Source organism: Cupressus sempervirens, chromosome 2, assembly GCF_028749045.1.
Source record: "Cupressus sempervirens isolate cs-2001-9-10 chromosome 2, ASM2874904v1, whole genome shotgun sequence".
NCBI lineage: Eukaryota > Viridiplantae > Streptophyta > Pinopsida > Cupressales > Cupressaceae > Cupressus > Cupressus sempervirens.
This window is the reverse complement of record NC_143119.1, coordinates 710,637,772-710,759,667: the sequence shown is the minus strand read 5'-3', so window position 1 is coordinate 710,759,667 and position 121,896 is coordinate 710,637,772. Positions and strand designations below refer to the sequence as shown.

Genomic DNA, 121,896 nt, shown 5'->3' with positions numbered 1-121,896 from the left:
TGATCAAAGGTTTCCTAGTTAACATATCTGGTGTTATTGTGTATGAGTATCTTGTTGTGGTTTCTGATTATATTACTCATAAGGTTAAGTTTGTTTAAAGTTGATAATTGTGATAATAGTTGGATAACTGATTCACATGTCCCTCTATAGTGGTTGAGCCACATGTCCCGTCTGTTGAGCATGGAAAAGGGGTGAGTAATGGAACACTAGTACTAGACCCTTTATTCTTTGTGTCCATAATCTTAGGATATAAACTGTTTTAATGTAGTTGTTTTTTAAAGTTTTATAAAAATAATTTGATATTCTCAGACATAAAACGCTTTAATATAGTAGTTGTTTTAAGTTTTATTAAAATAATTTGACATTCTCATTTTGTTTTTAAACTATCAACCACCAACATTCCGCATGAAGATGTTATTTTGTATGCAATTGGATTGTGATGTCTATTTGAGGAATCCAAGCAAACTTGGACCGTGAGCCTAGGTCAGCAATGTTAAACTCCTTGCCGACTTACATTTTGAACCTTACAAAGTTATGAATTTTTTTATTGTGGCTCCAAGTCCACTGAGATTCGAACCTAGACCTCTTTCAGGAGACAAGTCTAAGCGATGGTGGATTTTATTTTTAAACATTTCATCAAATTAAATTGACTGAACTGTTATTAAGGGTACTATTGCTTAAAAAGTAGCCAATATCCAAGATTCTATAGTGTCACGTTAGCTCTAAATTGGGGGAAAGAAATTAAAATATTAGTTGATCATATGGTACATGGATAGAGAAAGTTCATGGTTACTTCAAATGATAAGAAAACCGGAAAAGTTTCAGAACAGTTTGATTCAAGAAAATGAATCTTTACCCAAAACATTATTGCAATCTCACATGAAAACTAAATGTTATAGAAACATTTATTTAAGCTAGAAAATAAGTTTGAAACATATCTGTTTCATAAGGATGATAAAATAATAAAATGCTATCAAGAAACAACTAGTATAACTACAAGAAACTGCCGAAACTGTCATTGCATTCAGTAGTGCATACTAAACAAAACTTGGCATTGCTTTCAGTTATAAATACTAAACAAAATTTGGCATTTTAAACAGAAAAAAGGCCATTTGGTGCAAGATCCTCAACGACCTGTCGTAAACTTTCCAGTTCAATTTCTGTCCTGGAATTGAATGGAAACATAGCAATCGCCTACTACACAATTAAATGAGATTAATATATCAAATTTAACTTCTGTGATTATAAATAATTGTACAATTTAAGGCATTGGATGCACATAACACTGATTCAAGATTGCACAAAATCCAACAGGGTGCTATGGTTGAACAGAGGGTAACTTATTCAAGACCGAATGTTCTGGCTTATGATCACACTCAAAATCAAGATGAACAAAAGCACGCTCAACTTCTGGTAGACTTTCAATCTTGATCTGCAATGTCTCTCCTATTGTGTGAGCTACTTTCAGTGGCAAATCCTCTGCTAATTCTATGTCCACCTGCTCACCAAAATATAAAATAGTTGGATAATCATTTCAAAACATAGCATGCAGATAAAGCCTAGCAGAAAATAGATGGATAATCATTTCAATCCAGTACCTTGAAACCCCAGCCAAATTTTTATGTCTCAACAGGCTTGCATAATTTAAATGGGATGATTAAAATGGCATTTGAAGGAAGGGACCAAATAAAATATAAAATTAAAAAAAACGTACATTAACTTACCATAAACATGCACAAAAATATCTTGCTTGAATGAACAGGCAACTTCAGCAGGGCAGGTGACTATGTATATTATATCAAAAGAAAAAATTTATGCATACCTCTACAAAATATAAGACACCAAATGTGTAAGCCCGGACTGTATCCACGCGCTTTATTTGATTGTCATGCCTAAGAACCAAGTATGTCAATTTCTGTAGCATTTCAGGAGGTGCAGTTTGTCCAACCAGGGATGCTGCAAAAATAGAACAGTCTGAAGTGATTAGGATTTTAATTTCAATTCGACTTTCAATCTATCATCTCAAACAAGTACCATTATCTATGTGCACATTCCAAGCACGCATTGTGGACATGGTTGCAAAATTTCGTGAGAATAACTTGGACTCATATTACATGCAATATTCTTAACCATATTCAAAACTTCAAACTTATTTAATCGATAAGCAAAGAATATATCTTTTGGGATACAGACTTCATATTTAATATATTCCATATATGCTATTCTAAAACTGTGGACCGAAGGTTAGCGAATCAATTGTGAATTTGACAAATGAGTATTTGATGAACCCATCTGGTCACAAACTAAGACCGGACTGAAATAATGGCCTTGAAACATAAAGTTGTAAATAAATGATAAGTTAGATTTGAAGATTCCAAAGTTGTTAATCATTGGAAAATAAATTTCTGGATTATCCGAATTTTTACCATTGTTCTTGCAGAAATTCAATTTCCTATACTAAGTTAAACCTTCTTTCCATAAATTTATATGAGAATTACAATTGATTTTACCCCAGGAAAGATCCTCTTCCTAGTGGTGACTTACCTGCATTTTCAAAAACAGTTATAGACCAATTTAGTATAGTATAAACTGCAAGAACAATTGCACCAGTTGGGTCTATCCACCAGAAAAACATGTCACCCAGAACTGCTGCAGCTAAACCAACAACATTGGTCACAACATCAAAGTAGTGATCCTGCAAAGCAAGACCAACAGAAAAATTAGATTCTGCTCACCCAAAAAAATCCCAAGAGAGAACACTTTCTATGATAAATCCGAGACCTTTGCATAGGCTCTGACTATTTCACTTCCAGATTTTCGACAATAAAGCCAAAGAGCTAACTTCACCACAATTGCTGAAATCATTATAACATATAGCCACTGTAACTGTGAATGTGTCATCTTGTCAGATGGTGTATCTTTAATCAACTGTCGAACAGCTTCAACGAGAACTTGGAACCCTGCAAATTGAGTAGTCATCCATGTCAACGAGAAGTTTGAAGGAAAAGGAAAGTAAAGGGGAAATCTAATGACTGAATTCTATATAAAAAAGAATACATACTGTCAAAATTACCATACGTGAAGTGATGCAAGATATGCAAAATGCCAAATGGTATTATCTATTTTAAAGTCCCTAAAGATCAATGTTACTAGACTCATCAGGACTCAGGTGAGTCCTAGGCAAGCCCCCTCACTGAGTGTAGGAGACTCAGCAGCTGAATCTGGCCAGACTCGCCCAGTCTGGTGGATTTGCCAAACTCGTAGAGTCTAGGCAAGTCCCAAGACTCATCTGCACAGACAATGGAAAATGGAAACAAAAAAATAAAAAATCAGCCAATTAAGTTTTTACTTTTTGGACTTATAATTGCCTCCACCCTAAAAGTAACTTCATTTCATTTTAAAGCCAAAGGAGAAAGAGGCAGGAGAGTTTTCAACCAAAATTGGAGTGTATTGTAGGAAAACCAGCAAGAAGATTGAGCAACAATGGGTTGAATCACATTTAGGCAGGTTTATAGCTCCTCTTGGTGCATTTAGAGGTGTCTACAAGGGATTGGGAAGAACTCAATATTGGTTTCAAACATTCAAGCAAAATTTAAGTCAAGTTTGTATTTTGAATTTATTTTTTGTTAGCAAAAATTTCATTTTTTTCCTTCTTTCTTTTCTCTATTTTTGTTTTGTGGACTAAAGAAATAATTTAACATATACTAGGTGTTAACATTATCAGATTTCCACCATCCATTAATAATGAGAGCAATGTTTAATCTAATCCACACAATCTAATCCAGAAACATTGCTCTCTTCATATACTAGGTGTATTTAATTTTTATGTTGAAGAAATCCTAGGTGTTTTTCTAACACATTTTTAAGTTTTAATATTTATAGTTGCAAACCTTACATTTTTTATATTAGTTTAAATATTGTTTAGCAAATATAATTTACTCTAATTAAGTTCACTTAGGATAGCTTAATAGCACATGCTACAATAATTTAATAAGAGTTATCTTAGGTGTCATTTAATATTTTGCATCTTGCATTTAATATTTGTAGCAGAGTAGTTATACTTACTCTGTCCTCACTTTGTCCCACATTGGTTGTATTTGTAATCACTTTAAGTGCTTTATATAATCTCTCATGGCTCTTAAATGAACATCCCAATCAATAGCAATTCGTATCAATGCATTGCAAACTCTTGCATATGATCTGTTGTTATTCGTTGCTCTCTTGCAGTTCATAGTTTCCTGGTTTGATCCCTTGAAGTCACTCTGTGACAAGTTCCTAGTTTTTCCAACAATTATAAATCACAAATGTTATTTTTTTTCTTTGTATGCTATTGCAGCATGCTTGAGATTCATAATTTGTTTTTATCACAATATCTTGAATCCAGTTAGAAGGGACCCTTGCTGGAAACATGCTAATATTAATCCTAGGCAAAGAACAGAGCAGTAACTTGTTGTCATTGCAAAATGCAAACCAAATTTTCATGAGGGACATATTAATAGATTAAAATATGATCTTGCAAATATACCAATCCAAGATGCTAACCCAGCCACACTCGTGCCTCTTGAAGTTATGCCTGAAGTGCAAGTGCAATTAGAAACCTTTGGGCAACAAAAATAATTAAAAACGAGTCAACGGGATGAGACGGCAGTCATTGGTGCAAGTGGAGAGTTTTCTTCCATTCGTTCATTTCATCCATTCTTAGGTGTTGGTGTTAGTGCTACTGCTAGTACTAGCGGTAGTGATAGTTGTAGTGACAATGTTAGCATTGGGCATAAAGTTTGTGCATCTACGTTAGATTCAATATTTTGCCACACACAACTCTAGGTTTCCCAACCATCACTTTAGAATATTAGACTCTGTAGTAGTGGCAAAGTTATCATTGGACCTAGAGTTCATGCATCGAGGTTAGCTTAATATGTTTTGCCACACACTCTAGGTTTCCCAGCCATCACTTTAGAACATTAGACTATGTAGTAGTGACAAAGTTAGCATTGGGCCTAGAGTTCATGCATCTAGGTTAGATTCATATATTTTGCCACACACAACTCTAGGTTTCCCAATCATCACTTTAGAATATTAATCTAATCCTAAAGTAGAGTTTGAATTTGATTGCGTGAGTATTTTTTGCATCAACGCTCCATATCACACTCTGTGATTATTGTCAAAATGATAGAGAAGACGAGGAAAAAATACTTGCACAATCAAATCCAGAAACAATACTAAGATTAACTCATGGATTGTGGAAATCTACCAGCTCTCGGAAAGAAGATTCATGGTCCTTTTCCTAGAAGGCCAAGCTGAACCCCTTAAAGGTTTAGTAAGGGTATTTGATCCACATTCATTGCAATAAGTCATCAAGAAATCTCTCTATTTGGAGGGTTGGTGGGTAAGAAGTAAGAACAGATTATACTCCAATAAAGTAACCTCCTATTTTACCCGAAAGATTATTTCATAAAAGTACACCACTATCCAAGGTATCATCTCCTTAACCAAATCAAATAGAGGTGCCTAAGAATGAACTACAAAGGAAAAAAACCAAGTTTCACATACAGTGATCCTTGGCGACCGAGACACAAGTGTATGTTGAGAAGGCAAATACATTACATAGAGGTAGCTTTGATGAGGATAGAATGAATTATGAGCTTGAGCCCAAGAAAGATGTGGATGAGATTGAGCATGAGCATCAAGGAGGAACACTTGCAGCACTATCAAGTGCACTTAGATATAAAGCTTTTTGTGTTAGAGTTTTGCATGGACAAAAGGTAACAATTCTCGTTAATAGCAAGGCTACTCATAATTGCATTGATGAAGGCCTAGTGACTAAATTGGGATTGAAGACAAAGGATTTTAATGGTTGGACTTTCTAAAGGTGAAAACATGATGGTTTCAGCTAAGAGGATGGATCAATATTTTCATAGACACCAAGTAGCATGGGCAGCTGATTGTTTAATTACAAGCACAAGTCTCTCAAAGGTTGAGAGATTCAACAATGCATATATAGACCATTTTGGACAAGAATGAAAAGGCCTTTGAAGATATTCCTCTTGGTCAACCACCAAGAGGTGCTTTCAAGTTTCAACGTATGTGTGAGCTTGAGGAAGGTGTCAAACCAGTGATCATGACTCCATATCCCTATCCCAAGATATTCAAGGAAGAAATTGAGAAGACAATTAAGGATCTATAATATATACATATAATGGCTAGATCCAATACATTTGCTTCATATATAGTTTTGGTTAATGACAATGAACTACAAAGATGTGCATCGATTATAAAGCCCTCAACAAAAGGACAATCAAATATTGCTATCCCATACTAGGATCAATGAATTAATTAATGAGCTTCATGCAGCAATGTATTTTTCCAAGATTGCTTTCCAATTGAGGTACAGTCACATTAAGGTAAGAGATAAGGATGTGAACAAAACAACTTTATGTGTCATCATGAGCATTTTGAGGTCTTGGTCTGCTACACAAAATCAAGTGAGGATCATTTGAAGCATTTAGATGAAGTGCTTGGCATACTCGAGCATAAGTTTTTTTTCCCGAAGGCCTCCAAATGTGAGTTTTTCTTGACTGAGATTTTACATTTGGGTTCAAGATCAGTGTCCAAGGGATTTCCACGGATTAGCAGAAGATCAAGGCAATTGAGGATTGGCCTAAACCAAGGAATTTTACAGATTTGAGAGAATTTGTGGACTTTGTAGCTAGTATAGAAGATTTGTAAAAGGGTTCTAACAACTTGCAGTTCCTTTGACAAATTTGACAAAGAAAGGGGCAGTCTCTTGGAGTCTAGCAGCCTAGCAAGCTTCCAATAAACTTGAGAAGACATAATGAGGTCATTTCACTTCCTTTTTTTCTAGAATGCGATGCATTAAGATGAGGCATTGGGGATGTTTTGATGCAAGATAAATATTCCATCGCATATGAGAATAGGAAGTTCAAAAAGACAGAATGGAATTTCTCAATCTATGACAAAGAGATGTTGGCTATAATGCACGCCCTAGCCAAATTTAGGTAATATTTGGTTTGTGGAAAGTGTGCCCAATTATATTGACATTATGTGAAATACTGAAAAGGAATAATAATGTGGTCGTCAATACACTTTCTAGGAAGCCTTACTTATGTTCTATAATTGATATATTTGCTAATTCGAAGGCTTCTATAATGACATATATTTTGGGAGGGAATGTGCAAGATGAGAGGTCTAAGGAGGTTAATGAGCTCATCCTCTACAAGAATCGAGTGTATATTATTCTTGAATCCAAGATCAAGGACAAGATTTTGAGGTCATGTCACCACCCACCACTTGTTGGTCATCCAAGCTTCTACAAGCCATAAAAGTAGGCGAGAGAAAGATTTTTATAGAAAGGGATCAATAAAGACGTGTTGTAGAATGTATGGAATACCAACAGAACCAAACAAAACATTTCTTAGCTGGTCTATTGCAGCCCCTACCCGTTCCAAATTAGAAATGGGAGATCATATCCATGGATTTCATTATGGAGTTGCCAAAGCTCCACGATCAGGATTCTATATATGTCATTGTTGGTAGACTCACAAAATATGCTCACTTTCATGCAATTGGTTCAAAATATAAATCCTCAACAGTGGCAAATGTGTCTTTTAGGAGAGATTTCAGACTTCAGGGTTTGCCAAAGAACATTGTAAATATCAAGGAAAACATGTTTCTAAACTTGTTTCGGTAAGAACTCTTTTGATCCAAATGTACAAAAATCACACCAAGCACTAGTTATCAGACTCAAACTAATGGGCAAGATGAGATCGTAAACAAATGGGTAGAGGCTACCTAAAGAAATATTTTATAAGACAGAAAACAGCTTGGATCAAATAGTTTACATCTTGGGGAATACTGCTACTACACAACACATCACATGTCAATGGGCATGGCTCCCTTTAGGGCACATTATGGTTATGATGCTACTTCATTTTTTGGATTTAACGCTTATGCATACTAGAGGTCCAAGGGCAAAGTTGTGGTATAATAGAGTATGAAATTAGAATCCTCAAAGAGAAGTTGCAACAAACCCAAAATCAGCAAAAGGTGTATGCTAATAGGCTCCAAACAAAGATCCTTTTCTGAGGTTGGCGACTTCATCTTCTTGATGTTTTTTCCCTACAGTCAATCTTGCATCAAATGGGGTGAAGCTGAGAAGATGGAGCCACGATTTTATGGGCCTTAAAAGCTATTTTGGAAGATCAATGATGTAGCATACAAGCTGGAACATCCAACTAACAAAAAAAATGAAATTCATAAAGTTGTATTTGGTGTTGTAGATGACAACACAATGTACTTAGTAGTTGTAGGAGTTTAAGATGGAGTAATCTCTCTTCCTTTCCCTTTCTTTCTTGCTATCTAGGCTCTAGTTCTCCTTAAGATGAGCAATTCTCACATGAAAAACATCAAGTTCTAGAGCTTTCCAATTAATTCGATCCAGTGTAGTATCTTGAATTTTTGCATAATATCTAAGGTCCACTACATCAGACCCATTTTCCTCTATTGCCTGTGTTTCAAGTTGAAGCTCGTATTCTTGAATATATTTTAAGGTCAACATGGAGCAAGACCTTTTCCTTACTTCAAAATCATTTATGCAATTGGCCTAGAAGTCTTCGAGTGTAGGCACATGATGACTAGTACAACCCAACTGCACATTACCCCTCACATGACTACTTGGATTAAAATGAAACCTTAAGACATCATAGGTTTCCATATTATATTTTTTGGCAGCTTTGGTAACATTGATTGTGTTTAAAGAACATGAGTAGACCCCCAATAAAATAGGAAAAGTGATAGTGGCCTTATGCCTTTCCACACACCTCTTATTAACTTCACAAATTTATCTACATAGCTCTATTATAATGATTTTATTGTCTGCATACCAAGGTAACTTCCACAAGAAGTCATCAAAAGCATCGATCCTAATGTATGTGAAAGTTGGGTATTGGATGGTACCGTACCTTTGAATCAAAGTAGTGACCTCTATTCCTAAACCCTCTCTGGGCATCCCTGCTATTCCTAAACCAATTTCATAGTGAATATATCATCAACCCTTCGGAAATTTTTGTAGCTCTTATGCAATTGCAAGCTATAGTAAAAAACATAAATTTAAATATCATCCTCAAATTCCTCAACATGTTCCAAACCAGGCCAATGGTGTGTACATGCTAGGCCATAGAGTATGAAGATTGAAAAATTGATTAAGCAAAAAGTGAATAAGCAGTTGGTGAGTGCGGTCACTAATATCTTAGCCCATCTTAATGTATTTGGAACCCTCACAGATTCTTTGTACAAAGAAGAAAATCCATTCATCGAGGCAAATTGTATCTTCATCCCCTCTTAATCTATGTAAAAGTACAATGATATTGTAATTTCTCTCTTGATAGATCTATGTAGGATTGTCCTAGGTAACATTGATTACCCTTTTCATGGAGGAGTGAACCAAGTTTTGGCTATTTTCATCTTGTATACTCCTTTTTTGACTGAAAACTCTATTTGTGAGGAGGTGAAGTCCCAATGTGTGAATTCTTCCATCACAAGTAAACAAAAAAGAGTTTTGAATGGTCTCCATGTCCAAAGTAATAAAGATTTCCACAATCTACGTTTTGATCTACTTGTATTTGGATTAGAGCAGTTGATGCATTCCTTGATTAAATCTATACATTGTACGATGATGAGAAATCCAACTACTTCCAACAAGCCACTTTGCTAATTCTTGGGTGATGGAGTGTCTGTCAGGTTTGTTCACTCTACCCAAAACTTTCCCAAATTAACTTGCCCTAGCTTTGTGTCCCCAATTTCACATAAAGAACTTTCTAGTCCATTAAAATGATTGTATTCATAATGATATCATGGGCAAGTACTAAGCACATAGCTATTGCTCGATCTTCCATTGAAACACACCACATGAGGAGTTGTTTGCAAAGCAATATGGCTATGCCACAACTTAACAAGAATGGGAATACCTAAGAAATAGCCTATAATTCTATTATGTGATAGTCATGGTGTGTTTAAACTAGTCCAAATCTAGTACATCATGAGCGTACAAAACACGTTCAGGTTGAATGTCACTTCATCATTGAATAATTCAACTATAAAATATTCAACTCATTATTATCCTAGTCAAAAACACCATGCTAACATTTTGACCAGTTCACTTGTAGCTATACAATTCAAATCTTTCCTACACTAATCAATTTGTGCCCTTGAGAAAATGATGTTATAAGGGAAGATTGGTAGCATTTTCTTTATCAATTATATGGCTATGCCACAACTTAACAAGAATGGGAATACCTAAGAAATAGCCTATAGCTCTATTATGTGATAGTCATGGTGTGTTCAAACTAGTCCAAATCTAGTACATCACGAGCGTACAAAACACGTTCAGGTTGAACGTCACTTCATCATTGAATTATTAAAATATTGAAGTCATTATTATCCTAGTCAAAAACACCATGCTAACATTTTGACCAATTCACTTGTAGCTATGCAATTCAAATCTTTCCTACACTAATCACTTTGTGCCCTTGAGAAAATGATGTAATAATAGAAGATTGGTAGCATTTTTTTTTATCAATCATAGGGGCCCCATAGAATAGTTATTGAGGTATAATTTGCTAATTTAATATTCTCTCTTACAATTTTTCCACATAGGTAGGTTATATATAGGCATATGTATATGCATGCACACATGTGTGTGTAAATATTGACACAAGTGCTCTACTTTCCAATTAATAGGCAATTTTTGCAATGTCAAAAACAAAAGTTGTGTACCTAGCTATCATGCATGACATGAATCTTACATGGTTACAAAGGTTGCATTTTGATGTTGATCTGATAAAAATGAAATTTGTGTTGATATGTCATGGCAGTTAAAGTGCAATCTCATTCCCGAGAATCCTACTTATCATATTTGGATAAAACATGGTAACATTCACTATCATTATGTTAGAAATATGGTTGACGACAAAAAGGAATTATTGAAGATGGTTGATAAAAATGTTACTAACTCATTCACAGTCTATCAATGCTATAAAAATTAGTTGCTCTTAGCAATCGACTAATGTATGTTTGAAATAGTGAAACATGGGCACACCCCCTAAAACCCTGAATTTTCTGTTATCAGGACGTCCTGGGGACTTGGGGATGAGTACATAGTGTCCCCTCACCACCGCTCAACTGCCACTCAACCTCCGCTAGAACATAGGGACAACCAGGAGTCCTTGAGACATCTTGGGGGTGCCCAAGTGTCCCCAAAGTATCTTGGAGACTTCTGGAAGTCTCCTATACAAAGATACCTAAGTTTTGTTTTTCTAAACATTTGCAAGCAAATCATATGTACATATATTTTTGGCTGATTGAAGGATATTTTCAGATGAACATGGGGACAACTAGAGGTGCTCGAGATGTCTTGGGGACGCCCAAGAGTCCCCAAAGTGTATCAGGGACTCTTTAAAAAATATTTGCAAGCAAATCATATGTAAATATATTTTTGGCTGATTGAAGGACATTTTCGGATCGTTTACAAACACAATATGTGCAGTTTATGACAGTTTCTAGCTACTATCGCATACATTATTGCTAGTTATGCAAGTGACCCTAATCAACTATCAAAACTAGAGTTTCTATGTGTGTAATTCATGTGGTGCTACTGTCATATTTTTATATATATAAATCTTCATTTGCTAATTTAACAATTAAATTTAGTATTCTGATTGCTAATAATCAATGTATTCAGCGTTTGCAGTTTCATTATTTTACTTCTTATATTGGTATACATATTCTCATAACTAGCATTTCTAGTACTATATGTAAAGTATATTGTATATACAACACTAACACCCCATAAAGTACATTGTATATACAACACTAACACCCCATTGCTCCCTACCACTGCCAACCTAGCATCCCCAAATTGAAGCTCTTTTCCCCCTTCCTAGAAACTTGTACCATCATCCCCTTGTCCCCTAGGACCCGTGTTGCACTAGTTTGAAACCTTATGCAGGGTGTTCAACAAGTGGAAATATTGTTGGATGAGTCATGTACTTCTCACATTTAACAACATTTATTGATTCCACCACTCTACAATTTCCAGGCCCTTTATTAAGGTAACATTTTTGCCTGTTGTTTCAGAGATTATATTTAAGCTTAAGTGCAAAATATCTTATTGTATTGTGAATGATTGAGTTAATATAGTGTTTGTTATTTTTGTTGGGTTTTTCCTAAAAAGTTCCCTGGGGTGAAATTTTTTTTAATATTGTGAGTGTACCATTTTTTTTCTAGTTCATTTAAGACCCAATGAACATTGTTTTACTCATAGTTAGAAAAACTTGCCAAGCCCTGACTAAAGTTTTGGGAAAAACTCCAGTTTTCAGGAAAAACTCAAGAACTTTAAAAAGTGCTTAAATTTCATTAAGAATGCATTTTTTTGGCAAATTCAATGAGAAGATGCATCCAATGAGTCAATAAATGAGAACACCAAAGAAACAAGTTGAGTCTAGATATATTTAAATGCAAATTGGATACATAATCACATTCTCATAAAGAATGTTGATGGCTAGAAACACAATACTAAATAGTTTCTACAAACTAAAAGTAAATACATCATTGAATTTACAATTACATCTTCCTTTACCTACCTCTAGTAAAATGTAAAAACTATGGGGAAGGAACAGCTAGAGGGCAACGTCTATATAGCCACGAAAATGCACTTCCTTACGAAGGAGAGGACTTCAAATTTTTTTTTGATAAGTTAGAAAAAACAATGTAAAGCAAGTGCATTTTCGTGGCTGTATAGCCACGGGCCAGCTAGAGGGTCTAGTTCTAGAAGCTTGTGTTGGACATGACTGTATTATTACAAGGAAACTGATCAGACTCCGACGTTAATTTTTTCCCATTTTTATTAGCGGGGTTTCTGCCCAAATTTTTTCAACGGGGGTTGTGGGCAGCGTCCCCATGATGGAGTCAAGGGGCATCACTCCTTGTGGGATCCTAGGTAGATTTTTCCTCTCTCAGCAAAACACAAATGAAGAAATTAGAAATGAAGTTTGACTCGGGCTGTTTTTTTGTCTTTACATGCTGATTTTGGACTGTGACTGAGTTTTACTGTAAAACTTGCGGAGAATAATAGGCGAGCTTTTGCTAGACACAAAAACTCCTTGACGAGTTTTTGAACTCATCAAGTACTATGCGAGTGTGCAATCTATGGTTTCTCTTGCGTAATTTAAACAGTATTATTTATCTTCAAATTCTAGCTAGATCAACGAAGGGGAAGTCAAAGTACTTTTGGATAAGTTTCGAAGTATTTCTAATTTATGTTGCTTCGTATGAACTTGTTAAGTACTGCACTTGCAAATATTATTCCCGACATTGATTTTAATGATTATCTATCTAATTCAAAATATACTAGGACAATTGACCAACACATCTTGTGGTAGAATTTAAAGAATATTTTGACTAGGCAGTGCTCAATAGATTATGTGAGTGTGCCATATATGGTTTCTCTTGCGTAAACTTATCAGTATTATTTATCTTCAAATTCTAGCTAGATCAACAAAGGGGAAGGAAAAGTACTTTTGGATAAGTCTCGAAGTATTTCTAATTTATGTCGCTTTGTATTTACTTGTTAAGGACAATACAATGCTTGCAACACATCTTGTGGTAGAATTTAAAGATTTTTTGACTAGGAAGTGCTCAATAGATCATCACCATGCTTCATATATAGAGAACCAAGCTCCAAAAAAACCATTGGGAAAATATGCTAAAGCAATGGAATCAAAGAAAATTCAATAGAAGAAATGGATACTGCTATAGAATGCAACCACCATGCACCAAATTTGCCCTAGTGAAACCCAACTCATCAGCAAATGTGAGTGGAAACATTATTTTCGTGACATTGATCTCAACGATTATCTATCTAAGTCAAAATATCCTAGGACAATTGACGAACGCATCTTATGGTAGAATTTAAAGAATTTTTTGACTAGGCAGTGCTCAATAGACAACCACCGTGCTTCATATATAGATAACCAATCTCCAAAAAAACCATTGGGAAAATATGTAAAGAAATGGACTCAAAGAAAGTTCAATAGAGGAAATGGATACTGCTATAGAATGCAACCACCATGCACCAAATTTACCCTAGTGAAACCCATCTCATCGGCAAATGTGAGGGGAAACACATGAAACAAAGCTGTATGAAACCTTCTCCAATATCAGAAAATTTAAGCCATCTCAGACCCCATTCTGCATTATGAAATTCAGTTCACACATGTTTAAAAGTTAATAACTACTTACCAAGGGTTGCCATTATTGCAGCAAATATAATAATTCCAACAGGCTGTACACGAAGTTTTCCAATAGGATACTTGTAGATGTTTATGCTCTTCATTGACAAATGTGTAAACCAGAGGATTCCGCCTGCCATGAGATCTAGTAAGGAATCCAATGTTGATGCTGCAATAGCTATGGATCCACTCTTCACTGTTGCATATATCTGCGAATATGAACACATTATCAGTCCCAAATATTTCATTACAATCAAACATTTGTCTTTTTAGATTCTTTCCTATGTAATTTTTTCGTTTACATGATAGAGGCATGAAATAGGTTTTCAATTCATGAAGGTTATACTTACCAGAAAAGATATTCTCAGTTCTCCTTTAGGGAAGGTATATAATAAAACAAATTGAACCATGCACCAAGACACAATTTCGGCGAATGATCTGAACCAAAAAATAATGTCTAAGAGCATCTTGATGAACATAATACTACAAAATTTTCAAGATTTACTCCTTCAGAGCATTTGGAAGCTGGGGCTTGTTTCATTTGCATATGACTTCCACCTGTTTAACTTTAACCTTTTTAATGATATTCTGAAAATTCAAAAACAGATGGAAAGATAAGCAATATCTGCACATGTATGGTAGTGGCATTCTAAAGGTTACATTTTGCTACCCATGATCTTTATTATCCCTAATCCTTTTTATAAATTAATTAATTTAATTATTGCCTTTGTTATTTTTTGAAGGTTGAGAAATGGATATAAATTATCATATATTTTATTTTCTTATAGTTTGGTTTTGGATATTTGTCAAAGCAGTTCAACCATTCCACTCTAAGCCAACGACTACATGATGTACCCTCTTCTTATAAAATACAATGCTCTTCTAGAGATAAAGTTGAAAACTTCTTTCCATTTTTATTTTCACATTTCATGGAATGAATTAATGCAGCAATCAAAAGATTCAAGACTGCTAAATTGATTTCTTTTTATTTCACTTTTATTGCTCCCTTACTTGCAAATCAATAGAAGGAGTGTCTCTACAAAAAATATCTCAAGTATTTATAACACTCAATATAAATTTAAACAACTTCTAAGCTTGAAATTTCCTTGTTAAAACTATAAAAATTTAATAAAGTTCAAAGTTAAGTAAACAACAAAAGAAAGAGACCATAATAGATAAATTTAAACAACCTATATGTTACAACTTTCATAACTTAATGTCTTTTCATTTGAAGTTCAAGTTAAACAACATAAACCAAGTGCACCTTTAATTTATGGACCTATCTAAGGCCTGAATACAAATTTCTTTGTGCAAGTTGAAATTCCTAACAAAGGATAATAAGTAAATGTATCTGGCCAACCCGTAAGAAATATGAAATGACATCAATTATCATAATTAGGAAACTGGAAAAGCAATAATTTGAATTAACTGTTACCCAAAAAATGTAACTCCACAATGTTTCTTTTCCTTATTCAAAATGAAAGTGTTAACACATATTGCAAAACATCTTCTGCACTTTACATATACATAAGCTGATAGTGATAACAACAGTGTGATACTTCACCTTAAAGGCTAACAAAAAGACATTGGCAACATTTGATATATTCACAGCAAATTCATGCTGCGCTTCCTCTTTGAGTTCCTTATCCTCATCAATCTGAATGTCTCCACACAATGAGTCAACCTCCTCAAATGACTTCAAGGTTGCAAATTGTTTCTCATAGTATTCTTTCTCGCCTGTAAAATGTAACATAGAAAAATGCATAAGTCTTTCCATAGGTCTTCTGTACAATGTTGCAAATTGCAAATGAACAACATTGTAATTATATTATTATTATAATTAATAGACTTTGAAGTTTTAAACAATGAATATAACAATTAGCTTTTAGAGACTATTTTATACATAATGAGACATTCATGAATTAATGAGTTAAAATGAATTGAATTTCTAAGAACACAATATGACAAAAAAAGTATATCAGAATTAAGAAAATAACACAAAATGAGCAAAGTAACAGGAATCGGAATCGGATTGGAATTGGCAAGGCTAAATCGAACTGCGAATCAGCCATGAATTGGAATCGAATCGGATATGAATCAGAAAATTTAAAAAACCCTTGAAATTTAGAGATTTTAACAATTTAAAACTTATTTCATGTACCCTTTATTGAATATAACTTAAAAACACTATAACATCATTGAATAGAATCTAACATACATAAACAAGGAACATAACTGATAAATCCATCGCATATGTAAAATAAAGATTTTAGCTTAATTAAATAGAAATCATAGAATCATAAAGAGTCACGATATAGATATATAGAATTATAAATGTTATCAAATCATAAATGTATGTAAGATGAAGATCCATGAAAAATATGTTTTCCTGTAAACCAAATGGAAAGAAAAGTCTATTTGCTCTAGCTCAAGTCTATCTCTCACTTTCCTCTCTTTTTGTCATACTCGACAAATTGAAGGCCTTCTAAACTTATAAGAAAGAGAAATGTCAAAAAAAATCATTACAAAAGTTGTAATTTTTATGTTTTTAAGTTGTCCAATTAGACTGCCCGATTTTTCCGATTCATGCCAAGAAATCATCGATTCGATTCACTAATTCACAAAAAATCACTTAGCTTAAATCGAACCGCCGAATCACATGAATCGCATGAATCACCACGATTCTCATTACTATGGATCATATAAGTACTCAGGATTACAAAAAGACTACCTTAAATTTTGATTTGCACTATCTGAAAAATCCATTCCTTTAACCATTCGAGTAAACTCGAGACCAACTACCACTCTAATGACCTTTTATTTATTAACTGTGAGCCGCTAACACTTATTCGGTTATATGGTAATCTAGTATTAATATACCAAGGCAAATATAAACTCAGAATATATATAGATAGGGACCACATGCTAGCCACACCACTCTTCTATGAACAAGAAAAATAGACTATCCACAAGTACTACCAACTAGAACACAGCAAAGAATAAATCACATGTACACCGCCACGGAACATGCCCCAACTTAAGAACACAAATCCTTCCGCTAAGAGAAAAATCGCTCCCAATGCACAATAAGAGAACATCACTCCATTGAGAGTACGAATCCCTACACAGTGCACTAATGCAAAACGGGAACAAATCCCTTCTCAAGTGTACCATAGGAAAACATCACTCTATGTCCATGAACCACCAATCCAAAAAGTGGTACTGTATAAAGAATAGTGATCCAAAAATATATTTTGATCAAAGCTGAGTATCTAGGTTCCTATCCCACAGAGAAATATTATCCGCTACCCCAATTTGGATCCACATGTATGCTCTGCCCCAACAATTCTATTCAATTTTTTTTGACATAATTGCCAATTCCTTGTGAATGATACATTTCACTACATGCAGGTGCTCTTATTGTTATTCTGTTTTTGTCTTGGTTGATAAATGGTAAGTTGTAAAACCTCCAAATAAAATTTGTTTTAAAATTAATATAGGTGTTTGAAACTGTTTTCTAAATAATGTGATCCTAATTGGATCCATCAAAGACTTACTTTAGTTTATTTTTATGTATAATATGAGGAAATATTCCACAGCCTCGAAGGGAGGGAGAGAAGTCACATACAGAAAGAACATATCACTGTATACTTTTTTATTTTCTGACATATATACATACATATATGTGTGTACGTATGTGTGTACATTTATGTATATATATACATATACATATGTGTGTGTGTGTTTGAAAGCCTCTGATTTAGTTTTTCACCATTGTGGCATCAGAGCAGAGTTGAAGATCCTAGCTGTGAAGCATTAGCTTGGGAAATTCGCTGGAGCCATTAGAGGAGCTGCCGTATTGAAGGGCAAAGCCATTAAATAATGTTGAAAACAATGAGATAGCTGTAGCGTAAAGAATGTCGGTGATGCAGGTAGCTAAATTGAAGAACAATGCATACCAAGAAATAAAGCAAGACTGTAGTATGGGAGACAGCAAGGAAGACTGTTGTAAGGAGACAAGCACCATCCAAGGATAGCGCAGAAAAGTCAAAGGAATTTGCTGCTGAATCCTGTTGCCAAGGCATTGAAATTAAAGATCAGACGAAGTGTAGATTGAAAAGGAGAGAATATGACCACTAATCGTTATAGCAAGGGTTCAGATGTAAACCACAGCAAAATGGAAGAGAATGCCAAAGATAATGGCATATAGATGAGAATAATGAATCGAGGAGTTTGAGAGAGAAATTGCTGAGATGGAATGACTTAGAACATTGATGATACTATTGCAGGAAAGTGAGAGAAATCTAAGATATGGATGGAGAATGAAGAAGCGGGTTATGTGGTCTGTTAAGGAATTGTTTGCAAGCTAAGACACCAGTTGAGTGCTTGGTTGAAGGAAGAACTCAGAGCACCTAAGTTGAGGAAGAAGTTCACTATTGTGAACCAGAACAAGGATCTATAATCGGTGAAGATGAGGATGAAGGCGCTGATGAGATCCAAGAATCTTATGTTTTCAAAACCAAGAGTTTTCTGTCAATATACAGGTCATGCAGATGTAGATGATGGAGACTTGCCTCATGAAGGCAATACTGAGTAAATTCCAATTAATGGAATTGTGGATGAAATTTTTATGCCAGAGGAAAGAGAAAGGAAAGGAAAGGTGGTTTTATAGTCTACGACACTATGCCATAGTTTTTGGGTTTACATATGGTGACAGTGATACGGGACTACCTCGTACTCTTTTTCGAGAGGCGCTTGGCGCTACAAATGAGGCGTACATACCCTACCCCCCAGTGGGATTTGAACTTGTGACCTCTCTTTCAAGAGTACAAGTTCTCCACCACTAGGCCAACTCAAGCTGTACACATCCAGGAAGAAGAAAAACACAAAGGTCACCAGCAAATTATAAAAGAGGAATCAGACATTCAAATAGAGGCAAATGCATTTGGAAGGAAAATGGAATACAAATTTGTAGACTTTGGCGAAAATAAGGAAGCATAGATTCTTAAGATGTTGAGTTATGGAGATTTAATATTAAAAATTTGTTTCATGAACAAATGCAAGTAAAAGTAAGAGTTTGGAAGACGAAGGTCAACTTTTCATAAAACGGGCATGGAGGAGGCAACAAACTGCCTTAAACATTTTTTATAAAATACCTAGTAATGAAGAATGGCAGCTGAATAATGAAATGGCAATGGAGGCCATAAAAGTTTTAAATTTTGAAATAGAGATGCAGTTGAGCAGTATCATAAACATGGACCAGCAAAGGAGTATGCTAGTTACTGAGACTGAGAAGTTATGTATGCTAATGAAGAAATTGCCTAAGAGGAGGCATACAAAGTGAAGAAGACAATCAACAATAGGAATCAATTGATCTCAAGAGAATACATCAGTGGGCCAACTGGAATATTGCAAAGCAAAGAATGGAAACCTGGAAGGTTGAGGAGCAGCAGCATATCAACAACTACAAGAGGTAAAGAGGATAAAGCTAAGAACAAAAGTTGTGGAACATGTTCACGATAGTAAGGCAAGTGGACAATGACAAATAAAAGTTTGGGATCTAGGACGATAATAACTTGAAGTAAATGCACTTGCAATTGCAAAGCAAAGAATGGAAACCTGGAAGGTTGAGCAGCAGCAGCATATCAACAACTACAAGAGGTAAAGAGGATAAAGCTAAGAACAAAAGTTGTGTAACATGTTCACGATTCTAAGGCAAGTGGACAATGACAAATAAAAGTTTGGGATCTAGGAGGATAACAACTTGAAGTAAATGCACTTGCAATTGGAAGATGTGAGACGAGGTACAATAAAAAAAAGCAATTGGAAAACTAGTGGACAGGAGTCCATGGACAAGTTTTTGTTCCATGGGAGTTTGAAGTGGGTCCTCTTATTGTTATTCTGTTTTTGTCTTGGTTGATAAATGGGAAGAAGTAAAACTTCTGAATAATATTTGTTTTAACACTTACAGGTGGTTGAAATTTTGAAACTGTTTTCTAAATAATGGGATCCTAACTGAATACATAGGAGACTTAATTTAGTTTTTTCCATGTATAAAATGAGGCGATATTTCAGCCTCAAAGGGAAGGAGAGAAGTCAAGTACAGAAAGAACATATCAGTGTACTCTCTCTCTCTATATATATATGTTTGAGAGTTTGTGTGGTTGTGGCTTTCACCAACCACCCTACCAAGGGAGAGGACTCTAATTATGCCTAGATTTGTGGAGTTAAATCTTTCTAAAGTTGTATAGAATAATATCATTTTGAAAGCAAGCCAAGAAAAATGGGAGCCACATCTCAACTATGAGAATATCTAATTTAGATGTAGAACCTAATATGAACATGGTTATCTATTAAGATAATGTCTAGTAAGGCAAAACAATGTGCCAAAAAAATCAGATCTAGATGGAAAACCAGACAAAAAGGCTTCACCAAACCAAAAAGAAAAACACAATGAGAAATATGACTAATTAAAAAAGAATAAATGCAATAACCGATAGGCAAAGAAAAGCCCAAGTATCCCAACAAAAGAGTTTCAAAGGTAGGATGACCTTCCAAACATGATTTCATTCAAAATGATGTTGTGGAAAATATATCTACATGAAAGCATCCCAAGTGGAGGATATCTTGGTGGCACCAAGATATCTAAAATCCTGCAATGAAGGTCATCTCTTGGAAAATTAGGGAACTTAATACACCTTCCAAGAAGAATTATTGAAAGGCTCATGGAAAAATACAGGCCACTTTTTTTTCTTTTGCAACAAACCAAAATTGGTTGATCCTTTGATGGCCCTTCTAGATTATGCAAACTCCTTTAGGAAGACAAACAAAGCATCAAGAAAGCTCACTCTAGAATACCTCTAATGTTGCAAAATCCAAGTGATCAAATTAATGAACATAACAAACTTTTCCAAAACGTTACAATAGTCTTGATTTGGACCTTGGTTTTATTAGTGTCTACAAACCACAAAGTAATCAAGAAAAAAAATTCATTTGGCCTCAAGTACAGTCCAGTAGACACACACCTCTTATGAGTATCAAATTAAGTGTATCAGTCTCAAGTCCAATAGACAATCATAAGTATGGTGAACTCTTTTAAGATTTGAGAAAATAAGAATATTTTAATGGTGTAAGAAGTTGGCTCCAAAATTTAGAGGCAAAGTTGATGAATTCAAGGTGATCTAGATACATCTTCTAAATCTATAAGGAAAACTTTATGGAAAGTAGTTCTCTTTAAATCTTGACATGATGGGGTAGTGATAAGCCCAGTTCAACTCGTGCTTTGGAATTGGAAACTAGTTTGAATAAATCGAGGAAGTGTGCAATAGGAATCTATCCAATCTTGTCATTATAATCACAAAGTCGATCTTTATATCATTCGAGGTGAACCAACCTGTCTAGCAATTAACATACTAGAGATTAGAATTGCTAATGAGTTCACCAAATCTCAATCCTTTGAGAGAGTTAAGTTCACCAAATCTTAGAGATTAGAATTGCTAATGAGTCTACTCTTAAGCTATTGCCCTATTGGCTATTATGGTTGCATGCTTATAAAGCGAGTTCAGAGAAAGCACCTTGTTGCAAAAATTAATTGACTATATCAGACATAGCAGCATATTCAGAACTGAGATAGAAATGAATGCCTCGATGGGAGTTGCACTTTGGTTGAGTGACGGATGGAGTCTCTGAGAAGCGTTGGCTGCCGGCTGGGCTAGGGTTTTTCCCCTAGCCTGTTCTTGGTGTTTGATCTTTACAATTTTTCTGTTCTGTTTGGATTGTTAGCTACTGGACATAATTTGTTTCGGTGTTTTTGGAGATCTTCTGCAGTCAATTTTGGATTGGGGGTTTTATTGTTTGCATGGCAGGGCCTGGGATTTTTTCTCCGTTGGTGAGAACAGATGGTTCTTCTCCAACTATGCATGCAATGCGATCTGAATCGTTTTATTCAGGGGAGAGCTCCAAGCTGAAAAAAGTTAATGGTTGTCTTCCGCGTAGCCATGATCGCCCTGTTCTGGTTATTCCTCCAACGGCTGTAATGGAGGACATTGATTATTGGACCAAGCATGCTTTGATATGCAAATTTCTTGGAATCCGGATTTCCCTATCCGCTCTTGAGGCATGGATCCGCCGCTCTTGGCAGGTGGAAGGCGATATGGAGATTATGTTGGCAGGGAATAGTTATTTTTTTGTTGTATTCTCTTGCATGTCTGATCGTGATCGTGTTTTTGAAGGAGGCCCTTATTTCTACAACAATGTGGGGTTATTTGTCAAACCTTGGCATTCAGGTTTTAATTCTGCTGAGGATCTCCCTTCAACAGTGCCAGTTTGGGTTCGCTTGCCTCGTCTTCCCTTGGAATTTTGGCGTGAAGACATCCTTCGACAAATTGCTGCTTTGTTGGGGAAGCCAGCTGCGGTCGCACATCAAACCCTCGATAAAAAGGTTATTTCTTTTGCTAGAATTTGTGTTGAAATTAATTTGATTAACCCATTACCAGATTCTTTGGAAATTTGTCTGGGGGATTCTTCTTGGGTGCAGCAGCTAGATTATGAATCCCTCCCTTTCCGTTGCTGGATTTGTCATGAGTATGGTCATTTACTGCGGCAGTGCCCCCGTAACTCGAGTTTCAAAGGAGTGGATCGGTCTACAGCTGGAAATGCTGGTGGTTTGGCAAATACTACAGGGAAAGGACAATCTCAAATGGTTAATACTACCAAGGGGATGAATCCACAAGATGCTACAGGTAAGGGTAAGGCTCCAATGCAGGATAAGGATGGATTTACCCCTGTTCGTCCTCGAGCTAAGGGACGTGGTCAAAAGAGGCCTTTGAAAGAAAGATTATCTGATTCAGGTTTTAATCGTTTTGAGGTGCTGGATAGTATGGTTCTAGAGAAGGGTATTCCTCCTCCTATCTCTTCTGATCCAGCTTGCCCAGATGAGAGATCTGTTCCTAATGATGCTTGTGGGGCATCTCAAGTTGTAGTATATCAGAATTGTGAGGTTCCTGTAGCTCCTGTGACAGCGGCTCTGGTGACTCCTACAGTGTTGGAAGATGATGATGTTGTTTTGGCTGACTTGGTTAAGGGTGTGCTACCATCAGGTAAGGGCAAGGGATCTCCTCTCCCCTTGGGGTTGCTGCCTCGACCCTTTAAGCGGGCTTCTTCTTCTCCCCCTCTAAGGAGTGGGCGCAAAACAGACCAAGAGAAGATTAAACTCACAGGAGATATATTGATTGAGTCTGGTTCAGTGAAACCTTTGGATTCTCATTTTCCTAAATCTACCCAATGATGATTATTCTCTCATGGAATGTAAGGGGGTTGAATAGCATCCCTAGACAAAAGGCTATTCATAACTTGGTGGTTGATCATAGTCCTGATGTTTTTTGTATCCAAGAGACTAAGCTCTCTGTGGAGTCTATGGTCCAACATGCCTCTAGTATTTGGTCTCGTGGCCAATGCCAGTGTGTTGGGGCAACAGGCAGTGCTGGTGGTTTAGCTATATTTTGGGATCCTCAAAAAATTTCTCCTCTTGGCTGGATGTCTTCTCGCTCAGCTCTCTCTATGGTAGCTTCTGCTCTAGACTCAGGAGAGGTAATCATGGTTACTAATGTGTATGCACCTGTTGATCTTGTGGGAAAGGAGGAACTTTGGGAACATATTCAATATGTTAGAAATTATCATCCTTATCATCCTTGGGTGTTAGCAGGGGACTTCAATTCAGTTTTAAGTCTGGAAGAGAAGCATGGTGGTTTGGCTAGATTGGGGCCTTCTTCTGCTCTTCTTCGGCAACACATATCTCTTTTGCATCTCTCTGATGTTAAGCCTTCTAATGGCCTCTATACCTGGAATAATTGCAGGACTGGTGCTGCTGCTATCTCAAAACGCCTGGATAGATTTCTTGTTTCTTGCTTTTGGCTTAGTGGCACCCTTACTATCTCTTCAGAAATCCTTGATTGGAGGGGTTCAGATCATTGGCCAATCAAATTTTCCGCTATAGGGGCTTATGTTCTGAAGCATCCTCCTTTTAAGTTCCAGTTGATGTGGCTTCGTGACTCCTCTCTTCATGATTTTGTTTTTTGTTGGTGGAAAGATGGTGCCCCTGCATATGGTACTGCAATGTTCTCATTTTCTAAAAGGCTTCAATATGTTAAAAGGCAGCTCAAGATATGGAATAGGGAATGCTTCGAGAATCTTCACTTTATGAAGAGGCTTGCTCAAGAAAATCTTGATGTCATCACAAGGGAGATTAGAGATCGAGGTTTCTCGGAGGATCTTGGCCAGGCTGAATCCCTTGCTTCTAGAGCTCTAGAAGAATGGGAACTTCGAGAGGAAATTTTTTGGAAGCAAAAGGCTCGAGTTGATTGGCTCCAGGAAGGTGATCGGAACACTGCCTTTTTCCATAAAACAGTGCAATCTCGCCGGAATCAGAGCACTAACTCTTCTTTGGTTAATTCTCAAGTTATCCAACTGAATTCCTTGCCAGCTTTGTTCCAGGAGGCTATTTCGTACTTCTCTACCCTCTTCTCTGAGGACTCTCCTCCTGCTGATAATGAAGAAAATATTATTTTGTCCTGTATTCCTTCCCTTATCACTCAGGAAATGAATGATTATCTCATGCGTCCTATCTCTTTGGAAGAGCTGGAGGCGGTGGTCTTTGGCATGCCTAAGGGGAAGGCTCCTGGTCCTGATGGTTTTCCAGTTGAATTCTTTCAGGAATTTTGGGACATCATTAATCATGATTTGTTGGAGGTGGTTAAAGAATCCTATGCTAGCAAGCAGATGCTTCGAGCTTTGAACTCTACATTCTTGACTCTTATTCCTAAGAGAGAGGGTGCTAATCAATTGGAGTTTTTTAGACCAATTGCCTTATGTAATGTGGTCTACAAAGTTATTACTAAGCTGATTGCTGAGAGACTGAAAAGGTGGCTTCCCATTATTATCTCAGAAGAACAAGGTGGTTTTGTTGCTGGAAGACAAATTTTGGATGGGGTGGTTATTGCTACTGAGGCTATTCACTCTATGGCTACTTCAAGGGAGAGAGCCATGTTTGTTAAGCTGGATATGGCTAAGGCCTACGATAGAGTTAAATGGAGCTTCCTAAGGAGTATTCTTCTTTCTTTTGGATTTAGCTCTGACTGGGTGAGTTGGATTATGAGTTGCGTTACTTCTGCCTCTTTTTCTATTCTTATTAATGGTCAACCTTCACAACTATTTGGTGCTTCTAGAGGCCTCCGTCAGGGTGACCCTCTCTCCCCATATCTATTCATCATCATGGTTGAAGGCTTGGGCAGATTCATTAAGCATCAGGTGTCCCAGAATTCTATTCAAGGCTGGCGGTGGGGTAATGGCTTACCTTCTCTTTCCCATCTTCAATTTGTTGATGATTCTGCTCTTGCCGGTCTTGCTAGGATCAAGGAAGCTGAAGCCTTTCGACATGCTTTGGACGTTTATTTGGCAGCTTCAAGCCAGAAAGTTAATGAGCACAAATCTTTCATTTACTTTTTTAACACTCCTGATTCTATTCAGCACAGGATTGTTGGTATCCTACGGTTTCAGATAGGTTCACTTCCTCTGACTTATCTTGGCATTCCTATTGCTGTTTCCAGGCAGCAACGTCTCTTCTGGCAAAATTTGATTACCAAGCTTCAGGATAAGGTAAATCATTGGACTCATAGATGGCTTTCTACTGCTGCCCGGGTTACTCTTCTTCAAGCTGTTATCCAAGCTCTTCCTACTTATAGAAGCATGGTTCATGCTGCACCTATTTACTTTCTCAAGGAGTTCGATGCTCTTTCTCGACAATTCCTTTGGAGTGGTAATTTGCGTAGTACTAAATGGAGCTTGGTTAATTGGGCAACTGTTTGTAGGCCTAAAAAGGAGGGTGGTCTTGGTCTTCGTTCTGCTCTATTGAGTAGACAAGCTTTGGCTGCTAAACTTTATTGGCGATGGTGCTCTGGACAGCATCAACTTTGGGCTCGTATTATCACTCATAAATATTTTCATGGTGCTGATCCTTGCTCTGTTTCTGCACTTCCTCTTGAAGGTCGTGGCTCAATGGTTTGGCATACTTTGAAGACAGGTGCGATGTTGGTGAAGAGGGGTCTGTTCTGGATATGTAAAGGAGGTTCTCAGGCTTTGTTTTGGTCTGATGCTTGGGATGGATTCCCTTCCATTTTATCCATATACCCTCATCTTCAGCCCCTTTGTGACTCTTTTCTTGCCGCTGGATGGGATAAAGTCGCTCATTACAAGACTCCTTATCAATTGGGACCTGTTGTTGGTTATAGATGGAAGCATTCCTCTGATTGGCCTCCTGGAGGTACAGACATGGATCGTCAGGAGCTTTCTCAAATTCTGGCCTCTAGAGAGTGTTCCTCTTTGCTTGGTCCAGATGTATTGGCTTGGGGCGGTAACTTGTCTGGTAAATATCATGTCTCTGCTGGGTATCAGGAGATAACTAGACAATTATTTGGGGATGCTGAGGTCCCTTGGTGGAAGCAAGTCTGGAATAAAGTTTCTTGGTCCAAGTGCAATTTTTTCATGTGGCTAGTGGCTCACAACCGTTGTCTTACCTGGGATAATCTTTGTAAACGTGGATTTCAGGGCCCCTCTTATTGTGTTTTGTGTGGTAATGGAGAGGAGTCTGTCTCCCATCTGTTCTTCCATTGCTCCTATTCTACTCAGATATGGCACCTTTGGTGGAGCGCTTGGGGTTGCTCTTGTCGGCATGCTTCCTCTTTGCCTGAGTTCTGGGCTCGCTTGGGTAGTGCTCCCTCCAAGTCTTCTTCTCTCCATGTTGCTTGGATTGCTGGCCCATCTTTCATGCTTTGGCATATCTAGTTGGAGAGGAATCGTTGCATATTGCAAGATGTTCAGCTTGGTGTTTTGCATCTTTGGTGGAAAATATCACATTCTCTCCAGGAAACTATTCTTGTGAAGTGTGAGCTTGATGGGGGTATGGATCCGGTTGATCTTGCTATCTGTAATCGCCTCAATTTTCATCTGCAGGATGGGGTTGCGGCTCATAGGTTTCCTTCTATGTCCAGGCAGCTTCACCATCAGAGGAAGGGTTGGGTTAACCGAGATGGGCACTGGACTCCTCCTCCCTGTGGAGTTCTGAAAATTAACACTGATGGTTCTTCTCGTGGGAATCCTGGTCCGGCTGGTATTGGCGGAGTGGCTCGTTGTAGTTCTGGGAATGTTAAATTTTTCTTCTCAATTCATAAGGGTGATTATACTAACAATCTCATGGAAGCTCAGGCTATTTTATATGCTGTGGAACAGTGTTGCTTGTGGGGATGGAGTAAGATTATTTGAGTCTAATTCCCAGGTGGTGGTGAACATGCTTTCTTCGCAAGAGCTTGAGGATGTTAGTTGGCAGCTGGCCACTGTTGTTAAGCAGATTCTTTTCTTCTCTTCCTCTTTTCAGTTCATTAGGTTCAAGTATATTCCGCGAGAATGGAATAGACTTGCTGATTGTTTAGCCAAATGGGCTTCTAGTCATGATCCGGGTTGGAATGTTAGGGATAGGGGGCAACTGTCCTTTGAGATGGTGCAAGAATTTGATGATCTTGTTGCTCAGGATCGAGCTCCTTGTTGAGCTCTCCTTGTTGTATTCCTTTCTGTCTTAATAAATTTTTACCCCTCTTTTTGCAGCATATTCAGAACTGCACAAGCATATGGGCATATTAGACACAGCAAATTGCAAAAAGCAAAAAGTGGAATCGATTACATGAATTAAAGGATTACATAAAAGATAGCAATTCAATTGCTATAAGTAATTATAAAACCATATCATAGCATATATCTCATTGCCAAATCAGAAAAAGCTATTGAACGTCAAGATCGTCTTGCATACTCAAATCAGTCATATCAGATATAGCAGAGATCATCTTATTACATTAGGTGCAAATAAGATCAATTCATCTAGCACAATTCAATATACATACCCTCCCCAATAATCAATCCCTTACAATAATCTGTTTGGGGGCCCTTATGCAATCCTAAAATTTTACTATAATTTTATGGGCCCCCCTAGCCCCCCTAGCCTTAAATTTTATGGCCTATAATTTTATGGGGGCTAGCCCTAGCCCTAGAATTTTTAGGATCTGATTGCCCAATCAGAGGTAGCAGTGATATTGATATTAGTCATATATCATGACTGACTATCCTACAAGTGATGTGACATATATATTGATTTTGAAATTATATTATCAATATCTGTATCTTATCAATTATATAAGTTTATAAGTGGTAGCTTAATTTGCAATTCGTAGCAAGAAATTAGAATAGTGAATAGTGAATTCAACGTGTGTATCCCAAATCCACAAGTTATCCTAAAAGGGGACATTACATATACCTTGCTTTTTTTCCTCTATCCTCTTAAATGGAAGCATACTTCCTAAGAGATCTATCACAAGCCTTCACAGAGGCATCCGTTCAAAAGGTGAGCCAAGAGAAATTAAAGATCCACTTCCTAAATAGAAAAGGAGAAGCAATTTCCGCTCAATAGTATCTTGTCTCCTTTGATAGAGTCGTATTCTATGGTTCCCTTTGTTCTCTAAAAAGAATAAAACGGAGCTTTGGGCCCCTCTTATAGAGAAGTTCAAAAGTAAGTTGGTATGCAATGAGTCTAGTTTGCAGTGAGGATCATAACAATACTTTCAAAAGTATTTTTTGACACCTAGGTTTTACCCAAACTTCTTGGAGAGCACTTATATTTTTAGGAAGTCACCAAATTGGCACCAATCTTCATTCTACTGCTTCGTTTTCACCCAGACATAATCAAAATTGGAATCCAATGTCACTCTAGTGATTTTTTAATCTTGGGTGAGTTATTACGCTATTATTCAATTAATTCACTTAAGTTGTCTAATGTTAGGAATTCTTAAAACAACAACTTAGTATAATAGCTCGTTGGAAAGGATATTAAGTGTTTTAGATGTTTGACACATAGGTAAGGGATCCGCACAGGAAATCTTGGACTCTAAAAAGGTATTCAATGCCATAATGTGGTTTTGACCTATTTAATATTTAAACATTCCATATAACTTTGTGGCCAACTTGGCTCCTGCAAACATTGATCTCTGAAGAACGGATTGAATTATTTAATTTATGTATAAATGCAAAGAATCTAGGACAATTTTGATATCTTACTTTAAAAATCTGGAACAATTTCTACGATGTATCCCTAATTTCTTATCATTCTTTGAGTGTACCACTTTATGTGAGTACTGAGGTGCAGCAATTAGACATCCAATGATTTAGAATGCCAGCATAGAGCTAAAAAGGTAACTGCTTATAACCAGATATCGAAATTTTTATCATTGTTGATCTATGAGTACACAAAAATACAAGCACCAACATATGAGCATAAAAGAGACCCCCATATAAATTCTGTTGGCGCACTAGCAAATACTTTTAATGCGTTGTTCAACTAGGATTCCAGACAAAAGAAAAGAACACATATCGTGGGCATGAGAATAATAACATTAGGGTGCCTACCAGTTAGTATCACCAAACCCTGTGAGAAGGTAATACAGCTATAGTGTTTTGATTCTTTTTCTAAGATTCGAGAACTCTTGAATGGCCTATTCATAATGTCTTCAACATGAAGATTAATCCCAGAACCTTAACACACAAACAGTAGACAAAGAAATAAGAATTTGATTTTTGTCCAAGCTGGTAAGGCTCGGGGTACAAATGAACCATGCTGATAACAAATTTTAAAAGATCAACTCTAGAAAAATACCGTAACAGCCTACGCTTATCAGTCATTGGAAGCCAAACAATTCCAAGGATTGCACAGAGAAATTCCGAGCCCTGCGGCCAGCACAGCAATACAAGTGCGGAAATATTACCTCAATTACCCGACAAAGTTTGGGCAAAATCTTAAAGAACGATTTCTTTGTGCGCTTACAAATATAACATATCTACAATTTACCGCTCTAAGTACTTTTCTACGCACTTTCAAAGAACGCAGCCCCGGATACAAAACCAACCTATCATAGATGGGGTCAGAATCGGAGAATCCGTTAGCCTTTCAGAGAGTCCCATAACCTTGTCAACCACCATAACATCAGAGACTTCAAGACCCTTTTCAACCACCATGATATCAGAGATTCCAAGAACCTTTTCAACCACCAGTACAGGACTTAAATGATTCAATTATCATGAGAGAAAAATCGCATTAGCTTGGCCCTGTTTAATATATACGAGGGCTATCTTATATCCATAAATAGAATGAAAAACCGCGTGTTCACACATGTAACCTAGCATCCCATTCGATCAAGCATATTAGGCTGGAAACAATCTCATAAAGAAATTAAGTTGGCCTAAAAGTTGCAAGTCATTTCATCTCATCCATATTTTTCAAAAATAAACTTGTACATTTTTATCACTTCTAAATAAGAAAGCGTTGCAGAGTATGACTCCTTGTCCAGGATTTATTTCCACTAATCAAACGTTCTTGATATATTATATAAACAATCTTATTCAGATATCAATACAATTTCTTAAGCAACAATTTCTGCATACAACTTGTTTACGTTTCATCTCATCCATATATTCCAAGAATACGCTTGTAAATTTAAGTAACTCAAAAACCAGATAGCAACGTAGAGTATGACCCCTTGAGTGGCATTTCTCTACATCATTTAAATTCCACAACTCCGGGTTTCAATATTGTAAACATTGTACATATATATATACACAAATTCAACAAATAGAAAAGCATTCAGAGACTCGTACACTTACCTTTAGTTTTTTCTTTCAAGGAAGGAGTGTTTACTGCATCGTAATTCGATTTAGAGGAGACAGGAAGCTTTTCGAAGAGATAATCTCGAGCAGCGGAAAACAAATCTATGCCTCCCTCCTCGACCGCCTCTATCTTTATTTTGGTTTCTTGTAGAAGAGGAGCGCTAGCCCAGATTTCCCCCATTTCTCTTGCCACACTCGAACAAAAAATAAAGCAAGGATGTCTAAATCTTACTATCTCAGCAAATTTATATCAACCCGCGTATATTGCAGCAATGTTGAATATTGCGCTAAATTTAGTTACACGGGAGATGTGCCATTGGACTTGTTTCCCGGAAGGTGATGCCCCCATGCCCGTTAAATACAGCACACACACCGACCACGGTTCCACAACCAAATGAAGCGCACCGGTCAATGCCCATGCCCAGGTCACATGGAAAGACCACCCAGCAATGATCAAGGCCCCCTGTCATGTGACCCGGGTCTTCATGCTGCAGGCCGGCCTTGCACCAACGTCTATTATCGGGCAATGCAGGAGCAGCAGGTCAGGCTGACTGCTCCCAGATACCTCTTTGTACTGTTCTATTGACAATCTTCTTCAGAACTAAATATTATCAGATGCTAATTACGTTTAATGAAGTTGCGTAAAACATCTGCCACTTGGATTTGGCACAGCAAATGGAATCTCTCGTAACGGATTCCCCGTAGACCACCATTCTAATTGTACGGATTATTCCTCTAAATGATCACAACCATCTCAAAAATATTCAAAGTAGTCAATTGTTTTAGGTATTTGACGATGGATCAATTTTTAATTCTGTTTTATTTTAACATTTAACAGTATCCTAATTATGACCATTATGCTATATGAAGACAAAAGATTCCTATGGGCAAACGTAGACACACACAGACAAAACGACATGGAAACCGCCTTACAAGATCATAAATAGAATGGAAAATTCTCTTTAGAAACAAGACAAAAATAAGTATAGTTTTACTAGTACTTGCATTTGCATTTATTACAACTTATTCTCAGTTTTTGATGTATTTACCAGTACTTCCCTTTGCATTTATAGGAGGTCATCGGTCGATAATAATTTTCTTTTGTGTGGGGCGGCTGTTGTTTCCAATTTGGAAAATGAGGTTTGAAATAAGGGGCTGAAAACAGGCAGGCGCTTATTCAGGAAAGCTCACTTGTCTTTATCTTATTTTTTTATCGATTTTTATATACTTTTATAAGAAATATTATTAAAATTTACTTTTAAAAAATATTTAGAAGGACTTTAAAAACAAGGTTGTATATCAAGGAAGTTATGCAAAAAGAGACGTGTTCAAACTTTAGAAAAGGATATGAAAATTTAAAATAAAGTGAAGACATGATTTTTTTAATATGTATTATTTATTTATAAATTTTAAAAATATTAGAAAAGATTTTTTTTAATTGTATATTATAAATTATACTATAATATTATTATATCAATAAAAATATTTAAAAAGTGTTAAACATATCATTTATTATTTTTATATTATATTTAGTTGTTTGAAAAATTATATAATTAATTATTTTAAATAAAAGAAATCAATTAAATTATAACATAAATATAAAAATTAAAATTTTAATTGTGAAATAAAATATTCTTAATTTTTTAATTAAACTTGAATTATAGAAAAACTATTTGACATCAACAAAATATATATTATACTATTATAAAACAAATTAGCAACCGGATCAATTGACTCAAGGTCAAGGTGAACATATAGATCAACTGGATCAACGGCTGCTACTGGAGCATCTACTGGATCTAGTTATGTTGGTGCTATAGGTGGTTCTACAACTGGAATTTTTTAATTAAATGTAAATCATATGGGAAAAATTATTTATATAACTATGTATTACTTTACTTGTTATAAACAAATTTTAATGGGTCGTTTCAAAATAGAGAAAAAGAATTTGTATGTAAATTTTATTTAATTAAACTAAATATTCTTACAATAAGGAAAATATATAGTATTTGATTGGTTGAAATTAATTAGTTTATTCACTAGTCAAAAATCTCCTACTTCTTTTGGAGTTGCATATTAGAAACATTCACTCTACTTGTTAATCATGTCAATTTTTTAAATTCTTGTAATTAATTTTTTTCAAAATCATGGAACCTTCAATACAAGAGCTTTGCAAGCTAGAGTCTAGCCTCATGCAATATATGGAAGTAAAAAATAAAAATAAAAATAAATCTAGAGTGAGAAGAATTAAATATATATAGAGAATTTTGAAAAAAATATTATCAATTTTTTAAATATTATTAATTTTTTTTAAAATTAGTGAATCTTCAATTATTTTATAAATTTTTTTTACTAAAGATAAAATTTATTGAAACCTAAATAATAATCTAAAAAATTAATAATAGATATTTAATATTTAGTTGGTAAACAAGCGTATTCAAAAGATATCATGATTGTCAAAAGGCCCTTAGTCTACTGGTGAAGTTGAATGGCTCCCAAAGAGCCTACCAGGAATGAAAAGATTGCTACAAAAATGGACACAATGAATAAAATAACAGAAAATAAAATTGAAAATTTCAGTTAATAAGAAATTTTAATCGGACCATAGTGTGAAGAGCAAATTAAGAAAATTGCATGGAAGATTAATACAAAATAGTTGATCAAAAACTATAGTAGGCTAGAATAATAATAAGATTTACAAATAAAACCCTAAACTAAAGCACACAATTATCCCAATGTACCACACTAACTAGAATTAAGATCACTAACACACTAATTATTCTATGGAACATAATAAAATTAAATGCAAATGTTATGAAAATTATTAGATTATAAGATAATTTAGTAATATAATGTTATATAGACGACAACAACAACAATAACATATTATAATTTTTATATAATAATAATAGAAAAAATACATATTATAATATAAACATTTATAAAAATATTTACAAATATATATATAGCTTATAATATATATTTTTGTCTATTTATAACCACTATATATATATAAGAAAGCTAAGAGATAGGGTGGGGGCCCTAGCTCGGTTGGCTAAATCTTCCCTGTTGCAGGGGGTTGGTCACGGGTTCTAGTCTCCCCCGTCCACTACCGGTCACGTTAAACAGTTTATCAGGCGCACTGCAGTTTATAGGGGGGCCGTGTTGCACCGATTAGACTTTAATTTTTAATAAATGTGGATTTATACATACGAGTATAAATTAATTTTATTAAATAAATAAATAATTAATTTCTCATTACACTCTACCTATTAATTTTTATAATAAAAAGTATGTGACACTAAAGTATAAATTGTCTTATTTTTTAAATATACTTTTGTGCAATAATTTCTTATTTCTCATACTAATTTTATTTATTTTTTGTTTGATTGTGTAACATTTATTTACCATCAATGTTTCATATCACTACATGATCTATTATCACAATGCAAGAGAACCAAGGAGGTAAAATTATTATTTTTTGTCACAATTTTTTTTTTTGGGAATCTTCAAAACTCTAGTTGTTGCAAAAAGTCTTGGCCATGACTTTAGTAGAATCTTGCACAACAGTCTTCATAGGAACCGAAACAGTGACCAACCTTTTGTACCAATGGCAATTTGTAGTGCCAATTTTGGACACAAATTTCCATTTGTCTAGGTTCGCCAATGCCAATCTCTTATAGGCCCCAAATCCAAGGATTTATGTCATATAAGTCCACCCCCCACACCCCGACTATAGGGGGTTTGTGAATAAAGAAATAAACATCAACATGAGTGTGTTAGGCAAGCCGATTACGGACGACTTAAACATCACACACTAAGGCTTGCTTCTAAAGCTAAAAGTGTTAAATAGTCAAAGTTGACTTATTTTTCCAAGCTTAATTTCTTCCTTAGTATGTGATGTTTAAGGTTGGTTGTTAGATCGTGGTTCTGAATGTGAATCTTAGCCGAACGTGATATCTTTTGCAAATGCACGGACCACCACTCTTTGCTTTCTTCTATTCATAGTCATTGCAATGCTATCAGAGTTGTCAATCAATCTCCCACTAATGACTGATATTAGTTTGAAATTAAATAATCATTATCATAGAAGTTTAAGTTATAATCATTATTTTTTTATAATTTTTAATATTTAAATTTAAATTTCTTCTTACAAATATTTTATAATAATAATTAAATTTTTTAAATATATTAAAATATATTATATTATTTATTTATTTAATAATAAATACAATTATTTTATAACTGATCCCATATTGTACTTGGAATTTGGAAATCATGAACATAAGAAACATGCACTTGTCTTAGATAATTGTATTTCTAGTAACCTTATCGAATATAAATTGTTATTTATATTATTTTTTAAATAAATTTAATTTAATCTAAATTAAATATTCTCCTACTAAAGAATTATATTATTTATAAGCATTAAAAGATACATAATTATTCATAAATTGAATGTATAGTTAGAAAATTGTTGTGAAAAGTGGAAAAAAAATTATCTTTAAAGAAATGTATACTTAGGCCAAAGCCAAGGATTCGTTAAGTGTGAATAGATTTGAACCCAAGACCTTCCAATTAAGAGGCTCACAATTTACCATTGTGTTGTAGGCTCTTGCCTATTATAAATTTTATTTTATCTTTAAATAAATGTAGGAGTTTAATCAATATTTTATTTGCATTATGAAATATTATTATAAGTTTTATTTAGTCGATAGGCTATTTGTGGGAACTTTGTTCCCGGAAATTAAAATTTTGACGAAAAATTTGCAAGTTGGCCGAGAAAGTTGTCAGTTTGGTTGAAAAATTAAAAATCTTTCCCGTTAATTATTTACCGGCAATTTTTACCTCCCTCCACTTTTAACTCTTGTTTTGATATTTATTAGTTGTTATCTTCACTTTTAACTATTGTTTTTCTTTTTCTATTTATTAGTTGTGATCTTCACATTAGCTCATGTTGTGATCTATTCATTTAACTTTTGATTTTTAAAATTGATTTAGATTTTAGTTTTTCAATTATTTTAATTCATTTTTTTATATTAGTTTAATTTTTTCTTTAAATATTATTTTTTAGTTTCTATAATTTATTTAGTCAATAGAATATTTGTTAGACATTTTTTTTTGTATTTTTCTTATTAATTTTTCATAATAGATTTTTTTATAGGTTTTTTTAAATAATTTTTTTCATATTTGATAAATTTAATTTAAATAAATAATATTTATTAATCTATTTAAAAGATTTTAGTAAATACTATGTTATTTAAATTTAAAATTATTAATAATCTAATTTGTTCACATAAGATTATATTTTAAATATCCACTTTTAACTATTGTTTTTCTTTTCTTATTTATTTAAAAAATAATTACTTGTGATCCTTACATTAGATTATGTTGTGATATCTATTTATTAAACTTTTAATTTTTTAAATTGATTTAGGTTTTAGTTTTTAAATTACTTTAATTTTTTTTTTATTAGTTTAGTTTTTTCTTTAAATATTATTTTTTTAGTTTCTATAATTTATTTAGTCAATAGAATATTCGTTAGAGTTGTTGCTATTTTTCATATTATTATTTTTTATTTCTCTTATTAATTTTTTGTAATTTTTTTTTCAGGATTTTTTTTTTAAATGATTTTTTTTTTAATATTTGATAAATTGAATTTAATTGTAAAATCTTGAAATTATTGAACACGTTTCTTAAGCAATATTCAAATTTCCTAAATATTGTAAATTTTATATCTATGTTTTAATCTTTAACCTTTTTGTTTTTGTATTTTCATTTTTAAAAAACTTATATTTACATTATTTAATGTTCATTCTACATTTTTCTCTTAAATCTTATTTCCTATCGGCACACTCGTCGCATGTACAAAAGCATGCGACTACTAGTATTTAACAAGTGTTATGTGACTCCATTTTTGGGAAGAATCTAGTGAAAAGATTGAAATATGGAGAACATCTAAAAAAGAAAAAAAATAGAGACTTCTATCAATAAATCAATTCATCCAATCATTTAATTCGTATAATATATACAATTTATATGAGTAACAAAACTTTACAAATATTTTAATCATTCATAAATTTTACTTCTGATTTGTGGATAGCCAACAAAAGTTGTAAAGATTTAATAATTATTTAAATAGATTGACATTGTTATATTTTATAGAAATGAAAAATATGTTTTTATATTAGTTTTTGAAAGAAATAGTTAAAACTGATTTTAAAGTTGATTATTTAGTCCGATAAATTATTTATTTTTATTAATGTATTATAACAAAAATTAATTGATTTTTTATTGTGATTTAAAAATCTTAATTTTATCTTAAGTGTGATATTTTATTCAAATTGTAATAAGGAGTTCAACAAAAATAGTTTTTTTAAAGCTTCGAGATGATCAACAAAAATAATTCTTTTTAAGTTATGAGATAATTAATGATTTAAAATTTAGATTTAGAAATGTACATTAAATTTTTATAATCTATACGATTAATATTGTTATATTTTATAATTATTTAAATTTAGAATATCATTGTTATATTTTATGATTATTTAAATAGATTATTACAAGTACTTTGTGAGAAACTAAAAATAATGGAATGGTTGGAGAAATGAAAAATATGTTTTTATATTAGTTTTTGAATGAATTATTTAAAATTTGTTTTAAAATTGATTATTTAGTAACATAAATTATTGATTTTTATTAAAGTATTATAACAAGGATTAATTGATTGTTTATTTTGGCAAGAGCCTACAACACATCGGTAAATTGTGAGCCTCTCATTGGGGAGGTCTTGGGTTCAAGTCTACTCAAGATTAACACATAATAATAATTAATCTAACAATAATAATAAAAATGAATGATAAATACTCTAGGCTTCGATCGATTACCTATAAAAAAAATAAAAAAATATTTATTTTAATTTCAAAAAATAGATTTTATTTTAAGTGTGATATTTTATTCAAATTGTAGTAAGGTTAAGCCATGAGATAATAAATGTTTAAAAATATATATTTAGAACTGGAGATGATGCTTTTTATATAAAAACAGCCAGAACAAGGGGGTTGGCCCTATACAATAGTGGTGAAACTACCAACAGAAAACCAACTGGTAACCAAACAGACCCCTTAACAAATTACATAAAAAAAAGAAGTAAAATAAAGATACTAGAGTTCATGCTCTAAGAACTAACAAAGTTTAACAAGTTAACAAAAGACATGTAGGTGGTTAGCGCATCGTAGCACCCACAACCCAAACTCAAGTTCCATAGAAAAACTAAAACCATCTAAACTGGATGGAAAGAACAACCGACATATCACCAAAAAAAAAACACTAGGCATGGGAAAGACCACTAATTGGCATCTTTCTTCTTGCCTTTGCTAGCCAACAACACTTTAGCCTAGTCCTCTGTAAGGAAATTGTAGAGCAACTTCGAATCATCTTTTCCAAGGCCTTCCTCCTCCTCGTAAGCCAACAGCTAGATGGTGGTCGTTGCTACATGGATCACCTTCAAAGTTAATTTGGAGAAGATGGTGAACCCTTCCTCTAGCGCATGACACCGCTCCTTCAATTCCTCGAGGTCTTTGGGAGTAACAACCACCTCCTCCATAGTACCCATCTTTAGTTTTTTGCTGCAATTCACATGAGACTTCCTCTTATCCTACACATCCAGAGTGTTAGTTGGATCCCTTAATATTTCCAGACCATCAATCCTTATAGGGGAAGAAATAGTGTCAAGGGAGGCTTTGTCAAACTTGGGGTTTGTCTGGTTAGCAACAGATAAACAGGATGAAAGCGGCATAAATATGAGTGGGGTCTTGGGAAGGGTCCTTGGTAGGGTTCTCCACCTCAAAATCCCAGATGCCATCAATAGTGTCATCCCACTTCTCCTCCTCTTTGTTATCAGTATCCCCCTTCAACTTCTCCTTATCATCCCCCGAGGTCTTAGCACTCTCCTTTGAATTAATCTCTTCCTCCTCCTCCTCCTGAGAGCGTCTGGCCATTTGTTTAAATCTACCCTTGGTCTTAGCGAACCTATCTAATCTTCTTCTGTTCCCATGACATTCATCATCCGAGTCCCTAATCTCCACCTCCACCCTCTTTTCAGTTTTAACTTTTTTATTGGCAACCGACTCCAAAACCATAGTTTTGTTTTTCTACTCTTGACCGAGGTTTGGCATGGTAAGGGTTGTGGAGTAGGGGCATAGCTACCAAATGCAAGCTCAAGACGAAGGGGGACACCAGTGGGGAGGAAATTATCAATGGTTACCAGTCTGGGAGGGCGGCCAGGTGGAACTGGAATAAACAAAACATTAGCCCTTGGTACAAAATAGTGAAATTAGCCCCTTTCTTTTTTTCTCCTTGACATCCATACCTATCTCTTCTAGGGCACGCATCAGAAAAAAGGGAATGTAGACTAACTCTCTATTACAAAAATGATTAAGTGAAGGAAAATGGTAAAAATAATACACACCATATCTGCCTTCTAGGGTGAGATACTTCATTATGACTAGGCACTTGTCATCCCAGGGCTCCAATAACTTATCCCTCTTAAAGCCACCATGATACATGTTCGGGGCCTCATTAACTCTAAAAAAACTAGATAGACTAGCTTCATCTTCACCTTCGTGATCTTTTGTCACTTCCTGCCAGTTATGTCAAGGCCTATTGCCATAGCTATGGTCTCCTCGTTCACCTAGAAGGTGAGACCATTGATTGTGACCCTTCTATCCTTCTAGCTGCTTAGGAATTGTTGAGAACAATTTTGGTCATAGCCAGCCATGGCCTACATGTATGGGACAAACTTCCCTTCCTTCAACATTATCCATGTTGCCTGCTTTTTGGTGAAATCCTCCATCTTCGTGAGCTCTAGTCTGTTAAGGTCCCCTCCTATTGAAACTTTCTCCTCAATGATATCACTTTCCACGAGCTCGGTAATTTTCATTGCAAGAAAAACACCACCTAGGAAATCACAAGAGTAGGGCTAAAAATGGTGTCTGGCAGTTAAACTAGCTTCTTCATTACACTTCACTAGTATGTAATATCTAGAATGTTTAGGCCATCTTAAAACATCATTATAGGGAGTGCAAATGATCTGAGCATATTAACTTAATGATCTGATAGTAATAATAATGATGACTTTTTTCGTAATCATCCCATACTGCAAAAAATGATGACTCTTTTTTAAAGTCAGGGTTATTAATTTCTTTCCTTTTTTCATGCCCTTGCGTGATGAAATCCACATAATTGATCCTTGCTAAATGTCTTGTCATATTTAAGATGATCTTAACCATCATATTAATAGGAAAGCCACCAAAAATGTTAGTTCTCCAAATTTGGGTAGACATCAAACATAGTTTAGCGGGGTCATTTCCTTACTTATGAGGGAATTTATGTATTTTGGTAGCATTTCAGTACTCATCTAGCTTTTTAGGCTATCCATATCAAATCCCAAGCTTGCCATAGCATCTGCCACCACATTGCCTTGCCTGAAAGTGTGATGTAACTCATATTGATCAAGGGCCATTAGGAATTGCCAAATGTCCCCCAATATGCAATGTAAAGCCCAACTCGGTTGATCACGCCCTTGGACAGAGTAAATGATGAGTTTCGAATCACCTTCTATGGTTAATTTTCTAACCTTCATCTCCACAGAAAATTTAAGATCCCAAAGTAAGGCAGTGGCCTTTGGCACGTTATTAGTTCCCTGTCCCAAATTCCCTGAGTAGGCTAACAACACTTCTCCCCTAGTGTTTCACAACACACCTCTAGCTATCATTAAGCCATCTCTCGCCACACCATCAAAGTTGAGCTTGACAGTAGACATGGTTGGAGGGATCGAACAAGTACTTCTTCTTGCTAGAATTTTCAAGTTGTCAAAATGTTGGAAGTTGGGGAGAATGTTCCAATTTCTAACAATCTCCCCATCCTTCATGCTTGAGGGTTCTTGTGGAGCTTTGAACTTGGCCACCATAACATTCTCCATAACAAGCTTCCTCAATATCTCTCCCACCACCTCCTCCCCCCTTTCTTCATCCTTGAAAGCCCGATTATTCCTCTCCTTCCATACACCAAAGGATTTTGAGTCGGGGATGGTAGAAGGGACGATTATAGTTCTCCACAAATTGTTCTATTCCTTTGTTCATGACCCAAACCAATGGGAATTTGCTCCAAATGTAGCACCATACCCTTAAAGTATAGGGGCATTCAAGAAGAGGCACACTATGCTTTCCTCTTCCTCCTTGCAAAGATAACATCTGTCAGTAATTAGTATGCCTCTCTTCCTTGGGTTGTCAATTGTTAAGATCCTGTCGTGCATGATCATCCACCAAAAGAAATTGACTTTTGACAACAAGTGATTATTCCAGATCTTTGCCCAACTGATGGGGGTCTGGTCATTTTCAAATATGGTAGGCAGAATCAACCAAGAACCGACCATTAGTCCTCCTATCCCAAACCACTTTTTCAGGCTCAACATGCAAGGGGAGTTTGTGGAAGCTTATCAATTCCTCCAATTCTTTAACTAGGAGATCCTCTCTATTAGGAATATCAGCAGCGGATAGACTTTTCCATTTCCTTTGGACATCAATATAGTCAGCCACCTTCTCTTGCACCATTCTTTTTAAAGGTTCATGTAGACCACTAAACTTGTTGTAGATTATTGGTTTCCCCCCAGCCAGTTTTCCTCCGAGGATATTATTCTTTTTCCCACCAACCAGCTCACCCCTTTCCTCATAAGGGACCTATTCTTAAGGATGTTATTCCAAACCTTAGAGTCGCTCGGGAGGTCATTATTGAGGAGATTATACTTGAAATGGGTGTTGGCAAGGTATTTAGCCCTCATGATTCTTCCCCACCTGGTCTTGTTTTCCAACAATATCTAACCCATTTTAGTGAGCAGTGCTTTATTCAGATCAACAATTCTTCTTATTCCTAACCCCCCATTTTCTTTGGGTTTACAAATAGTCTTCCAATTAACAAGTTTCAACTTGTTTCTCTCCTCCGTACCTAACCATAGGAAGTTCAAATTTGCAATTTTTTGAGTTTTTCAACCATACTTTGATTAATCTTGAAAATGGAAAGAAAGTAGATAGGTATACCCTGTAGAGCTGCGAACACTAGTTAGAGTTTGCCCGCATTGCTAAGTATTTTACCTTTCTACCCAACAAGCTTCTTTTGCATCCTTTCTAGGATAGTGTTCCAAGAGGTGGTGGAAACATCCTTGATCATTAGGGGGAGACCCAGGTAGGTGTCCGGGAGATTCACAGAGTAACATCCCAGGATATTTTTAATCTTAACCTGCAAGACTTTAGGAGTGTTAACAAAAATAGACCTTACTTTTTACTAGGTTAATTTGCTGACTTAAACAATCCTCATAGTTAGTAAGTAGATTCCTCCAAGCTCTAGCCTCCTGGATAAAGGATTTGCCAAATATGAAAGTGTTGTCCACGAATTGTTGTATAACCTTAGGAGGTAGTGTAGTAGCAGGTTGGATTCCTTTTATGTTGCCTGACTTTGCCAACATGCAAACTGACCTACCCAACACTTTGGCCACTATAATGAAAAGGTAAGGGGATAGAGGGTCACCTTGTCTCAACCCTCTCCTAGCTTGAAAGTTACCCTATGGGGTACCATTGAGCAACACCTCATATTATGCGGTTTCCACCATATTTCTTATGACATTCAGTACATCCTTTATGAACACCACTTGTTCCAAGACATCTTATAGGAAGGTCAAATTGACTTTGTCATAAACCTTTGAAATATCTAATTTAAGGGCCATGCCCAGTCATCTAATTTTTTCCACAGAGTGAATGATTTCATGGGTGGTAATGATTGCATCTAAGATTTGATGACCTAGGACAAACCCCTCCTGTTGGCCCCCGGTAACCATTTTCACAAAGGGTTTAATCCTATTGACCAACACCTTGGAGAAGACTTTATAAATGGTATTGCAAAGGCCGATAGGTCTAAAATTGTGATATTGTTATCAGGATTTAACTGTGTGATTTTTGAGTCAAACTCACTGACCCATGTTTCATGAGTAGTGATTCAACATGAATCCATCTCTCATGAGAATAAATGGAGATTATCTCCTACTAATTAGGTCTAAAATCCCTTATGTTTCTAGGTGTCTGGATCTTAGGCACGAGAACAATAAAGGTTTTATTGATCCTTCTTAGTATTTTCCCAGTTTTGATCATGTCCCTAGTGGCCCAAACTAGTTCATTTTCAATGACTTCCTAGAAGTGTTAAAAGAAGGCCAATGAGAAGCCATAAGGGCTTGGAGCCTTGAAGGCCTTCATAGAAAACATGACTTTCTTCACCTCCTCTTTCGAGACTTTTTCCCTTGGCTTATCATTTTCCCCATTTCCCAACACAATTGGGATGGTAGTGAGCATACTTTTCCTAATTATATCGGTGTTCCTCTTGTCCTCCCTTTTGTAGGCATCCATGAAGAACTCAGCCACATGTTTTCCCATATCCTCCTACTCCTTCTAGAGCCTTCCTCCATTCTCTTCAAGGGGGGTAATATTGTTTCTTTTCTTGTGTTTTGAAGCCGATCTATGGAAGAAAGAGGTATTCCTGTCACCTTCAGAAAGCCAAGAATTACGAGATCTTTGCTTCCAAAAGAGCTCCTCATTGTTAATAGTTTCCTTCCACCTCCCCCTACAACGCTCCTTCGCTCGAGTGGTAGTCTTTGGATCGTCCCCAGCTGCCATAGCTACTTGTAGCCTTTTAAGTTCCTTTTCAATATCTCTTTTGATTTTAAGCACATCCCCAAAAGATCTCTTTGTCCATTCCTTTATATTCCTCCTAACATTATCCAGTTTCTCGGTAAGCCTGAACATTGCACTCTCATCCACCTTGATGTTCCACCATTCTTCCACCTTATTTCTAAAGTCTGAGTGCGATTGCCACATAATTTCATTTCTGAAAGGTTTAGGCCCACTCACCATACCATTCTCCCAACTGAATATAATCATGGAAAGGTCAAATATAGTTCTTGAAAGGTTAACAAGGGAGGAGGGGATGAGGTGTGGCCAATCCCCTGAAACTAGGTGTCTATCCAATCTAACTTGGATCAAATCTTTACTCTTCATGTTATTGGTCCAAGTGAAGGGGTTACCCTACAGTTCAACATCCATGAGATCATAAGAGTTCATAAAATCTAAAAGATCTTGCATGCTTCTCGAGAAGTCATTGTCCCCCCTTCCCCCAAACTTTTCCGAGGGGTATAGGTGGGTGTTAAAGTCCCCCATGCACATAATATTTTTATCCTTCATATTTCCTAGTACTCCTCCCACCCTCCCCTAAACTTCACTTCTGTTGGCCCTGGCATTCAGGGCATAAATGTTCCCCAGGTTCCACAATATTTTTCCATTATTGAACTCTGTAATCATGAAGTTCTTTTCTTTATGGACTTCCCTGCTCGTCAAGACATTGGGATTCCACATAGTTGCTATACCCCCCAAGGCTCCTTCTGCTTCCAAATGATAGAAGGTATCCCCAACCCATAACTTATCAGCCAACTTAGTAAAATTTTGGTCAGTCATGTTAGTTTCCTGAATGAGAATATAATCTACCTTTCCAACTAGGATACATTGCCTAAGAGCATATTGTTTCTGGGAGTTATTCAACCCCCTAATATTCCAAGAAAGGAATTTCATTTCTTACCTTTCTTGATTGTCTCTAGTGTAAGTTGTCTTCCACTGGTCACCTCCCTTGTTGCTTTCTTCATTCATGTTGTTCTCTTGTTAGGGCATCCCACAGTATTTGTTTCCCCCACATCCACTTTCTTTCCACCCCTAGTCTACTTTTTAGGGAATTCCCAATCTCCTGTAATGCTTGTTTGAGGGGAGGAAGGGGCCGAGAGAGCCATCATACCCTCAGCCACCCCAATACTTCTCATAACTTTGGCAACAACTTGCTCTGGAGTCATCAATTTGAGCCTTTTTGGGGTTACATTCCCCCAATGGGGCTATTAGCAATATTTTCAGGTTCTCCTTTGTTGGAAGCTCCTTTTACCTCCATTAGCAGTAAGGAGTTCTTGATAGGAGTTACCAACATTGTGGTATGTTTCTGGGCCAAAATTTTGACCGAGTTCTCTTGGCACTCAGTTACAACATTGCTTGCAATTTCTTCTACCATTGGATCTCCCCGGGGGGTCCTAATCTCACCTTCTTCCATATAATTAAATTTCCATTTCTATAAGATTAAAATTCTTTCATTTGTTTGTAGGGAAAAAATGGCTCCTATAACACAGAATCAAATCACCCAATCATATAATATGTAAAATATATAAAAGTAATAAACAAATTATAAAACTTTAGAAATGTTTCAACTATATGAAATTAGTTACTTGTGATAGGTGAGAACTAATTAGTAATCAAACAAAGTAGTAAGTTATCATAGTGCAATAAAGTTAAAAACTTGATAATGTTTAGTATACTTTAATTAATATTTTCATATTTGATTAATATTTAACATTTTTATAGGCAAGAGCCTACAACATATTAGTAAATTGCGAGCCTCTCATCAGGGAGGTCTTGGGTTTGAATCTACTCGAGATTAAAACAATAATAATTAATCTTAACAATAATAATAATAATAAAATGAATAATAGGCAAGTGCCTACAACACAATGGTAACTTGTGAGCCTCTCATGTGGAAGGTCTTGGGATCGAATTTGTTTAACACATAAAAATAATTAATTACAATAAATAAAAATAATTCATTTAGGCTTCGGTCGTTTATTGATAAAAAAAGAATAATAAATAATCTAGGCTTCAACCATTCACCTATCAAAAAAAATATTTAACATTTTTATATAGAATTTTGCAAAATACATATATATATTTATATATTTGAAAAATAATAGTTTTTGATAGAAAAATATTTAAAATTTAAGATGTAAATGTAATGCTACTTGTAATGCCTACCCCTAGTTGACTTATTATGTTGTATTGTTGAACTCTTTTTATGCCATTTTTATGATTATGTTTTATGATTAGTGGTACTTGGTTTATGGATTTGATTAGATGTATTTCATATTAAGTTGATATATGTTTTGAGTTGGTTATTTCATGTGTTCATGATTATTTCAATGATAATATATGTATGTTCATTTAGTGACTTTCAGTTATTTCATGATGATTAGTTAGATGAATGATTTATATGCAGTTCTATGATTATTTACCCTATACCTGCATGTGTACGGTATACTTGTATGTTTTACTTTATGATTAACATTCTTGATGTGGTTGAGGGAGGGAGTCATACTCACATGCTAGTTGGAATCTACATGATGCACCACTTCCTGTCATTGCTTGTTTAGTTTACATTATGTGTATGTACATGCATGGATTTTATGTAGATTGCAGGTACTCGACATCGACTTCCCTGAATTGGCAAGATGAGTGTACCCTATCGTAGTATCTCAATGGTAAAAGTGAGGAGATAATTCTTGAGTCCAAATCCTAACCTTAAACCAATTGTTCTAAAAAGTATGACAAGTATCTGAGTTGTTTACCCGTCCAAATTTGTCAAGTGACGTGAATTCATGATTTTAGCCCTAGAGTTTAAATTTGTGTTGTCTTTCAGTTGAGTTTTCATATTTAGCCTTGTGGGTCTGTTGTGAGAAAATTAAAAGATAATTTAATGATTTAATTAAATGGAGATTTCATAAAGAAAATTCAATATTTAATTATACTTAATTAATTGAGAAATTAATTAAATAAAATAATTAAATTTAAGAGACTTTATTAAAGTTCTAATTTTTGCATATTTATATTTATTTAATTTAAAAATAATTTATTTAGGAGTTTCATTTTAATAATAAACTCTAAATAATATTATTAGTGGAATTAATAAATATAGTTTTAAAAACATCTCACGATTTAATAAAAGAGAAAGTAATTGATTTAATAAAGTTTGTTTTTATTAAAATGCATAAAGTTTGTGCATGAAATTAAAATAATAAAGTAATTGGGGAAAAGGGGTTTCACGTGATTGCACAATCAAAGCCCTAATTTGGGGAAAAGCTTTTTATTAGGGAATTAGGGCTCATTTCTCCCTACTGGAATTTGGAGGAGTGAATTCTTATAGAAGAGAGTTTTTGGAAAAAGGGGAATTGCTTGCAAGCTTTGTGCATCCGTTGTTTAGCATCAGATCCAAATAAGATCTTGTGGGTTTCGCATAGTAGATTTGTCCTTTAAATTTTTTGTCTTCTTATGAATATGTGTTCAGAATTACAATTAGGTTGAAACCCTTGTTGCAAATTTCATTATTCCTTGTTTCAAAATCATCTGTATATGAAATAAGAATTAGAAACCCGCATTTTGTAAATTTTTAGCAAGTTTCTGTTTCGAGAAAGTTTCCATTTTTAGAAAGTTTGCATTTTTAGCAGGTTTCAATTATAGAAAAGTTTTCATTTTGAGCAAGTTTCCAATTCAGGAAAGTTTCTATTTTTAGCAAGTGTCCATTTAATAAAAGTTATATTTTTAATAGGTTTCCATTTTTGGAAAGTTTTCATTTTTAGTAGGATTCCATTTCAAGAAAGTTTCTATTTTTAGTAGGTTTCCATTTCAGGAAAGTTTCAATTTTTAGCAAGGTTCCATTTTTGGAAAGTTTGCATTTTTAGCAGGTTTCTATTTTGGAAAAAATTTCATTTGTAGCAGGTTCCTGTTTCAAGAAAGTTTCCATTTTTAGCAAGTTTCCATTTTGAAAAGTTTTCCCAAAGTTTAATAAATATAAAATTATTTTTGTAATAATTGATAATAACAATAATAATTAATTTTAATAAGTATTGTTAAAAGTTTTAATTTAATTATTTAAAAAATTGATTTATTACTTTATTATTTAAATATAATTTTTTAAGCAAATTGAAAATAAAAATAAATAATTGGGAGAATTAATGTTCTTCTTATAAGCTTGGACGTGTTTATATGGTTCAGATATATGAAAATGATTTGTAATACTAGGGAAGTTTGTTATTCGAAAAGCTTACCAATTATAATACTTTGAGAAGACGAAAATTAGAATCCTAGTTGCATATCGAATCTTGTGTTCTTTTTTGAAAACCATAGTGAAAATCGACTTTTATGACTTCAAACCTAAATGAACTATGAAAACAATTGTTAAAACTGCAGATGAGATGTGTGTTGTATTTCATGTTGGGGTTCAGGTTTGACTTAGTTCTTTGACCAATCAGGGTGTTTACCAAAGGCTTGGGGTTTTTTGTTTTGTGAGGATGTTATGTAAATGATCTTTTATACCTGACCATTGTGATGTAGTCACATGTCTTCTATGATGAGTTCGATTTGTTGGTTGTTATTAGTTTCTAGTTCTATGAATGATGTGAATTTTTGGGTGTAACCTTTGAGTCTTCGATCAGTTATCTTTGATTCTTTTCAGATGCTTGTATAGGACTAAGGTGATTATTGTGTTTTATCTTTTGATGCTTTCTAGTTGCTTGTATAGGACTGAGGTGAATGTTATGATTTGCCTTTAGGTTCTTTCCACTTGCTTGTAAAGGGTTGAGGTGAATTTTGTATTTTATCTATAGGTGCTTTCCAGTCGCTTGTTAAGGGTTGAGGTGAAAACTTTGATTCTTTGGTTTGTACTTTTATGAGCCTAGGGTAGGTAATCTATGTGTACGTTTGGAAGTGGCTTGCAATGGAGGCCAGAGCTCAGAGTGGCTACCTGGGTAACCCATTGTAAGTTGTTTTAATAAGTGATAACATTTCATTAAATGGGTTTTAAAACGAATTAATAAGAGTTTGTGTTTTTTCCTCGCCCATGCCTCGAGTGCTAGTACAGGCTAGGATGGGAGTAGAGAGGATGCTTGGTTGTGACCTTGCTTCGTTAGTATGCCTTGTCTGTACGAAAGAATACTGGTGCCCCATAGAGACACTAGGGGGCCAGAGTCTGCTAGGGTAACCTTAACGTTGGCTCATGTGATGACACTAGCCCACTTGCATAGTAGATTTCCTACATGTTTGTGTTGCCTCTGGGATTAGCTGATACTTGTGTCTTGGTACCTTTGAAATAGGTTGCTTTTAAATGTTTCCTTAACCTAGATGTTGGTTATGACTTGTGGTATTGTTATCTTGTTTGGGACTTGAGTTTATCTCCTCAGTACAGTGGGAGTGGGCCATTTAGGTTTCACGAGGTCGAATGATAGTGCATTTTTCTTATACTATTGAGATCCGACAGCTAGATGTCATTGTTGGATGTGTTTGTGCAGATGTACCTTTTCTTTCTGATCTTGTATTTCTGTTGGATGGTTATATTCTGTTGTACTATATTTGATTGTCAGAGATCTTATGAGATGATGTATTATATTCATGATGTAGCATATTGATTATGCCAAGTGGCACCCTTTGCAATTGTATATTATTTATTGGATTTGTACTTGTGATTATTCTTTGATGTGGATTTTTTATGTTTTGGATTTAGTATTACTAAAACTTAAATGTGATCCAATGTCATGGGACCCTTAAGAGATGTAATCTGTTTATGTGTTTCTTATGTATGTGTGTATGTTATTGTCTCTACTATATTGTATATGTTGTTGTGAAGTTATTATCTTTCAAAAAAAAAAGTTCTTGACAAACTTAGTCAAACTTTAGGTTAATTTCTTTTGGGTTCCTTGGCGGGGCGTTACATTACTATTACAATAATTGTATCTTAGTGTATTAGTATTTTATTTAAATTGAATAACTATTCAATATGTTTTATCTATTTTATATTTTAACTATATTTACTAAGTATGATTGTTAATAACCCTTTAAAATGATAGTATATAGATTTGATTAAGATCATTAAATTAAAAGTGATTTATTAAGTGATACATGCTAAAATATTGTTTTATAGTAGGGTGGTGATTCTTGAAAATCCGCCCCTATAAGACCCCAAATATATGAGCCAAGTAAGTTGCAGTAAAATAATTTAATTGATTTTAGAAATTTAAAAACTCACAAATATATGTGAATATGGAAGACAAAGCAAAAATTACAAATAATGTGAACAACAGGAAGTTTCAAGAAAAATTTAAAAGAAATCCTAAATCTCGATGGTCGTGCTCTCAAAGAAAACCAAAATATATAGCTAAACCAGTGAATATCCCAACACTGAAAAATCTAAGGCCGAACAACTTCCCCTCAAGAATTAGTTTGAGATTTTAGTCGAGTGGCATGAAGAACGAATCAGAGAATTAGTTGAACATAGTCTAAAGACAAGCAGGAAACCTACACGGAATCCTAATCCTCAAATGTTCGAAATTGCAAACAGCGATAGAAACATTGAAGAAGAAGGGTGGATGAAAGTTTGCTCATGAAATGAGACCCAAAATCAGATAGATCTAAAGCAAAAAAACAACAAGGGCCTCCAAGGTAGAATTTTATAGAATCATGGCGAAAGAGAGAATGATAGACATTAAAAATAGGTTATTTTCTATGAGAAGACTAAGTATGCAAGGACTACACAATAGAAGTGTACCAAAACAATCAAATCATCTACAAAGGAAGCAAACAACATGAAATCCAGCAATGGATCTAAGGATAGGCAAACCCCAAATTACTCTATTGCTCAGACTCACGCTAAACCTTTCAAAGTCACAGAAGCTAATAGCATCCCTATTAATCCTTACCTTGGTATCCATATCAAAATTTATCCATGCAGATAAATTGACACCATCTTATCAACCTCATTTTCAATTTGGACGATTTCATTATGCTAAACCAAGCATTATAGAGCAGCACACGAACCAAGAAACAAAAGCAAAGGTGGATACCACAATCATCATCAACGATAAGAACAACAAAGACAAATGTTTTAAGTGCGAAAAAAATGGTTTATATGCTGTATGGACAAGGCTGAAATTAGAACGATCTAAAATGGTGAAATGGCTCAAATCCATGGATTCTAAACAAGTAAGTATCTCTTTCCTTTCAGATTCTTTAGTGTATCTACACTGCATAGATTTAAGTTTTAGGTCTTCTTTGCTTAAAAATTCTCTCAAACTCATAAATGGATATAGTCTAAACTTTATGAAATGGAAACCCAACTTTAATGAAATTGTGGTGAGTTCACTTAATCTACCAATATGGGCATCTATAAATAACATTCCAGCTGAATTAGGCAAAGTTTGTATCTTTATCCAAATTGGAGAGATATTAGGAGGAATTAAGGGTTATGAACCACATCATTCCAAATCCTCAACAATAAAAGTCTTTGTTAACTTAAAACTAAAACTATATGATCAAGAACAAATTAAAATTATCACAAATAGGTCATTATATAAAATCAACTTCACTATTTACCTAGGAAAAATCAAATATGTAAAATATCTAAAAGGGAGAAGGGTGACTTCAAATAGTTCAGATTTTGAAGAAATCAGGATGGATAATAACATAGAAGAACAACATCCAGAGTTGAGCACAAAAGAACAGGACAACAATGGAGGAGAGATCAAAATGCATAATAAAATAGATAGTCTTATATTAACAACTAACAAGGAGTTTGAAGAAGGTGAGATAACAGAATCAGAGATCATACAAAGCGTACTCAAGAGCATTGAAAAGAAATCTAAAAAATTAGAGGAGGAAGACATCAATCAAATTACATAGAGGAGATATAGGGAAGGAATTGATCTCCTCAATTCATTAAGTGAAAAAGTAGCAAGTTCAAAAGAAGATTCAAAACAACTAGAAGTAGATGTGATGGAACTAGAGGAGAATATTAAAAGTATTAAGCAACTAAATGAAGAAATCACACTCAAAATCAATGATGCCATAGATTAGATAGAGATCCTAAAACTAAAAGAGGCCCAGGAAAACTCAAGCAAAGAAAAATCTATTTCAGAAATAAAAAAGGAACAGAAAAAAGTTCTCAAAAACAACAAAGAAGAGAAAGCAGCAGCTGAAAAAGGATCAGAACTAGGAGGAAAAAATTAGGATAGTTTAGAATAACAATACAGAGGACCTTGAACAGGAGCAGACAAGGACACAAGCTATTGAGGACATAGAAAATTCATGAATTTTTAACATAGGAACATCAAAGACTGGATAAGGTACCCCTATACTATATAAAGGGATATCTAGAGCAATATCAACTTTAGAGGAAAATATAAATAATAATTGGGAATCAAATATAATAGTTAATGAAGAACAAAATATTGAAGGATCGATTCTACCAACATCTTCAGCACAATGGAGCAATATCACCATAAGGAAAAGAGCAAAAAAAAATGAAGTTATAAATTTTGGGAAACTCCAGCAAATGGATCAAACCCTTTTGAAGTACAACCCAACATAGAAACAAAGGAGTCAAAAGAACACATAGACAATGTAATAATTCCTACCTCAACAAGAGAAGATACAATATTAAGAATCCCATAACAAAGCATTTGTCAGAATTTAGTAGGAGATAATGAGAAAGGTATATGGTAGAATTGGGAAGAATATGGAATACTAATGGATATAGAACAGAGGAATGCATATGGAAAAGTAGATGAAGAGAGCACATAGGTTGAGGAAAATACATAACAATATGAAACATAGATGGATCTAGCAGAACAAATAATCAAAGAACTAGAAGAAGAAAAAGAAAATGAGGAAGGAGAAAACCAAACATCAAGCATCAACAATGCTAAGAACCTAGAACACCTAGGCATCTCAATGAATTAGGAAGGTAATAAGACTCCGAAATGTGGTAAGAAAAAGTGAAAAAGAGGGAGGAAATCACTCAAAGAATTAAGAAATGCAGATAGCCATGCTAAAGAACAACAAAAGATAGTCCAAATTCTTAAAGAAGGGAAGGGGAAGAGCCTTCCTATGACAGTATGAGGATAACAACTTGGAATGCTAGGGGCCTTAATGCACTTAGCAAAAAATGCTTACTAAAGATAAATATATCTCTATTTGAATCTAAAATCATATTAATACAAGAAACTAAACTAAATAAATAAGAAGGAATTAAATTAGAAAGGAAACTGAGTAGTGTTGAAGTTTATGAAAGATCAACCCCACAACTCCCAAGAATCACTTGCATGCAAACACCTGTCACAAATAGAGGGAAGCAAAAAACTATGGAAGCATGAATTGCTAGATTTAGAGACAAGACATTCTTGATGAGCAAAAAGATGGATTGCTATAATCACCAATGAGTTGATCTCAATTCTCAATCGAGAGATCATCTTTATAAAGGAGATTGAAACCCTAAAAAGATCTAACCTAGGTTGCATCAATAATTAATAAAATAATTAATTATTAGATGCCTAAAGTTTAGCTTAAGCAACTAGAGTTAATGAGGAAATATCTAATTATTCTAACACCACCTTTAAGATAAATTTAGGGAGTAGCTAAAAGCTTAGAAATTACTACTGAAAGTAGAAATTGGGTCCCGACAAATAGGGCCTAATGAGGTATCCAAAAACAACTAAATCTCTAAAAAGAGGAGAAATAGAGAAAACCACACGGGAAAAACCTTGCTCCAAAAAGAGACGGAAAACATGCTGAAGGAAACTAGTGAAGGACTGAAGAAGCCTCCAAACTAGGGAATGTCCCAAAAGATAGGAACAAGAGATAATCATGAAGAACATAACTGAAGCATGTAGAAACTGTAGAGCTTTATCGAAAAGTAATTGCTGATTTGAAAGTAGAAATTGGATCCCGACAAACAGGGCCTGATGAGGTACCCAAGTACAACCAAATCTCTGAAAAGAGAAGAAACAGAGAAAACCACATGGGAAAAAACCTACTCTGTAAAAAGAGATGGAAAACAGGCTAAAAGAAACTAGTGAAGGACCGAAGAAGCCTCCAAACTAGGGAATGTCCTAGAAGATAGGAATAAGAGATGATCATGAAGAACATCACTGAAGCATATAGAAACTGCAAAGCTTTGTCAAAAAGTAATTGCTAATCTAAAGAACCTCCATTGAAATAGAACTTGACCAAGTAGAGAAGACTATAATCTGCATCGAATCATGATGCACACAAAGACAAATGACTAAACTCGAAGATGCAGATGGCATGAAACACCAAAGCCTGAAGAGTTGATCAATCAAACCAAGGAAGCATGAGAAACAACAAAAGAATCCCCCTAATGCAGACAAGGGTGAGGTGACAGGCAACTGGAAAAGTGGGCCAAAAGAACTGTATGTCAAGGAACCACAATCAAGATGCACAAAAGAGTACATATGTGTGTATTGAGGTGATCAATCTCAGACACATCATGAGGTTAATGTCACAGAAGGGACACTCATTAGACAAAGGAAGATGGCAAACAAAGGAAAAACATCGACCCCCCATGACACTTTATCAGAGTAGTGCATGTACAATAAGGCACAAGACATAATGAATCCCAAGAATACAATAATCTGCATGAGTGTCCTCATATGACATTGCTCAAATCAGAAGGCAAAAAAAGGCAAACAATTCAAATGTAAATACAGATTCAAAATGGCACTTTATCTTAGTGCATTTGCAAGATTGCATACAAATGATGTCTAAATAGACTAGAAGAGACATAAGACTAATACAAGAGTTAGTACACGTCATGACGAATCATCTAAAGCAAAAAATTTGATCCCCAGACTTGAAACAACCAAGTTATCTACCAGAATGCAAAAATGCAGAAGAGTGAGTAGAATGTGCCTAGAGTAGTATCTAGAAAAAAACCAGCATCACTAAAAAGAGGTCAGAAAGACCTTTCCAATGATATAAAGAATTACCAAATCAAAGATCGGATGCTCAAGATGTCTCTCGGAGTGCAAAAAGGAACACCGGACTTTGACAATAGAAAAATCCATCAAAAAGGCATCAAAAATTTTAAAAAAAACCTATACCACTGTGACGAGCTCGAAACCAACTTTCCAACGGTCTCTCGTTTTTGAAAAATGGAGTCTGTATGCCCGAGATATGAGCAAAATCGTGAAGGTAGGTCCAAATAGAGCTTGATGAGGTGACAGTAACGTTGATGTAGTGCTGATGTGGCACTGACGTCAGCAAGTGACAAGCCCAAACTTGACGGTCAAACGATCATCGAGGCAAAAAATGTCAAAAAAAAAACTCCCACCAGAAAAAGAATATTCGATCACCGGAAACAAGACAAAGATAAAAGATCCATGTCGTCGGTAAAAGAGTCTGTGCCGGAGTAAAAATCTAGTGGCCAAAAAATAAATCTCACATGTATAAACAAAACACCATGTAAAACTTAAAATAAAGATGCCTTTCAAAAAAAGATAAAATTGCCAACAAGAGAAAAAAAACCTAGTTGGAAAAGCATAATGACCGATGCCAGATGAAAAATATGGTGGCCAAAATTGCACAGTCGTTGCCCACCAATCAAAAAAGTTGTCTGCTCACCAATCACAATTGGCAGTGATCAGTCAATAAAGTAAACATGCCGTTACCCACACACTCAATCTCCAAAGGAAAGAGGGCTCACCAACAAGGAAGAGAAGGCCATAAACCGTTAAATGATAAGCAAAATCTGCCAAAAAGCCAAACTGCCCATAAAAGGGCCTGCATGCTAAGGTGACCACGTGACTGAGGGTGGGTCATGGTGGAGCTTGATGATCTAGGCCAAAACACGTGGGAGATGGGACTCTAAGGAAAAAATCATAGTCCCTTCCAAAATATGTACCAAAAAAAATACTCTTCATACCAAGTGTCATCAATTTGCAACACAACCCGAGAAGCTCGTGCCATAAAATGGGGCAGATCAAGCGTGGAAGGCAATGGTGGAGTGCATTGAACAGACCACTAACCAAGCGCATCAAGGTAGGAGAAATTGGAAGTCCAAGAGTCTTGACTGCAGTAGCTAACCAACAGTTCCACCAATGTAGAGGATCCCAAAAAGATGCATAACACCACTTAACCTCCAAATCACGCTATCTTCAAGCATTGGACGCGTAAAAATACACATAGGTAGATGTGCATGGAACAAGCACATGAGGTTTGGTCAGAGAACAACCAATGTGGCCGATACTTTGAACAGTCCAATCCCCAAACACCCCCCCCCCCCAAATAAAAAGAAGCCAATAATCGTGCTCCAAGCATTGAAACTACCCTTGATTGACATAAATTGCCAAAATCAGCATGGTAAACAATGATAGAGGTTGATGAAGGCTTGATGGCAAGATGGTATGAAGGCATGGGAGCTGAGAGCGGAGATCGCAGGGATATGACCACCAAACATACCGCCCAAGACTTGTGAAAAACACCATGCCAAGACCATGGACAATACCACCCATGGGCACTTCAAGATCCAAGATCCAAAAAACCATGCATTCGACAAAGGAGAGGTCCATGATTGAAGGACACATGCGATGTTAGAGAGTAGAGGAAGGATGGGACCCGCAAGTTGATATTCGTTGCCTTCTAACCAAAAAATACCTAACTCTAATAACACCGTTGATCGGGGTGCTTAAAGACAGTTAGCAATTCCATAAAAGTTCACCAAAGGGCATGTTTTACCAAAAAATTAAAGGAATTGACATGCGCTTCCAAAAGTTGTTGTACCTTGCACCAATAGAAACATAAACCGAATGAGAGTTGGCGTGAAAAGGAATACAGCAAGGCCCAGTAAGAACATCGTTGACTTGTACCATGCATATGTTGTGAGAAGTGCAAGAAGAGGACGCCAAAAAAAAATCACCAATCCATCATGAGCAATAACCACCAAACCACCAAATTGCCATTGATCGAAACAAACATTCATGCAAACATAAAAGGCGTTGGAGCCAAAAAAATATGCATACAACATGGAGATTTCAAAGAATGTTGACCAAGGCGGAGGGTCCCTAGGAGCTGATTTCATGATGCTAGGCCCAAGATAATGACACAATCAAGCAAACAATAATCAAGCACAAAACAAATCTTAATATTGTTGCCTCAGTTTGTGTGTCCAGTGCAAATTTTATTTTATTTTTGCCTTAGATTTCAATAGCGTCCAAATGAGACGTATTTTATATGGAAATGGGAGTTTCCGAGCACTCTGAGCTCAACGGTGATGTCCATTTTTGCTCAAAGTGCCTCAAAAAATAGTGACCCCTAGATCTAATAAAAAAATGTTGAAAGCTCGAATCTAAAAACCGATGCCAAATCTCTCAAGAACAGAATAGGGGCATGAAGATCTAGAGCTCTGATACCATATTGAAGTTGATAAAAGATCAACCCCATAGCTCCCAAGAATCGACTACATGCAAACACCTGTCATAGATAGAGAGAAGTAAAAAACTATGGAGGTAGGAATTGCCAGATCCAGAGATGAGACATTCTTAATGAGCAAAAAGATGGATTGCTATAATCAACAATGAATTAATCTCAATTCTCAATCGAGAGATCGTCCTTATAAAGAAGATCGAAACCCTAAAAAGATCTAACCTAGGTTGCATCAAAATAATTAATAAAATAATTAATTGATAAGTAGGAGGTAATTTCCATACCAAGTCAAATTGTGATATTGCTTTCAGGAACTATGTGATTTTGAGTCAAACTCATTGACCCATGTTTCATGAGTAGTGATTCAACTTGAATCCATCTCTCATGAAAGTAAATGGAACACTTAGCACTCATTGGTTCTAGGTGATGCTCACAGAGGTGAAGCACCGAGACTTCCCAGGAGGTCACCCATCCCAGTACTACTCCAGCTTGAGCACACTTAACTACGGAGTTTCCTCCATGGTTAAATCCAAAGCTTGCAAACCCATTTGCAAAACCTTTACCAAGTGTTGTGCCTTATGAACCATTCATTAGAAAGCCCCTTAAGCTCATCAATTGATAAGTAGGAGGTAATTTCCATAGCAAGTCAAATTGTGATATTGTTATTGCTATCAGGATTTAACTGTGTGATTTTGAGTCAAACTCATTGACCCATGTTTTATGAGTAGTGATTCAACATGAATCCATCTCTCATGAGAATAAATGGAACACTTAGCACTCATTGGATCTAGGTGATGCTCATAGGGGTGAAGCACCGGGAAAGTTTAGCTTAAACAACTAGAGTTAATTAGGAAATATCTAATTACGCTAATAGGTAGTTGGAATATAATCCTACAGGATTCAAGAGGAGCCTCAGGAGGGTTAGGCATGATATGGAATCCTAGGAAGATAATCCTAGAATTAATAACCACGAATCATAACTGGATGGGTTATAAAATCAAGAGTATCAAGAAAAATCTCCAAATTATCCTAATAAATATATATGGACCAACATAAACTACAGATAAGAAACACTTATGGGAAGAAATAAGCATTTTCATTAGAAATTATCACAATGAATGCATACTAATAAGTGGGGACTTTAATGTTGTTATAAATTTGGATGAAAAATATGGGGGTATGCAGCACATCTCACAAGCTTCTATAGACTTCAAGAGGTGGACAGAACAAAACAATTATTAGATATTCTGACCAATAATGGAACTTATACATGGAACAATTGAAGGAAAAATTTCACCTACATAGCTAAAAAATTGGATATATTTCAAAAACATATTAAACAACTTTGACTGCTCTAATAGGTCTGCTCAAAATAAGATGTTAGAATCTATCCTGAAATTGGTTTCTATAGTAATAAATTTCTTAACAAACCTCTATCTTTAAAAGAGGACAAGGTTGCTCTCTTCAGCCTTAATCCTAATAAATCACCATGACCAGAAGACTTTCATGCTTTCTTCTACCAAAAATGTTGGGATATTACTGGTATAGACTTATGGAAAGCTATAGAAGCCTCTAGAAATGGTGGATCAATATTAATAGAGATCAACAATGCTTTCTTAACTCTCATTCCCAAAAAAGTTGATTCAGAAGCTCCTGGGGATTTGAGACCTATAGCTCTATGTAATACGATATATAAAATCCTCTCTAAAGCATTAACTAGACAACTTCAATTTATACTTCCTAAACTTGTACCGAAGCAACAAATAAGTTTTGTACCTGAAAGATCCATTTTAGATGGTATAATAATTATTCAAGAAATAATACATTCTGCAACTAAGAATAAAGAGGCAAGTATGTTTATGAAATTAGACATGCATAAAGAATATGATATGGTAGATTGGAGATTCTTATGTAAAATATTAGAAGCCTTCAGTTTCTTTCACCTATGGATCAACTTTATTTTCAAATATATATCAAATCCTAAATTATCACTCCTCATTAATGGAACCCCGAAAGAGTATTTTGATATTTCAAGAGGTATTAGATAAGGAGATCCTTTGTCACCATTCATTAAAAAAACTTAGGCAGAAGGTAGAATCAAAGGCAAAACTGTTATTGATAATATTCCAAAAATTACTCATCAACAATTTGTTGATGATACAATTCTGCCAAGAGATAGCTCCATGGAAGAAGCCGAAAATTTCAAAACTATAATTCATCGATATATAGAAGCATCTAGTCAAAAGGAAATGCAGACAAGTCAGAAATTTTCTTTATTAACACCAAACCTGAATTAGAAAACTAGATATGCAACATTATGGGATACAAAAAAGGATCATTTCCATGTAAATATCTAGGTATAGAATTAGAAAAAGGTTCGGGACACGATAAAGGATGGAGTAATATTTTGAAAGAATGGACAAGAAAATTGGAAGTTGGAAAGGAGAGTGACTACAAAGAAGACAAAGTTACAAAAATTAAAGCAATTCTTTTAGCTAATGTAAAAAAATGTATTAGTAAACTTATGGGGGACTAAAGTAAGCATTATAAACACCTATGGAAAGAAAATGGGCAAGATATGTGGGTTTGGAAATCATTAGAAAACATAGAATTGGACCATGGGGAAAAGAAGATTTTTGAGGGTATATTTTGACAACGAAAGGTTAATCATAAGGAAAGAAGACATAGACTCATCTGGGGCGCCTCCAAAGATGGAAGATACAAATTCAAACAAGGATATAACCTAATCATACAGTCACAAAGATGAGAAGCTATTAACATGCCCCTTAAACTTTGTTGGGACACAACTTGCCTACCAAAAACAAAAAAATTCCTTTGGGCAACACTTCAAAAGAGGATATTAACAACAGATAAACTTAGAAAATAGGTATCGAGGGACCCTCGAGATGCTACTTATGCAAAAAAGAAAGCGAGTCGACAAAACATCTATTATTTCAATGTTCGTATGTGAAGGAGTGTTAGGAATGGCTCTGACAAAAGCTTTGATGGACATACCCTCAGCATGGCAACCTTGAGTGCCATTTGATAGGTTGGCCCAAACTTTGGAACATTAGCCCATCTATTCTTATGTGGGAGATCTAGAAAGAAAGGGACAGGTGTGAGTGAGAAATGAATATTGCATCACTACTTAACAAAATAGAAGTATGTATAATAGAAGTTATGGACACTCATATAAGGAAAACAATAAAAGAGGAAGAAACCTTCACATAATGGGATGGTGAAATGAAAAGAAATTGGAGCAAACTTATCAACCCACCACTAGTATATAAAAAGAACAATTAGGAAGTAAGGAAAATATGTAAATGAGAATTGCCACCGAGAGGATAGTCAAAATTGAACTTCGATGGAGCATCTAGAGATAATCTAGGAAAATCAGGTATAGGATGTATTTGTTAATATGGATTCTAGAAAAAGGATCACTAAAAAAGCCAAACCGATGGGAATTATTATGAATAATTTAGCAGAACTAGAAGCCCTACAAGAGTGACTTCAATTAAGTTAAAATTAGGTATTAAGAAACTAATAATAGAAGGGGACTCTCAAATTGTTCTCAATGCCTTAGGGCCCATTTGGTTGCTGGAATAAGACTTGAATAGGAAGAGAAAATTAGAATATTTTTATATTCACTATTTGGTACCTCAATCAGAATTGGGAATAGGAAGAGATATTCCAATTTTGCCCCTAAAATGAGCATATGTCTATGCCAAAAAATACTTGTTATTGGAATAGGCCATTCCTATTCCCAATCTATTTTTTTCAAGTTACATAATTTTTTCAAATCCATTATGATTGTGTGTACATAATTTTTTCAAGTATTATCATGGAGACTAATTTTTGTGTGTTTTCGTATATAAATGAACATATTTTACTAGTTTAATGAGCTAAATTTTATCATTTAAAAAAAAAAATTTAAAAACATTTTTATTATTATATCAATTTGTTTTAAAAAGTGAAATAAATTATATTTCTCATTAAATTTAAAGAATAAAATAAAAATGAAAACAAATTACCTTTTTAGCATTATTGAAAAAATTAACCAAAAATCAAAAAATTTAAGGGAAATATTTTGAAAAATATAGAACTTAACCTTATTCCTATTCCATTTTTGTACAACCAAACAATGTATTAACATATTCCTAATCGAATTCCAGGTGATTGGAATTGCCTTTTTCTATTCCCATTCCCATTCCATTTTTATATTCTAGTTTTCTATTCCTATGCCAGCAACTAATGAGCCCTCAAGGAAAAGGAATACCCCTAATTGGGCGTTGAATTTGAAACTAGAAGAAGTTCTTAAATTATTGGACCTTTTTGAAGAAATAAGAATTTAACATATATTCCAAGAAGGTAACCAAAAAGCAAATTAACTGGCAAACAAAGGAGCAGATGGTGAGGATATATTAATATATCAAAATCTATAAATTTTTGATTTAACATAACCCTTTAATATTAGTATATCTTTCCATCAATCAATCCTGATCATTTGAAACAACTACTCTTACGAGCTTATAATTTGAAACAACTACCCTTATGAGCTTAATTAATAATTATTACCAATATCATAATAAGTTATTGGTAATCTAGATGACAAAATCTTGTTTTTGATTATGCATTTTAATCATAGCAAATTTGAAGCTCTTCTAGATCATTTGATCCTGACTCCCTTTATAAAATCAACGTCTTTGTCCTTAGTTTATTATCTGTCACTTTAGTCATAGTTTTTTGGGTATTTGTCTTAGAGTTAGTATGGAGATGACTATTGTTGTTTTTCATGCCCTGGAAACAAGAACTATGGTATTTAGGGGCAATGTTAAGCCTAAAAGGTGGAACGTAATCTTGAATCCAATGGACGATTTGTCCAGGGTAGTAGTTAACAAGGTCTTAGGCGAGCAATTTTTCAATTATGATTTTACTTGGTGCACCAACAACTCGGTAATTGGGTCTTTCATTGCGTGCTTGGCTAGGGCAAACATACGTCGTGATGAGATTATTAACTTGTGTCGTAATGTTTTTGATCCTACTTGGCTAGAGAGATTAGAGCATGTTATTTTTAGTATCAACAATCAACAGAGGATTCCTCTTCCTGAGGTTTATATGAGCCACACGCCTAGTATTTTGAGGAAAGCAAATGTCTATAGGTGGCCTATTCTATCTATTAGGGATAATGTTACATTTTATCAAGCTTGGCCAAAGATGGAAGCCAATATCAACTTTCTTCTGCACTGCAAAGGGTTCGTCAAGGAGAAAAATGTGGGATGGCTTCAGAATTACCTGAATCTATACTTTGCTTACATCGAGCCGGAGGTGGAACTAGACAATCTGGAAAATGTGGAATTTATTCATCCCAATTTATTCAAGTCCAGCAAAGAGAAGATAGCTTACGTGTTTCCTCTAGGGTGCCTGGTGTCAAATTTAAGGAAGCCTCATAAATTATTATGGTTTGCGTACAAGGACGAGGTTTAGACCTTTAATGACTAGCATTTTTGTCAGTAGTTTGGTGGTTTTTTTTGGTTCTCAGTATTCTAATCTTTAGGCTATTTTTGGGTTATGTTTTCATTAGGTCCTCATTTTATCTGTCAGCTATCTTTATTTTGTATCTTTTGCATCAATAACCCCTTTGTATTATGGGGACATATGATTCCTGCATTATAGATGTTAGTATTCTTAGTTCTAGTAGGGTTTGAATATCGTCTTTAGCTGCTCGCTTTCATCACACTTGTTAGCTCTGTTTGTAAAATTTCATCTATATACAATACAACTTAGTTTATAATCATTTGCAATACATCTTGGTGTGGTTGTGGTATTTGACATTCTCTATTGATGTGTTTCTCTATTTCCCTGATATCATGTTTGGAACAATTTGATTATAGGAAACAGAGCAATTATTGATCAATTATTTGGTCTTATAATAGGTAGGAGCCTAATCTGGATGTTTTGATAGTATCCATTAAAATTAGACGGTTTTTTCATTTCCTTGTATTAAACGTTGGTTTTGCTTAGTGGATCTGTGTATCTCGTGTGGAGCTCTCAACTCTTTTTCTTTATCTCATTTGATAGTATTGTAAGCTATTGAAACTATAGCCCACAATTTCATAATTTTAGGTTATTGCTCTCTAATCTTTTCATTTAGTTCTTAATCCAAATAAGAAGTATGAGCAATCGCTAAAACAAACATTGAAACATACATTTAAATCACTAAATTAGAATTGGAAATCCATATATATATATATATATATATATATATATATATAATGGGACTTAGCAATTAAATTATGCATTTGCTGATATTACTAACATCTCAGTTTTCAGAAACAGATTAGCAGGTAAAGGCAGGAAAAATCTATCTTCTCGATGTTTCCCCCTCAGAATTAAGGAATTCAAAGATTAATCTTAAAACAATTGTATTTACTAAATTGTAATGAAGCAATCATGATGTATATAAATTGGGGTATGCCCCTTTATAATGTAAATTGTATAGAACGAAAGTCTCGAGCAGACTGAAGGTTTTCTTCTTCGTTCTTTCCTACCAATGTCCATTTGAATGGGGATATTTGAGACACTAGTAAATTCTTATTTTATTTATATAATTCAAAGTCTTCGGTTGTTTACCAATAAAAAAAAAAACTCACGTATATACATTAGAAAAAATAAATATGGAAATTCATAATAAATATACATAGATCTAATTGGTTGAAATTAAAAAGGTTAATCCCTAATTATGTAGAAGTGATTGCAATAGTATTAGCCTAAGCAAAATATAGTAAGGAATCATTGTTTTTTGTTTGGGTTATTTTTAACATTTACTTTTATTACACATCAGGTTGATGGTAAAAGTTGAGTAATTTTGACTTTTGTAGTTTGAATGCATCGATTGATTGTTCATTCCACCATTAGCGGAAATGTCTCCACATTGTATAGATGAACAATTTTGACTTTTACAGCTTGAATGCACTGATTGATTGTTCATTCCACCATTAGCAGAAATGTCTCCACATTATATATGTATACATATATATACACGTGTCTGTGTGTGTTTGAATTAAGTGTTCAAATTCAAAAAAAATATTTGAATGGTAAGTTTGATGTTGTTTTAGGTTTGTGGTATGCTTTCCTTCAAAATTAGGGTTAGGTTATAATTTGGCTTAATATATAACTAGCAGTTGCACATTTTTGTGCTTGCAATGATAAGTCGATAGGTGTTTACTAATAAAATCATATTTTACATATATTTTAATATGCAAAACTAAATTGTAATTAATTTTCAATATATATATATATGCTTAGTTTATCATATATGAATAAAATGATTGTCTAAAAAAACTCCACATAATAAATCTATTATGAAAATTTAATAAGAAAAAAATATAACATATAAAGATAATAGAAAACTAAAATAATTATAAAAAACTAAAAATTAAACTAATAAAAAATTTCCACGATTTAATAAAAATAATTGAAGCGTATAGTCGGCAAAGAAAACTATTCAGGAATAGGGATGACAATTTTCAAACAAGAAAAATTATTTTTGGGAGCAAAGTTATTTCATTATGATGTAGAGTACCCGTTGATTGTAACCAAGGAACTAATGGCCTTGGAACCTTTTGTTTAAGTTGTACTAAGGTCTTCGATGCCCTCTATCTTTGTAATAAGGTTAAAAGAGCCAATCGCTTCTAGATAGGGCATGCTAAAGTAAGCGGTCTTGATGGTCTACATTGGTCAACGACCATCCTAAGGTGATGAAAAGATCATTCCATGTATCCAATATGTGTATGAGTTATTATGAACCACTTACAACTAATTTGGCAACAATTTGGTTGCATATGTAAGTCAAGGTTTTGTCAAAGTTATCAATGTTGTTAAGTGCAAGTTGACAACATTTGAACAAATACACTTGTAATGGCTAACCAATTCAATTGGTGGTTGGAATTGGTCCAGTGAAGATTATTTAAGGCACTTTTGGTCTAAGGAATATAAGGAGAAATGATTAGGTGAATAATTTGAGAAGGTTGTTTTGTGTAAAGATTTTTGTAGAAAACTGTCATCTCTACATCCATAGTGGATTGAATTAGATTGCACTTGGTAAAATATTTTCATGACATGATAGAGTAATGAATAAATTCTCTTTTTCTCCAAGTTTGAATTCATTTGGTTATTTAGGATGTGGGATCAGTTGATTCTACTAAAACTAGCCAGAATTGGTGCTTAAACCCTAGGTCCTGACTCAAAATGGGATTTGCCTAACATTTTACCTTAGGTTTTGGCCAAATATTTGGGAAATGTTAGGTTTTTATGCATATTAAAATTCCCAATTAGTTTCAAAGCAATCTAATCAAATGGAAAATTTTAACATCAAGTCATAGACTTGGCATCTCTATGTCTCAAGCCTAGGAATGTTGCAAGCAAAGGTGTAAAAGTCACTTGAATGGATTGGTGAGTACCCAAAGTTGGTTTGGGACAATTCAATTTGATGATACATAGGTGTTCCAAACATTAGTTTGATTAGAGAAGTTGACTAGTGAAGAGTTTGGAGAATAGATTAGTCAAAGTGCCTAAAAGGCCTAAATTGAGGGTTTTAGGGTTAGCCCAACAGAGACAAAACCCATATGGGAATACAAGATATTGTGAAGAATGTCCAAATGGGTATTTGAAATAGGTTTTAGATAATAACCTTGTTCAAGAAGTTTGGGAAAGAATCCCAGAAAAACAAAACCAAAGGCCTAAATCTACTAGGTCTCCTAGTAGGTCTTTTACAAGAAATGTTTGGAGTTCAAAAACCTCAACATAAGTGAATGATTTTTGTTGGGAATGGAAAAAGGATAGGAAGGGCACTCAAGGCATGTCCAAAGTAAATGTGATTCAAAGATCCTTAGGTGTTAGGTATGGGATTGAAAGGGGTTTATCTTAAGGGCAAGTTGACATTAGAAGTGTGTCTCCAAGAAAGGATGGATCAAATTGCCTAAGGAGTTGATCTAAGGGAAGGGGCTAAAGAAAGTCTTAGGAATACTAGAGAAGGGCTAAGTGCATTGTGTCATTGATTGTTGCCAAGAATTATAAGGGTTCCTTGAGAAAACAAAGATCAATCCTAGACTCTACATCATATTAGCATTAGAGCCAATAGTGGTGTTTGAATACATTGCATGTCAACAGAAGGACATACAAAGGCTACCACAATGTCTCTCAAAATAGTGAAACAACAAGACCTAGAAGATATGGAGCAAAATCTAAGGGAAGAATTAAAAGGAGGATGGGAAACATAACTCAAGAAATGGAAGAAAAAGATGAGGGGTAAAAAGAACAAAGGAGTCAATATAGGAGATGTCTCAAAGGAGGAGACTCAAGATGAATGGAAGGAGAGACCCACAAACCTAGAACTGCTAGCTAATAATGCTATTAGAGATGCACATACAGAAGGTGTTGAGGCCAAAATGGTGGTACCTACATTTGGTGGGAAGTTCAATGGAGATGAACTAACCAGTTGGAAAGAAGCATTGGAAAATTATTTTGAGTATAAAGAAGCGGATGAAAGGAAGAAAGTCAAGTTTGTGAAACCCAGACTAAAGGATTCTACTTTGGTTTGGTGGAATTGTTTGAAAGTGAAAAGGAGAGACAAGGAAAGAATTTAATCACCAAATGGAGCAGAATGGTGACCTTGTTGAAAGGGAAGTTTGTGTCAATGGATTATGAGACCCAAGTCATTAAGAGCATCGATGTGTCATTAAGGGCATTTTATTATTCATGTATTTTCTTGGACTATTTATATCATCAGTAACTATACTCCAAGATGTATTTTAGAGAATAGTTATCAAACATTGTTTTGCTTGAGCTACAAGTTTATCATATATCATCACTGAAATTGCCACAAAAGATACTTTCACTGACTATTCCTGACTTAACCACTATCCTCTTTGTATGGACAATGTATCTATTATTGATTTATTATACCTTTGGTATGTGTGGTAAATCAAAACTTCATTTGCATGTACTATGATAGACCAATACATATGATTTGTTCCTTTAGTTGTTGCAGATAAGTTAGAATTAATGTTTTTATTGAATTGTGTCAAGGTTGTTTTTATTTACTAGAAAATTGGCATAGTTGAATTCCATTAAATTGAAATTGATCCAATTATTCCTAAGAGATTTTTGGGAAGTCTCTAGTTGTTTTTAATATATTTAAGTGTTTTTATTTCAAGCATTTTTGGCCTTTTTGGCAAAAGTGACGTTATGTTCAAGGAAAAAGAGTATTTCATGATCAAGCTTTGGTGAAATTGGAATTTTGCTCCAAATTATTTTGGAAACAATTGATCATTTGCTCGTTCTATTTGATCCATTCATCAAATTTTGTGGTAGTGACTTGTTGGATTTGTGTTGTTATTTACTCTCTTTTGTGTCGAGACATTTGATTTTGCAGAGAATTCATTTTCTTCTTGTTATTTTCATGTGTTCCACTTGGTGTGAGGCAATGTGTTTCATATCTATCGAATTGATTCATCTTTTGGAACAAAATAAAATGATTTAGTTATGTGGCCTGAGAATTAGAGTTTCCCAACTATTTCATTGTATTTTGTTGCTTGATTAGGTTTCATGTTTATGTTATGTTATGAAATTTGGAAATTATAAATTTGGTGGTATTATATTGCCCAATTTTTTTATGTTCCTAGAACAAGAGTTTTAGTAGATAAAGGTATTGTTGGGTATATTAGAATAGATGGATTTCAGTTTCGTGGTTTGGTTGGAGTTTTATTTTCAAGCATTTTTGGGTTCGCCTCAATTGCATGTCTTCTAGATTTGTTTGTCGCCATGTTTGACATGATCATACTATTGGATGTAGTAGTATTACATGGTTGTAGTAGGATCATACTATCAAAATGGATTGAGGACATTCCAGGTAATAGGTATCCTATTCCAAACTCACCCATTTGTTAATCAAACAATGATTTTTGTACTTTGTTAATTTTTGTCCAAATATGGATTTTAAGTGCATTTGTGGTGAGCCTTCCCCATGTTCTAATGAGTTGTTTGATTGATTTTATTAGATTCAGTGCTCTTGCAAAAGTGGGCAATTGAGCTATTTGGTGTTTGTGCCTTTATTTGAATTTGCTTAGCTTGTATGCCTCGAGTGTTAGGGAGTTAACTTGTTCTCTAGTTATTCCTTGGTTATTGGTGCTTTTGGGATCTACGTCCTTGGTGTAAATCAAGTAGATAATATGTTTTATGCTCACCTCCTAGATGTAGGCTAAGTTATGGTGTATTATGTTCTTGGTGTAGACCAAGTGGGCACAATCTCTTATTCACGTCCTTGTTGTAGACTAAGTGGACAAGTGTTTTGTTTATATCCTCGATATGACCAAGTGGATGATCGTATTGTATTGGTCTCCTTTTGATGTTGATCCATACAACTAGGTGTGCTAAAGAGGCGTGGGGAGTAGCTCCTTACGTGAACCTTGATCCAAAGGTGGTTGAGTTCCTTAAAAAGTTAAAGCATAATACATAGACTGCATCAAGGAGTTTCTTAAAAAGTGAAAGCATAATTAAAAGGAATTGGGTATAAACATTAAACAAGATGAATTGGTACTACGAAAACCATTGAATCCCAAGCCCAAGGTAGATGTTACTGGGGAAATGTTAAATCCCCGGAAGTCATGAGTTACTCGTGCATGAGGTAGGAGATGTCTATCTAGCAGAGGATTTGCACCAGACGTGACCGTTTTTTGAATTAATTAATTAATTTATAAATCACATAATAGTTGTTATGTGATTTATAAATAAATAAATAAATTTGAAAAACTGTCACGTCTAGTGCAAATCCTCTGCTGTTTAGCCACGGGCCATGAGGTAGATGATATTGCACCCAAGATTTCAATATTGGTTTATTCGAGTAGGGATACTCCCTATGGTTGGTACTATTTTGCCTAGGTCCAATAGTACTTTGTAGTACTCTGGTTTATTGTGATTGTGTTGCATTGTATTGCACTTAGGACATTGGTCAACGTGTCGAGTATTCTCCATGAGTTATTGCATTATGCATTCATGTGGGCACATTGGATCACTATAGCAATCTTTATGCTTATGCATTTGATTCATGTATGTGTGTATACCATGTATACCTTGTGTTTGTGGTCGGCTTACTATCTTTGCAAGCACAATGGGGTAGGCCTAAGGGTGCCAAATGGTAGGATGGTGTTGCAAGTTACTACTGGAGAACGATGTGGTGGTGGACTTCTTCCAAAGACAAAGTTCGAGCATAATGTGTTCATTGTATCCTTTGTATTTCATTTCAACAATTTACATGTAAGTATTTCCTTGTCTACTTTTGTCATTTTTGTTGGGTGATAGATTGTTTAGCTAATGGGCTTGGAAGCAAGTGGATATTGTTGGGGACAAGTGACATTTGTCCCTAAATTACTCTCAAACTTTAGAGATGTTAACTACTGACCCTGCCCAAATTTCCATTTGATAGTGTTTTCCTTATTTTCTTGATAGTTTTCTGTTAGACTTATGGCTCTTGTGATATTGCTATTAGGATTTAACTGTGTAGTTTTTGAGTCAAACTCATTGACCCGTGTTTCACGAGTAGTGATTCACACAAATTCATCTCCAATGAGTGTTGAGTGTTTCATTTATTATCATGAAAGATGGATTCGTGTAAATCACTACTCATGAAACATGTATTAATGAGTTTGACTCAAAAACTACACAGTTAAATCTTAATAGCTATATCACAATTTGACTTCTTGTAGAAAATATCTTCTACTTATAACTCTTCTTAATTTTTACAAATCATTCTTAATAACTAAATTTTTACCTCCTCATTAAAAAAAAAATACATTACCACATAAAAAATACAATACAAACTATATAAAAAAATTCAAAACATAAAAAATACAACAATTACATCATCGCAAGTCCAGATCTAGATCTCCTACTAAACAAATCTAGATCTAAACAATGTAAGGAAAAGTTAAAAATATAGAAAAACAAGCATATAGTCCCTATAGAAAGAAAAAATATAGTAAAACAAGCATATAGTCCCTATATATAACCTTTCTAGAAACTTTTATAGAACTGCCTACCTTTTGTCAGCTTTTAGAAAGTTTTGACACATTCCATAAAACAGCATATAATCCCTAAAACCGTTTCTATAAACTTTTATAATGTCTTTTGTCCGACTCTAGAAAGTTTTTCTGGATTGCATGCTGTCCTCTATCGAATTTTGTAATCTTAAAATTTGTCCTCGAAATTTTTAACTTTGAATGTCATCCATATATCAAGACAACCGCTATCATTTTCCCATTCTGCACATTCTCAGTCAGGATTCCAACACCTTTTGCAGCGGGTAACGCCCCCCTCACGTTTCCGCATCTTCGGAAACATTTCAATCAGGCGGAAAAATGACAGAGTTGCAGGATGTCTATAAGATTTAGTACATTCACATGATATTAATATAACACAAACAATAGTCATATCAAACTACGAGAACCTAATTTATTTTTTCGAGGGAATAAGGCTTAGGGCACGCTGAGCCGTACAGTTAACGGACTCCCAAGCATTGATTAGGGCACGATGAACTCTATATTTAACGGATTAAGCATTGATTAAGATCAAACTCTTTGAAACAGAGTACGAATGTTTAGAGCTCCGGAAAATTCTTAGAAACTGTGGCTAGCAAATAATAGAGTGAGAATGAGATTTTAGAATTTGAGCAAATAATTAAAGAGCAATTGAATCGCTTCAAAATTGAACGGATCTGAGATTCAAGATTCAAAACCCCCTGTTCCAAATTGTTTCGAGCCTATCATTGATGAAGCGAAAAATCAGAGACTCCAGAAGCCTTACAGATCACCACAACATCAAAGATTCCCCGAGCCTTTCTACCGCGTTTATTTAGGGTCCGTTGGGTCTGTTTGGTTCGTAGAAGATGACAGAAATTGGCTTTTTCAAAACTCGGATTTGAAAATTTGTGCATTTGTTTCAAAATTTGCAAAATGGAATTAGCATACATGACTTCCAATTTTGCCTCAAAACCAGGTTTTCCAACTACCTAGTAGCAAGCAGGAATTGAAAATCAAAACCTGGTTTTGTTTTTTAATAAATGTAAAAACAATAGATTGGACTACCCAAGCTTACGCACTTCACACGCATCTCTCGAATGGCACTTCACATGCATTTTCCGACTGAAACAAACAGTTTTAATAAAATTTCAAAAATCGAAATGAAGATATGCAAAACCAATGGTTCTAACTGATTATCTAACTGGAAATTCCATGCAGGAAGGATGACTCTGTTTTCCCGGTTGTAACCTGGCCCATGCAATCAAATATAGTCCTAGAAACATTCTTTTAAAGAATGTTTTCACTGTCGACAAGTTTAGCCTAAAAATTGTGAATCATTTCATCTCATTCACATCTACAAAACAACTTCTCGCTGGGGATTTCTTTCCATTGAAATGGTTCTAAATTTGAAGGTCTAATTGTATCTGGCATATAAAAAATTATAGATTTGACTGTCTAAATTTATGCTTTGTGTTTCTAGATATGATTGTTTAAATCCAGAGACAAACAGACTAACCTCGAAAATTGTAGAAGATTATGAAAACTTAATGACACGTCTAAATTTGCCTGAACCTGTTTAAACTTATCTGATATAAAAATACACGAAATCAAATCTAAAACATGTCAAACTATGAATTTCTTTCCATTTACCATATATACTTTAAATTTTATATCTCAGATTTCGAAAATATATCAAATCAAATCTAAAACATGTCAAACTGTGGATATATTTCCATTTATCATAAATTCTTTAAATTTTATATCTAAGATTTCCATCTTCTGTATATAATCACAATTTCACATGTTTGAAATGTTTCTAAATTTAACTCTCCGTATCTTTAAATGTTTCTAAATTTGACAGCCTAAATTCATAACCGACAGTCCAAATAAATCGGCTTGAAATATTCCTAAATCTGACTCTCCATAGCTTAAACGCTACAGAATTTAACAGTTTAACAGTTTAAATATAATCTGATATAGAAAAGAATAAAGATTCAGACTCTACAAATTTACCTAATATACATAAATACACAAAATCCGATGCACAAACATGTAGAACTAAATATAAACATTCAAATGACCAGATCAAATTCATCAAATACAGAAACACTCAGAAACTGATACCTACTGTATGCAAAGAAAAACAGGAAAAACAACAAATACCTTTAGATTTTCCTTTTAAGTGAGAAATATCAAGACCGTCGTACTTGAATCTAGAGGCGTCCGGAAGCTTTTCCAAAAGCTTGTCCCGAGCAATACAGAAAGAATCTCTCCTTCCCTCATTCCCTGCCTCAATCTGTATTCTGCCTTCTTCTAAAAGCGGAGCTCCGCCCCAATTCTCCCCCATTTCTCTCTCCACTCTAATCCGAACCAAAAAAATGTCTAAATCTTACTATCACATTCAATTTATAGCAACGTTAAAATGCATAGTTGAACCACTCGTAAAATGATCTGCTGCAACAACAGTCACAGACCAAATGTAGCTGTGTACTTCCTCTGCAAGAATACGAACCGCCCATTGCCATTAAATACGGACCACGAGCTAAATATTTCACGGGTTAAGAAGCCAGCTCAGCAGGGAGTCGTGAGGTCACGATCATATGGGAAGAACCTGTCAGACGTGTTTAGCCTGTCTGTCATGTGACCGACGGCTTATTGCTGGTTCCCAGCTTTATCTAATAACACGTGGCAGCGCTATCCAATTTGGTGGTATCGAATTTGGTGCTGGCTAACTTCTAGGAAAGATCACAAAAATAAAATATTTAGCCAATGGGTATTCCTTTTGGTTGGATTGTATTCAAAATTTAAAGCGAATTAAATAATATCATATATTTTTTCAATGCAATGATTAGTGTTATAGGAATTAAAAGATTTAATAATAATAATAATAATAACATTAAAGTGTTTTCAACTATTTTATTACAAGCTCGCGACTTACGACAAATGATTGCCAAATTTTTAAGGGTTTACACGTACACTGTTTACATATATTGTTTAAATTATTTTTAAAAAGATTTGACTTGTACCTAAGAGCATTTATTATTGTATTAATGAGAGTTTGTTTTCTTATGAATATTATTATTAAATTCTGGTACCAATATCATAATTTAATTTATTGTATCATTGATGATTTCTAATTATATAAAAATACTAATTATATTATGATATTTTAAAATTTTATTTACACTAATTCTTAATTGTACGAAACTATAGAAAGATAAATTGTTTTTTGATGGAGGTCATTCTTAAACAAGTTTTCGGTACCCGATATGGGTCCACACGTGGGCTCTTTGTGAGTCATTCAACTTCACCAAAGGGCTCATTGACATAATAATTATATTATATTTTTTATTTTAATAATAATATTTAATTAAATTAGGCAAGAGCCTACAACACAACAGTAAAATTGTGAGCCTCTTACTTAGGAGGTCTTGGGTTTGAGAGATTAATAAATAATAATAATAATTAATAACAAGTAATTAATCTTGGCTTAGCCTCTTACCTACCAAATATATATATTCAACTATTTAAATATATTAAATAATTGAATAAATATTAATTAGAATCAAAATTTATTTTTAATGGGAGTTGACTCTGTAGGCAAGTTAGTACCCATGTTGATGGTCATGAAATCAAGCCACAACTTGAATCATACATGTCCTCCATTGTGACCCCACTGATTCATAACTCTAGTAAAAAGTATTTATTGATAAAAATAAATAAATAATTAAAAAATCATTTTTATTAATGAAGAATTTTGTATTAATTATTTTTTAAATATTACAATTATTAGAATATAAATTTGTAAACATGTTTATATAGATAATAAATTTCATTGTGAAGAATATTATTTTGAATCATAATAATCCAAGTTCAATTTATATTTGATTTTCAATAATATGTAATATTGTGTTACTTTTCATTTGGTTTCATTCCCATTTTAGAAGACTATTTAGTGTGTTTATACATTGATAGAGAACATAATTCTTGTAAAAAGAATTAATCAGACTATTTGCAATTAAACTTTTACAAATTTTACCAGTGCAATAATGTCAGTCTCAATGTTGATTAATCTTTGTAAGGGATTGTCAATGAATAAATAGAGGATTTTTACGTAGAGATCTAATGCTAATTTTGATTAAAATTAATGCAATTACCAAGGGAAATAGACTTCTCTAGATTATTGAATCATTTGAAGCATAAGGAGGAGATCTAAATCTTTTCTTTGAACTAGGAGGGGAAGGCAAGGAACTTCATTCAAAGGATTTAGATTTTAGGGGAATATATGGTGAAGATAAGATTTGGGAAGCATTAATTATACTATTAGGCTGTAGAAGTTCAAAAGGCTCTTTTCTCTTCCTTACTATCCTCCAACCATTTAGATCCATCTTATCCTTGTAAGAAGGAACAACCTCAATGGATTCTTTATTTGAATCTTTCTGAACAAGGGGTGACATAACTTGAATTTATGATGGAATACAATCCTTAGACATTAATTAGGGTTGATGAGGGGGTTGTGAAGTTGGAGATGTGGATCAAACAAAGGTTGATGATAGATGGGAAGCCCAATTCTTCCTAATTGGATAATCTCTTATCATATCATCTTGTTGGCAAAAGAAGGCATTGGGTTTGTTTAAATAGACTTTTGGTTGGCAAAATTTAAAACCATTGTCAAATAACTTAACATTATCATATAGTTGGTTACTCAAATCTATCACAGTAGAGGCTTGTGGGCGATCCCTTAGACTAGCAAATTTGTTGGTTTTGTTCTTGGACTTCATAACTTTACCAAGTTGTGACACAATATCCTTCAAAAGGTCAAAAGGCAAGGCTTAAAAATGGGAACTCGAATCCACATTAGATACCGAGATTGTGAGGGACCTTTAGGATGGAAGTCTAAAATTCCATGCTTGGAGGTATCATATCTGGCCACATATTACCCAAGTGTCATATTGCAAAACAACTTGAACATGCTCAGGAGATTTAAAAGTACAAGATATATAACCTTTACCTAAGCCTCTCAAGTTTTCAATCTCCCATCCTTTATTTTCCTAGTTAAGTATAAAAAATCTACTTCCATAGAGATTCCCCTTTAAAAAAGTAACGTATATATGTGTAGGCAGTCATAGGTAGAATTCATTATTTCATTAGGGAATGCAAATGCTAGAATTTTACCTTCATTTTTGCTAGCTTCATCGTCCATGGCCTTGTTGTCTTAAAATTCTAGCATTTGCATTCCCTAATGAAGTAATGATATACATATGACTGCCTACACAGATCTGTTATTTTTTTAAAGGGGAATCTCTATGGAAGTAGATTTTTATAGATGAGCTAAACTTAACTAGGAAAATAAATGATGGGAATTGAAAACTTGAGAGGCTTAGGTAAAGGTTATATATCTTATCTCCACTATTCACCTTGTTTCCATTCAAAGTTTTATCTCCATTATTCTACTCAAAACCCTCTAGTAAACCTTGATTTGAATTATTTGAATCCACTGGAATATTATCCATGAGCTCCTTTTTGTGGCCTTCTTCAGTTTGATGTGCCTTTGATTTGAGCCTTATGGATCGAGAACCCCTTTACAAAAATAGGCTAAATTTTTTTTAAAGAAAAATCTCTAGTCATGTTTCACAAAAATTAGTTGCTCAACATTCAAACTCCCTAGCACCAAAAATGTGATGCCCTTAAAGAGATAGACTAGTTGGAAAACTCTTCCAGTCATGTTGGAACAAAAGCAAAAACTAGGAGAAAACCTTAACAAGAAGCAACCTTCAATGGAAAGACAATACATAAAGTAGGCATAATTTCTTAAAATACATAAATATTTAATTGGACAGATATGAATGTCATCGTAAATATCTTTCAAGAAGCCAACATAATGTTAAAGTAACAATGTACATTTATTATGATGTATGTAATGTTGTATATGTCTTTAAGCCATTTATCGAACTCATACAAATTTTTTAATTACAAGAATGTGTATATTGATGATAATTAACAAGGTGTGATGAAGAGGAGCAAATCAATACAATAAATTAATTTTTGTAATGACTATTCAAAACATTAATTAATCTAAGAAAGATAAAGATAAGTAATTTTTTAAAATAATAATAATAATAATAAGTATAGACAATAGAATTATTGTTTAAACTTTTTAATCCTATATAATGATCACTTAAACAATTATTTTTCTAATCAAATGAAGTTGGAATATATTACATATGAAAAAAATGGTTGTCCAAAAGGAGGAATAAAGAAAGATACCTATTTATCACAAATTGGAGAACCAATACAGAATTGACCCAAATATACAATAAGACTAACTCAAACATGACAAGATTGACCTATGGGGATGTCTTAAGAGATGAGAGATGCAAAAGACAAAACATAGAAACTATTACATTTTAAACTTGAAAAGTCTTTGAAGTTTATTTGTAAAAAATTGTCTTTATCATTGAGTTGTATACATAAATATCGTATTTCTTCCATTTTTTTATAACGAACATCACTCATTAGTTGCAAACCTAGAGAAGCAACCTATAACATGATATCATAATACAACCTCAGAATATCTATTTTCTCATGCAAAATATGATTTGAAAATATAATTACATCTACAAATCAAATTCAATGAATATATATAATAAGAATTAATAATTATCAAATCTAAAAAATTAAAAAAATCATTATAGTTCCTAGCAAAAAAACTAATGGAATCACAAGGTTCCATATTAGTTACATAAATCTAAAAATTTGAAGATATACTAATGTTTGCAAAAGCTATATTAATTTGCATTTTTTTTTTTTTGAAATTGAAAAATACAATTTTTTGAAAATTGTATTGGCCATGATAAAAAAAGACAATAAAAAAATTCAATTTTCTCCAACAAAAATACAAAAATTTTCTAACAACTCTATTAATGAATGCATTAGTTGCAATTTTATGTTTTCCACATTTGTGCCAAGTGGATTAACTTTTAAAAAAAACAATCATTTTTATCTTCCACCTCACAAATGAATGTCTAATCAATATTAATTATCCCTATCTATTTTCGTTACCAAGTTCAAACATAGAGTTAAATGTTTTATATTTCTTATTTTAAATATATTTATTATTAGTTTTACATTCCTATCTATTTTCTTTACCAAGTTCAAACATAGAGTTAAATGTTTTATATTTCTTATTTTAAATATATTTATTATTAGTTTTACATTGGTGTTTATTTTTGTAATTTGTAAAATGTTATTCAAATATAGATATTTTAATCAAATATAAAGTTAAATGTTTTTTATTTTTTATTTTAAATACATTAATTATTTAAGATAGTTTATGAAGAAGTCATATGAATTTATAGAGTTAAATGTTTTTTAATTTGTATAATTTAGATATTTCAATCAAATATAGAGTTACATGTTTTATATTTCTTATTTTAAATATATTTATTGTTAATTTTACATTGATCTTTATTTTTGTAATTTTTAAATTGTTATTTCTTTAAGTTGACACTATATTTTACTAGCTATCTTACCAAGTTCAAATATAGAGTTAAATATTTTTTATTTCTTATTTTATATATATTTCTTATTAGTTTTACATTGATGTTTATTTTTGACAATTGTAAAATGTTATGTTTTTAAAGTTTACACTATATTTTACTAGCTACTATTTTACAATTTTGCTTAATTTTTTTTATACCATTAATACTACCCGTCAAACTTACTACATATTTTGGTACTTTGATTTAAGTGATCAACAATTTTTTATTTAAAATTTAAGTACCTGAAAAAGTCAACCATAAAAACATGAAAACATTAACTTTGGCGCATGCACTCCTTGTTACTAATGGTTTCTAAATTAATTATATTCATATGTTATTAAATTAATCTAATTAATCCCCATCACTAGATATACACTAATTCTTGAGCATCCACTCCAAAAATCTTATCGCCATGTCATCTCTTAAAGGCCACTCCTTATTGATTTGATTACAATATTTTAAATTTCAACTAAAATTTAATGGATTTTTTAATGTCATATCATTCCCATAGAGCCAACAAGCCAACACTATCCATAGAAGTTATTATAACGAGACAACCTAAACAATAAAATTTTTATTACACACCAATAAATATTCCCCCCTTAACTAGTAGCTCACATCCCCTCTAAGATTTTTCCAAGGCTTTTGTTTTATTAGAAACCAAAAACTTGTGTGTGGTATTTTAGTAGCCATCAATGATGTCAAATTCAAGATGGAATTTTTTCATAATATTTATGAAAATATAAATTAAGGGTGTTGTCAATTTTAAAAACAATAGTTTGAGGTGTTGAAATGGAGTGCATAGTAGGTCAAGATGGATTTTTTTCATAATATTTATGAGAATATATATTAAGGGTGTTGTCAATTTTAAAAACAATAGTTTGAGGGTGTTGAAATGGAGTGGATAGTATGGTCTAAGGATGTACGTTGTTTAGAGTTTCAGTTTTTTATTACAATTTGAGATGTAGTTTATTAAAAAATATTGTTGTACTATCTTGTAATTATTGTTGCCTTATATTTGTGATTCTCTTTGTCGATGTCTTTTAAGGACATGTAATTGAAATGTATTTGGTTGAAAATAACTTTAGAGATTGTTAGTTAGATTGTATTATTATGACATCTTTTATTTGTATTATTTTACAATCTATCAATACGAAAATAGACCATCATAAGAAACTATCAACATCACACTATTATAGAAATATAATGATAGAAATAAAGATTGGATATTATATAATTATAAGACTTTATTGTTTCATATAAATAAATGCTTGGTGTTTTGTTATAGATGATAGGATAAAAAATTACTTCAATAAATAAAGTTTTAAATATTATGACTTTGGAAGATACCTTTGCTCTAAATAGTTACAATGTATGATAAACTTCAAAAGTTAAGACAACTAATGTTTCTATTTTGTATTGCAATTGTAGGATTTTGTTTCCTTACCCTAGATCTATATGGATTGTTTTGTAATAATAAAAATGTTTATTTGACATCCAATAATAATAATATGCTTAATTATTATTTTTTTGCTTTGTTTCAATAAATATAATGAAAATTCTTTTGTAGTTTTTTTTGTCAATTCAATTAAACAAATTGGATGTTTAGAATCTAGTTTAATTTGAAACAAGTTGTATTGTATATCACTTATTTTAAATTTTGGGTGTCAATTCTTATATTTAGATTTAAATTGCAAACTTCTAAATTTATTTATTTTTAATTAGTTTATATTCATTTTTAAATTAATTGTTGTGTGCTAATTTACTTTACATTGATTTATTATTAAACAAGAGCTCTGGAAGAGCTTGAGTCCCTGCCTTATGGAAGGGTTGGAAGATAAATTATTTTTATGTCTTTGTTAATCATTCTAGTTTTTTTTAAAGGGAAATCTATTTGTGTTTTAATGCTTAAACTCAAAATTGTAATAAAGAAATTTGTTTTTGAATATTGAAACAAAAAGTTTAGGAAAATAAAAAATAAATTGATTAAATCTAAATTTTGAAGCCTCATAGTTTGCCCATTTCCAAATAACTCTCTAATCAACTTTAAAAAATAGTAGAAATTAATGAGCCCCTACCTTGTGTGAGTGTTAGAAAGCACATATATAGAACTTTAGCCTATACTCAAACAAACTATATAGAGAATTCTAAATTTCCAAGTGAGCCCTTATCTTGTGTGTGTTAAAAAAAAGATACAAAAATTCCCTCACTAAATGCAAAATCTTATAAAAATTTATTCAAGTAGCTTTGAAAAATAAAAAAATCATAAAATATAGAAGGTACTAGTTGGAATTATTAAACGAAAAGAAGAAAGGAAATGGAAAAGAAAAATTTAATGATTTTTTTTGTTAGTTAGTATTCAAGAATTAGTTATTCTATTGGATAAAATTTTAGATTTTTAAACGTATTTATATTGAAAAAAAAGAAGAATAGAACTCATTATATTTATAAAATAATAAGTAAAACTAATAAAAAAGAAATCAATAAATTACAAATTAACTTAAAAATAAAATTGAGCTTAACAACTTTTATTGTGAGACTGATTAGAATTAACAATTGAAACCATTAGTTCCCTACTATATATTGGTAGGGACTAAAACAAATATTTGACAATTTAAATATAGTAAAAATAATTAAATAATTTTTTATTTTATTTTATTTTAAATGAAGATTTTGAATCATGTCATTACAATTACAAGGCACTTTGTGTTTCAATTATAGTTCAGTAGCTTTTATTCAAATAATTCTTAAAAATAAATATATATGCCAATTAAAGTTCCGCTATTTTAAATTATTGGTCATTCCATCCATATATATAAATTTGTTTACATTTAATAAGATAAAATGCAAGTTTCACAATTTCTATTATAATATTTTTCTTGTACATAAAATAAGAAAACAAAACTTCGTTGTTTTCATTTAACCTAACTTGAGAATACATGGTCAGTTTCTGGATGCAAATGTTCTTCTTGCTTTTTATGGCCATGATGGTCACCATTCCTGCACGTGGAGTCGTTCCCGTGTACTCTATTGCATTATTTTTGCTCAAGAAGTAGACACCTTTTATTTCTATAATCATGTTCCAAAAGTAGATATAAAATAACACATCTTAAGGTTATACAAGAATTTGGCTGGGCATGGAGGATTTCACAGTTTGAAAAGGAAAAAACATAGATTAGGCTAGAGGTGTTCATTGTATAGAGTGTCTTCAGATTGTGATGAGCAATGTTCATGAGACTTCTGCACCAACCGAGAAGATCAAAGCATCACCGGTTGAAGATCTCTTTGTCACTACCTCTCCTGCCTGGTGGCTGGAAGGTACTTTGATGGTAACTTAATGGATGCAACTGGTTTGAGAGAACCTTCTAAATTTGATTTGAGAGCCTTCCAAAGTGTTTGGAATTTGGAAGAAGCATCTAGATATTTATTTTTTAAATTTTTAGCATCAATAAATCAAATTAACCCCTACCAAAATTGTTATTAGCCAATGAAAAAAGAGGAATTACCGATTAGAAATTAATTAAAAAATAAAATGATTTTTCGACCTTAGAAATCTAGCAGTTTTGATTACAAAAATTAATTGTGAAAAGCATTTGGGAACATTAGTTCCTTGCCTGTATATAGGCAGGGACTGAAAAATGCATGTTAATATATTATATTGATTAAAACATACTAAGTGATTATTAACGAACTTCCATACAAGAACATCATAGTTGCATTATCAATTTGCATGATAATCCCTTATTGTCTTTAATCTTTATTTATCATGATCAAAATCACATTGCATAAATATTTGACTAGAGAGTATCCACTAAATTCTTAATAATGCAACTTTCTTTAAGCACGTGTAAAAAAATTAGAAACACGTTTTAACTAACCATGTCAAATTTATACATAAAATCAAATCCAACATGCTTAATTCATTTTTACAAAATAAAATAAAATCTATATCTTTAAGCGCACAAAACCAAATTAAAATAAATTTCAACTTTAAATTTTTTATTATAATGTAATCACTAAACAACAGCTAGTTTTTAGAGTTAAAAGTACACCACCTAATTATGAAATACAATTCTCCCTTAATACAAATACTCTTTTCATGATTATGATCTGATGGGGTGACTATAAGTGACTACCAATCAAATGACATGTCAAGTATAAATTTATAAATGAATTAAAGGATAAATGGATTTGAATGACATTTAATAGAATCACTAATCTATGTGACTAGGATGCACCAAATTAACCCATTTTTTAATGATTTTCTACGTTATTAGTTCTTGCCTATGACAGGATACTATTGTTTTCATTCAGTTCACTTTTTCAATTTAACTGACCAATCAATTGATAGGATCTAAAAGATTAAAAGAAACTTCAAATATTTATATCTTTTTCCAATTTTTTCATTATTTTATAAATCACATTTTTCGTTCATTCTATTGGACCATTTTATTTTTGGCAATGAAAATTTTTAATTTTCTCAAACAAAAATACAAATATTTTCTAACAACTCTATCATGTATTAATGAATGCATTAATTACAACTTTATCTTTTTCACATTTGTGACAAGTGGATTAACTTTTTACAAAACAATCATTTTTATCTTCCACTTCACAAATGAATGTCTAATCAACATTAATTATCACTATCTACTTTTCTTACCAAGTTCAAATATAGATATTTTAATCAAATTATGATTATGCTTCAAGAAATTAAGTCTACTGGATTCAATCTTGAATCCAATCTTAATTTTATCTGGAGAGATGCTATCAAATTCTCCACTAATCACCCTCAGGGTAGAGGGGGAGTGGCGATCTTGCTCAGCCCCAAATGGGGACCTAAAATTAAAAGTTTTGGTTTTTCACCTTGTAATAGAGCTATTTGGTTGATCTTTAGTCATAATGATATGGATTTTGGTATATGTTCTATTTATGCTGCCAATGATTATATGGAAAGGACTAAGTTTTGGTCTTGGCTCAGCTCGCTTCCTGACATTCCCTGGATGTTTGGGGTGATTTCAATATGATAAAGAATCAAGAGGATAAACTGGGAGGTCTCCCTTTCTCTTGGAAAGAGAAGGAAAGATTTAATTGGAACAACTTTAAAAGGGCTAAATCCCTTTTTGATCCTTTAAAGGGAAGCAAGAATAATAACCCTGGCCTCTGGTTTACTTGGTGTAATTTTCAGAAGGGTCAGTATAGAATCTACTCTAGATTTGATAGATTCTATCTTAATAGCAATTTCTTTTCTGTGATTCCGGATAAGAATAATAACTTGGTGCTTGTCTCGCCTACCACTCTTTCGGATCACCACCCTATTTCTATATCTGTCAATCTTGGTTGCTCACCTAGTTATAGCAATCATTCTAACCATAAATTCATTCTCAATACTAACCATCTAGAGGATAATGACGTTCTTGCTGCCATTTCCATTATAAGACTCATCAATGAGTCTCATTTTCCCTCTTTATCCTATATCCGTAGGTGGAGTCTTGATGTTTCTACCTGGCAGAATTTTTTAAGAACTATTGGTCAAAAGAAGGCCAAAGATTATAGATTTAAGGAATCTTGGCTTAATAATAATCTTTATAATGCTGAAATGGATATCCAAAATAACCCGGATGATTCTTATCTCAGTCACCAGCTTGCCCATGCTAAGAATGCTCTCAGAAAACATCAACATCAAAAAGCTTTGGGGGCGAGAATTCGTTCAAGAGCCCATTGGTTACATTATGGGGATAGAGGTAGTAATTTTTTCTTTAATCTTATTAAACATAAGCAAGCTAAAGAATCTATTGATAAACTGCTTATTAACAATCATCTTATTACTGATATTGATATTATCAAGACTGAATTTGCTGAATTCTATAAAAAAAAAATTTACTTCAGAGGATACTCAAGAGGCTAGGGCCCTTAGAGATCACTATAAGAATCTTTTTCCTAAAAGGATCTCAGCCGAGGACGCTTCTATTCTAGAGCAGCCCTTGTCTATTGAGGAAATTGAGAATTCAATCAATTCCCTTAATAATGATAGAGCTCCTGGGCCTGACGGGCTGCCTGCAGAATTCTACAAGGCTAACAATAAATGGATTAGCAAAGTCTTAATTAATATTTATAATGAAGCCATCGATGTTGGAACCCTAGGTAGGGATATTAATTCTGGAATTATTAAACTCATACCTAAGGAAGGTGATAAATCCCTTATTAAGAATTGGAGACCTATAACTCTTTTAAACGTTTCTTATAAAATTTTGGCTAAGATTATGTCAACTAGGCTTGAAGCTATTCTCCCCAAATTTGTTTTCCCTACCCAAACTAGTTTTGTGAAGGGTAGATATATATTAGAGAATCTTATTACTAGTTGGGAAGCTCTTAATTGGGCTAAGCATACTAAGCAAAATGTTTCTATGTTTTTGTTGGATTTTGAAAAGGCTTATGACAGAATTGAATGGAATTTTATTAACATGATGCTCGAGGCTTTTGGTTTCCCGTCTTTCTGTTGTGGTATTGTTAAAACTCTTCTCAAGGATGCTTATGCTCAAGTTGATATCAACGGATCCCTGTCTACCCCTTTCCCTTTGGGAAGATCGATTCGGCAAGGGTGCCCTCTTGCTCCCGCTCTTTTTGTTATTGCCTTTGAAGCTCTTTTTTATATTCTTAGGGACAACACTTTATCCCCCGTTGTTAAAGGAATAATCCTTCCTAATAATAAGGAGATTATAAATTGTCAGTTTGCTGATGATACTTCTCTGTTTCATGAATCCTCTGAAGAGAATTTTGTTGCCATGATCAATAAACTTAACTTCTTCTATAAAATTTCTGGAGCTAGATTATCTCATGCCAAATCTATTTGTCTTGGTTGGAATGATCAACCTCCTAATTGGTTTAGTAAATGTGATTTCCAATGGGGTGGTCCCTCTAAAATTGTTAGATACTTGGGTATCCCTTTCTCTGTTGATCCCTCTTTAAAAGAGATGTGGGGTTGGGTCAAGGATAAGATCCATAATAAGCTAAACAAGTGGCACAATAGGTCTCTATCTCTTGCTGGAAGAATCCAAGTTTACCAAAAGATTTTGTCTTCTTACAATATATATTATGCCTCTACTTGGATGTTTAATGACTACCAAGTTTTGGAAATCCAGAAAGCTATTAGAAATTGTCTTTGGTCTGATGGGAAGAGAAATAAAAAGTTGCATTCTGTCAATTGGAATCGGTGTCATGTTGATAAGCTCCTTGGGGGCCTTGGGTTGAAAGATCTAAGACTCTGTGGTCTTTCTTTAGCCTCCAAATGGATCTTTCATGCCTTAGAGGGAGGTGATCCTTGGAAAGTTTTGATTCGTAATAATATTGAGAGGGGATATCCTAAAAATGCTAAATTTTGGAAAAATCTTCCTCTCACTGATTTCATTTGTGGTGCATTTCCTATTATAGTTCAAGGCTCGACAGTTTTTAAATCCATCTGGAAAGCCTGGAACCATGTTAGGAAATTCATCACTAACAAAGAATTCTATGATAATAAAACCCTCCATGGTGAAAGATCCATTTGGTGGAACCTTAAGCTTGGTAATAAACCCCTTGCTCTTACCCAAGGGTGCTCGGCTAAGTATTGGGCTAACCTTGGAATCAAGCAATTCATTGATATCTTTGAAATGGACGGACTTATCCCTTGGGATGCTTTAAAGAATAAATTTAAACTTCCTAAATCTCATAAAAAGACTTATAGTATGATTGTTAAAGCTAGTAATGATATCCCTACCCTATGTCATGTGGACTCTAATAGTTATTTGAAGATAAAATGGCTTGATGGTATCATCACCTCCAAACTTAAAGTGAAGAATATTTATTTTGTTTTAAATTATAATGTTGACATAATCAATCATATTAACAATATTTGGATTACTGATTTGGATATTTCTTCTTGGATGAAGGTTTTTGATTATCTTTGGAAAAGTTCTATTGATCCTAAAATTAAAAGTTTTAAATGGTTACTTATTCTTAATAAGTTGCCTATTAGGAACTCCTTCTCTGATATTAACTATTGCAGCATTTGTAGAACCCCAGAAACGGGAAAGCATATTTTCTTTGAGTGCACTTTTGCCAAAGAGGTTTGGTTAATGTTTGGTATTTCTATCCCTTCTAATTTTAGTATTTTTGAAGTTATTACTAGCTTTATCCTTAATGCTAGAAAAGATGTTAATATGTTTTGGGATATTACCTCATCTTACATTTTATGGCAAATTTGGAAGTGCAGAAATGAAGAAAGGTTTCAAAATATCCCCAGAATGCTTACTGAGGTTTTTCGAAGTCTCACTTATTTTAAATTTTTTTCACAAATTCAGATGACCATGAAAATCAACAAGGCTAAATTCAAAAGGCTACTCAAGGACGATCATGCTACCTTTTTTGTGAATGAGGTTAATTATGGATACTTCTGGAGGTTGCACTTGGATAACATACATGTTTTCAATCAAACATTTAGTAGTTTTAGCAATGAGATTAAAAGAAGACCTCACAATGCTTCTAGTGAGATGGTTTACATGCAGAATCAAATTCAAGATCCGAAAAGCATGGTGTGGATGGATGGCCCCTTGGGCTGGATAGCTTGGGTGGACATCTAAGTTGATGAGCTTTTCTTGGTGTCATGGTCTATGATTTTGTTTTGTTGTTTCGTTGTATATACTTTATTTTTGATGGTGTGAGGCTTGGCCTCTGAACTTTGATTCTCTGTGATCTCTTGTAATTTTGATCTCCTTATTTCTAATATAAAAATATAGAGTTAAATATTTTATATTTCTTATTTTAAATACATTTATTATTTAAGATAGTTTATAAAAGAAGAAGTCATATGAATTTATAGAGTTAAATGCTTTTTATGTTATATAATTTAGATATTTCACTCAAATATTGAGTTAAATGTTTTATATTTCTTATTTTAAATATATTTATGATTAGTTTTACGTTGCTGTTTATTTTTGTAATTTGTAAAATGTTATTTCTTTAAATTTACAATATATTTTACTAGCTATCTTACCAAGTTCAAATATAGAGTTAAATATTTTTTTATACAACTTAAAAACATTTAACTCTATAAATTCATATGACTTCTTCTTTATAAACTATCTTAAATAATTAGGGTATCATTAGGGTTCCAGATAGATAGGTATGATGATGATGGTTATGGTGTGTGTGTGTGTGTGTGTGTGAGAGAGAGAGAGAGAGAGTGCGAGAGGGGGGCACGTCAAAGAGAGTGGAATAAGGGGGAGATGGTGACAAATAGGAAGTAGAGATAAATGGATGATGTCTATATCACAAATAATTAAAGAAATTTTAAGTGTAATTATCCATCAAAAAATATAAATAGGTTTCTATTTTAAAAATGCATTTTACTTAAACTAACCATAAACTATGTAAATTCAAACATATAAGAATTTTGTTTTAATAGTTGAAACCAAGCACAAGCTAAAATGAGGCATAAGCACCAACCCATTTAATACTATAAAATATTACGATTAAATTTCAGCTCATATTTGAGACATAGATACGATCCTTCCTCAATTTTGTTCATTTGTAATTTACCAATCAAAAGTTAAAGGCAATTATAGCTTGTATTTCTCCCAAAAAAAAATACATTAGCTATTTTAATAATCCAATTAATTTGCAATCTTTACATTGATATTTATTTTTGACAACTGTAAAATGTTTTTAAAAAAAAGTTTACACTATGTTTTACTAGCTACTGTTTTACAATTTTGCTCAATTTTTTTTATACCATTAATACCACCCCTCAAACTTACTACATATTTTGATACTTTGATTTAAGTAATCAATAATTTTTTTTAAAATTACATATTTTGACTTATAATTGAATTGTTAGAAATGAGTAGTTCATTCATATAATATAATTTTTATTGTTATTTATATATTTCTTAAAATAATAAAATTATTAATATTTTTCAAGTTCTCTTCAACTCTCTTTATTATTGTACCTTTACTTGTCTTTATAATAACATATCATTCTCTCTCTCCGTATACTTCCTTTCTATCTATAAATCTATATTTTCCTTCCTTTCTATTTATAAATCTATATTTTCCTTCTTTTCCAATTATATGATTGAAGTGTTTGTTTGACAACTCTGTACTTTTAGGCTCAAAGTAGCTGAAAAAGTTTATCGTCACCAAGTTTTTGCTAAAAATTGTAACTAATTTAATTTTCCCTTCATGCAATACTATTTCAGTCAACCATAAAAACATGAAGGCATGAACTTTGGTGCATGCACCCTTCTTTCTACTATGAATCTTCATTAAGAAAATTATCATTTTGTAAGAGAAAAGTAAATAAAACAAAATTTCTCAAAAAAATATATTCATATTTTTTATTGATTGAGATCAAATTACAAGAAAATACTTTATATTCGTGTTTTATATTCTTTTGCAAATACCCTTTTATATGATTCAATTTAATTCATATGTCATATTGATAAGCAATAAATTTTAATTTTATTAATTAATCATTAGATGTTTCTAGATTACTCGTCATTTTAAAAAATGTAACTTAAAATAAGACTATAAATTCTTTATCTTGTAAAATTTTAACATAGAATTAACCTTTATGAAATATGAAAATGATTTAATTTAACAATATGTGTGCAATCTTCAAGGAACTAAGAATATGTTCTTAAGCACATCTTCTAGGTCATTGGGCTTATCAAGTATTCAATGAAAAATACACATAAGAGAATACATAAAACTTGTTACAAGATCCTTTATTCTTGATTTCAATTTTTTTTGTCACACCAATCTCTGATTGCATCATAATTTTATTCTTGTTGCTTGTTATTTCTATATTTAGGCAAGTCAAGAGTCTTCTCTTTTCTTTAACGTGATTTTATCACAACTTATCATAGACGATAGATGTAAAATATTCTTTACCACCTAGGTAACCTCATTATCAAGTATTAAATTTGTATTAATAGAACCTAAAAATGCATCATGGTTCTAACAATAAACATAATACAAAGAACTTGAGTATTTCCACTTTAGCCCATGTCATGCTTGAATTGCCAAAGAAAATGATAGATGGGGCTATGGAGTTGCACAAAGGTAAATTTACTCCAAAATATAGAGCATTTTGTATATTGAAGAAGATTATAGAGGATGTGGTAACTAAGAGTAAAGCTATATGGAGATCTATTTACAAGTTACCCATTCCTACTAATAACAGAGATAAGTGAGCAAGAAATGCAAAATCCTAAGAAAGATGAGCAACATGTAGCAGAGACTACAAAAGATGTATCAAACAAGGATGGTCATGTGGAAGGCACTGAGGAAATAGTAGGAGAAGAGGCCATAGTTGAAGATGAGTAGAAGGATAATCAAAGTGTACTTGAGGTACAAGTACTGAGTGCCAGTCCTCCACATGTATACCAAGTAAGTCAGCAGAACTTAGTAAAAATCAAGGATGTTTCTGAAAATTCTATTCAGAACATCAATCTCCTGACAGATGATGATTTGAAGAAGATTTTAAAGGTTCCACCATGGCAACTAAATTATGCTCAAATTTTGTATTTGTGAGAACAAAATAAATTTAAAAGGCAGAGATGGCATCAAGAGGGGAGAAGAAAATTGACACATCTAGTGTGCTCCTAGAGGTAAAAGTTCCAATAGAACACAATGCAAGCACTGAACAACAAGGTTTTATTACAACACCAGTTGCATTACCTCTAGTGCCATTCATTTTTCATAAGAAAGCCTTACTTATTGTTAAGAAGGATGGAAGTGAAGTTAAACTAGGTTAGGAAGCAAGTCCTGCACCTAAATCACAAACTTAAGGTGAAAAGCAAGAAGAGACAAGTCAGATTGACAAGTCTAAAGAATTGAAGGTGACTATTACTACAGAGGAACAAGTTGCCATATAGACTCTAGTCACTCTACTAGTTTCTATTACTCATACAAGTAGTCAAGTTCTTCAAGGCCAGAGAACTCATGCCACCCCATTGCAAATATCAAGGCCAAGTGTAGATACATCCAGAAGATCCAAAGATATATCTTATGGAGTTGTAAGTCTTGATGAGGTGATTGAACTTCAAATGTTTGATCTTACAACAATCACCATTCAAAAAATTAGCATTCTATAGGAAGCTTTACATAGGGAGAAACACAGGGAGCACAAGAAGAAGCAAGTTCTTCATGAAATAAAAGACATATTTCTTAATGCTCTTAGCCTCCTAGCCCATAATGAAGAGAAACCTATTCTTGAGAAACGAGTAAATATTGTTGAGAAGATCAGTGATGAAGACTTGGAGGCAAACACCAAACTCTTGGAATGGTCTGAAAGGAAGTTTTATTCTAAAATTCTTGAACATATTTCTAGTGCTATTGCATTAAGATAGGTTGACTTAGAAACCAAAATGGAGGATGTGAAAAAGGTGTTGGAGAATATATTTTGTCTATACACAAAGCTTTGTGATGTGAATTTTTTCACACAAGAAGTACAAAGGGCTATTGACCAGCTGTAAGGAAATCTATAGTCCATAGGTACAACATTGAAACTATCTCCTAGTCAAAGCCAAACTCAGTTCCAAAGACTACTCTCTACTTAAGGTAAGCTAGCTGCATTACAATCACAAGATAAAAACATAAGGGCTACCTTGATTAGTATCTAGTCCATATTGAAGCCACACATGGAAGTATTGCATAAGGAACTAGCCTTCACTAGAACATTGATGAAGAAAGATAATCAACTTTCAACACATGATGGCCTATTTGACCTTGTTGCCTAGCTAGATGTTCAATACTGATCTCTAGAGGTAGCATGCAATAACTAGGATGCAACACTAAAAATAATTATGGAGGTCCACAAAACGTGTTTGGAAAAACACACTATAAGTGTACCACCCATGATATAAGTGTCAAAAACGGGGGATAGTGAATAAAAGGGACAATAAGATTTTTGCAGATTAACAAATGTATAAAACAATGTATTCATGTAGAAATAGGGGACATCAAAAGATCACACACTTACTCAACATGAGTAAAAAAAATAGTTATAGAAAGGAAGTATCAACTTCGGGGGAGTTATAAATTTTTGGAGAAATATGGTATGACAATTATGTCATTAGTTTTGCAAATTTTGTAATTTTGTATGAGAGCCAAGTAATGTATAAAAAATATTTGAGTTATGATTGTATATGCATGACAAAGTGTTTTTTCCACTCATGTCAAAGGGGGAGATTGTTGATCTCATTTTGGTTTTGATAACACAGTGACAAAACACTTAAGTCATTACTTAACAGAATGTAGTATGTATCGAGTAAGTAGTGTATGCCAAGCAATATACATAGTTAGTGCCGAGAACTGGTATGTGCCAAGCAGATGGTATGTGCCGAGTCAGTCAAGAGTAGAGAAAGTCATATATGCTAAGTGATTCAGATGCCACGTAAAAAAGAGGATGTTGAGTTATTTAGGAGTCAAGTTACAACATTAAGGATATAGTGAATGCCGAGCATTAGAGCTTTCAAATGTTGAGTAAACAATCTTTGGCATAGTTGTTTGTAATGGCACAACCTCCTGTCTAAACCATTTTTGGGCTGACTTAAGGATTGTTTTACGATTTTACAAGATGTATATGAAGGTATATTGATAATCCCTATGTAGTACATGTAACCAATCAAAGAAAAAGATGTATTAAGTGGCAAAATGAATGAATCACAATCATTGATTCCTACCTAACCCTAGCTCACCTAGGTCTTCTTAAGGAGGGAAAACCCTAAAGAGTTTCCATGTGCAGATGAGAAGAGAAGGTTGAATGCTAAATGCAGAGAGATCATTCATGGTGACTATGGAGTTTATGACGTAAATATGAATTGCATAATTCATTAGAGAGAACAGAGCATAGAAGTTAGAGGATAGAAGAGATAATCTGATCAGGAGGATCAAGTACACATCAAGAAAGAGGAGATATAATATCTATTAGAGAGGTGCTAACCAAAGGATCAAGGCTGAAACATTCTAATAGGTGAATCAATGAAAATCTCTTAACAGAGTAGTCTTAATAGGATTTTCTAAATCCTTTAATAGGGTGCTTGTTTTATCGTAAGTTTAAGTCCTCTAACAAGGCACACTTTTAGCAGGGTGTTGAAATCCTTTAAAAGGGTAAGATTTAACAGTCTTTGTAAGCCTTTAATAGGGCCGATCTTTCATAGGGTAGACCATAGTTTATGATCAAATAATTGTAATTTTCGTTGGATACACTTTACAACTGTAGTAGTAAAGATTTCTGGGTGTCATCCCCACTCCAGTTTTACCTTCTCATTGCCCACCCACTTCTTAGAGTTTACTTTCCCATTGTTAATTCTGATAGTTTGCATGTAGGTGATTCTTTGGAGTTGTGGGGTTAAGCTTTCATCAAATTCAACAATAACATACAATAGGAAAGTGTCCACAACATTTCTAAAATTTTCAAACCATTTGGGAAGTATGTCCTCTATTTTCTTCTTTTGGGATAGAGTTTAGTGTTTCCTTGCTTCTCCTCCTCTTACTCATGGTATATTTTATATAACCATTCCTCGTGGGTATAGATTTTCCCTCACTTAAGATAGTTTTTTCTCATTTAAAAAGGTGGATAATACAATGTCAATATTTAATCTACTTATTATTATTTTAGTCTTAGTTATAGATTATAAACCCCCTTAAGGAGTTTTAATATTAATCAATCTTCCAATTTCAACCCTCTAAATTTGTTTGACTAACTTCATATGTGGATACTATTATGTCCTTGAATAATATCATCCAAATAGCTCAATATCGAGTTGTTGGCATTAGTTTACAAATTTTTCAACTCTATCACCCATACAAATGACAAATGAAACTGCCAGTTGTGTTAGATATAATGAGATCTTATATTAACCATTTTCTTGTTTTACAAGGAAAAACTACCTTCACATAATATGCAATTAATGAAAACCACAAATTCTTTTAACTAGAAAGAAAGTAAGGTGAATCTTTTAACTAGAATGATTTTAAAGAAAAAGATCAAATTTGAATTATAGTAAAACATAATGCAAAGATTCTACGTAACACCAATAAAAAAATTAGCATTAAAATAGACATCACTACAACACTTGTTCAAAGACAAGTCATCTAGAACAATATTCATTTTTTTTTTTGAACTATCCAATTGATATAAAAGAAAAATATCTAACCATTGACATACCCAACATAAGAAGAACATACTATTCATTAACAATAATATATAGTTTATTATTCCTAAATCTTTTTCATTTATTGTTTGTGTATATAGTTTTTTTTGTAAGACTTGTGAAACTTTGTGGTAAAAAAAATACTTTTATGAAATGTTTCAGCATCCTCTTTAAGGATACTTACTTCCATGATTACAAGTTATGTTTTAGATCCTTCAAATTAGAATGACACCATCCCAAGGTTGTTCTTACTTTAGTATCTAGTTCTCCCAACATAGAGAGCTTGCACTCTAACATATCGACTTAAACTATCAATCCATTTTCTTTAGGTTGATTGATGATCCCTTCAACAATTAGATAAACCGAATTATTTAAAGATCAAAGCCAAATTATTCATTTCCAGCTTGATGTTCTACAATTGAGCATTTCAATGTTTCATTTTATTTGAAACTTGTGTAAAACCTTCACAAGCTTTTCAATGTACATTATACTTTGAAACATAAGTTTATTAGTCCATTTGTCAACTACTTTAGTGATAAGTTGAATGCTCTTAATTTATTGGGAGCTAATCATTTTATAGGAAATCTTGGAACTTGGTCAATAGATTGATCATTTATTTGTAAAATGGGTGAAATAAAAGAGATAGAGGAATTCATCTTCTTTCATAAGCTTATGTTCTTTTTTCTCTTCAACCTTGACCATTGTTTATAACATACTTATTGAGAAACTTGTGTGATAAATGTCACCTTTGAAAGTTGCAAGAACCATATCAACTTTTCTTAAACTAAAGTCTTCTTTTGTCAATTTGTGTTCTTCCTTGTCTCAAATAGGGTAGAAAATCTCTAGGACTATGTGTTTAGAAGTAAGATTAGAGACCATTCTTGACATTCTCTTGGCCTTTTTGAATTGAAGTATATCTTGTAGTAACTTGCATATTGTGTCCACTTCAATGTCCATCAATAGAGTGTATCTCATTTTCTTCTCCATAACCTTTCTCAAAGAAGGAGGAGACAAATTGGGTTGAACAGTAGCAATAGTGTTACTAGGTGTCAAGGGGGCAAAATTTGATGAAAAATATTTGCCTAGCAAAGAATGATATAATTTATTAAAGAAAGAATTTGAAACTCATTTTTTACCAATTTAGTAAAAGATAAGGGACTAATTATTAGGAGTAGTAGCACTAAGAGTTGACAATTTTTTAGTAATAGTAGAATGGGAGCATAGGTTCATTAGTATGTTTTTTTGTAGAGGATGTCGATGAATCCTCTTCACTTTAACGCTCTTTACTTTTGTTTTAAAAATCCTCAAGTTTCTCTCTTTCTCTTCTATACTTGGAATTGATTATTTCACCAACAAATCTTGAGTTGGTTGGAGCCTTTGAGATGTAATTTATTCATTACTAGGAATTCTTTTCGATGAAGAAGGATTGACAAGTCCTTTGTCATTATTTTTTTATCCATGGCTTTATTTTTCTATGACACGGGAAGTCGTGTATTATTAATATGTAATTTATTTAGTAGACCATTGAATATTGGGGAGAGAGTTATGATAAATATTATAATATGCTCGATCAGTTGATTTAGAGTCATCGTCTATCCATTCCTTAGAAATTGATAGTGGCAATTTGAAGTTTTGATATGCTCTATAGTTAGTCGCATCTAGTATTTTCTTTGTACTTCTCTCTGTGTGCATAGTCCTCCCAATAATCCTCTAAATGAGGTTGATGTTCATACAAACTCCCTTTGTGGAAATTGGCTATGACAAAATCTCTATAGTAGGAATGTGTACTCAGTAGCAAGAGTTGAAAATTAAACTAAAGTTTAGGAGACTACTCATTAAGATAGGAGAAATTATGAAGCAAATAAGAAATATAGTGTGCTTTGGAATAAATAAATTAGATGAAAAAAGACACAAGCCAAAGTGTAAATAAATAGACGAGAAAGCAGAGAAAATTATAATTGGCCCAAAACATGAAAGGAGAATGACAAAGGGAAAAAGAAAAAAGAAAATGCATGCAACAAGTAATGAAGAAAAATGAAATACATATCATAGAACGAAATGAGATTGAAGGCAGGAGACGAGGGAGAATAATAAGAAAGCAAGAGCAATGAACACCTATTCACTTCAAGCACAATGCATTGAATAAAAATGTGTAGGGAGATTTAGAGAAGAAGGTTGGAATGAAATAGAATGAAAACCTTTTTATAATCTTCCATATTTGTGATTTATTTTTGGATCTATAGACGACTTATAGTATATGACACTACCACTCACCCTAATGATGAACGAGGCATCCAAGTGTGTTTCTAATGCAAGATGTAATACCATATCTCTACAAGATTTCAATTTATGATCTCTATAAAGCAGTACAAATTCTTCACTATCAGACCAATATAATTAAAATGAAATGGCATGAAGATTACTTAGGCAAAGTGTACATGTATTGATTATAGCCAACTTCATTGGGGCCTAAAGGATACATCAAATTTTACATTTTTTTGGTTGCTTCCATATGCCACTCAACTACACATAGCTATCATTCTAACTTCTGAATGTCAACAATTCATACTGTAGGATCCATGATCATGTCAAAATGTCGATATCTGTTTAAAGATATAGTAACCGTATACTATAAATGTTGTAAGGAGGACACTTTGTTTTTTCTATAACATTGTTATAAGGAGGACACTTTGTTTTTTCTTCAAACTTTTGATACTTCCTTTATCTATTTAAAGCTTTAGTTTACATTTAAGCCAATACCCTAAAAAATTAGGGATACTTTCACACAAATATCAAGCGTACTAGGTACTCATCCAATAACCATTCAAAAATAGTAACTACTAGTAAGCAACAAAACACAAATGGAGCAAGCGTCAGCCCCAACAACTAATCATGCAAGTGAAATTATGGACTGCAGAGCTGCATAAGTTCGTGTCCTGCCTGCAACGTAGATGACAAAACATGGTCACTTCAAAATAAAAGTCTTTGTTGTTATTTGGCACGTTAATTGAATTAAATTGCACAACTCCAAAGAACTCTAAAAGTACTTACTTTTCCTTGTCTCTTGTATCACATGTCTCGTAATGGAGCCATCTTGTGCAACTATTACTCTCTGTTCGCTGAAAATTTTGTTCATGTCTGTCAGCATTATGTGTCTTTTATAAGAATCAAGGTTGAAAATTTTGAATTAACATTTTGAAAAATAATTGTTGGCATAGAATAATTTCTTAATATCAAACTAGAAAAGTTGGAGAAATAAATAGTCCAATATTAGTGGTTTAAAAGGAAACAACCAAAAACTCATGGCCCAATCAATGAAGCAAACATTGAAGTCACTGTCTATACAATTAGAAAGTGTAAAGAAATTAACAATGGGAAAGATATGATCATTTGAGCAATAACATCCATCATCAAATGGGGTTCTGCCTCCTACTAGCTTACAATTAGTGAGAAAGGTGTTTGTATCATTTTAAAAAATTAGAATAAAGAAATAATAAAGATGTTGAGAGAAAGTAGTTGTTTTTACATAATTGATGGTTATGGACTTTACAAAGTAATTTGATATTTATTAAGTGAGAGTGACAAGACTTTATAAATAATTCTTTTAATAGAGCTCTTTTCGACCTAGATATTAATGATATGATCTCAAAATTTTCTAAAGACAAAAAAGAATTATGAAATAATTCCATGCTTTTGAACAAATCGATAGGAAGTGCATGCCAAAATATTCCCTTGGAAGATTTAATATAGAAAATGAAATGATTTAGGGCTATTATGTGCCATAATAAACCATATGTGATTGTGATACCCCAATAATGGTGGAGTTTTTCTTCATAAATACTTCTATGTTGTACTTTCTTAAAGATGAAATAAATACTAGATCTAAATGTGGTATGTTGAAGAACTAAAAAACCTAACTATTATCATGCCATATAAGCTAGGATTTTAATAAACAATAATCTTAAATGGCTCAAACATATCAAACTTTGAAGGATGCCAATTCAAATGTTAAATTGAAAGACAACTAGTCCAACTTAACAAGGGAAGCAAAAATATTCTTGGCCAGAATAGCCTGGCACTAAGTAAAAAACTATGTGAAAAATTATGAAGTCCATGATTAATTAAGTCCTAATGCATGTAATTATTCTAAGCTTTCTATTACCTCCTATCATTTTAACTATATATTTTTAGCGCTAGTTATTACAAGAGAAATGTTAGTTATGAAATCTTCTTTTCCTTGGAGGCTAGGATAGAAACATGGATGGTAAAGGAAAGAAAAATGAGAAGAGTTTAAAATTGAAGAGGTTCTTCAAATCCAAAGAACACCAACACCCATGATGCCAAAGTCAAATAAACATAAAATTTGTTCAAACCTAAAGAATACCAGTACCCCTAACACCAAAGTCAAACAATAGGCTATGGTCAAGCAGTGAAAACTCAAAACCTTAACCCTAAGAGAGAACAATCATGGAATTCATTGAAGGTGTTATACAAACAATATATTCCATTGATTTTTTGTAAGCAACTAGTCCAAAAGCTAAACAAAAATTGGATGACCTAGAGTAGACATGTACAATTATATCAAATAACTTGTGTACCATGGTCATTATATAAAGTAGTAAAGTATAAAATGGATTTCTAGAAAATAATGGATACATAATATAAAGAATAATAATTGATTTCAAGTGTTTTCTTGCATTATCATTTATTAAAGATGAAAATTTCATATAGGAGCAACATGGTACTACTAGGTGACCTACATCTTGGGTTCCTTTATATTTCTAATTTTGGGTATTCAAAAATGGAGAACTAAGAGGTTTGGACTATAAGAGTATTTGAGACTATTATGAAAAAGAAGAATCATTATCTCTAACATATTCTTTTACAATCATACCTTCTAGTAGAAGATTGTGGGAACCAACTATAAATTCCTTCAATTTTACAAGGACCATGGCATGTGCCAAAGGTTTGGTAAGTTATTTTGACAAAGGTACTGAAACTCCCATACTTATATCTTATACTCTTTAATTGCCAACTTGTAAACCCAAGTAAGTATTGAACATAAGTAAGAAATCCATAAATATATTTCTTCATTTTACCCACCTTTTCCACATTTTCATGAAAAGTAAAATCCATTGAATCTGATAAGTTTTCAAAACATGGCATCAATAAAAACACTCAAATAGAATATCTACCATAGTAAAGTCAAGGACTAATCAAACATGCTCTTATGCACATGAATGAGTTTTTTGAAAAGTTGAAAGGACAAACTACTTCATTGTCATCCACAAGGGAAGATCCCTCAACATGATTGAGTAAACTATTACAAGATCTTAGAAGGCACAAAGTTATATATAACTTGATGACATTGTGACATAACACATATGACATGACTATTAGGCCATATCTATGCCAATAATGACCTTTGTTGCAAGTGACTTGTATAAGAGCTTAGGGGTCTACAATAGAAGATAAAAAAAAAAAAAAAACTTATTTATCATACAAAACATATCGTCATAACAAATAGTCAAAGCTACATGCACTCAAAAGTTGAGAATATTCTCTTACTCCAAAACAACTATTTGGGGCCGTGAAGAAGATAGAGAAAATACCATTTAATAGAACTAGAAATTATATCCAAATTTTTGCCTTGAATTGATCAGGAGCCAAAAAAATTAAAACTAAACCATCTCGATGTAGAACACCCCTACAATCCACCTCACACCATGTACATGTGAAAGAAATTAAATTAAGATAAGCACAAAATGAGTGAGTAGAAATATACATAGAAGTAGAATGTCTGTTTAAAAAAAAAAAATTGGCATTAATACCAGTTCACTTTTAGAATTTGAGCCTCCAAGGTCAAGTGTCAAGATTTCAAATGACTAAAGAATGATAAAATTTAATGAATCGATTAATGATTGCTAGTTTGAAGCTTTTGGGCTCTTTAGATCTATCCATCAAGGTTGTCCTCTTGCACCTTCTCTCTATGTTTTGGCAGCCAAGGGCTTTGGTTACCTACTGGCCAATGCCATCTCTCGAGGGCTGGTGTGTGGCATTTCCTTACGAGAGTCAACCACCTAGCTAGTTAATGGCCATTTTACTGATGATTCTTTCGTCACTTTGATTGAGGATGAGGAGAATATTACCAATGCCTTGTAGTGTTTAGATACCTTTTGTTTTGCTTTAGGGTTATCTATTCAATGGCACAAAACCCTGTGCTACCGATAATCCTTTCTTCCAAGCCCACACTAGTTGCAGTAGTATGGATGGAAAAGGGTCCAACATGGTGAAAATTTTTAATTCTTAGGCATTCCCTTTTCTTTCCAAGCATCTCCTGTGGAGTTGTGGAATGTTGTGCTTGCTAGAATTGAGAAGAAGCTAGAGTATTGGATTACTAAGCCCCTTTCACTTGCGACGAAGTTCCAAATATGCTCCAAAGTGCTTGCTACTATGTATATTATTCCTCGCATTGGGCTCCCTCCAAAGCTTTGTATCTTAAGCTTGAAAGTCTTCTTAGGGACTTCCTCTAGGCCTCCGATGCTTTCCATCATGAATTTCACAGAGTGGCCTAGGATTTTTGTTGTTTACCCAAGGATTCTGGTAGTCTTGGCTTACTTTCCACTCACAAATAGGGGATTTCCCTCTATGCCAAATGGGTCATATGGGCTCTCACTAGCAATGAGGCTTGGAAAATTTTGTTACGTCACTACATTTCTTCAGGCTTCCCAGTTAACTGCCCGACCTAGAAAGGGATTGGTTTTCAAACCCTTCTTGTGACTTTTGAACCTATTCAGATACATGGTACTTTTGTTGCTAAGAGGATTTGGAAGTCCTGGGAAGCAATTAGGCCTTGGCTTTGTTGGGCTGGTAATGGATTTAGAGATGGGCTCTCGGTGAATCAACAAAACCTTTGGTGGTCACCCTTGTTTGCCACTCAAGGGGTGCCTCTAGCCAAGATTCAAGGAGCCAGTGCTTTGCATTTATTTCATAGGGGTATCAAGACACCCAAAGATTTATTCTCCAAGGTTATAATGAGCCTTCACTCCTGGGAGGACTTGCAAGTGCAGTATCAACTTATCCATTCAAATCAACAAACAATTGATCTTCTAGTTTCTGTGATTCCTCCCAATTTGTTACACAAGCTCAGAATTCACTCATTCTGCCCTTGGTGGAAAGATTGGAAGTGGTACCCTGCCACTCCAATGACCAATTAAAAACCCAGGCTAGGATATCGGTGGCTGGTGCCCCATCTTCTGATGGTTGATACCCTCAATTAGCGTTGGCATTTTCATTCTTCGCACAAGACTTGAAGTTTTAGATTTTCCATTGTTTGGCATGCTATCACTAAGCCTAAGATTGCTCACTTTTCCTATTGTCTCCTTTTTCCAGGGTCATCTGGGGGTTGTTGACCCTAGATACCCTTTTTCTGGCCAAACTGAAAGCTTTCTGCATATTTTTTGGTTTTGTAGAAGAGCTCAAAATTTTTGGCTTTGGATTTTTGATTTCTTCAGGCCTTTTCATCCTGAGATCTTCACTTGGCATATGGTGGTTCTAGGGGATGCTCCCAGACTCCATTTTAGATATGCCTAGATTTGACATGCTTTTAGAATGGAGATATTATTCATAATTTGAAAAGATCACAATGTTGTTTTATTCTCTCACAACTTTCTTGATATTTATGTTGCAATGTACTCTAAAGCACATATTTGTAATAATTTCATGATGGAAATCCAAGTAAAAACTAATAAGGTCATGTTGGAAGTGGCCCACCTGCAGGAGCTACTTGCCCATTGGGGGAATGCCCCTTGTACGATTTCCCAAGTACCTTTGGATGTTTTATCCAATGATCGCACTCCTCCTCATGGTCACTGAAGAGACTAGAGAAATTTTTCTCACTGCTCACAGAACCCCAAGTCATAGCCTCATTACCGCTCTCTTATTAGTGGCTTTGGTGGTCATCACTGCTCGAATTTGCCTCCTTAGAGGGGAGGCTTGGATTGGTCCTCGGTGGCTCCCCCTATTACCATTGATGTAGGTTGACAAGCTACTCACTGTGATCCTAAGTGGACGTTCCCCTGGCTGGATCTTGCCATTTCTCTTCCTAGGGCTGAGGAAGATAAAGATAAAGACAAAGAAGCTGCTACTATGAATGGTTGGGCTCCCCTTGATCCAACCATAGACCCCAAGGAATTTTGGGGTTTTGATGACAAAGACCCTCCTTCAGTTGGCACTGCTCATGCAACATGAAGTTTTTATTTCTATTTATATATGTTTTTTTAATGAATAGTTGATTTTTGGCCTTGGGCCATTTGAACTCGTGTGTTCATCCTATATCCCCCGGCCCCTTTTTTAAAAATATGTATCTAAAGTTTTAAATTAATGGAAAATGTCTATTCTTCAAAAAAAAATTCAAACAATAAAATATTGTTTTTTTTTGACTAAAGACATTGGCTGAGTAGAGGTACAAAAAATAAAAAATAAACAAGACTTCCATTATAGAAAGAGACACTCATATAATTTGAAATTGGGAATGTCAAACAATTGGTGAAAGGAATGATAACTTATAGCTATGCAAAAAGAGAGCCTGGAAGAACAATTTAATACACTCCTCCTTTTGTATGGGAAGTTGGTTGGTTCTCCATTAGAAATCAAAGTAGTGGTCATGATTCTCCTAAAAATTTGCCTATCAAAAGAATAACATATAAATGTATCAATACCTAGGACATTGATTTATGAAAAAAAGAAATGATATGCCTAGAACACAAGGTTTCTTTCTTTCATTGAGAAGATAAAGTTATGGAAATCCAAAAGAATAACATATAAATGTATCAATACCTAGGACATTGATTTATGAAAAAAAGAAATGATATGCCTAGAACACAAGGTTTCTTTCTTTCATTGAGAAGATAAAGTTATGGAAATCCAACTTTTGACAAATGTGTGCAACTTCAAATGTTGATTCCACTTGTTTTATAACAAAACATTAGCATGTTGAATAAAATACAATAAACCTTTCTTCTTATTATAAAAAAGTTCCTAGCATAGTTTAATAAAATTTACTGAAATATATAATTTATGTGTCCAAGTTAATAGAAATATAAAACATTAACAAGTAAACTAATCATTTTCCTAGATGAATCATCATAGTAACTCACAATCCAATAAGAAATACTTCTATGGTTTGTACCAATGCAGATTGCCCTTCCAAATTTATTGTATTTTCTTACTAGAGGAATAAAAACCTACAAAAAATACCAATATATGTAAATTGTTCAAAGTTCAAACATTTAAATCCATGTCAAGAAAATCTCTCACGATTCACTTGTCACTCATCAATATAACAATAATAAAAATGAGAGATGAAATGTAGAAAGCCTATCTTAATCTAAGTATCCCAGCTTCTCAATGTATTCAAGATCCTTCTAATAGTATTCTTCATTGTATTCTTGCTTCTCAAATTGTGCATGTTCGTTAACTATAATAAAGAAAAAATAGATCATAGGACCAAAGATAAGAGACCTAAACCAAATAAGAATTGTGTAGGATGAATTATACATTCAAGAAGAGCAATATAAATGAAAAAAATAGAGATTTTTACTTCAATTTCTAAAGTGGGTAATCTTGAAACATATCAAAAAATGTCTCCAATGTTATCGGATTTGGCTACTCTTAACTAGGATTGAAAGCAATTACCTCTAAATAGGGATCTCTCCAAACTAAAGGGACAAAATAATCTTCAACTATTTTCAAAGTGAAAATTATTTGATCCCAAAAATGAAATCTATTTAGAAGAAGGCATTCCCCACCAATGTTAAAAGGAATGAAAATGTCAGTGAAAATGGGTATAGAAGAAACTATACTACAAAGAAACTGCAATAGAGAAGTTGTCAATGGATAGCATGATGGAAATAGTTACAACACAAAAGCACAACATTCCTAGTCTAAGTCAAAGACTTCCAAGTATTTTGGGCATTCCTTGATTATCCTTCACTTTGGAGAAACAAACCATACAGTGGAAGCTTCCAAAATTGGAAAGCAAAGATCTTTTGGGGCAAGCTTATAAAATTATGCTTATGAAGCTTCAAATATTTAGATTGTTATGATATTAGAAATAGTGTATTATTTTCTGGAAACTTTAATTTTTCAGCTTACTTCAACCAATGAGAAAATCATTAAAAAAACACTTTTGAAATGTTTAAAAATAATTATTAATAATTAACTATTATGTCTCTATCTAAAAAAATTAATACTTTGTGGTTAGTTGAATATGCCAGATCATAAGATTTGGACTAAAGGAATGCAATAAGATTCCTGCATATGGTAAGAAATAATAAAGATCACTTTTAAAAATATTATTAATTATTAAAAAAAAATGGTTCCACAAAAGTTCACAAATTATTTCTTAAAATTAAAAAAGTATTTCAAATTTACACATGAATTTGCACAAATCACTAACTCACATGATTTGCAAATTCTTAATTTCTTAGTACTCATATATGTGCAAAAAAGAAAGTTTGGTTAAAATGTTGGTTTCAATGTTCTACATTGGTTAAAAGGTGGGACCCTTTTTTGTGGGATCACCCATTTTCATATGGATTTTTATTTCTTATTTTTTTGATTGTCTGGATTTTTAAAATATAATGGGTGTTGTATGGAAGAAAGATGGATTAGGTATATGAGGATGGGAAAGGAAATATTAGGTGGAAGGGGTGATAATGTAGGATTAGGAGGGATGATGGAGGAATCAAGCACCTATTTGTATACCAAGATGATAGGAAAATCTTTGGATAATGCTAATATATTTTTCTACAACATTGTTAGGATGAATGGATTTTGAAAATGCATGGAAGTATGTACTTTATGGAGAGATTTATGGGAAAAGTTATGATGTTTTTGAAGATGTTTGGCTGAAAGGATCGTATGGAAATGTTATGGAGGAATTTGTTTTGAACAACATTGGTACATGTTAAAATGGCTATTGAGGATAAGTATGAAGTGGGTGTAGGATTTGGAGATGATGGACTACATGTAATATAAAATATTAGGACATAGAGACCTAAAAAGGACTTAGAAGATGAATGATATGATGATTAGGTCTCATGTTAGCAACTTTGGATGTAATTTTGGATGTATTGTAGTCGTTTAGAGATTCACATGTTTTTTGTGTCTTGTTAATTTTGTATCCCTAGGCATTTATGTAGATTTTTTATAATATTTTTCTTTAACATAGCATTTTGTTTTCAAGGAACATCAAGTGGTGCTAAAATTTTTGGTGGATGGTTGTATTTCTGATTTTTTTTTCATTTAAATTGTTTTAAATAGTTATGACTGGGGTAGAATGAAATGTATGATGTAGAGAGAATATAGATGGAGTGATGGAGGGAGGATGTTTTGTGGGGTGTACAAATGTGTGCTTCCCTATATTTTTTTTGGGGAGACAAATATGAATTTGATGTTTACTATTTGTAACATGAAGTGGTGATTGGTAGATTTAGGGATGAGAAGGATGGGATGGACAGTGTGATTTTAAGATAAAAACTTGCATAGAATTGATTTCATGGTTAGAGGATATGTAGCAATGGATTGTGGTACATAGGGGCTCAAAATGGATTTAGAGGAAGGGGATGAATAATAGTATTATTATTTTTATTGGAATGATGGATAAGAAGAATAGTGATTTTATTTTGCAGGAAGGATGAGTGACCTATTCTAATTTTTGAAGAAGACATCTTAGGTTGCATAAAGTTCATACCAACATGATTGTATTCGGTGCCTTGATATGTATAACCAAGGCCTCATAAATGTAGAATTTCTTTGATATTTGGGGTGATTAAAGATACCTTTCCCATGAATACTTACACATTTTTATTGATATCTTATATCAATGAGAATTTTATTTATAACACGATGTTGATTATTTTGGAAGAAATGTACAAGTTAATCTTTAGGTGAACAAAGATGGTTAGTTAGTATAAGTTATTCCTCCATAATGAAATAACAACCATGGTTAAAGATGGGAGTATTAAGAGGCTAGGGTGATTATGTTAGAAAGTTAGGAATAGGAGGAGGTAATTGATCATGAGAAGGATTAGATGTGATAGTAGGGTCTTCATTTAGATACAGTTATGCTTTGGAGTTAATGCTGTTATAATGGTTTGATTTGTGCAAATGGTTTGGTAAGGGAGAAGAGATAGGGGATTATTAAGGTTTGTAATATTGGGGAAGGATGTTTTTATGAGTGGGATAGTATTCATATGTTTGAGTAGAATGATACATATGAAGTGGATGATGGTCTCATCAGTTACAACCTTTGATGGTTGAGTAAGGTAACTTGTCTCAAAAAAATTAACTCGCTAAGAAAAATTAAAGAAATTTGAGAAATAAATATTACTATATTACTCAATATTAGATGAAGGATTAAAATTATATGGAGGTTTAGGAGTATATATTAATGAAGGATTAATACTATATTGAGGGTTAAGAGTATAGATTAGTGGATAATAAGATAAGGGATTTGAATTAGAGGTAAAGGTGATGAAATTATTTTACAAATATGGAGGTTAGAATAGGGATAAGGGAGAAGATGGAGATGTGTATTTTGGATGTGACGTATATCCAAGTGAGGGATAATAGGGAGATTCATAGGGGTTAGAATGAATTTTATTTGTTAAAGGTACCATAAGACCGATTGATAGATAAGTGTGGATACATGATGGGATGTCTTTTTGTAGTTTTTTGAGTCAAAAGGAATGGGTGAATGGCATAATCTCAGGGAAATATTTTTACCAGTGATGATGATAAGGATATTGATTTAATACTCATCTTGATCAACAAAAACATGGAGAATTTTTTTTTTTAAACAACTTGTTCTTGAGATGACTATATGCTCCAAATGCATCTATACATATTTTGTTTCAATATAAACCAACTCTTTCACCATAGATATAAAGATATAATCATTCAAAAATATTGAGGAAGATTTTAATTTAACACAATTTGTAACTTTACTTTCCTATGATTTTGAGATAAACTTCATGTTTACATGTTGCCTGACTACTAAGATTGGTCTATCAAACAAACTAGAACAAATTAAAGATTCAATTTTAGAACATATAAATAATCAAATAAACATTATTTATTCTATAGATCTACTTAATTAATAATTTATAATCATTTAATTATTTCACCATTGAAAAGTATATGTAGAACAATTTCACAAGAATTTACAATTTTGGAATGCTACCTATAATATGTTTTCTAACTATGGATCTTGCTAAATGATTGTTGAGTATGCAAACTGGACACAATTGGTTATATTCTTTTTGAATTTTTAATATTGTGATATTGCTATCAAGATTTAACTGTGTGATTTTTGAGTCAAAATAATTGACCTATTTTTCATGAGTAGTTATTCAAAATGAATCCATCTCTCATGAGAATAAATGGAACACTTAGAACTCATTGGATCTAGGTGATGCTCACAGAGGTGAAGCGTCAAGACTTCCAAGGAGGTCACCCATCCTAGTACTACTCTAGCCTGAGTGCGCTTAACTACGGAGTTTCCTCCATGGTTAAACCCAAATCTTGAAACCCCATTTGCAAAAACTTCACCAAGTGTTGTGCCTTATGAACCATTCATTAGAAAGCCCCTTAAGCTCATAAATTGATGAGTAGAAGATAATTTCCACAGCAAGTCAAATTGTGATATTGCTATTAGGATTTAACTGTGTGATTTTTGAGTCAAACTCATTGACCTATGTTTCATGAGTAGTGATTCAACATGAATCCATATCTCATGAGAATAAATGAAACACTTAACACAAGCACTGAGACTTCCTGGGAGGTCACCCATCCCAGTACTACTCCACCTTGAGCATGCTTAGCTACAGATTTTCCTCCATGGTTAAACCCAAAGCATGCGAACCCATTTTCAAAACCTTCACCAAGTGTTGTGCCTTATGAACCATTCATTAGAAGTCCCCTTAAGCTCATTAATTGATGAGTAGGAGATAATTTCCACAGTAAGTCAAATTGTGATATTGCTATCGAGATTTACCTGTGTGATTTTTGAGTCAAAATCATTGACCTATGTTTCACGAGTAGTGATTCAACATGAATTCATATCTCATGAGAATAAATAGAACACTTGGCACTCATTGGATCTAGGTGATACTCATAGGGGTGAAGCACTAGGACTTGCCAGGAGGTCACCCATCCTAGTACTACTCCACCTTGAGCATGAATAACTACGAAGTTTCCTCCATGGTTAAACCCAAATCTTGCAACCCCATTTGCAAAACCTTCACCAAGTGTTGTGCCTTATGAACCATTCATTGAAAATCCCCCTAAGCTCTTAATTGATAAGTAGGAGATAATTTCCATAGCAAGTCAAATTGTGATATTGCTATCAGGATTTAACTGTGTGATTTTTGAGTCAAACTTATTGACCTATGTTTCATGAGTAGTGAGTCAACATGAATCCATCTCTCATAAGAATAAATGGAACACTTAGCACTCATTGGATCTAGGTGATGCTCACAAGGGTGAAGTACTAGGACTTCTGGGAAGGTCACCCATCCCAGAACTACTTTAGTCTTAGGTGAAGTAGCTTGGAGAAAGAATTTTGTATTTGAGTCTAGGTTTTTTCTTCTTCGAAAGATGTATTCTTCTTTGTAAATGGTTGTAAACTAGAAGGCCGTACAATTGGACATGTTGGATGCAAACCTACTATTATGAGTTTCTAAATATTGTCTTTATCTAGATCTAAATCTCGTTCCTCTTGTTCATTTTCCACTGTGTGTTTGTTTTCTGGTTTTTGGATCACCTTATTTTGGGGTACATCCAGATTCATACTACATCACTTAACTACATAGTTTCCTCCATGGTTAAACCCAAAGCTTGCAACCCTATTTTCAAAACCTTCATCAAGTGTTGTGCCTTATGAGCCATTCATTAGAAAACTCTTTAAGCTCATCAATTGACTTAAAAATCACACAGTTAAATCCTGATAGCAATATCACAATTTGACTTCTGTGGAAATTATCTCCTACTTTTTAATATTGATTTAGTTTTATGCTCATGGAATTGATTTCTTTTATATGAGATGTTATATATTCATCCAACAAAGATCTAAGTATGTTTCAATATAAAACAATTTGATACAAAGATAAACAATTACATCTTTACATATTTAATGTCATTATATTTTTTTATAAGAGTGTAATGTCCTTTGTACATGCTGTATTCTTATTTGAGGCATAGATTGATGTGAAAGCTCTCAATAGTTTTTTAAAGCTTTTAATATTTTTCTTAATTTTTAGAAAGTTGATTTTTATTAATAACCTTAAAATATTATTTCCAATTTCAAAGTTAGTTGGTAGTTCATCTTATCTTAGTTTTAAGAAGCTTCACGGAAAAATTTAGCTTTTTTTTATTTGTTTTAAAATGTTTCTAAAAATGAAAAAAAGAGTTTTATGAAAAAACTACCAAAAATGGTAATTTTTGATTTTGATTTAAAATTGTAAATTCTCTCATTGTAGTGGGAAGATGATGTAGGAGCATCCTAGGTTGCACCGCTATTCTGCATGTTCTCAATTTTTCTTTCCTTATTTTGCTGAGTTGTAATGTCTTGCATTGTGAGCTTTCAGTAGTTATCGAGAATTGGAGACACATTGGGGAACCTTTCCCTCATTATTGCATAGATATTGGATGGATTGAGTTGAAGTTAGAGCCAATTTTATCTTGTTTTTGGAGCAGTGTTTTTTCGGTTTCTGGGTGCCTATTGAGGGCTATTTAACTAATTATCCTTAATGAATGAGAGGATGCATATTTAAAAAATTGAAGAGGAACTAGAGTAATTCCTTGTATCAAAGGCACAAGTCCTAATTCATTATAAGTTGGGAGATATGACAATCCTCCTAAAGTATTAATTTATGATAGTCTACAAGACTAGTTTCTATGCTTAACTTATGGGATGGATGCACACTTATCCTTGGTGAATCAACCTTTGTACCTTTAAGGGTTTGTAGAGTACCTAAAGTACTACCTATTGTTCAAAGCATGAGTTCTAATTCAATTGAAGCTATGAGATATCACAAATTTTCTTAGATATTTATTTCTGGTCATTTAATTATTGTTCTAGGCCGACTTGTGGCTCTTCAAGTATTTAATGTTAAGTTTATGTTCATGATGGGCATTTGATATTTTTTGATAGCCAACTTGTGATTTTTCTATGTTCTAGAATGATCTGTAAGCCATTTTGGCTAGTATAAATAGAGTGTTTAGGCTTAGAGCTAAGGTAGTTTTTGAGAGAGGACTAGAGAGTAGAACTGGAAAGTGCAAATTTGAAGTTGGATCTTAGATCATGAATGTATTTTGTATCTGGCCATAACCTAAAAGGCCTTATAGCTGGGTATGTATGGTGATATTTCATGAATCAATAAAGAATATTGTTCTCTCTCTATGGTGTTGTTCTCTTTTTTTTTTTCTTCCATTGTGTTAACTCTTGCATGGTGGTTTGGGTAGCTAAGTGTGTCAATTGGCCTTAATTACTCTCACAATACCCCCTGCATTTGGTGGTATGAGAGCTTGAGGTTCATCCTTATCATGATTGGATTGTGTAAAACCCTATTTCAAATTTGGTTGTAGGGTTGTAGATCTTTGAATTTGACCTATAACTTGCAGAGTGTTACGATCTTTTAGGAACCTGATTTGTAAAGATGATTTGTGGTAGAGGAAATTCTAATAATGCTATATTGGATCAATTGAGACAAATTGCAGCTAGATTATATGTTGTGGAGATAGTCTAGAGGAGAGGAGTGCATCTTGAGGATGTGAGTGATGATGAATAAGTAGCACCAAACCATAATCCAGAACTTGAAGAAGATCAAGATGAGGAAAGATTGTTGATGTTGAGAGTATTATCTAGGGCACATTGGAAGCCTGCTGTAGAAGTTGTTCCTTATGATGGAAAATTAGATACCAATATTGTGTTAGATTGGATCTTAGATATGGAGAAGTTCTTTGAGTGTGAAAACACTCCTGAATATAGAAAGGTGAAGTAGTTACTAGGTTGAAAGGTCATGCTTTATTGTGGTGGGAGCATTTACAATTGATAAACAAAGGTGAGGAAAGGAAAAGATCAAAACTTGGGTGAAGATGGTGAAAACAGTGAAGAACAAATTCCTTCCTACTAATTACCAAGTTAGCTTGTTGAGAAAGATGTAAAGTCTAAGGCAAAGAGACATGAGTGTGAAAGAGTATATTGAGGAATTCAATAGATTGAACATTAGATCTGGACATGTGGATGATGATGCTGAGAAAATTGCAAGGTACGTAAATGGATTGAGATCTAGAATTCAAGATGAAATAAATTTTGTGAAGTTGGAGAGTGTGGAAAAAGAATATCAATATGCCTTGAAAGCTGAGGAGATCTTGACAAAGAAGCATGAACAAAGCCAAAGAGGTAGAGGTGGTAGATTCTAGAGAGGCAGAGGTAGATCTTATAGTGAAGGTGTTAGATCTGATAGTTCTGTGCATGATAAAGGAAAATCTAAATGGAAGAATGATGACAAAGACAAAACTGAGTGGAAAGGTGGTAGTTCATACTGAGGAGGTATTGGATCTTACCAAGGAAGAGGTAATTCTTATCCTAGAGGTGGTTTTCATGGTAATTTTTTTAGATGTGGTTAAGAAGGACATAGATCTTTTGAATTTAGATCTTATGAAAGTGGGCAGACTAATAGAAATGTTGTGATTCAAGAAGACATTGAGAGTTCACCGAGTGGTCCTAAGGCTGGAGAAAATATAATGGTGAGAAGAACCTTATGTAATAAGGGAAGTGATGAGGAACTTATTTTAAGAAGAAGTCTTTTCAAGACCAGATGTAAGATGGTTGGAAAATGCTGCAAGGTGATCACTGATAGTGGAAGTTTAACAAATTTGGTATCAAAAGAGCTGGCTACAAAGTTGCAATTGTAGGGACTGAAACATCCCAAACCTTATCATGTTTCATGGATCAAAGATCAACATAAAATATTGGTAAGTGAGCAATGCCTTGTGAAGTTCAAAATTGGACATTACTTTGATGAAGTTTTGTGTGATATTATGCCTATGGATTGTTGTCATATTTTGTTGGGTAGACCTTGGCAATATGATAGATATGTTGTACATGATGGAAGATTGAATCAATATACTCTTTGGGTAAATGGGAAGAAACAAATATTGCTTCCTTTGATTGAAAGTCTAGATGAAGTCAGTTGTATTGTAGTAAAAGTTTGTATGGTTAATGGAAAACAATTTGAAAAAGAAGTGAAGAAGAATCAAGTGTGTTTTGCCATAGTTCCTAGAGGACTGAGTGTTGGTAGTAATGACTGACCAACATAAGTTGGTAATGACAAAGTGATAATAGATAGTGGTAGTCAAGTATCAGAAGAAATTATAAACTTTCTAAATGAGTATAAGGATATTGTTGCTGAAGATATTCTTGATGGTTTACTACTAGTAAGAAGTATAAGTCATTGTATGGATCTGATTCCTGGAGTTAGTTTTCTAGACAAAGAACCATATAGATTGACACCTACAGAGAATAGAGAGCTTAATAGACAAGCGCATGAGTTACTGTAGAAAGGTTTGATCAGAGAAAGTTTGAGTTCTTATGTTATACCTATTGTATTAGCACTTAAGAAGAATGGAGAATGGAGAATGTGTATTGATTCTAGAGCTATTAATAAGATCACAGTGAAATATAACTTTCAGATGCTAAGGATGGATGACATAATGGATGTTTGAGTGGAACAAAGTATTTTACCAAGATTGATTTGAAGAGTGGCTATCATCAAATCAAAATTAGAGAAGGTGATGAATGGAAGATTGCTTTCAAGACAAAAGATGGTTTGTATGAATGGTTGGTTATGCCTTTTGGTTTGAATAATGCCCCTAGTACTTTCATGAGGTTAATGAATGAAGTTCTGACAAAATTCTTGGGTAAGTTAGTGATTTTTTATTTGGATGAAATTTAATATTCAGTAAGACTAAGGAAGAACATTTTGAGCATATTAGATAAGTATTGCAAAGGTTGAAAGAGGAAAAGTTGTTGATTAATATAAAAAAGTGTTCTTGTATGCAAGAGGATATTGTGTATTCGAGATTTGTGATTTTAGCTAATGGTATGAAGATGGATCTTGAGAAGGTTAAAGAAATTTTTGAATGGCCTACACCTGAGAATGTGGGTGAGGTAAGATCATTTCATGGTTTGGCTAGTTTCTACATAATGTTCATAAGCAATTTCAGTTCTATTTGTAATGCTATGATTGAGACAATGAGGGGAGATAAAAAGGAATTCAAGTGGACACATGGAGTTGATAAGAGTTTTTAGACTTTGAACCAAAAGGTTGCTGAGTTACTTGTATTGGCTTTACCTTATTTCAATAAGGCATTTCAAGTTGAGTGTGATGCAAGTGGTAATGCAATAGGAGATGTATTAAGTCAAGAAGGTAAACCTATTGCTTTCTTTAGTGAAAAGTTGAATGATGCTAAAAGGAAGTATTCCATGTATGATCAAGAGTTTTATGCTATTGTCTAAGCATTGAACAAGTGGAGACATTATTTGATTCACAAGGAGTTTGTGTTGTATACTAATCATGGAGCTTTACAATACTTGGGAAGTCAACATAAATTGAATCAGAGACATATGAAGTGGGTTCCATACTTGCAGAGTTTTACATTTTTAATGAAGCATAAGAGTGGAGTAACTAATAGAGTTGTTGATGGATTGAGCATAAGATATTCTCTATTTACTGAGATGAAGGTTGAAGTTCTTTGTTTTGATGAAATGAAATAGTTGTATGATGTTGATCCTAATTTTTCTAAGCCATGGAGAGCACCAAATTTGATAGATCACATAAGTAAGTATGATGAATATTTCATTCAAGAAGGTATGTTGTTCAAAGGTATTCAGTTGTGTATTCTTAGAAGTTCTGTGAGGTTGAATTTGATTAAGAAAAAGGATAGTGTTGGATTGGCTGGACATTTTGGAATTGATAAGACATTGAGTTTGCTGAAAGAGAAGTATTATTGGCCACAAATGTATAAGGATGTTTAGAAATTTGCAAAGAGTTGTGGAGTTTGTCAAGTTGCAAAAGGAGCGAGTCAAAATACTAGTTTGTATACACCTATTACTATTCCTAAGAAACTTTGGAGTGACATTAGTATGGATTTTATTTTTGGATTACCTAAGATAGTGAAGGGGTATGATTCCATATTTGTTGTAGTGGATAGATTTTCTAAGATGGCTCATTTCATACCATGTAAGAAGACATCAGATGCTAACCATGTTGCTGAACTTTTCTTTAAAGAGATTGCGAGATTGCATGGATTACCAAGAAGTATTATTTCTGACAAAGACAACAAGTTTGTTGGTTATTTTTGGAAAACTTTGTGGACAAAGATGTGTATTGAGTTGACATTTAGTTCTACATTCCATCCATAGATAGATGGATAGATAGAGGTTGTGAATAGAAGCTTGTGTAATTTGTTGAGATGTTTCGTTGGGAATAAGCCAAGTAATTGGGAGATGGTATTAGCGCAAGCTGAATTTGCATATAATAATTTTGTGAATAGGAGTACAGGGAAGATACCTTTTGAGATTGTTACTAGAATGAAGCCTAGAGGAGTATCAAATTTGAAGAATATTGCTGGTGAAGAGAAGAGAAGTGCTACAAGAGAAGAGTTTTCTGATTTTAGGAAATCTTTACATAAGGTAGTGAAGTTGGGGTTAGAACAAAGTAATTAGACATATAAGGAGAATGTTTATTAGTCTAGAAGACATCATTATTTTCAAGTTGGTGATGAGGTGATGGTTCATTTGAAGAAAGGAATATTTCCTATTGGAAAATATAATAAGTTGAAGATGAAGAAGTTTGAACCTTGTAAGATCTTGAAGAAGTTTGACAGTGGGAAAACCTATGAAATTGAGTTACGTGATAACATGGATATAATTCCTATATTCAATGTTGCTAACTTATACAAGTATCATGAGTCAAATGAAAAAGTTATCATATCAGAGGACTATCCTAAGAAGCAGATTGAGGAAGTTAAATAGATATTGGATCAAAAAGTTGGTAAGCACACAAAGGGAAAAAATTATTATGAATATTTGGTGAAGTGGAATAATAAACCTATGGAAGATGCTTCATGGATTTCTCAATCTAAGTTGGATTTAGCTCAGGATGTGATATCTTAGTGATTCAGGAGAATCATTTCTTCCAAACCTAGTTGTCTTATGCAACAACATCTTGTGTTGCACTGCTATCTTGCATGTTCTTAGTTTTTTTTTCCTAGTTTTGCTAAGTAGCAATGTCTTGCATTGTGAGCTTTCAATAGTTTATGAGTGTTGGAGACACATTGGGAAACCTTTTCCTCATGATTTTATAGAGATTGGATGGATTGAGTTGAAGTTAGAACCAGTTTTATCTTATTGCTGGAACTATGTTTTATTGGTTTCTAGTTGCATGTTGTGGAATGTGTAACTAATTATTCTTAATGAATGAGAGGATGTGTATTTCAGTTATTGAAGAGGACATAGAGTACTTCCTTTTTTTAAAGGTGTAAGTCCTAATTCCTTATAAGTTGGGAGATATGGCAATTCTCTTAAAGTATCAATTTTTGATAGTCTGTACGATAGGTTTCTGCGCTTAACTTCTCAAATGGATGGGCACTTATCCTTGGTGAATAAACCATTGTACCTTTAAGGGGTTGTAGAGGACCTAAAGTAATACCTATGGTTCAAAGAACAAGTTCTAATTCAATTGGAGCTAAGATATCACAATTTTACTCAGCTATCAATTTTTGCACATTTAATCATTATTGTAGGCCGACTTGTGGCTCTTCAAGTATTTAATGTTAGGTTTATTTTCATGATGGAAATTTAATATTTTTTAAGAGTCAACTTGTGGCTTTTCTATGTTCTAGAATGATCTATAAGCCATTTTGGCCAGTATAAATAGAGTGTTTAGGCTTATAGCTAGGGCAATTTTTGAGAGAGGATTAGAGAGCAGAACTAGAAAGTGCAAATTTGAAGTTGGATCTTAGATCATGAATGTATTTTGTATCTAGAAATAACCTAGAAGGCCTTTCAGTTGGGCATGCATGATGATATTTTCATGAATCAATAAAGAATATTGTTCTCTCTCTCTCTCTCTCTCTCTCTCTCTCTCTCTCTCTCTCTCTCTATGGTGTTGTTCTCTTTTGTGTTTGCTTCCATCATGTTAACTCTTGCATAGTGGTTTGGGTAGCTGAGTGTGCCAGTTGGGCTTAGTTACTCTCAAAAAACCCCTACATCAGAAGAGAATCAAGAAGATGAATAAACAATAATTTTGAGTTTTAATATTTATTTTTGTGTTCTTTCTCTTATGTTATTGTTAATTATTTGAGGAAGATCAACTGCATCATCTAGTATTAGAGCACAAAAGGTTTGGGAAAATGAGATCTTTATGGTTGTGTGGTTTTGAGTTTATGTTTATGTAGGTTGAGAAGATAAACTAGTTTCTTGATGACTAGTTAGAGAAGATAAAATACCTAGGTTGAAGCAAAGGAAAAGCAAAAGCAAGGTTAATGGACTCATTTGAAGAACTAGATTAATTGATGAAGTATTTGCATAAGAGGAGAGAAAAAAATAAAATAAAAGAGAAAGAGAGGAAGAGGAAGGAGGAAGAGATGAGGTTATTAGAGTTGAAAGAAATGTTAAGAAAATTAGAAGAAAGTTGGCAACAATTAAGAAAGCTAATGGAATTAGAAATGCAAAAATGGTACCTACCAGTCAAGAAGAAGATTACATGGTCTATTCAAAAGAAGAAAAGGATAGAAGAGACACAAAAAATAAAGAAAGATCCAAAAAATGAAATGGTGAGTATACCAATGACTATTTTGACATCAAGAATTGAAGAATCGAAGATAAACACAGCCGCAGAAGAGCCTTTTTGTCATTTTTAGCCTTATGTTCAAAACGAGCAAATAGAAATGGTTGTTTATAATGAGATTTCTAATGAAGATGTTTTAAATTTTTTTAATGAGGTATATAAATTTTCCCAAAGGTATTATGTTAATTGTGGCAATGGTAGATATATTGATATATTATATATTGAAGACATAAATGATAATGGTACAAAAATTTATATAGAAGAAATGGAATTTTGGACTTTAAAGGCTAAGAAGATATTGAGTAGAATATGGATTAATAAAAATAAGAGGAAGAGGGATCTAGTAACAAATGAAAAGATGAATGATAAAATGTCAAAAAATTGGAACACTAGGAAGAAGGAATAAACTTGTTGAGTCAATAAAATAAATGTTTGATACAATGTAAGGAAATGTTCGAGAAAAAAACTATACACAATCAAAAAGCAACTTGTAGGAGCTGAATTTTTTCAACCAATGATGCAGGAGCTTTTAGTGGCTTTCTGATGCAGGAACTTTTAATAGTTTTAATATTTTTCTTAATTTTTAGAAAGTTAATTTTTATTAATAACCTCAAAATATTTTTTCCAATTTCAAATATTAGTTGGCAGTTCACCTTATCTTAGTTTTAAGAAGCTTCATGAAAAAAATTAGCTTTTTTCGAGTTGTTTTAAAAGGCTACAAAAAATGAAAAAAAGCGCTTTATGAAAAAACTGCCAAAAATGATAATTTTGGATTTTTACTTAAAATTGTAAGTTCTCTTATTGTAAGGGGAAGAGAGTTGGGAACATGAAAAAAGAATAATTTGGAGTTTTGATATTTATTTTTATGTTCTTTCTCTCTTATGTTTCTATTAATTATTTGAGGAAGATTGGTTGCATCATAGATCTATGAAAAGTTCATTTTAATACGCTTTCATCTTTATCTTGACCATTATGAGTTGTTTCATTAAAACATAATCCATCATTTGTTATTTTTTTGCTTAACTTTAGAAATTTTCATTGAATTTTTTGTACTACTATAGTTCTAATTGCAAAATACTAAAAAAATTGGCATACGTGTACTACAATATATGTTTGTTATTTTATTATTAACAATTTGAGGATTTTGACACATCTTCTAGTAAATTCATGATATGATGTCGAGGTATCATATTAGTATTTTTCCGATAGCTAGAATGAAAATTTGATGCAAGAGAGTACTTCCCTCTAGTTCTCAAATTCAAAAATAAAAAATTGGAAAAGCATAATTTGTAGAGACTTTATTTGAAGAAATATTAAATTGATAAGTATGAGATATTTTTCTACAAAAAAATAAAATTTGGATATTGATATCAAGATTCATCTATGTAGTTTTTTTATTCAAACTCGTTGATCCATTTTTAATGAACAATGTAGTTTAGATGAACCCATCTCTCATGAAAATGAATGAAACACTTAGCATGTATTGCATCTAGGTGATTCTCATAGAGGTGAAGCATTGAGACTTCTTGGGAGGTTACCCATCCTAATACTACTCCAACTCGAATGTGCTTAACTACATATTTTCCTCTATGGATAAACCCACCTTGCTTGCAATCACATTTGAATACCCTTTAGCAAGTGACTGGCCTTGTTAACCATTCATTATAAATCTCACGTAGTTCATCAATTGATAAGTAGGAGATATTGTCCACAATGAATCAAATTGTTATATTTCTATTAGGATTCAATTGTGTTATTTTTTTAGTCAAACTCATTGACCCATGTTTTATGAGTGGTGGTTCATGCAAACCCATCTCTCATGAGAATGAATGGAATACTATCAGAGCCCGGGTTTCTACATTGGGAGCTCTGGGTATTTTGGAACAACTAGGACTATGAACTATTAAGTATAACTTTCCAAACTTGATCTAGGTGAATTGAAACAGGACTGAAACTGTTACTTGAATATTTTTTATACTTCAACACTTAGTTTGAAAACTGGAAATTTTCCTTAAACCTAGACATAGAACTAAACTTAGTACCTTGTACTATTGTAGGATGGTATCTAGGAATATGTCTTTTGTTAGAGGCCATGGTAGAGGCTGTGGTAGAGGCCGTGGACATGACAGAACTATCAATGTCCATGGGTCTGCCCATGAGGGATCGACTCATGTAGAGAGCAGGGAAGAGCACTCTAGTAGGCAATAGGAAAAGAGCTATAGAGAGGACCAAGCTGAGTCTGAAGAGGTCAATTTGAGGCAGATGATGTAGACTATTCTAGAACGTCTACCTCCTGTTCAAGAACAGCCTAAAGTGCATCAGACAGAACAAGAACATAGACCTAGATCTAGAAGTCCTTTGAAGGAACGTCAGAGGTCCATTGTGTCCACTCAAATGAAGGATCTTTCAAGATCCAAGGTTAAGCCTTTCAATGGGAAAGGTTCTGGTTATGTGGTCGAGCAGTGGCTTATTTCTCTCAACAGGATTTTTTCCATGCAAGAGTTCGACAACAATGTTAAGGCAAGGTTTGTGATCACTAATCTAGAGAATTTTGGGGTCACTTGGTGGATGATAGAGGAGAAGAAGTTGGGTATCAATATGAGCAGTGTTACATGGGAATTATTTCTAGAGAGTTTCCATGAATGATTCCTACCAGAGGAATGGAAACAACAAAGGGATGATGAATTTCATAATCTCAGACAGTACACTTTCTTAGTGATCAAGTATGAGCATAAGTTTTATGAGCTTATGTCCTTTTCAGGGTTCAGTGAAAATTCAGCTCAGTTGACACCACATTTTATTAGGGGTTTGAATAACCGTATTATTGGGGGAGTTAAGGTATTTGAGCCAAAAACCCTCAAGGATGCGGTGCATCGAGCTATCCTTGTTGAGCAAAGTGTCAACCTTGGTCAAGGTGGTTTTGTAGGAGCGCCAGTGGCATCAGGATCTAAAAGAAACTACAATTTAGGTGGTAACACGAAGTTTTCTTTCTCTAAGGGGAAACAGTATCAACAATAGTCTCAACAGACACAGCAACAAAAGGGCTCAAATTATCAAGCTCAAGGTAGTGGCAAAGGTTCTAACACCAAGAACAACCGCAATGCTCAATGCAATAAACAGAATCAGTCCAATCAGCCAGCTCGGAGTAGCCAGTCTTTTGTGAGTAGGAATAGTCGTCAGCAATCAAATGTACCACCTATGGGAAGAGGTTCTGGCAGAAATACGAAATGATTTTCATGTGGACATTATGCAACTCAGTGTCCTCAGCGAGCATCTCAGTTTTTAGGACCTAGACCTACCGTTTCAGAGCCCATAGTTGGTGATGTAGGTAGAGCTCATAGAGTTTTTGTAGCAGTTGATCAGTGTCAGGCAGATCATCAGGGAATAGTGGTTGAGACCACAGGTGCTATTAGAGGTATATCTCTTTCAGTATTGTTTGATTCAGGAGCTACAATATTCTCCAAGATTGATCTTAAGTCAGGATACCACCAACTTCACATTAAGGAAGCAGATATTCACAAGACTACTTTTCGAACTCATTATGGGCATTATGAGTTCACAGTGGTACTTTTTGGATTGACTAATGCTCCATTGGTTTTCATGAGTTTGATGAATGGTGTGTTCCAATCTTATCTGGACAGGTTTGTACTCATGTTTCTTGATGACATATTGATATATTCTAAGGCTCAAAAGGAGCATGAGGAACACCTGCGGTTGGTTTTGCAGTGTTTAAGGGACAATCAACTTTATGCTAATGTAGCTAAGTGTGAATTCTTCAAAATGGAGATTCAGTATTTAGGGCATGTTATTTCAGGTGATGATATTTCAGTGGATCCTGCAAAGATTCAGGCAATAATAGATTGGCCGACACCGACTAATGTGTCAGAGATTCATAGTTTCATGGGTTTAGCTGGTTATTATCGTAGATTTGTCCAAAAATTCTCTAGGATAGAACATCCTATCACTTCTCTTCAAAGGAAAGGAAAGAAGTTTGTATGGACAGAGAAACGTGAGGAAGCTTTCCAGAAGCTCAAGGAACTTTTGACCAGTGCACTGATTCTAGCTGTACTTGATCTAGAAGGTGATTTTATGGTATGTATAGATGCTTCTCTTGAAGGGATTGGGGTAGTGTTAATTTAGAATGGACGAGTGATTGCGTATGAATCACACAAGCTCAAGGATCATGAGTTAAATTATCCTACACATGATCTTGAGTTAGCAGCAGTAGTTCATGCTTTGACAAGGTGGAGACATTTCTTGTTGGGGCACATATTTGAGCTACATAGCGATCATCGTAGTCTTCAGTACATTTTTACTCAGCCTAATTTGAATGCTCGCCAGAGGTGATGGATGGAGTTTCTATGCGAGTATGATTTTGAGGTTAAGTACATTCAGGGTAAGGAGAATGTGGTGGCAGATGCTTTGAGTTGCAGGAGACATGTGTTATCATCGATGACTCTTAGTGTGGATTTGAGGAGTCAGATTCTTTAGGCACTTCCTATGGATTCCTGGTATCAGGAAGTGTGTAGAGAGATTGATTCAGGAAGATCTTTGGAAGGTAAGTTTGCAGGTTACGTTCGAGAGTCAGATGTTCTTTTGAGACATTTGGAGAGGATTTATGTGCCATTTTTGAATAAGCTTCGCACCTTGATACTAGCAAAAGCCCATCGTACACCTTACTCAGCACATCCAGGTGTCAAGAAGATGCATGCTGATTTGAGACGTTTGTTATTTTGGTCTGGGATGAAGCGAGATATTGCTGATTTTGTGGCTAGGTGCCTTGAGTGTCAGAGAGTTAAGGCAGAACATCAGCACCTGGCTGGACTTTTATAGCCTAATCTCATTCCTTCTTGGAAGTGGGATATCATCTCCATGGATTTCATTGTGGGATTACCTATGACAGTTCGACGTCATGATGCTATCATGGTCACCATTGATCGGTTGACTAAGGCGGCACATTTTTCATCAATTAGGTCTTCCTACACAACAGCTTCTATAGCTAATGTCTTTATGCATGATATTGTGAGATTACATGGTATTCCTAGAAATATCATTTCTAACAGGGATCCTGTATTCACATCTGCATTCTGGACATCGCTACAGCATGAGCTTGGAGCGCAGTTAAACTTCAGTTTGACATATCATCCAAAGACTGATGGTCAGACAGAGAGGGTGAATTAGGTTTTGGAGGATATGTTACAGATGTATGTGATGGATAGGCAGACACATTGGGAGGATTATCTCTACTTAGTGGAGTTTGCTTACAACAACGAATATCGTAGTTCTATTGGTATGGCACCATTTTAGGCATTATATGGGTATCCTTGTCATACACCATTGAGTTGGGACAGCCTTGAGGATCACATCCTATTGGGACCTGAGATGCTTTGTGATATGGAGCAATAGGTAGTGTGTATCTGTGAGCATTTGACTACGGTACAGGATAGGCAAAAGAAGTATGCCGATGCTCATAGGATTGATAAACAGTTTGCTATGGGTGATAAGGTTTTCTTGAGAGTGCGATCACGAAAGAGTTCAATCTGATATGGAAAGGGTTCTAAGCTAGCACCTCATTTTGTGGGACCATTCGGGATTCTAGAGAGGATTGGATCGGTTCCTTACCGTCTTGCTCTACCACCCAACCTAGCTCGCATTCATGATGTTTTCCATGTTTCAGTGCTTCGGCAGTATATTCCTAATATTGTATATGTTCTTGATTGGAATGCATTGCAGGTAGAGGACAGACAACTGGCTTTGGAGCCGGTTCATATTCTGGAGCAGCAGGAGTTGACCCTCAGGGGTCGAACCATCGAGCAGGTAAGGGTCCAATGGGACCCTACTAATGATTCTTCAGCTACTTGGGAGGATGCAGCTAGATTGAGGGAGTTATATCCCTACTTGTTTGTAGGCTTCCAGGAGTAAGCCTAACCCAAGGGGGGGTGG

The 121,896-nt window shown here is 33.7% G+C and overlaps 1 protein-coding gene across 2 annotated transcripts; it reads right to left on the bottom strand.

Annotated features, from left to right (window-relative positions):
* Positions 1-990: 990 nt before the first annotated feature.
* LOC149575351 (Cation efflux family protein) lies at positions 991-72,796 on the bottom strand. 2 transcript variants are annotated; one of them, XM_089815118.1, is made up of 7 exons: positions 72,460-72,796; positions 15,868-16,040; positions 14,314-14,512; positions 2,782-2,960; positions 2,545-2,695; positions 1,823-1,956; positions 991-1,498 (listed from the first exon to the last, which is right to left on the bottom strand). In XM_089815118.1, exons 1-7 carry the CDS (start codon positions 72,641-72,643, stop codon positions 1,319-1,321), a joined length of 1,200 nt encoding a protein of 399 aa, XP_089671244.1. In that variant the 5' UTR covers positions 72,644-72,796; the 3' UTR covers positions 991-1,318. The 2 variants fall into 2 exon arrangements, with proteins under 2 accessions (XP_089671244.1, XP_089671245.1); XM_089815119.1 differs by lacking the exon at positions 72,460-72,796 and adding an exon at positions 31,056-32,229.
* Positions 72,797-121,896: the final 49,100 nt, after the last annotated feature.

Coding starts and splice junctions, on each gene's coding strand:
- LOC149575351 (XM_089815118.1), bottom strand. CDS start 72,643: ATGGGGGAGAATTGGGGCGGAGCTCCGCTTTTAGAAGAAGGCAGAATA. Junction 1,957..2,544: donor AACTGTTTTTGAAAATGCAG/GTAAGTCACCAC, acceptor CTATTTTTGCAG/CATCCCTGGTTGGACAAACT. Junction 1,499..1,822: donor GTGTCTTATATTTTGTAGAG/GTATGCATAAAT, acceptor TTTGGTGAGCAG/GTGGACATAGAATTAGCAGA.